This window comes from Schistocerca piceifrons, chromosome 5, assembly GCF_021461385.2.
Source record: "Schistocerca piceifrons isolate TAMUIC-IGC-003096 chromosome 5, iqSchPice1.1, whole genome shotgun sequence".
In the NCBI taxonomy this organism is placed as follows: domain Eukaryota; kingdom Metazoa; phylum Arthropoda; class Insecta; order Orthoptera; family Acrididae; genus Schistocerca; species Schistocerca piceifrons.
The window spans coordinates 112710707-112854885 of NC_060142.1; the positions used below are offsets into that span (position 1 = coordinate 112710707).

The following is a 144179-nucleotide window of genomic DNA, read 5'->3' on the forward strand; positions in this document are numbered from 1 at the left end:
AGTCCCTGGAACTTTACTGTTCTCCAGTCGGGCTATTGCTTTGTGTACTTCGCCTTGAGAGAAGGGGACTGCATCATCTGCTTTTGGGTGGATTGGGATATCTTCAAAAGGGGGCTCTGGAGCATTCATCAGTTCACTAAAATATTCTACCCAACGCTCCAATATCTGTTGGTCATCAGTTAGCAGTTCCCTATTTGTACTTTTACGTATATTAATACGTGGCTTAAATGTTCTTTCACTATTAATTTTCTGACAGAAGTATCTGATACCATTTGTTTTTCCAACTACCTCCACTTCCACAGTCTGCTTTCTATCCCAATCCCTTCTCTTCTTCTGATGTAGTTTCTTCTCTTCTTTCGTTTTATCTGGATAATTTCTTAGCGCTAAACATGTATAGGATTTATCAAGCATTTTCTATAGCCAGGTTTTTTTCGTTTCTCTTAGAATCTTCATCAAACCAGGAATTTCTTGGTTGTTTTCCTTCTTTCCCTACAACTTCTTCTGCTGCCTTAATGACCTTCTCAGAGACGATTTAGCTGCCTCTTCCTTTTTTTAGCTTTGTTCTTTGTTGTAGTATACTTCCTTTGAAATTTTTTTCACTTTCCTTGCGTTAGATATTCGAGCTCTTAGTTCCGCAATTGCAAGGTGGTGATCTGAATCCACATAAACTCCTCTGTAGTTACATATACCGGGTGATCAAAAAGTCAGCATAAATTTGAAAACTGAATAAATCACGGAATAATGTAGATGTTGTTGTGGTCTTCAGTCCTGACACTGGCTTGATGCAGCTCTCCATGCTACTCTATCCTGTGCAAGATTCTTCATCTCCCAGTACCTACTGCAGCCTACATCCTTCTGAATCTGCTTAGTGTATTCATCTCTTGGTCTCCCTCTACGATTTTTACCAATCACGCTGCTCTCCAATACTAAATTGGTGATCCCTCGATGTCTCAGAACATGTCCTACCAACCGATCCCTTCTTCTAGTCAAGTTGTGCCACAAGCCTCTTCTCCCCAATTCTATTCAGTACCTCCGCATTAGTTATGTGATCTACCCATCTAATCTTCAGCATTTTTCTGTAGCACCACATTTCGAAAGCTTCTATTCTCTTCTTGTCCAAACTATTTATCGTCCACGTTTCACTACCATCCATGGCTACACTCCATACAAATACTTTCAGAAACCACTTCCTGACACTTAAATCTATACTTGATGTTAACAAATTCCTCTTCTTCAGAAACGCTTTCCTTGCCATTGCCAGTCTACATTTTATATCCTCTCTACATCGACCATCATCAGTTATTTTGCTCCCCAAATAGCAAAACTCCTTTACTACTTTAAGTGTCTCATTTTCTAATCTAATTCCCTCAGCATCGCCCGACTTAATTCGACTACATTCCATTATCCTCGTTTTGCTTTTGTTGATGTCCATCTTATATCCTCCTTTCAAGACACTGTCTATTTTGTTCAACTGCTCTTCCAGGTCCTTTGCTGTCTCTGACAGAATTACAAAGTCATCGGCGAACCTCAAAGTTTTTATTTCTTCTCCATGGATTTTAATACCTACTCCGAACTTTTGTTTTGTTTCCTTTACTGGTTGCTCAATATACAGATTGAATAACATCGGGGATAGGCTACAACTCCGTATCACTCCCTTCCCAACCACTGCTTCCCTTTCATACCCCTCGACTCTTATAACTGCCATCTGCTTCCTGTACAAATTGTAAATAGCCTTTCGGTCCCAGTATTTTACCCCTCACACCTTCAGAATTTGAAAGAGAGTATTCCAATCAACATAGTCGAAAGCTTTCTCCAAGTCTACAAATGCTAGAAACGTAAGTTTGCCTTCCCTTAAACTTTCTTCTAAGATAAGTCGTAGGGTCAGTATTGCCTCACGTGTTCCAACATTTCTACGGAATCCAAACTGAACTTCCCCGAGGTCGGCTTCTATCAGTTTTTCCATTCGTCTGTAAAGAATTCGCGTTAGTATTTTGCAGCTGTGACTTATTAAACTAATAGTTCGGGAATTTTCAGTTTCATAATTTTCACATCTGTCAACACCTGCTTTCTTTGGGATTGGAATTAGTATATTCTTCTCTAAGTCTGAGGGTATTTCGCCTGTCTCATACATCTTGCCCACCAGATGGTAGAGATTTGTCAGGACTGGCTCTCCCAAGGCCGTCAGTAGTTCTAACGGAATGTTGTCTATTCCCAGTGCCTTGTTTCGACTCAGGTCTTTCAGTGCTCTGTCAAACTCTTCATGCAGTATCGTATCTCCTATTTCATCTTCATCTACATCCTCTTCCATTTCCATAATATTGTCCTCAAGTACATCGCCCTTGTATAGACCCTCTATATACTCCTTCCACCTTTCTGCTTTTCTTTCTTTGCTTAGAACTCGGTTTCCATCAAAGCTCTTGATATTCATGCAAGTGGTTCTCCTTTCTCCAAAGGTCTCTTTGATATTCCTGTAGGCAGTATCTATCTTACCTGTAGTGAAATAAGCCTCTACATCCATACATTTGTCCTCTAGCCATCCCTGCTTAACCATTTTGCACTTCCTGTCGATATCATTTTTGAGACGTTTGTATTCCTTTTTGCCTGCTTCATTTACTGCGTTTTTATATTTTCTCCTTTCATCAATTAAATTCAATATTTGTTCTGTTACCCAAGAGTTTCTACTAGCCCTCGTCTTTTTACCTACACTCCTGGAAATTGAAATAAGAACACCGTGAATTCATTATCCCAGGAAGGGGAAACTTTATTGACACATTCCTGGGGTCAGATACATCACATGATCACACTGACAGAACCACAGGCACATAGACACAGGCAACAGAGCATGCACAATGTCGGCACTAGTGCAGTGTATATCCACCTTTCGCAGCGATGCAGGCTGCTATTCTCCCATGGAGACGATCGTAGAGATGCTGGATGTAGTCCTGTGGAACGGCTTGCCATGCCATTTCCACCTGGCGCCTCAGTTGGACCAGCGTTCGTGTTGGACGTGCAGACCGCGTGAGACGACGCTTCATCCAGTCCCAAACATGCTCAATGGGGGACAGATCCGGAGATCTTGCTGGCCAGGGTAGTTGACTTACACCTTCTAGAGCACGTTGGGTGGCACGGGATACATGCGGATGTGCATTGTCCTGTTGGAACAGCAAGTTCCCTTGCCGGTCTAGGAATGGTAGAACGATGGGTTCGATGACGGTTTGGATGTACCGTGCACTATTCAGTGTCCCCTCGACGATCACCAGTGGTGTACGGCCAGTGTGGGAGATCGCTCCCCACACCATGATGCCGGGTGTTGGCCCTGTGTGCCTCGGTCGTATGCAGTCCTGATTGTGGCGCTCACCTGCACGGCGCCAAACACGCATACGACCATCATTGGCACCAAGGCAGAAGCGACTCTCATCGCTGAAGACGACACGTCTCCATTCGTCCCTCCATTCACGCCTGTCGCGACACCACTGGAGGCGGGCTGCACGATGTTGGGGCGTGAGCGGAAGACGGCCTAACGGTGTGCGGGACCGTAGCCCAGCTTCATGGAGACGGTTGCGAATGGTCCTCGCCGATACCCCAGGAGCAACAGTGTCCCTAATTTGCTGGGAAGTGGCGGTGCGGTCCCCTACGGCACTGCGTAGGATCCTACGGTCTTGGCGTGCATCCGTGCGTCGCTGCGGTCCGGTCCCAGGTCGACGGGCACGTGCACCTTCCGCCGACCACTGGCGACAACATCGATGTACTGTGGAGACCTCACGCCCCACGTGTTGAGCAATTCGGCGGTACGTCCACCCGGCCTCCCGCATGCCCACTATACGCCCTCGCTCAAACTCCGTCAACTGCACATACGGTTCACGTCCACGCTGTCGCGGCATGCTACCAGTGTTAAAGACTGCGATGGAGCTCAGTATGCCACGGCAAACTGGCTGACACTGACGGCGGCGGTGCACAAATGCTGCGCAGCTAGCGCCATTCCATGGCCAACACCGCGGTTCCTGGTGTGTCCGCTGTGCCGTGCGTGTGATCATTGCTTGTACAGCCCTCTCGCAGTGTCCGGAGCAAGTATGGTGGGTCTGACACACCGGTGTCAATGTGTTCTTTTTTCCATTTCCAGGAGTGTATATGATCCTCTGCTGCCTTCACTATTTCTTCCCTTAAAGCTACCCATTCTTCTTCTAATGTATTTCTTTCGCCCATTCCTGTCAATTGTTACCTTATGCTCTCCCTGAAACTCTGTACAACCTCTGGTTCTTTCAGTTTATCCAGGTCCCATCTCCTTAAATTCCCACCTTTTTGCAGTATCTTCAGTTTTAATCTACAGTTCAGAACCAATAGATTGTGGTCAGAGTCCACATCTGCCCCTGGAAATGTCTTACAATTTAAAAGCTGGTTCCTAAATTTCTGTCTTACCATTATATAATCTATCTGATACCTTTTAGTATCTCCAGGGTTCTTCCACGTATACAACCTTCTTTTATGATTCTTGAACCAAGTGTTAGCTATGATTGTTATGCTCTGCGAAAAATTCTACCAGACGGCTTCGTCTTTCATTTCTTAGCCCCAATCCATATTCTCCTACTATGTTTCCTTCTCTCCCTTTTCCTACTCTCGAATTCCAGTCACCCATGACTATTAAATTTTCGTCTCCCTTCACTACCTGAATAATTTCTTTTATATGTAGATAGAGAGGTACAAATTGACACACATGCTTGGAATGACATGGGGTTTTATTAGAACCAAAAATATACAAAATTTCACAAATGTCCGACAGATGGCGCTTCATCAGACCAGAATAACAATAATTAGCATAACAAAGTAAGACAAAGCAGAGATGATGTTCTTTACAAGAAATGCTCAATATGTCCACCATCATTCCTCAACAATACCTGTAGTCGAGGAATAATGTTGTGAGCAACAATGTAAAGCATGTCCGGAGTTATGGTGAGGCATTGGCGTCGGATGATGTCTTTCAGCATCCCTAGAGATGTCGGTCGATCACGATACACGACTTCAGGTAACCCCAAAGCCAATATTCGCACGGACTGAGGTCTGGGGACCTGGGAGGCCAAGCTTGACAAAAGTGGTGGCTGAGCACATGATCATCACCAAACGACGCACTCGAGAGATCTTTCACGCGTGTAGCAATATGGGGTGGAGCGCCATCCTGCGTAAACATCGTACGTTCCAGCAGGTGTTTATCAGCCAGGCTGGGGATGATGCGATTCTGTAACACATCGGCGTACCTCTCACCCGTCACGGTAGCAGTTACTGACGTTTTGCTGTCCAGCGCCATCTGTCGGACATTTTTTGAACTTTTTTTTTTTTGTTCTAATAAAACCCCATGTCATTCCAAGCATGTGTGTCAATTTTTACCTCTCTATCTACATTGCTCCGAGGTTTATTAAGTTCTCAAATTTATACTGACTTTTTGATCAACCGGTATGTACTAAACACCTGCTGTCAATAAATACATGTTCGTTTTGGTTGAAGGTATGCTGACGAGGCTATACCATGTATCTTGATGTATCCCTTTGTGTGAGAACATAGTGCTACAGCCACGTTACGTGACAGTACAAATCGAACAACTCTGTATCCATTTACATTTTGCTGTCCAGCGCCATCTGTCGGACATTTTTTGAACTTTTTTTTTTGTTCTAATAAAACCCCATGTCATTCCAAGCATGTGTGTCAATTTTTACCTCTCTATCTACATTGCTCCGAGGTTTATTAAGTTCTCAAATTTATACTGACTTTTTGATCAACCGGTATGTACTAAACACCTGCTGTCAATAAATACATGTTCGTTTTGGTTGAAGGTATGCTGACGAGGCTATACCATGTATCTTGATGTATCCCTTTGTGTGAGAACATAGTGCTACAGCCACGTTACGTGACAGTACAAATCGAACAACTCTGTATCCATTTACATTTTGCTGTCCAGCGCCATCTGTCGGACATTTTTTGAACTTTTTTTTTTGTTCTAATAAAACCCCATGTCATTCCAAGCATGTGTGTCAATTTTTACCTCTCTATCTACATTGCTCCGAGGTTTATTAAGTTCTCAAATTTATACTGACTTTTTGATCAACCGGTATGTACTAAACACCTGCTGTCAATAAATACATGTTCGTTTTGGTTGAAGGTATGCTGACGAGGCTATACCATGTATCTTGATGTATCCCTTTGTGTGAGAACATAGTGCTACAGCCACGTTACGTGACAGTACAAATCGAACAACTCTGTATCCATTTACATTTTGCTGTCCAGCGCCATCTGTCGGACATTTTTTGAACTTTTTTTTTTGTTCTAATAAAACCCCATGTCATTCCAAGCATGTGTGTCAATTTTTACCTCTCTATCTACATTGCTCCGAGGTTTATTAAGTTCTCAAATTTATACTGACTTTTTGATCAACCGGTATGTACTAAACACCTGCTGTCAATAAATACATGTTCGTTTTGGTTGAAGGTATGCTGACGAGGCTATACCATGTATCTTGATGTATCCCTTTGTGTGAGAACATAGTGCTACAGCCACGTTACGTGACAGTACAAATCGAACAACTCTGTATCCATTTACATTTTGCTGTCCAGCGCCATCTGTCGGACATTTTTTGAACTTTTTTTTTTGTTCTAATAAAACCCCATGTCATTCCAAGCATGTGTGTCAATTTTTACCTCTCTATCTACATTGCTCCGAGGTTTATTAAGTTCTCAAATTTATACTGACTTTTTGATCAACCGGTATGTACTAAACACCTGCTGTCAATAAATACATGTTCGTTTTGGTTGAAGGTATGCTGACGAGGCTATACCATGTATCTTGATGTATCCCTTTGTGTGAGAACATAGTGCTACAGCCACGTTACGTGACAGTACAAATCGAACAACTCTGTATCCATTTACATTTGTGTATTCATGGAGGCTTTGCTTTCCTATTGCTGGACGGTAATGACCTTCTTTTCCTATACGTGCACTGAGGTCTTCAACAGATCCTGCAAGGAAAGCCTGCTGCGGTGAACCTGGAGGAAGAAGAGGAGGAAGGTGACCGAGGTTGAAATGGAATGATGAGGTTGGAGAAGACGGTGCCCGTGTTTGTTGCCAAGTCTCACCATGGGATGTGGTGACAATGGAAGATGGAAGAAGACGTACACCTGCGAAAATATCATGCAGACAGAATCAGAGAGATTCGAGAGCACTCGGAGGTTTGCCAGCAATTACTTTTGCCGGCGAACGATGTGCGAGTGACACAAGAAAATGAGACGACAGTGGTACATAAAGTACCCTTCACCACACACCGTAAGGAGGCTTGCGGAGTATATATACAGACTTAGAGAAACTGTCACTGGTTTTTATATTGTTGCTTACGATATGGTGAGTTTCAGAACATTGTTTGGCGGTTTCTGCTACCGAAGCCAACAGTTTTCGGCATCTTTCTTTCCAGGGTTCTTCATCCCCATAATTACACACGTCCGGGAAGGTGGGCACGCCGCAAGGAACACAGAACAAATGTCATCTACTGACACATCCACCCACCTGGCAGTGAACGTCAAAACAGCGCGGCAGGGGGATGGCCTAGGGATGGGAAAAAACCGATGGGTTAAAACCGTTGCCGGTATTTTGGTTCCGAATAACCGGTATTTTTCGGTATTTGTTTGCTCTACGTTATAACAGTTTTTTTATTTACTAATAACCAGATAAAAAACCGAAATATCAATTACGCGTAGGAGCAGTGCTAATTTTTTTTGTTTTTAAGTATACCTTTTTTAAATAAGGAATACTTTTTATTCGTCAAATTTACATTGCTTTCAAATGTTGCGTTATTGTAAAAATAGGGCAAGCTATCAGTGCTATTTTAACATCTATGCCAACAGAAAAACGAGTAACAAACACATGGCGTAAGTTTTGGTAAACATTTTTGGAATACAGTGATCAATTAATTGTTATATTTAGATTAAAGTTCAGTCTTGATCACGTTATGTCTGTTTTAATGAGTAACCGGTTTCGGTTTTTTTCTATAAAATCATCATCAGACCCATTGGCTCCCTTGGGTTGGTAGGTGGAGCTCTCCTTGCTGCTGTTGACTGCACAAGGAGATTTTCAAACAGCTGCCATCTCTCTCCCCACATCCACCACTGCTGGCGGCTCACCTCCAACTGCGCAACGCTACGCGCTGTTCACATCCAACTGCCCAACACTACAATAGCAGAAATTCCAACAACGCAAGCCAGCCACGGACTGCACACAGCACTGTCAGTGATTTTCATACAGAGCGCTACGTGGCGTTACCAACATAAAAACCTAAACAGCCTACTTACAAATGCCCAAAAGAAATTATAGTCCTAAATAACAAGCAGAAATGGGCCTGCAATTTAATAAATTTACATCAAAAATAAATGCTGCAACAGTGGTTACATTCCGAAAACACTCGTAAATGCAGGAATACAAACTCAGATTTACCTTACAAAAACTTCAGATCTTACTTTCAGGCCGGCCGCAGTGGTATAGTGGTTCTAGGCGCTCAGTCCGGCACCGCGCGACTGCTACGGTCGCAGGTTCGAATCCTGCCTCGGGCATGGATGTGTGTGATGTTCTGAGGTTAGTTAGGTTTAAGTAGTTCTAAGTTCTAGGGGACTGATGACCACAGCAGTTAAGTCCCATAGTGCTCAGAGCCATCTTACTTTCACCATCAGTAACCTCAATATAATTAATGTTTACTATACAGGGTGAAGGAAGTTTCGCGCACTCGGTCTTCACAGCACGATTCCTCACTTACTACAAAAATGTCTCTCACAAAATTTCGTCCCGCGAATATTTCGGGCAGTAAATGGGCATTAAAGATTGGCAACCTGGCAACACTGTAATCACATGGACGATAACCATCTCTGTCAGCGTACTGGAATAGTGTTGTGCAGTTGGTGTAGCGGATAGCATTTTGGGTTAGCATGCAGAAGGTCGAAGGTTAGATTATGGGTAGAGGAGTATTTGTTTTTATTTGCTATTTGTAGTCCTCATGGACGGTACCTGTCGTCGCAATCGTCATACAGTGATTACAATGGGTTTTCTACAAAACATTTACACTTACGTACTATGAATACAGAAGTGGAAGTACAATCATTTTCGTCGGTCAGCTATCAAAGAAGTCTTTTGCACGTCGTGGAAGCAAATTGTTTCACACCGCTGCATCTACCTGATGCTGCTCTTGTACCTGTAGATGCAGCCATGTTGCGAAGAGTCCAGAGCTGTATGATCCAGCGGGTCGCACAATGTGTGGTCGTGCAGTGGGGTCGCTTTGAGCACCTACTCTGAGGAGAACGTATTCTTTTGTAAACGCCATGCGGTCATTAATTTGGAAATTATTATTGTCACTGGTTGCTAATGTGTTACATCTGAGCGGATGTACTGCATGTAGTATAGATGACTACCGTGTGTTGCGTTATTTAATTGTGCAGTCTTCTTCAGCATCTCGTAATACTGTTTTTGTAGTTATTCTGTCCTATGACAGGTCATTCGTTTCAACTGCCTGTTTCTGACTTGTTTGACCCTGTTTTTGTTATGTTCACCGTTACAAAACACTGTACTATGTAAATGTCGGATACATGCGGCGTAAAAAACAGTGTATACTACTGTATTATATGGCAGAAAGAAAATGACAAATAAAAAGAAATCGAGCACTCGACCTCCTGCATGCTAATGCAAAACGCTATCCATTTCACCAACTGCACACCCATATTGGAATGTGCTGAAAGAGTTAGTTACTGTACGTATGATTACAGTGTTGACTTTTTTTCCTTTATTGATTTTCGATTCCCCCTTACCTGGGATGGTCGGGCTGACAATAGCTTAATACGCTGCTCTACAGCCGAGAGAAAAGTTAAACAAACAATGGTGTGAGAACAAACAATATAAAAAGGCGATAAAACAATGTCGTTGTTAATAACAGTAAAATGGCGGAAAGTTGCAGAACTTAAAACACAAAAAGGCGGCATTGACGATGCAGATGAAGACACACCGGAAGGAGGCATGAACAATTAAAAAAGACGGCGACACTTTGGTTTCTGTTTGCACGAGATAAAAACACAACTAGCGACAGTATGGTCGCTGTTCGCAACACTGACAGGGGACGCACAACACTGAACACTCACTTTGAACAGCACTGCAGAGGCGACGCGGCAGCAGATGGGAGGAGGGGGCAGAGGGGAGGAGGACCCGGAACGATGAGAGGGGGGGGGGGAGGAGAGGAAAGGAAAGGAAAGGAAAGGAAAGGAAAGGATGAAAAGGAGGTGCCGATGGAGGGAGGGGACATAGAAAAAAAGGGAGGGGGCTGGGAGGACGCGAGAAGGAGTGGAAAAGGCAGTGGAGGGGTACAGTGTTCCCAGGTTGCCAGTCTTTGATGTCCATTTAATGCCGGAAATATGCACAGGACGAAATTTTGTGACAGACATTTTTGTATTGCTATTATGTGGGGAATCGAGCTGTGAAGTCGTAGTGTGTGTGTTGTGTACATAGTTCCACATAGTCAGCGCGTACACAACTTTCCCACTAGAGCGCGCCCCGCTAAGCACAACAGCGCAGGCGCAGCGCTCGTCCGTCTCCGCACTACGAGATGGCGCTGTCTTAGAAACGGACCAAATTCTGCTTCCGCCGATCCGCGTATTGATATGTAACGTAGCTAATGAGATTGCTGCTAACGTAGAACCTTTTCTCCTCATGGATCACACTCGCGCAGTGATACCTGAATGCGGAAGGTATTACAATGGGTGTACAGACCTCCGATCAGTCAGTCTGCTTTTGTCTGTATTAGTCTGTACCAGTCTGCATTTGTCTGCACCAAACTGTACCAGTCTGAATTTGTCTGTACCAGTATATAGTCAAATTTCAGTCTGCACCTAATAAGATTACCATATTCCTGTACATAACCATGAAGATAAAGGAATAGACACTTTGTCAAGTATCAGAGATATGTGAGAATAAGATTAACGTACCAAGACCAAAGGAACTTCAGATTGTCAGTTGTAAATAGCATCCAGAATCAAGTTACATAATGTCTACCCTTTTTAATATTTCAATAAATGTGTGTGAAAATTAATCAAGTTCTGTTTAAAGTTGGTCACTGTCAATCTACTACACTAAGCGTGCAAGTGGCATTTCTATCGTCTGACCTAACGGCAGAAGATAAGACCACGAGACATATTGCTGACACTCGCCCACTTCATTAGAGCGACAAGTCAAATAATCTGATGGTGTGTGTATCGAAGGTCTTACAGTACGCACACCACAGTGTGGATTTTTCTTCACCCTGTATAATAAAAGTGTCGCAATCTCTTACAATCACGCAACACAATCTCCGCACCGACTGTTGCTTTGAAAGCTGTTATAGTTCAATTCTTTTATCTTGGCGGCTCGCGCACGCCCGCCCAGACGCGGGAGATTGCTGCGTTCCCAGTTGTACGCGACAAGACAAGCAGCGCCATAGCATAGTATAGTTCGCAAACTTACGCGCAGCTTATGAAGTAAAGCCACCACGGCCGCATTAACCCGTTCGCTGCTACAGAGACGTGCGCCCCACATTCCGCGCTGTGCGCGATTTTGTCATCACTGCACTGCTCGCCTGTGCAGACACATGGTGTTCCGACTGCTTTGACACAGTTATCATTCGATTTCACAAAAAATATTTAGCCAAAAAAATTGATTTTTACACATCTTCTTGACTGATACCTTCGCCCCATAAATGACTTAACTTCGTTTCGATGTTCAGCGCAGTTATTGTGCAACATTAAATGTAGTAAACCATTGCAGGTAATTTTGAAGAGTTTGCAGAGGTAAAAGTCCATAGCGTATACTTTCCGTATGGTCGATTTTAGTTGCCACAATGTTGAGAATGAAATGTGGAGAAGATACCTAAGTTTCATATAAAATTTACTGTGTAACAATATCTCATTTAAGTACCAGATAGGTGTCGTACGTAATATTGAGAAATATTCCGTCTTTAGCGACTGTAATAAAACTTTTATTTATACCAGATTCATTTCGCTTTTTTTAAAAACGTTCTGATGCAAACAAAGTTGGCGAATTACACATAACTGAATTGTGGACGTAATAAAACATAGAAACTAAAATATATTGTCAGTGAAGCCCAGTGAGAAAACAATTTGTTTTTGTCACAACGGACAGAAAATACTTGCCAAAACATAGGTAGACGAAAACATTGAATATGATGTTGCCAAAGCAGCGAAGTATAGTATTGCGTCAGACAATCAAGTAGCTAGGCAACGTACGAGCCAAAATTCTGCTCTAAATAATACTTTTAATACTGTCGCAAAAGACTATATCTTAATATGTGTTGTGGATTGGCAAGACAGCCAATCCACTATGACAGGAAGCCGAAAGGCACGCGTTTAAGCTCACGCAGGCTGGCGTGAGGTCTGTAACAGGACAAGGAATTTATAGTAGCAAAGAACGTACGTAACTACTGGAATACTTAACTTTAACTGGTAATGGCGCCTTGCTAGGTCGTAGCAAATGACGTAGCTGAAGGCTATGCTAACTATCGTCTCGGCAAATGAGAGCGTAATTTGTCAGTGAACCATCGCTAGCAAAGTCTGCTGTACAACTGGGGCGAGTGCTAGAACGTCTCTCTAGACCTACCGTGTGGCGGCGCTCGGTCTGCAATCACTGATAGTGGCGACACGCGGGTCCGACGTATACTAACGGACCGCGGCCGATTTAAAGGCTACCACCTAGCAAGTGTGGTGTCTGGCGGTGACACCACAATATGAACAGTAAAACAGCGACTGCGGAAGAGAAGATACACAAAGGAAACAGATAACATGAATATTGTATGTGTGCCTTTTCATTGTTTTTAATTGCTGTGAAAAGAAATGTTGGAGGACAAAATTAGAAAAACCGAAAACTTATTATGATTATAAAAAAGAGACAAAGCACTAGAATTTTCAAAAAATTACATTCAAATGAATAAAATTCATGACGTAAGACACTTTGATATTGTTTTTAAATAAAGGAAATATTAAGCACCGTAGAGGGTTTGAACTCTGAACCTTACACTTAACATCCAAACACATTTTTTTTCTTTTTCTTTTTGCATTTTTTTCCTTGTTGATCGTTGTGTTTAGTCATTGCAGACGTCACATGACATCCGTTGAAGTTCGTTTGTTGATCGTTCCATATTACAGAGGCCAACCAGCTCTCTGACCGAACACGCTGAGCTACCGTGCCGGCGAACACCTTAACCATTACGCTAAGTCAGCTCGTCGGTCAAGTGAATTCCCGGAGGACTATAAAACATCACGCATAATACCGACAAACACTGTTGGTAGGACTATGAATTACTGACGTTTCATCGAAGTACAATAGGAAATAAACAATTATCGCTGTTCTGTACTGAAAAAAAGCGATTTGTGATAATGATACAAACACCTTTCCTTGCTATCGCCTGAATTAGGAGGCTTATTGTTTGTTTGGTTTAATTAATTAATAGAATATGAAGCAACTGGTATAAAGAATGCTTTTTCCCAACTTTCTATAAAAGAGAGTCTGATATCAAGACATTGCTTTTGTTCAATTACTTTATTTATGTCTGAACGTTTATAAAACTGAAGACAGTCGTCCGTGCTTTGCACTGCAATCGAGCTCCGGCAACGTCGTTCTCTGTTCATTGACTGACTTTGTTTTGTGACGTCAGACGCGCAGAACGAACCTACACTCGGCCGCCGTCGTAAATGTCGCGCACTATAGTGACTGCTACAGTGCACTACATTCATAGAAGTACCTCAGTGTACCGCTAGATGTCTCTGTCTCGCAGTAGCTCCGACAGTTCCATGCGAAAGGCGTTGGTGCTTTAAAACAATGTGAATAACATGGCGATTTGAGGCAGAAACCACTGTGGCTCTAAGTGTGATGCACAGGCGCGTCTCCACGGAGATGTCTCAGTGCCCAGTCGGCAGCGCACGGTAGCTGGCCCGGGCGCGCGCTCTGTGGTGTGGTGTGGCGCTGCCTGACCTCGCCCTGCCCGTGGCTGTAAGTGACTTGGCGGAGCGCTGGGACGCAATGCGATGCCGCAGACCTCGGGACGCCAAGGCGCGCAGCCGGGAAGCCGCTCCAGCCCGGCGCGGCCCGAGGTTTCAATTTGCATGCTGATGGCGGCCGTCTTAGCGCCGCAAATCTCTCTCCGGAGGTGAGAAGCAACACAAAGCGCTTCCCGTCCGCGCTAGATTTCCCTCCCGTTTTTGGAACAAAGCAATGGAGGAGATTGGTAGCCGGCGCTCCAGATGAGCGCACAAAGGCCGTGGACTTAAGTCGGCCACGCAGGAAATTACCGCCTCCCGGAGATACAGATTTGCTTCGGCAGAACCTCTCTGTGCCTCCATCTGCAGAATACCCTCACGTTCTCCGAGCATTAGCAATTTCCTAGCTGCCGTCGTTACTGGATATTCGCTGAATTTACGGCAGCCTTTGTTCAGCTTTATCCGAGTCTCGAGATATCTCTTTCTTCTCCAAAATAACACGTATTTGCCCGCAAAATCTTACCCGTTGCAGTCTCAGGTGTTACTGATTGCTCGTTCTGAAAAATATACGCAGCAAGGTCGATAAAATCTCCCTTTCCTTGTGCTCACACCTTTTATGAAAGACATTTTTATCTAAACAACCACAAAGCTGCAAAAAATCTTTATTATGTTGCAAGTAGTTCGACAATCTGTGTTACCACCTTGCAAACTCTAAAGTTTAAAATGATGTATAAGGATCGTTCCGAAAATAACGATTCCTATTTATTTATTTTATTTTTTGGCGACTCGGGATGTCCGCGCCAGATGTCATTCGTGTCGTCCTAATACTTGAACCTTCCTCTTTCATTTTCAGGTGGTTCCGTTTGTAAGTAGTCTGTTTAGGTTTTTATGTTGGTAACACCACGTAGCGCTCTGTACGAAAATCACTGACTGTGCTGTGTGCAGTCTGTGGCTGGTTGACATTGCTGGAATATTCGCTATTGTAGTGTTGGGCAGTTGGATGTGAACAACGCATAGCGTTGCGCAGTTGGAGGTGAGCGGCTAGCAGTGGTGGATATGGGGAGAGAGATGGCAGAGTTTTGAGAGCGGACGATCTGGACGTGTGTCCGTCAGAAAAAGGAAATTTGTAAGGTTGGATGTCATGAACTATTACATATATGATGACTTTTGAACATTATTGAGGTAAATACATTGTTTGTTCTCTTTCAAAATCTTTCATTTGCTATGCATATCAGTAGACTCGTGGTCTAGGGGTAGCGTCTTTGATTCATAGTCAAACGTCTTTGGCCCGGGTTCGATCCCCGCCACTGACTCAATTTTTATAAATAATCAGCATTGGCGGCCGAAGACTTCCGGCATAAGAAGTCAGCCTCATTCTGCCAACGGCCTTGTCAAAGAGGGCGGAGGAGCGGATACAGGTTCAGGGCACTCTCTTGTCCTAGGGGTGGGAAATTGAACCGAAAGGCGGAAGAATCAGCAATGATCAACGATATGAGGATGCAGAAGGCAATGGAAACAACTGCATTAAAGACACGTAACGTGTACCCACAGGACATGTGGCCTGTAATTGAAGAAGTGTCATGATGATCTCTCCATTGGCAAAAGATTCCGGAATAGTCCCCCATCCGGATCTCCGGGAAGGGACTGCCTAGCGGGAGGTTACCATGAGAAAAAGATTGAATAATCAACGAAAGGATAACGTTCTACAAGTCGGGGCGTGGAATGTCAGAAGCTTGAACGTGGTAGGGAAACTAGAAAATCTGAAAAGGGAAATGCAAAGGCTCAATCTAGATATAGTAGGGCTCAGTGAAGTGAAGTGGAAGGAAGACAGGGATTTCTGGTCAGATGAGTATCGGGTAATATCAACAGCAGCAGAAAGTGGTATAACAGGTGTAGGATTCGTTATGAATAGGAAGGTAGGGCAGAGGGTGTGTTACTGTGAACAGTTCAGTGACTGTGTTGTTCTAATCAGAATCGACAGCAGACCAACACTGACAGCGATAGTTCAGGTATACCTACCGACGTCGCAAGCTGAAGATGAACAGATACAGAAAGTGTATGAGGATATTGAAAGGGTAATGCAGTATGTAAAGGGGGACCAAAATCTAATAGTCATGGGCGACTGGAATGCAGTTGTAGGGGAAGGAGTAGAAGAAAAGGTTACAGGAGAATATGGGCTTGGGACTAGGAATGAAAGAGGAGAAAGACTAATTGAGTTCTGTAACAAGTTTCAGCTAGTAATAGCAAGTATCCTGTTCAAGAATCACAAGACGAGGAGGTACACTTGGAAAAGGTCGGGAGATACGGCAAGATTTCAATTAGATTACATCATGGTCAGACAGAGATTCCGAAATCAGATACTGGATTGTAAGGCGTACCCAGGAGCAGATATAGACTCAGATCACAATATAGTAGTGATGAAGAGTAGGCTGCAGTTCAAGACATTAGTCAGGAAGAATCAATACCCAAAGAAGTGTGATACGGAAGTACTAACAAATGACGAGATACGTTCGAAGTTCTCTAACGCTATAGATACAGCAATAAGGAATAGCGCAGTAGGCAGTACAGTTGAAGAGGAATGGACATCTCTAAAAAGGGCCATCACAGAAGTTGGGAAGGAAAACATAGGTACAAAGCAGGTAGCTGCGAAGAAACCATGGGTAACAGAAGAAATACTTGAGTTGATTGATGAAAGGAGGAAGTACAAACATGTTCCGGGAAAATCAGGAATACAGAAATACAAGTCGCTGAGGAATTAAATAAATAGGAAGCGCAGTCAGCTTAACAGCTCATGCATCGAAGCTGCTTTCAAGAATAATATACAGAAGAATGGAAAAGAAAATTGAGAATGCGCTAGCTGACGATCAGTTTGGCTTTAGGAAAAGTAAAGGGACGAGAGAGGCAATTCTGACGTTACGGCTAATAATGGAAGCAAGACTAAAGAAAAATCAAGACACTTTCATAGGATTTGTCGACCTGGAAAAATCGTTCGACAATATAAAATGGTGCAAGCTGTTCGAGATTCTGAAAAAAAGTAGGGGTAAGCTATAGGGAGAGACGGGTCATATGCAATATGTACAACAACCAAGAGGGAATAATAAGAGTGGACGATCAAGAACGAAGTGCTCGTATTAAGAAGGGTGTAAGACAAGGCTGTAGCCTTTCGCCCCTACTCTTCAATCTGTACATCGAGGAAGCAATGATGGAAATAAAAGAAAGGTTCAGGAGTGGAATTAAAATACAAGGTGAAAGGATAACAATGATACGATTCGCTGATGACATTGCTATCCTGAGTGAAAGTGAAGGAGAATTAAATGATCTGCTGAACGGAATGAATAGTCTAACGAGTACACAGTATTGTTTGAGAGTAAATCGGAGAAAGACGAAGGTAATGAGAAGTAGTAGAAATGAGAACAGCGAGAAACTTAACATCAGGATTGATGGTCACGAAGTCAATGAAGTTAAGGAATTCTGCTACCTAGGTAGTAAAATGACCAATGACGGACGGAGCAAGGAGGACATCAAAAGCAGACTCGCTATGGCAAAAAAGGCATTTCTGGCCAAGAGAAGTCTACTAATATCAAATACAGGCCTTAATTTGAGGAAGAAATTTCTGAGGATGTACGTCTGGAGTACAGTATTGTATGGTAGTGAAACATGGACTGTGGGAAAACCGGAACAGAAGAGAATCGAAGCATTTGAGATGTGGTGCTATAGACGAATGTTGAAAATTAGGTGGACTGATAAGGTAAGGAATGAGGAGGCTCTACGCAGAATTGGAGAGGAAACGAATACGTGGAAAACACTGATAACGAGAAGGGACAGGATGATAGGACATCTGCTAAGACATGAGGGAATGACTTCCATGGTACTAGAGGGAGCTGTAGAGGGCAAAAACTGTAGAGGAAGACAGCGATTGGAACACGTCAAGCAAATAATTGAGGACGTAGGTTGAAAGTGCTACTCTGAGATGAAGAGGTTAGCACAGGAAAGGAATTCGTGGCGGGCCGCATCAAACCAGTCAGTAGACTGATGACAAAAAAAAAAGTTAGTGCCTTCAGGAGTTAGAATCTTTTATTTAGCTGGCAGTATTGGCGCTCGCTGTATTTTAGTACTTTGAGTAACGAAGAATTTTGTGAGGTAAGTGATTCATGAAAGGTATAATTTATTGTTAGTCAGTGTCATTCTTTTCTAGGGATTATTGAAAGTCAGACTGCGTTGCGCTGAAAATATTGTGTCGGTTTAGTGATGATCAGAATAAGTAAACAGAGAAATGTTTGAGTACGTTGAGTTTTGCTCAGCTGTTTGAAAATCAAATAACGTAGAGGTTTTCCAGCACTGTTATTTATAATTTTTTTTGAGGTGGTGTTTCACGTTGTTCTGCGGTAGTTCGCGCCAGCAGAGGAGTGTTCCAAAATAAGAGTCTGATACGGGCGCGTGTATGAAACAGCGATGTCTGATTGCATTCCACACTGCTGAAGTAATTGAAATTCATCGACCATTGATGAAGGTTTATGGAGACGAGACAACTGAGGCAGCGAGGACGGCATTTTCAAGGTGGTGAGAAGGATGTGCATGACAAGCCACGGTCCCGTCGAGCTTGCACAGCTTTCGTCTATCGCAATGAAGAGCGGCTTGATCACCTCTTCCGTGCTGATCGGCGAATAACGACCAGAGAATTGTGCACAAAGCTGAATATTGGCTGTAGTTCCTTGGAAACATTGTTGGAAAATCGCAATGTCTGAGCGAGACGGGACCCGCGGAAGTGTGTCTGGACATGCTGGACCAATGTGAAGTTGAAGGTGGCAGTTTTTTGAATAGCATCGTGACCGGAGATGAGACGTGGTGTCACCAGTACTAGCCTGAATCCTAAAGACACTCCACGGAATGGCAAAGTGCCAGTTCGCCGTCAAAGAAGAAATTCAAGATACAGCCGTCTGCAGGCGAAGTGATGTGTACAGTCTTCTGAGATAGCAACGGTGAGGTTCTTTTGGGTGTCCTGGAGCCTAGGGAAACTGTCAGTTCAGCACGCCACAAGCTGAAAACCCGAATTTGCAGGGTAAGGCCAGAGAAGAAGACCAACTTTCACCTGCAACATGATAACGAAAGGTCACGATTCAGTTGTGCAACCACATAACTCATTGCAAATTCGGCTGGACTGTCTTACCACGTACATCGTACGGCCCCAATTAAGTGCCTTGAGACTTTCATCTCTTTGGGCCTCTGAAAGATGGACTAAGTGGCGAACGTTTTCAAGAGTCGGATGTTGTAAGGAAGTGGTTAGCCTCAGCTGGCTCCGATTTTTACAAGCGCACCATGCATGCTCTGGTTCATCGTTGACAACCTTGTGTAGATTATGTAAAAATGACAGGTAATAGCTGAAATATTGCTCTATTTAGCTGTGCTGTTGCGATTTATGTACCTCCTCTAATTTCCATGAGTCATTACTTTCGGAACGATCCTCGTATAATAGACATAACGTATACTCCATCTTAATCTGTAAAGTGTATCAAGTGGTGACGTAAGTTCTTGAAACCAGTTGGCTGATGATAAACATGTATTTAACAGCCTTATGGTGACATCCATGCAACTATCAAATATACAGGGTGGTCCATAGATAGTAACCTGGCCAAACATCTCATGAAATAAGCATCAAACGAAAAAACTACAAAGAACGAAACTCGTCTAGCTTCAAGGGGCAACCAGATGGCGCTATGGTTGGCCCGCTAGATGGCGCTGCCATGGGTCAAACGGATATCAACTGCGTCTTTTTTTTTTAATGGGATCCCGCATTTTTTATTACATATTCGTCTAGTACGTAAAGAAATATGAATGTTTTAGTTGGACCACTTTTTTCGCTTTGTGATAGATGGCGCTGTAATAGCCACAAACGTATAAGTACGTGGTGTCACGTAACATTCCGCCAGTGCGGACGGTATTTCCTTTGTGATACATTACCCGTGTTAAAATCGACCGTTTACCTATTGCGGAAAAGGTCGATATCGTGTTCATGTATGGCTATTGTGATCAACGGGCGTGCGCTATGTATGCTGCTCGGTATCCTGGACGACATCATCCAAGTGTCCGGACCGTTCGCCGGATAGTTACGATATTTAAGAAAACAGGAAGTGTACTGCCACATGTGAAACGTCTGCCACGGCACATCAGTAGCAGACAAATTGCGCGTGAATCGGGAATCTCAAAAACGTCGGTGTTGAGAATGCTACATCAACATCGATTATTGCACACGTACCATATATCTATGCACCAGGAATTGCATGGTGACGACGTTGAACGTCGTGTACAGTTCTGCCACTGGACACAAGAGAAATTACGGGACGATGAGAGATTTTTTGAACGCGTTCTATTTAGTGACGAAGCGTCATTCACCAACAGCGGTAACGTAAACCGGCATAATATGCACTATTGGGCAACGGAAAATCCACGATGGCTGCGACAAGTGGAACATCAGCGACCTTGGCAGGTTAATGTGCGGTGCGGCATTATGGGAGGAGGGATAATTGGCCCCCATTTTATCGATGGCAATCTAAATGGTGCAATGTATGCTGATTTCCTACGTAATGTTCTACCGATGTTACTACAATATGTTTCACTGCATGACAGAATTGCAATGTACCTCCAACATGATGGATGTCCGGCACTTAGCTTGCGTGCGGTTGAAGCAGTATTGAATAGCATATTTCATGACAGTTGGATTGGTCGTCGAAGCACAATACCATGGCCCGCACGTTCACCGGATCTGACGTCCCCGCATTTCTTTCTGTGGGGAAAGTTGAAGGATATTTGCTATCGTGATCCACCGACAACGCCTGACAACATGCGTCAGCGCATTGTCAATGCATGTGCGAACATCACGGAAGGCGAACTACTCGCTGTTGAGAGGAATGTCGTTACACGTATTGCCAAATGCATTGAGGTTGACGGACATCATTTTGAGCATTTATTGCATTAGTGTGGTATTTGCAGGTAATCACGCTGTAACAGCATGGGTTCTCAGAAATGATAAGTTCACGAAGGTACATGTACCACATTGGAATAACCGAAATAAAATGTTCAAACGTACCTACGTTTTGTATTTTGATTTAAAAAACCTACCTGTTACCAACTGTTCGTCTAAAATTGTGAGCCATATGTTTGTGACTATCACAGCGCCATCTATCACAAAGAGAAAAAAGTGTTGTAACTAAAACATTCGTATTTCTTCACGTACTACAGGATTATGTAATAAAAAATGGGAGTTCCTAGTTTACAAAAAAACGCAGTTGATATCCGTTTGACCTATGGCAGCGCCATCTGACGGGCCAACCATAGCGCCATCTGGTTTGCCCCTTCAAGCTAAACAAGTTCTTTGTAGATTTTTCGTTTGATGCTTTTTTCGTGAGATATTTGGCCCGATCACGATCAATGGACCATCCTGTATATACTATACATTTTTGTATATCTATACGTTTTTGAGTAACAGAACTGAAATCTGTGGTGATAACGACCTTACTCGTAGCTCAAAATCCCTTCTATAAATTTTACCAGAAAATTAAAAAAATTGTCAGTTAAATGGTATTTTATGCTAGGCGGCAGAGAGTGCCCTGCACGCGTTCGCTGGCGTTATGATCCTCAGCGCCCCTGACGCAGGTTTAAAGTGGCGCAGCAGACAAGATCGTCCGACAGCAGACAGCAGCTCGCTCGGCCCTGGGCTCTGTTTGCTGCCGCCGTTTATGACCGCCACCCAACGTCGTTATGTCGGCTAATGACGGGGCTGCTCTATAAAGAGAGACCGGCGGCTTATCACTGCCTGCGCTATCGATTGGCTACAAACAGCCGGCCGCGCTGCTTCCTCTGCACACCCCCAAGAAGTCGAATCCTTCCCAGCCAGCGATCGGAAACAGCGAGAAATCTGGATCGCTCAAAATGCACTGCGTGGCAAAAGGTGGTAAGCTCTACCTGTCATACTAATCGATGATGTGAAATCCACTGATTTAAGTGACTTTGAGACATCGTAGATTGTTGTTGCATGACGACTGGGAACTAGCGGCTTGCAAAAGGTGCAGCTCGTTGATTGTTCGTGTGCTAGTGTCCTGAGCCTTTGTGGAACATCTTTAAGGGCCGGCGAAATGACGAGCGTGTGACGTCACAAACACGGCAATATCTTCTTGGGTACAACACCCAGTAACAGACAAACATTCAACTTTCCAGTCAGTGGTGTACCGTCTGGTATCTGTTCCCAAATCAAAAAATATTTCAAAGCAGAGTTAGATACAATGAAGTGTATTGCCTCAAACAGAGACTATAATTCTGTGCTTACTAACATCTTGCATAGGAGACAAAAACTGAAGATTATATTCTCCAATATGCCCCAACTGCTGCTCATTTGTAATGCATATGTGCATTCCCTTCACGTGTTTAAGCCAAGTATTACGCATATTTGTGCGATCGGGAATGCTCAGTAGCAGCCAGGCTACATGTACATTTAACAAGTAAGCGTCAGCAACGAGCATTAGTGATGAAATCATAGGAAGCAATGTTATCCAACCTTAGTAGGGACAAGATCCGACTATTTGGGAGTAGGATCTTACAATCTGAGACAGTGTTCCGAGACAAACTTACGTCACAATGTCCACAAACGTGACGTCAGATCCGCCCAGCAGCAGCGATCTAAACGCCCATTGGCTGAAAGTTGGGTCCTTATTGGCTGAGGGAGAAAGGTGGGGTGGACTCTCTTATCCTTCGGGAAGATAGAGAGATTCAGTCGCGAGGAGCCAAGCAAAACGCACGGTCGAGTAACCGGGGTGGCTCTAAAAGAACGGTCGCGAGTGCATATTTCAGATGTTAAACAAGATATAAAGTGAAGTTATTAATTATAAGAACGCCACGTATCGTGGGCTGGGTCTATCATTAAGTAATGTCAGAAAACGGGATTAATGCGTGTAAAGGGTCGAATATAATGGCGTAATCCAGAGCTGGCATATAGCAAATGTTGTGTTGGCAGCAGAGCCAACACCGTGTTACGAGAGGAGGCCGAAATGCACGCCTTTTAGCTCACGCAGGCTGGCGTGAGGAGGGAAGAACTATACTGACGTGAGGTCTGGAACATAACAAGGAATTAGAATGCAGAAAGCGGACGTAATTAGTTTGATACTTAACTTTAATCCATTAATGATTAACGTCGCTCTTGACGGTACATGATTCACAATATTATCTGTTCACATTATAGTAACTGAATATGGCGCCTTGCTAGGTCGTGGCAAATGACGTAGCTGAAGGCTATGCTAAACTGTCGTCTCTGCAAATGAGAACGTATGTAGACAGTGAACCATCGCTAGCAAAGTCGGCTGTACAACTGGGGCGAGTGCTAGGGAGTCTAGACTTGACCTGCCGTGTGGCGGCCCTCGGTCTGCAATCACTGGTAGTGGTGACACACGGGTCCGACGTATACTAACGGACCGCGGCCGATTTAAAGGCTACCATCTAGCAAGTGTGGTGTGTGGCTGTGACACCATAGCAAATGCTGATTCTGTGACGTGTGTGACAAAGCAATTTCTGTATTAAAATAATTGTAGTACAAACGTTGACAGTTAACAACTGGCATCCCTAAACACTCCAATTCAGCAGGATCACCACCTACATGGAACCTGGCGACTGAGCGCTACTACTGTGCTACGAGGTACTTACCGAAGCAGCAAGACATCAGGTTAGTGATACCGCCCAGAGAAGTACTTCCTTCTCGCTACAATGCCAATGAGGGTGTTGTACCTTCCACCGACTGCAGGAAGTAGTGCACAATCCCATATATAACAGAGATATTTCAGATTGTAGCAAGGACATCCTACAGCTACAGAATTTCGTACTATGTCAAGAACACCACAGCCCGTCTTATTTCCAGTAGCTACTACAAGACAAAATTTTGTAGTCGTCAGTCACGCAGATACTTAGCAACTGGGCTGGCTGAACACGAACGCAGCTGGAGGTCGCAGAATTCTGACTGCACACTTGCTGAACATGTACTGAGTGAGGGCCACAACTACTAGCCACAGCCGCATGTCCTTCACTTAGAGAACGAAGGCCAAACACTCAGTTTGCTGAAAGCCCTGGGAGTCGACTGATATCTAGCGCACAGTCGTGATCTAATCTTAAATTCCCAAACACAGCATAATACTTTTCCTCTTCTAAGCTTCCACGCTCAAAACCTCTTCTTTCAGCTTCTCTCCGGTCGTGAATGCATCCCACCCAGGTGTTTCTTCAATTCAGGGAGGACATGGAAGTCAGTTGGGGCTATTCCTGTGCTTTATGGCGGGTATGTGACAGTATGCTATCCAAATTTTTTTTGTGAGGTTGTTTGTAACACGGGTGATGTTCAGACGAGCGTTGTCCTGATGGAAACGCACTCCCTTCTGGGGCACGCCTCTTCTCTTGTTTTGGATACCGCGGCGAAGGTTCTTCTACGTTTCACAGTATCGGTCGGCATTGACTGTTGTACCCACAGGCAGGAATTCACACAAAAATTACTCCTTCCTATCCCAAAACGTTCTCGCCTTCCCTTTGCTGGCAGGCAGTGTTTGTTTAAACTTCCATGGCTTCGGCAACACTTGGATATTTCCACTGACAGGATTGTTGTTTCGTTTCTGGTGTTGTGTAGTGGACCGATGTCTCGTCCCCAGTGGCAATAGAATGTGAGAATTCCTAGTCATTAGTTGTGTAGGCCAGAAGAAATTCGTGGGCCGCTGACACATGTTTCCTCTTCTGGTCTTCCGTAAGCATTCTCGGGACCCACCTTGCACAAACTTTGGAATACACTAAATGTTCTCTCAGAATTTTGTGCTGGTATTGCTGACATCAGGGATCATCGCACAGAGCTCCCGAACCGACATCCATCGAACCTGTGTCATTGCTACTTCAACATTCGCAATCATTTAATCTGAAATCGTCTGTACGTCCGTCTTTGAATTCTCTGCATCATTTGCCCAAATGTTGTACGCTCATAAATCTTTCTTCGTATATTCCACACAGTCGGGAGTGAATGTCCAGCGGTGCAGTCTTTTTGTGGCACAAAAAACAAATGACAGATCGTAATTCGCACCTGCCGTGAGACGCGAGTGGGAGCCCCATCTCTAACGGTTGCCAAGCCAATACTGAGCGTCGCAGACGGCTCTCCGGAGCGGGAAAATGAAGAGGGAGAACCTACCTACACGCCAGTGTTGGCGGACCCCACGTAACAGCGTTCTCGCGACTGCAGGTCATTCGGAGTCTTATTTTACGGACAACCCTCGTATTTAGTAGTTACGAAGTATTGCCGGTTTCATTGGTTTACATTAGTAACTATTACTAACAATAAGCATTCCATTCTATTGCAGATTTTGCTATCAGTATACAAAGAAAACGGTTACATACACCGCCAGTTGGAATGTGCTTAAAGTATGTAAGTATTATTATCGCCCGCTCGGTTAGCTGAGCGGTCTAACGCAGGGATTTACGGAGTGGGAAAGAGCGCCTGGCCCTCAGCAGATTCCGCCCGACGGACTTGTGTCGAGGTCCAGTGAGCCTGCCAGTCCAGTCTGTGGATGGTTTTTAGGCGGTTTTCCATCTGCCTCTGCGAATGCGGGCTGGTTCCCTTATTCCGCCTCAGCTACACTATGTCGCCGATTGCTGCGCAAACAAGTTCTGCATTACTCCACAACGCAAACATAGGCGTTACACTCGTCTGGTATGAGACGTTCCCTGCGGGGTCCACCGGGAGCCGAACCGCACAATAAACCTGGGTTCGATGTGTAGCGGCAGAGGGGCGAAGTGGACTTCGGTAGTCATCGTTGGGTTGTGGATCGCTGTCGCTGCGGCGGGGACGGAGCCTCTCTGTCGTTTCTAGCTCCCCAGTTAACATACAATACAATACAATGTTATTATCTGACCTTATGCCAACGGCCTTCCAGCAGTAGTAGCACTGGCTCCCTTTCGATGACCGAAGTCAAGCGCTTTCGGGCTTGGCTAACAGTTGGATGAGTGACCGTCTGGGTCTGCAGTGCGCTGTTGGCGAGCGGTTTGCACTCTGTGAGGGCAATTCGGGAACTACTTAGCTGAGAAGTAGCGGCTCTGGTAACGAAAACTGACATACGGCCAGGAGAGCGGTGTGCTGATCACATGTCCTTCCATATCCGCATCCAGCGACGTCTATCGGCTAAAGACGACACAGCGGTCGGTCATTACTGTTGGAATTTGTGAGGCTCATTCGGACGAAGAGTACTATTATTTGACTACGTAGAAACTGGCCAACTATAAAACACGCACAACAGTTACTTGTTGTTATGACCTTCATTCCAGTGACCTGTTTGATGCACATCTCCATGTTGCTCTGTCCTGTTCAAATCACATCGAATCCATCACAACAACTGCGACATCCACCCATTTGAACCTGCTTACTACACTCAAGTCTTGGTCTCTCTGTACTATTTTTACCTCCCCATAATGTCTTCCATTACCAAACTGATCATTCTTTGATGCCTCAAGATGTGCCCTGTCAGTTGATCCCTTCCCTAAGTAGTGTCATAAATTTCTTTCCTCCGCAATTCGATTCACTACCTCCTCATTAGTTGTCCTATCTACCCACATAATCTTCAGTATTCTCCTATATCACTGCATTTCAAAAGCTTCTTGTTTGAACAGTTTCCTGCCGAAATTTCACTTCCAATACATGGCTATATCTCACGCAAATACCTTCAGAATTTATAACCTAACATAGAAACTGATAGTCGCTTTTAAGTAATTTGTGTGTTCGTTTCACTGAAAAGACTTTCGAATTACCATTCCCGTCTCTGAATGAATTACGTTGCAATCGGAAAATTACAAAGCTTCAATTTCTTCTCTCTGAACTTTAATTCCCTTTCTAACTTTCTCCTTGGTTTCCTTCACAGTTTAACGTAGAGATTTAATAACACTGGGAGTAGACTACCGGCCTCTCGCATTGCCTTCTCAAGTACTGCTTTCATTTCATATCGTTCGACTTTTATAGCTGAAGTCTGATATTTGTACAAGTTGCAGAGAACGTTTGCTCGCTGCATTTTATCCTTTTACCCTTAGAATTTCGAAGAGTGAATGCCAGTCAACATTGTTAAAAGCTTTCTCTAAAGCTACAAATCTACCATTTCTCCAGAACGCAAACCGATCTTCCCCGATATCAGCTTCTACAAGTTGTTCCATTCTTTTGTAAATAATTCGTGTTTTTAATTGCAAGTATGATTTCTCAAACTGGTGGTTTTTGTGATATTCATGCATGTCTCATCTGCTTTGTCTTAAAATCGATTTATTACATTCATAATAGAGTCTGAGGGTATTTCGCCTTTCACACCTACCTTGCATGCCTGCAGGAATAATTTTGTCATGACTGGCTCTCCAAAGGATCTCAATTATTCTGAGAGGATGTCTCCAGAGGCCTCATTGCAGGTTACATCACTCAATGCTGGGCCAAATTCTACACGCATCTCAACCTCATCTATTTCTCCTCTTCCTATAACACTGTCTTAAAGCTCGCTCTTCTTCTATAGTCCTTCTGTATATTCTCTCCACCTTCCGGTCTTCCCTGCTTTCCTTAGTATATACTTGCTATCTAAACCAATATTCATACAGGTGCTTCTCTTTTTTCTAACGGGTCTTTACTTTTCCCAGAGGCGGCATCGATCTTTCCTATAGTTACCTACGCTTCTACAGATTTGCATTCCTCTTCTAGAGGATCGTGCTTTTGATATTTTGCACTTTCTTTCAATCTCATTTTTTAGACGCTGTATTCCCTTTTGGCTGCTTCTTTTTCCGCCTCTTCATTTTTTCTGCTTTCACTAACCAAATTCAATATTTCTTGTGTTAAAGAAAGATTTCTCACGTGCCTTGCCTTTTGCCTACTGGTACTTGCTGCCTTCACTGCTTCATCTCACAAAGCTACCTTTTCGGCTTCAGTTGCATTCCGTTCCCTTGGTCCCCTGTTCTCTTTGAAACTCTCATCAACCTCTGGTCCTTTCTATTTAAGCAGAATCATCCACTTAATTTATTACCTTTTTCCAATATCTTCAGTTTTAAAGTGCAGTTCATATCCAATAAATTACGATCATAACTTATCTACCTCTGAAAAGCTTGATCATTTTGATGTCTGGTTTGATAATCTCTGATTTACTATTGTGTAATCTATTTGAGAGCTTCCAGTGTTACCAGGTCTCTTCCACGTATACAGCCCTCTTTCCATTACTTCAGATTTATTATCTGAAGGTCTTCCTTTTCTGTTTGTTCCCAACATTTCTTCATTCTTTCACACTTCTTTTTCCTCTGTTCCTTAGTGAAGAATCCTCTACGCTTGCCTTTCAGTTTCTCTTTAAAACCCTCCAATATGAAATTACGTTTTGATGAAACATCTTTTATGGATGTTTGCTTCAGAAATATTGAAGATGTTTTTGAGTGAGTCAGTTATTATTGTCCCTTTTGTAGTTGAAGCGCTGGAAAACTTCTTTTAATTCATTTGGTTTTTTTTTTTTTTTGTTTTCACATGGCCAGAGAAAGTGGCATGTTTTTTGCGAATTGCGTCTGAATGTTTGCAGAGTTTCCTAAAGAGTCTTTGTTGTTCCTTCGTATATCTTTTCAGTTTTCATCTGTTTTCGGCTCCAGAAAGTTTCGAAGTTTTTTCCCTTTTCTCTATATGCTCTCTGTTGCTCTTGTTTCGCGTGAGGAAATGCATTTATCTCGATGGTTTGATATACTGATATAGTTCCTGATTTTAGCTTTTATGGAGATGGACTTTTTTGTATATGTTATTAAATGGTTGACACCCTGTCTGAATCTTATGATTTATGATCTCTTACTTCTATATGTAATTTACTTATTTGAACAATTTTTCAAATATAATTTAATTTTGCAGTTTCTTTGATCCTCCAAAAGTGAATACCTAGTGATTTCACAACATCCAAAATGTTGGTCATATAGTTCGTTTTGGAGGTAGGTATTTTTATATTTCAAATATTGTCAGTATTTCCAATTACGTGAATGTCTTCGACAAAGTTCATCATGCTATCTGCCAAACCAAGACATTTGATTTTCATTCTTTCTTTTCTTGCAATTTATTCAAGAGTTTTGTGATGACTTTTTCACTTCCCAGATACTTTATTCCAAGGCACTGTGAAGGGTACATAAGTCTTCCTGGCTGTCTCCTTATTTCAAACTATTACGATGTTTTACTTTAAATGTAGTATCTGTTAGACAGTGTTCTATTAAATATGTCACTTTGTTACCAACATACCATTAATGAAGTATGGTGACCTGGACTGTAGATCGAACCATATACTTTTGTAAAGTCAGTAGAAATATGACGTTTTTACTTTCCCAGTGTATATATATCTGCTTCTATTTCCACAAAATGTATCTAATTTTCTATCACAGACTGAGTGCAATTGCTCTTGACATAATTTATTGGAAATAGTGAAAATTTGTCTATCACATACTAAAATTGAAAAGAATGCAATTATATGAACACTGTATCAACAACTGTGTGTCATTTTCATGAGTGTTATCACACTAAGCCGAAATTTAACATTAGTAGGCATTGCAAGCGCTGCAGAGCGTTTTACTACCAGGCAGTACATGGCTCGCGAGTTCATGCAGTCAGAACCGTGGTGGTGCACACGTTAAGTTGGCCGCATTCCTGGGTAGTGGATGTTGGCTGCATGATGGCGTTTGGCTTACATCAGTAACTCTGACAGTCATTGCTTATGCAGTGAATAACATGAGGCCTAATATCACAGTGTCTCCCATTCACAGTAGCAGTGACGGTCTCCCTAACATCCTGCAAACTTTGTTCTAGGCATGTCCTCATATGTCAGTGGTGAACTATAAATATTTGAATCACTGGTTGAATTATTTGTATCAACTCTCCTTGCTATTTCTTAACACTTTCTACCTATGCTAAAAACCCCTTTCTAAATTCATTCTACTCTGCTTACTGATGCTTATTTCATGACATTTCTCGGAAGCTGCAACCTACAACTGCTGTTGGTTCATAAACTGTCACCGGTTTCATCTATTTTGAATGATCGTCCTGACCCAATACCAAATAACAGGTGCGTGCTGAGTTGGGTCCATCCTGCTACTACACTGGAGTCTCACCTCGATGTGATTGTCTGGCGAGATGTTTCCCTTTCTTCCTCATGCAAACATCTCAAACTCCAGCATTTGTGACTTGTTGTGAACAAAATCTATGCTACAAATTCCATTTTAGTCACATCCAATGTTGTGCAACAATCTCATAAAAATTTAATCTCGTATTAATGAGAGTTTTTCAGATATGTGCTGAAAGTTCTGCAAGTATTAGTAGACTTTTTCCTTTTAATTGATGTGTCTTTATTATAACTGTATAACACAGGCAATGTGTCTGAAGGACCCTGTCCAGTTACGTTAACGTGAGCACCAGTCACAAGTCTGAAAAATCACATTTTGCAGCGCAGACAGCGATAAGACGCCCAGGAAGATAGTCAATGAGGTTCTAGAAGGTACCGACAGGGGTGTGTAGCCATGCCGACTTCAGTGCCGTGGCCAGCTACGCTAAGTTTCTCGGTTGAGGATCCATGATCCATGGCGCGAACAGCCCGATCGAGGTGGTCCCACAGATTCACGATTGGGTTTAAATGCGGGGAGTTTGGTGGCTAAGGGAGCATGGTGATCTCATCCTAGCGCTCTTCGAAACATGCACGTATACTGCGAACTGTGTGACACGTTGCACTGTGCTGCTGGTAGATGCCATCATGCCGACCACTGCATTTAGGGATGGACATGGTCCCAGGGATAGATCCACACGTTTTCTGATACACTGTGGCTTCCAGAATGACGAGATCACCCAACGAACACCACGAAAACATTACCCAGACTGTAACATTCTCTGCTCCGTCTGGACCCTTCCGACGATTTTTACAGGGCCGTACACACCAATGGGCAACTGTACGATGGAGTATCTGAAAAGGCCAGCTGTCTCCACTCAGTGTACGTCCAGTTCCGGTATGGACGTTTAAATTCTAGGCTTCGTTGCAGATGGAGAGGAGTCAGCATGGATACATGAACCAGGCACCTGCTCAGGAGGCCCATGTGCAGGAATGTTCGCTGAATGGGTGTTTAGGAGACACTGTTGGTAGCTCCTTGGTTCATCCGTGGTCAGAACACCTTTGTTCATCTGGGCAGTCAGAGCCCCTTGGTTTATCTAGGCAGTCAGAGCCCCTTGATTCATCTGGGCGGTCAGAGCCCCTCAGTTCATATGGGCAGTCAGAGCCCCTTGGTTTATCTAGGTAGTCAGAGCCCCTTGATTCATCTGGGCGGTCAGAGCCCCTCAGTTCATATGGGCAGTCAGAGCCCCTTGGTTCATCTGGGCAGTCAGAGCCCCTTGGTTCATCTGGGCAGTCAGTGTCCCTTGGTTCATCTGGTTATTCAGAGCCCCTCAGTTCATCTGGGTGCTCAGAGCCCCTTGGTTCATCTAGGCAGTCAGAGCCCCTTGGTTCATCTGGGCAGTCAGAGCCCCTTGGCTGATCTGTGAGATCAGAGCCCCTCGGTTCATCTGGGTGGTCAGTTGCTCAACAGTTGCAGGTCTGTTTGCCCGTACACACCTCTGTGGCCATCGTTCACACTTATCATCTGGAGTCCATAGTACACCACAGTTGCCTCAGCACCGTTTGTGGACAGCGCCATTTTGCCATGGACGCTATACTTTAACCACGGCGATATGCATACAGTTTACTAAATCAACAGTTTCTGAACTGTCTCAACGCTTGACCAGAAAGGCAATGATCATACCCTTATGGACGTCAGCTAAATCGCTCTGTTTTTCCATTACAAAAACGATTGTACTGTTTTCCGCTTTCCCCAAAAAGCTTTAAAAATCCTTCACTGCTAGTGATGCCACCTGCTGGCTCTTAGCGGTTACCCACTTTGAAAAAAAAAGGAAAAAAAGCACATAGTTTTAGGATCTATGCTGAAATTTTTCTACTACTTTGTCATTCATTAATTCAGTCATCAATGGAAGTTTTAAGTAGAGACGTGGGTTTACTACGAAAAGACAGTTTCAGCTAGTTAGGACCAACGCTTTTGAACCACAGTTTAGCAGTCTTCACAAGGAAGAGACCATCTTCAAATTTCGTTCCACGAAGGGTACAATTTTGAATTTCTTCTCCTTCAGCGAGTTTGCATGATATGAGGAAATCGTTTCGAGAATTCTCGAACATCTTTGTGTTCTTGTTTCATTTGTTGAGGCTAATTCTGTCAGTTTTCCACCTAGATTCTCCAGGGCTTTTCCGGACGAGCCGGCCGGGGTGGCCAAGCGCTTCTAGGCGCTACAGTCTAGAACCGCGTGACCGCTACGGTCGCAGGTTCGTATCCTGCCTCGGGCATGGATGCGTGTGATGTCCTTAGGTTAGTTAGGTTTAAGTAGTTCTAAGTTCTAGGGGCCTGATGACCTCAGAAGTTAAGTCCCATAGTGCTCAGAGCCATTTGAACCACTTTTCCGGACGAGTTACTATACAAGGTAGTTAGGTTATCCGACGATGACTTGGTAATAAGTCAAAGCCCATAGTGATATCATTTCTATGGCAGGCTGAAACACACTGACGAAAAAATCGCAATACCAAACATCAATTAATTTAGAGTAAGGAAGTTTCGGGAATAATTTGTTTATGTAACATGGTCAAGTGATAATACTGCAAGATCACAGGTTAATGTAAGCACGAGATAAATCATTGAAAATGTGAAATACTGGTACATTAACAACTGCGTAGCGGAGATAATGTTGAATGCAAGCATGCAAACGTGTGTGCATTGTGTTGTACGGGTAGCGGTTAGCAGTTTGTGGGATGGAGTTACGTGCGTGTTGCACTTGGTCGACCAATAGAGGGACAGCTGATGCTGTTCGTGTATGACACTGGAGTCGCCGTGGCATGATATCCCCTATGTGCTCGACTGGAGACAGACCTGGTGACAGGCCAAGGCAACATATCGCCATTCTTGAGAGTATGTTGGGTTACAACAGTGGTATGTGGGCGAGCGTTATCCTTTTGGAAAATACCCCTGTAATGCTATTCAGGAACAGTAGTACAACAGGTATAAGCACCAGACTTACTGCTCGGCAGTCAGGATGCGAGGGATAACCACGAGAATGCTCCTGCTCCCGTACGAAATCACACTTCACACCATAACTCCAGGTGCAGGTCCAGTGTGTCTAGCACACAGACTGTTTGGTTGCTTGCCCTCAACTGGCCTCCTTCTAGCAAACACAAGGCCATGACTGGCAGCGACGCAAAACCAGCTTTCATCAGAAAACACAACAGACCCTCCAATGAGCTCTCGCTTGACCCCACAGAACCCGCCACAGGTGGTGGTTTGGTGTAAGTGGAATGTGCACTACAGGGCGTCTGGTTCGGAGCTGTGCTCGAAGTAACCGATATGTGAAAGTTGGTTGTGCCACTGCGGTACCAACTGCTGCAAAATTGCTATGCAGATGCAGTACCATGTGCCATAGCCACACGCCGAACACGACGGGTTTTCCTTTCAGTAGTGCCACGCGGCCGTTCAGAGGCGGGTTTTCTTCGAATCGCACAATCTCGTAAGCACCGTTGCCAGCAATAATATACAGTGGCTATATTCCTGCCAAGTCTTTCTGTAGTATCGCAGAAGGAACAGCCAGCTTACACGACCTCGTTCAAACTCAGTGAGGTGTTGATACTAGCGTCTTTGTTGCCTCGAAGGGATTGTTGAACAACTTCAACGTTCCACGTCCAATCTTAAAGGTAACTAACGCGTGTATGTAAGTTCGCAGCTCGTGGTCTCGCGATCGCGTTCTCACTTCCCGAGCGCGGGGTTCCTGGTTCGATTCCTGGCGGAATCAAGGATTTTCACCTGCCTCGAGATGACTGGGTGTTTGTGTTCTCCTCATCATTTCATCATCATCATGAAAGTGGCGAGATTGAGCTGAGCAAAGGTTCGGAATTTGTACGGGCGCTGATAACAGCGCAGTTGAGCGCCCCACAAACCAAACATCATCATCATCATCATCATCATCATCATGTATTTAAAGCAAACCTGATTTGCATCCTCATAGTGTCGCTACTAGCACAACTCTTGTGCGACTTATTACGAAATTTTGATAGACTGCATGTAGATGTAGAAACACGCCTGCCAACTTTCGTTTGCGTAATACAACTCCTTGTTGGAGTTGCGAATTCCTCTCTCCTCCCCCCCCCCCCCTCCCCCTGCTACCCCACTCCGGCACTATGTATGGGATGTTTCAGAAGTGATGGTCAGTATTCAGGGATATGACAGAAATGATCGTTCGAAGCAAAAAAAGTCCAGTAAACATGGGCTTTAAAACGCATGCCTTAAGAGCTATGAGTAATTCTTGTTCGTCGATTCTGTGAAACAAACCTCTTCTACCGCAGGATCTTTGCTTTCCATATTTTGGGAACTGGTAGTATGGACCGAAACAAGTAAAAATGTCGAATAAACATGTGCTCTAAAATGCATACCTTAAGAGCTATGAGCACTTGTCCATCTTCACTACTTTGAAAAACAACTCTTCTAATGAACTAACTTTTAAGGCATGCGTTTTAGAGCCCATGTTTACTTGACTTTTTTATTTCGGAAGGTCATCCCTGTCATATCCCTGAATATTGACCATCACTTCTGAAAAATCTTGTACATAACAAAAAACATTGTTTACACTATTTCGTTTTTACGGATTCTCTACTTGTTCTCTCGATGTAAATGCCAGCAGATTAAGCATCCTGTTGACGTCGGCGTCACTGGAGGCTGGTGCAGTGGCTGCTGCTGCCGCTGTTGCCGCTGCAGCTCACGCTAGACGGCTGCCTGTTAGCGCTGAGTGGCGTGGCGACAGTCCGTGTGTGTGATTGCCGCGTCGCGTCGCGTCGGCGCCCCAGCCTGCGGAGCCTCACCAGCCTAATGGCGGGGGCTCTGCTGCCCTCAGCCCGGGAGCCGCCGCTGCCTCAGCGCCAATCCATCCTCCAGCACTCCGCTACGATTTCTGTTTGACAACACGGGGGCCTAAGATATCCTAAAAATAATCACCTTTCGTATTTGCAAAAAAAAATAAATAAATAAATAAATAAACATTGTTGTTCTACATGTACGTTATTTTTCAACATATGTATAGTGCCGGAAGAAAAGTTAGCTCACCTGGTAAGGCGACGTTGATTTTGATTCGATGGCGGCACATGCCACCTGGGGGCTAGCAGATGTACTGATAATGGTGTCAAGGTCGTCCGTCAGCAAATAGTGTCTACCCTTTAATAGAAAAACCTCACAGCCAAGAGGCTCAGTGTGGTGCAAACGAGCGAAGCAAGTAAATAACCATGCTACAGAGACACATTCCTGCTTCCTAGAGCCAACTGAGCGAGTCTGAAATGGGTCAGGCCGCGCGGGATTAGCCGAGCGGTCTCGGGCGCTGCAGTCATGGACTGTACGGCTGGTTCCGGCGGAGGTTCGAGTACTCCCTCGGGAATGCGTGTGTGTGTTCGTCCTTAGGATAATTTAGGTTAAGTAGTTTGTAAGCTTAGGGACTGATAACCAGCCGGCCGGTGTGGCCGTGCGGTTCTAGGCCCTTCAGTCTGGAACCGCGTGATCGCTACGGTCGCAGGTCCGAATCCTGCCTCGGGCATGGATGTGTGTGATGTCCTTAGGTTAGTTAGGTTTAAGTAGTTCTAAGTTCTAGGGGACTGATGACCACAGATGTTAAGTCCCATAGTTCTCAGAGCCATTTGACTGATGACCTTAGCAGTTAAGTCCCATAAGATTTCACACACATTTGAACATTTGAAATGGGTCAAGTTGTGGCCATGTGTGGCACAATGGGGCATTTAGTAAGAAACGAGCCGGAGGCATAATTACAGAAACCAGTACCTGTATGTTACAAGTATTGACCCCGGCTGTTAAGATATTTGTCCCACTGTAACACAAGGCGGCGAATAGTTGTCTCATAAAATTCCCGGGGCTGCGATGTTAACCAGTTCCTCACGTACAGCTGGACATCGTCGTCCGAGGTGAATCGTTTGCCCCTCAGAGCCTTTTCAGGGGGACCAAAAATCGCGTAATCACAGGGAGAGAGGTCGGGACTGTATGGAGGGTGGCCGAGAACCTCCCATTTGAATTTCTGCGGTAGTGTCGCGATGTGTTGTCCGTATGAGGCTCTGCATTGTCGTGGAGCAGAATGACCCCTGGGTGAGATTGCCTGGTCGTTTTGATTTGATCGTTTGGTGAGGGTAGTCAAGGTTTGCAACACTGGGCATTCACTGTTGTCCCGTGTTGCAGGAAGTGAATCAGAGGGGGGCATCGTGGCCAACAAAGAACATCAGCATAACCTTTCCTGCACTTTCCTTTTGGTGGTGGTGACACTGGATGCTTCCACTGGAGACTTTGTCGTTTTGGTTTTGGTTCGAAGTGGTGACACCATGACTCATCTCCAGCCACCACTCGTGCTGGGGACGTATTCCCTTCCCGAGGGTACTGCTGCAGATGAGCAAGACAGTGGACCATTCAACATGCATCCTGGTGTGGTTGAAGACTGAGGGCCACTCACTGGCTACACACTTCGCGCATGTGTAGTCGTTCCTTCATGATGGTGTGAACACTTCCGACGCTCAATCCGCTATGGCTATGGCCTTCACTTGTCACTCGGCGGTCCTGGGTAATGAGTGCATACGCCAGCTGGACGATGTCATCGGTAATGCAGTGTGGTGCTCCAGACCGTACATCACCGGCTAACGACACCCGTCGTTCCCTGAAGCGCTTGTGTAACGTCTTAACCCTTGCAAGGGACATGCAATGTTCGCCGTAAAGTTGTGATTTTCGTCGATGAATGTCCTTTCCTCCTACTCCTTCCGCTGTAGAAAACGAGCAACACGTCTTTGCTCATCTTTTGACGCCTCCATGTCACTGTTCGTGTAGTATCATTGCCACAGATACTGCTACAACGCCGCGCCAACAGAAGGTTGGCAGCCCGTCGTCTGCCGAGCACAGAGCACTCTAGCGGGCTGTGCAGCTCGACGGAACTGGAGTGCGCCTCGTTCACTTCTTAGCTAGATTTCAACCTAGGCAGACGCACTTTCATAATCAGCCCTCAGCCAGTTCTGTAATGTTTGCATTGATTCTCTGAGGAGGGCCCCATCAGGCTCAGTCCCTGAGAATATGTTGTATTAGTTCATGGTATTCCATGTTACGAGATTGTCAGTTCATAGCCGCAGCTGCAGTCCTACAAACTACTGAAGATAAGTAATGTCATTGTACTATGCGTTTCTTGAATAATAATCCTTCTCTCTAACAGTGTGCCGTACCGCATGTTATTGCAACCTGGACTCCTTCAGCTCCTATCAACTCGGCCTCCTACTTATTTGCATTTAGTAACGAGCTGAAAACACCCACGCGTTTTGTGCCTTTAAACAGTGACACACAATAGTTCGCAGTGCGGCTGGCAGCGTTGGACGATTGATGCATGCTGCTGCTAGCTCTGTGTAGTCACGTGACGTGCACGTGTGCCCTCTAGCGACGGGCTGTGAACTACCAAGCTCTGGTCGGAACCACACCTCGTTACACACGCCACGATATTACCCTCTTGTCACCAGTTTACGCTTTCGAGACTCCGGCTCGTTTCTTTTTGAACGCCCCTTATACTTGCAGAGACTTGCCACACATGCTGGACGTGCTGTGCAACGATGCTGGTATCAGTGGTCACGTGAACATTCTCACAGCCGTAAACGTCCATGCAGCACAGACGCCCGCCGGAACTGTCGTATTGTAAGAGCAGCAGTGGCAAATCGTGCAGCTACCACAGCGCAGACAAGAGGGATTGTGAGCTCAGACGTGTCAACACGAACTGTTGCCAGTTGGTTATTAGTGGTGGGACTACGGGCACGCACACTCTAGCCCGTCACGCCACAGCATCGACGTGCACGGCTCGACTGGTGCCGTCAGAGGATCACTTGGAAGATGGAATGGCGCGCCGTGGTCTTCAGCGAAGAAAGCAGATTCTGCCTGCACGCAAGTGATGCTCGTTTGCGTGTACGACGTAGAGCGGTGGGCGGTGAACGCCGTGTCGTAGAGTGCATTCGTCTGAGACATACTGGCCCCGCCCCAAGCCTTAGGTGTTGGGGTGCGATAAGCTACAACTTTCGTTCATCTTTGGTGTTCGTGGATGGGGCACTAATTAGCGCTCTGTACGTGCAGCATCTTATTAGACGCATGCCTTTACCGTTGTTGCAACTGGAAGGTGACGTGTTCAAATGGCATAATACCCGAGCACACACTGCCCGTGAATCTCAACGCACTCTGCAAGACGTGCAGCAACTTCCCTGGCCTCTACGATCTCCGGACGTGTTTCCAATGGAGCACGTGTGGGATATGATGGAAAAAGGAGTAACTCGCGCGAATCGTCAACCAACAAATCTTACAGAACTACGTGAACAGGTCGAGCAGGCGTGGCATAACATATCCGACGACAGTGTTCGCCACCTGTACAATCGACTGGTTGCCAGAGTCAGCGTCTGCTTTGCCGCCCGTTTTTCAACATGGGTCAATACCTGGTACCCCAGAACCGTTTGTGCTATTGATCTGTAAACGTAATCAATCCATGTATTCCATATGCACTGTTGCAACAATAAATGCTCAGTGAATTGAAAACTTCTAAAACGGTACACTAATTTGTTTTCCGGCAGTGGATACTTCTCCAGTGTGCTTGGTCCAGCGGTCCACAAGCTTGAGTATTCCTGACAGGAAGAAGGTTTCCGTTTCTCGTGAAGCCACTTTAGCATCGCCTTGATGACAGCTTCCACTCTAGCAGGCATACGTTCAATCAGGTGCTGGAAGGTTTCTTGGGGAATGGCAGCCCATCCTTCATGGAGTGCTTGCACTGAGGAGAGGTATCGATGTCGGTCGCTGAGGCCTGGCACGAAATCGGCGTTCCAAAACATCCCAAAGGTGTTCTGTAGGATTCAGGTCAGGATTCTGCAGGCCAGTCCATTACGCGGATGTTATTGTCGTGTAACCACTCCGCCACAAGCCTTGCATTATGGACAGGTGGTCGATCGCGTTGAAAGATGCAGTCACCAGCCCCGAATTGCTCTTCAAGAGTGGGAAACGAGAAGGTGCTTAAAACATCAATGTAGGCCTGTGCTGTGTTAGAGCCACGCAAAACAAGGGGTGCAAGCCCCCTCTATTGAAAACACGACCACACCGCAACATCACCGCCTCCGAATTTTACTGTTGTCACTACACACGCTGGCACATGACGTTCACCGGACATTCGCTATACCCACAAACTGCCATCGGATCGCCACACTGTGTACCGTGATTCGTCACTCCACACAACGTTTTTCCACTATTCAGTCGTCCAATGTTTACACCAACCGAGGCGTCGTTTGGCGTTTATCGGTGTGATGTGTGGCTTATGGGCAGCCGCTCGACCATGAAATCCAAGTTTTCTCACCTCCCGCCTAGCTGTCATTTTACTTGCAGTGGAGCCTGGTGCAGTTTGTAATTCCTGTGTAACCGTCTGGGTAGATGTCTGCCTATTACACACTATGATCCTCTTTAACTGTCGGCTTCTTCTGCTGACTTCTCTGTCAGTCAACAGAGGAGGTCGACTTGAACGCTTTTGTTTTCACGTGTCGCCGGCCGAAGTGGCCGAGCGGTTCTAGGCGCTACAGTCTGGAACCGCGCGACCGCTACGGTCGCAGGTTCGAATCCTGCCTCGGGCATGGGTGTGTGCGATGTCCTTAGTTAGGTTCAAGTAGTTTTAAGTTCTAGGGGACTGATGACCTCAGAAGTTATGTCCCATAGTGCTCAGAGCCATTTGAACCATTTGTTTTCACGTGTCCCTTCATGTTTCCAATTCACTATCACGTCGGAAACAGTGGACCTAGGGATGTTTAGAAGTGCGAAAATCTTGCGTACAGACGTATAAGACACGTGACACCCAATCACCTGACCACGCTCGAAGACCTTGATTTCCGCGGAGCGCCCCATTCTGCTCTGTCACGATGTCTAGTTTCTACTGAGGTCACTGATATGGTGTATCTGGCAATAGATGGCAGCACAATGCACCTAATATGAGAAACGTATGTTTTTGGGGTGTAAAGGTGCAAATTCTGTGAATTGACATATCCTGTCGGTGTGAGCCATGCCTCGCCAAAAGAGCCGAAAAACTGAAGATCTAAAACTGCTGATTCCACTTCACTCAGACACCATCGCTAGAACCAAATACGAAAGAGTTCGTCTCGACGCTTTCACTCCCGCGCAAATGTGTCAGAATAGAGATAATGTTGATAGTGTTTCTACGTGACGATCTCTTAATTCCCATTTGGACACATAAACAGCACTGAAATTTCATGGAACTTTGTTGCAGGCTTTGCTTCAAGTAACATTTTTCGGTGTTCGAACACTTCGAATAGTTACGATTTTTATCCGCTGCAGAGCCCATTTTGCGCTATTTTGTCACCAAGTTCTGTGTACAGGCTTTGGCAGACATTTTGCCGAATCACTTCCAGTATTAAACTCTTGCAAAAACAATCAAGCTCACGAATTTTGCTTCGCATAATACCTGACCATGAACATATGTTGTCTTATCGTGATCATCATTTCGTGCTGCATTCAACTGGCCACTAAACACGTCTGCTCCTCTCACTCATTAAAACACAATGACACAGTCATTATTCGTCCAGCAAGCTCTGCAGTGCAAAACTTGGTAGTAAACAGTCGCGAAATTGACTCTGCAGCGAATAAAAATCACAACTATACGAGAAGAGTTCGACTACCAGAAAATATTGCTCGAATGAATGTAAGCCCAGGGCAAAGTCTCTACGCCGTTTACCTGTGCAAGAGGAAATTCAGAGATCGTCGCGCCCAAACGTTAAAAACAGGACTAGCATCTGTATCCTTAGAAATTTACTGATGTGCATCAGTCAAAGCGTCCAGGTGAACTTTCGTGTGTTTATTTTTTCCGTTGGTTTCTGAGAGAAGTGGAAACAGAACTTCTAGATCTTCAGGTTTAGATATCTTCAGATGAGGCCTGGTTCAGCTTATCGGGGTATGTCGACTCAGAGAACATTCGTCAGCATGCGTCAAAATATATCCGTCAATACTTCGAGGAGTCGTTGCATAATGTAATATTTCTGGTTTTAGCGGCCATCATATGCAGCTCGAAAATTCTCTCCTCAGCGCAGTTGAGACATGCAGCATTAAGTAGATGTCGTAATAAGTAGTGTGAGATCGTAGGAGCGGTACCACCTTCGTGGGAAAGAACGCCCCAATTACAGTCCACGACTGTGATTGGCTGAAGTGTTCAGAGGTAGCGCGCTAAACATTAAAAAAAACTGTGCCTTAAATTTGCTTGACATTTAAATGTAGGCACCTGTAAATAGCAGGCTAATGCCCACTTACACTCCTGGAAATTGAAATAAGAACACCGTGAATTCATTGTCCCAGGAAGGGGAAACTTTATTGACACATTCCTGGGGTCAGATACATCACATGACCACACTGACAGAACCACAGGCACATAGACACAGGCAACAGAGCATGCACAATGTCGGCACTAGTACAGTGTATATCCACCTTTCGCAGCAATGCAGGCTGCTATTCTCCCATGGAGACGATCGTAGAGATGCTGGATGTAGTCCTGTGGAACGGCTTGCCATGCCATTTCCACCTGGCGCCTCAGTTGGACCAGCGTTCGTGCTGGACGTGCAGACCGCGTGAGACGACGCTTCATCCAGTCCCAAACATGCTCAATGGGGGACAGATCCGGAGATCTTGCTGGCCAGGGTAGTTGACTTACACCTTCTAGAGCACGTTGGGTGGCACGGGATACATGCGGACGTGCATTGTCCTGTTGGAACAGCAAGTTCCCTTGCCGGTCTAGGAATGGTAGAACGATGGGTTCGATGACGGTTTGGATGTACCGTGCACTATTCAGTGTCCCCTCGACGATCACCAGTGGTGTACGGCCAGTGTAGGAGATCGCTCCCCACACCATGATGCCGGGTGTTGGCCCTGTGTGCCTCGGTCGTATGCAGTCCTGATTGTGGCGCTCACCTGCACGGCGCCAAACACGCATACGACCATCATTGGCACCAAGGCAGAAGCGACTCTCATCGCTGAAGACGACACGTCTCCATTCGTCCCTCCATTCACGCCTGTCGCGACACCACTGGAGGCGGGCTGCACGATGTTGGGGCGTGAGCGGAAGACGGCCTAACGGTGTGCGGGACCGTAGCCCAGCTTCATGGAGACGGTTGCGAATGGTCCTCGCCGATACCCCAGGAGCAACAGTGTCCCTAATTTGCTGGGAAGTGGCGGTGCGGTCCCCTACGGCACTGCGTAGGATCCTACGGTCTTGGCGTGCATCCGTGCGTCGCTGCGGTCCGGTCCCAGGTCGACGGGCACGCGCACCTTCCGCCGACCACTGGCGACAACATCGATGTACTGTGGAGACCTCACGCCCCATGTGTTGAGCAATTCGGCGGTACGTCCACCCGGCCTCCCGCATGCCCACTATACGCCCTCGCTCAAAGTCCGTCAACTGCACATACGGTTCACGTCCACGTTGTCGCGGCATGCTACCAGTGTTAAAGACTGCGATGGAGCTCCGTATGCCACGGCAAACTGGCTGACACTGACGGCGGCGGTGCACAAATGCTGCGCAGCTAGCGCCATTCGACGGCCAACACCGCGGTTCCTGGTGTGTCCGCTGTGCCGTGCGTGTGATCATTGCTTGTACAGCCCTCTCGCAGTGTCCGGAGCAAGTATGGTGGGTCTGACACACCGGTGTCAATGTGTTCTTCTTTCCATTTCCAGGAGTGTATTTCAAATCATAATAATAAACAAAACTAAGAACAAAATTTAGATGAAAAGGCAGGCTCCCGGCTAAACTGCACTCCCAAGCGAAGTCGTTTGCGCTGCGTAATCGCTCCTGAACGAACAGACAGGAGACAGAGAAACGTTGTCTGCTTCGATCGGTTGTATTTCAGTTCTATAAAGAAATATTAATTCGAGAATAGTTAAAAAATACGTAGATGTGCGATCAATTAACACTATTTAAACAGAGAAGTTCTGAATGACGTGTGAACTGTTAAACAGACGGTGGATAAAGATTGTAATTCGCAGTTTCTCTTATTCTACTAGAATGATGCCAGTGGGTGGCGTCCCAAAAAAGTGAAAGAATGAGTCACTTAAGCAGTATCAGTTACCCGCTAACAGTTCATTACAGCCTCCAGACAACGGATCTGTGATCTGGACCTGCATGCTGTTTTCTACGCAGGGGGAATGTATAGAAGATTGCAGGTTGGTGACCTTTGTCAGAAACCTCATGCAAGATGGAGAAGTGAAAGCAACTAGGCACCTCGCGTGTACTGCATTCTTAGCAAAAATGGGAACAGTGACATGTGATCTGTGGCAACACATAGGAGATATTGAAACGTCCCCTTAGAAAAATTATACATGACTGTACTTAACCTGACACACAATATTTTTAGCGCAACGCAATCTGACTTTCAAAAATCCCTACAAAAGAATGGCTCTGACTAACATTAACCTATACCTTTCATAAATCACTTACCTCACCAAAAATCTTCGTTACTCGAACTACTGCAAAACAGCGAGCGCCACTACTGCCAGCTAAATAAAAGATTCAAACTACGGAAGGCACTAACTACTGATAGGCAATAGTTAGGAAATGAAAGATTTTAGTAGAGAACAAACAATGTATTTACCTTAACAGTGTTGAAAAATCATAATATACATAACAGATCATGACATCCAGTCTTACAAATTTCCAAACTCCGCCATCTCTCTCCCCAGATCCACCACTGCTGGCGGTTCACCTCCAACTGCGCAACGCTACGCGCTGTTCACATCCAGCTGCCGCTGCCCAACACTACAATGGCAGACAACAATGCAAACTAGCCACAGACTGCACACAGCACAGCCAGTGATTTTCATACAGTGCGCTACGTAACGTTGCCAATAAGAAAACATAAACAGCCTACTTACAATATATATGTGGAAAGACATACAAAGTCTTTTGCAAAGTAAAATTCTTTTGCTCCTTAATAATCGCAGTAGTGGTGTTTATCGCTACGTATCTGGTGTTTCCATCGTACCACGAATCGTTCATCAAACTGTTAATGCTGACCGGTACATCAAGAAACTGTTTAATCGATATCTGGATCAACACACAGAAGATGAACGACCATATGGATATTTTGTGCAACACGGAGCGAAAGCCAGCCACTGTGGCCGAGCGGTTCTACGCGCTTCAGTCCGGAACCGCGCTACTGCTGCGGTCGCAGGTTCGAATCCTACCTCGGGCATGGATGTGTGTGATGTCCTTAGTCTAGAAGTCTAGGGGACTGATGACCTCAGATGTGAAGTCCCATAGTGCTTGAACCATTTGAACGGAGCAAGAACTCCGCCTAGACAATCTTGCCACGAGTGCTTGAGGTGTTCAGTGAGAATAAGACAGTCAGCAGAGGCACTGGAATCTCGTGGCCGAATCAGTCATCTCGTCTCTGTCCATGTGGTTTCCGCCTGTCGAGCAGATTGAAGAGTCATAGGTGCAGAAATAATCCTCACTCACTTGAAAAGCTATGGCGGTACGTCGAAACCACTGCTACTGCTGTCTACCACGTGGAGCCGTTATACGCGTGTCCCCCAGTTTGTAAGTAGGCTGTTTATGTTTTCTTATTGGCAATGTTACGTAGCGCTCTGTATGAAAATCACTGGCTGTGCTGTGTGCAGTCTGTGGCTAGTTTGCATTGTTGTCTGCCATTGTAGTGTTGGGCAACGGCAGCTGGATGTGAACAGCACGTAGCGTTGCGCAGTTGGAGGTGAGCCGCCATCAGTGGTGGATGTGGAGAGAGAAATGGCGGAGTTTTGATATTTGTAAAAATGGATGTTATGAACTCCTATATATATTATGACTTTTGATGATGTTAAGGTAAATACATTGTTTGTTCTCTATTGAAATCTTTCATTTCCTGACTATGCCTATCAGTAGTTAGTGCCTTCCGTAGTTTGAATCTTTTATTTAGCTGGCAGTAGTGGCGCTCGCTGTATTGCAGTAGTTCGAGTAACGAAGATTTTTGTGAGGTAAGTGATTTGTGAAACGTATAGGTTAATATTAGACAGGGCCATTCTTTTGTAGGGATTATTGAAAGTCAGATTGCGTTGCGCTAAAAAATATTGTGTGCCAGTTAAAGCACAGTCTTGTATAATTCTTCAAAAAGGGGACGTTTCAAGTTTTATAAATCAACCACAGCGCTTAAATGGCGTAACCTGTAGCCATTTCCAGCATCTTCTAATGTTCGTTAACAAGGGTCAATTTGTGTCAGTCTTATTGTAAATACGAGGGACGTACCGAAAGAACGTTTTGTCATTGTTTTTCACACGGCAACTTTATCGCCAACAAACAAATTCACCTTGACATCATGAACTATAGACCTAGGACTCAAATGATTTTATTCGTCTTTGATCACAATATCAATTGTTTTGACGGTTTGACCGGTTTGAGTCTGTAATGACCATCCTCAGATCTTTTCTACACCATGTCCTAAAGTATTAAGCCTGTAATGGCATCGTCAACGTCCACACAGTCATTTTTGCAACTCAAAAATGTGGACGATGTGGCCTATTCTACACCTCAATTTAGATCTATGTGACGATGCTGTGGTGAGAATATTTATACACTACTGGCCATTAAAATTGCTACACCAAGAAGAAATGCAGATGATAAACGGGTATTCATTGGACAAATATAATATACTAGAACTGACAAGTGATTACATTTTCACGCAATTTGGGTGCATAGATCCTGAGAAATCAGCACGCAGAACAACCACCTCTGGCCGTAATAACGGCCTTGATAGGCCTGGGCATTGAGTCAAACAGAGCTTGGATGGCGTGTACAGGTACAGCTGCCCATGCAGCTTCAACACGATACCACAGTTCATCAAGAGTAGTGACTGGCGTATTGTGGCGAGCCAGTTGCTCGGCCACCATTGACCAGACGTTTTCAATTGGTGAGAGATCTGGAGAATGTGCTGGCCAGGGCAGCAGTCGAACATTTTCTGTGTCCAGAAAGGCCCGTACAGGACCTGCAACATGCGGTCGTGCATTATCCTGCTGAAATGTAGGGTTTCGCAGGGATCGAATGAAGGGCAGAGCCCCGGGTCGTAACACATCTGATATGTAACGTCCACTGTTCGAAGTGCCGTCAATGCGAAATAGAGGTGACCGAGACGAGTAACCAATGGCACCCCAACCCATCACGCCGGGTGATACGCCAGTATGGCGATGACGAATACACGCTTCCAATGTACGTTCACCGCGATGCCGCCAAACACGGATGCGACCATCATGATGCTGTGAACAGAACCTGGATTCATCCGAAAAAATGACGTTTTGCCATTCGTGCACACAGGTTCGTCGTTGAGTACACCATCGCAGGCGCTCCTGTCTCTGATGCAGCGTCAAGGGTAACCGCAGTCATGGTCTCCGAGCTGATAGTCCATGCTGCTGGAAACGTCGTCCAACAGTTCGTGCACATGGTTGTTGTCTTGCAAACGTCCCCATCTGTTGATTCAGGGATCGTGACGTGGCTGCACGATCCGTTACAGCCATGCGGATAAGATGCCTGTCATCTCGACTGGTAGCGATACGAGGCCGTTGGGATCCAGCACGGCGTTCCGTATTACCCTCCTGAACCCACCGATTCCATATTCTGCTAATAGTCATTGGATCTCGACCAACGCGAGCAGCATTGTCGCGATACGATAAACCGCAATCGTGATAGCCTACAATCCGACCTTTCTCAAAGTCGGAAACGTGACGGTACGCATTTCTCCTCCTTACACGAAGCATCACAACAACGTTTCACCAGGCAACGCCGGTCAACTGCTGTTTGTATATAAGAAATTGGTTGGAAACTTTCCTCATGTCAACACGTTGTACGTGTCGCCACCGGCATCAACCTTGTGTGAATGCTCTGAAAAGCTAATAATTTGCATATCACAGTGTTGTGTTGGCAGAAGAGCCAATACCGTGTTACTAGAGGAGGCCGAAATGCACGCGTTTTAGCTCACGCAGGCTGGCGTGAGGAGGGATGAACTATACGGACGTGAGATCTGGAACATGACAAGGAATTAGAGTTCAGAAAGCGGACGTAGCTAGTTTTATACTTAACTTTAATCCAGTAATGATGAACGTCAGTCTTGACGGTACATGATTCACAATATTATCTGTTAGTAACTGAATATGGTGCCTTGCTAGGTCGTAGCAAATGACGCAGCTGAAGGCTATGCTAAACTGTCGTCTCGGCAAATGAGAGCGTATGTAGATAGTGAACCATCGCTAGCAAAGTCGGCTCTACAACTGGGGCGAGTGCTAGGGAGTCTCTCTAGAATAGACCTGGCGTGTGGCGGCGCTCGGTCTGCAATCACTGATAGTGGCGACACGCGGGTCAGACGTATACTAACGGACCGCGGCCGATTTAAAGGCTAGCACCTAGCTTGCTGTGACACCACACACAGCATCTTCTTCCTGTCTGTTAAATTTCGCGTCTGTAGCACGTCAAACTTCGTGGTGTAGCAATTTTAATGGCCAGTGGTGTACTTCTATTGACGACGACGTTGTCAGTACACGTTCGTCTACCATTGTGATTTGTATTCGAATAACTCGGGCAAGCCGGTCTGCTGCTACTCTCTGTTAGTCGGTGCTCTGTGCTCGTGTCACTAGTCCTCCGCTGATGCCCTCCTGTCGTTGAACCAGCAACGGGTGTGGATTCATATAGTGTTTGTTTGTGTCACCTGCTGCACCTCTTCTCCCTCAAAAACCGTAATGAAACGTCCATCGTACTTTCCGGGCCCTTTCATTTTGCCCATCGTCTAGATGTCACACCGTGGTACAAAGTGATCGCGCTACATGTCACTGGATACCACGCGCTGTGAGCGCTGAGGGCCGGCGAGGCGAGCACGCCGCGCCCAGCCAGAGCGAGCGCCTGCGTTGTGTCGGCGGCCACCCCGGGGTGCGGCCAATTACGGCTATTGAGACTGGCTGCTGGCTACTGGCTGACGTCACGGCCCGATGGGTTTGCGGGCCAGCTGCTCCGCGGGGTCCGGCGCCGACCAGAGCTGAGCCCCGGGGGGCCACCCCACTCGTAATGGTCCGGCCGGCGCAGATTAGATCGCGCAGTATACACACACGCACGCGGAGGTTCTTCCCGGCGAACCGTCACTCTTCCCCCTCTACTTCGAAACGTTGCAACCGTATTGAAAGCAGCCTAAATATGGGACCACGTAGTACAGTGAAGGAATTCCGCTACCATGGAAGGAAAATCACGCCAGAGCAACAAAAATCGGCAATAACTAAAAGATTACATCACATTTGTGATTATTTAGATTCCTAAGGGAAACGATGCGTTATTATTCTCCTGTAACACACAGACGTTTACTGAATAATGTCGTTTTCCTTTAATGACAGAAAATCGCTTGCAAACACCAGAAGACCTGACTTTTTGCGGCAAGAGTTATATATGCCCAACAAAGCAGAGTTTTTTTTTCGCTACACTGTCAGACAAATCAGTGAATGTGTAACGTCGAAAACCTATAAGGAACATTAGTCGACGTATCAAGTTAGCCACCACAACTGTAGCATAGGAGAAAACCATATATATGTGATAACAAACCGTCCAGCACAGGAGAAACCAGTTCAACAAATGTTGCTAAATCTGAGCCATAAACGGCAAGAATGCTCAATACATTCGCTTTCGAAGCAAAAGTAATCACAGCTACAAAAATTTTCGTGTATCAAAAAGTCGAGTGAAATCTAAGAAAGGGTGAATCACTGGGCCCATTCAAAATTTTTAAGTGGTTCAGACGGCTCTGAGCACTATGGGACTTAACTTCTGAGGTCACCAGTCCCCTAGAACTTAGAACGAATTAAACCTAACTAACCTAAGGACATCACACACATCCATGCCCGAGGCAGGATTCGAACCTGTGACCGTAGCGGTCGCGCGGTTCCAGACCGTAGCGCCTAGAACCGCTCGGCCACACCGGCCGGCAAAATTTTTAACTGTCAAGGAAAGTGGCTATGATAATAACAACAGAAATATTTGCTTCTCATGTATGAAATGTGTTTATATTCAATTGCTTTCAGGCAAATACGCTAAATACGCTGCAACTATAGGCATATTCATGAACGAGTTCTAGCTTATGTCACTGATCAATACTGTTTTTATATGTATTTCACAATAATGTATGCCTCTCGGTAACTTACTAACGCACGGAACGCAAAAATATAACCTCTATTCCATTAATTAAGTAGAAAATAATTAAAAACGAACATTATCCTTATGACACGTCTATCTGCTTTCTCGCCGCTTGGAGCGCTAGTGTAGCTCCATCTGTCAAACGGCAGCAATTTTTACACGAGAGTGGCGTGACTGTATTTATATGACTGTGGTAGTGCTGTTATTGGACTACGGATAGTGAAGGACTATAAGCAGAATTTAAACAAAAATTTCCCTCCTTATTTATGAGACTACTCGCTAATTTAATCTCAATTGCTTTCTTAATAACACTATCCCAAAAGATGGAAGTACACACCAGAATGTATGTGTTGTTGTACTACATATGTTGTACTACATGAGTTGTCTTGTGACAGCCAGAGCGAGAGCACCAGCAGCAGCGAGTACTGTTTGTATAAAGCGTTTATTTTGCATTTTGTTTACGACCATCCACTAAGGAAGGGATTCTATTTGTGTTTATCTGCTCTGCATAGTAACTAACAGTTCTTGATAAAACTTTACGTAGTTTTCGTGTTAGATTTCTTAGTGTTTTCTTGATCGTTTAGAACAGAAAGCGCCCTAAAACCGTCTTTTGTTTGTTTCGCGGCCGTTAGCCACTAGTCACTTGAATCAGCAGTTGTCTTGTGACAGCCAGAGCGAGAGCACCAGCAGCAGCGAGTACTGTTTGTATAAAGCGTTTTTGTACTTATTTGCTGCGCTTAGCTTTTAAATAGTTTTTCTGGGAAAACCTAGCGTAGTTTTCGCGTCTCGTATTTCAGTGAGTGTTTCTTGATTATCAGAGTAGCTCATCAGAAGATTATCTTGGGAATATGTCACCGTATAGAGTAGGGTAAACATAGTCATGTGTAGGGACTGTGGTTGTTGTGAGCGGACGCAAGGAGAATTGGCCACTCTTCGGGGGCAGGTGGAGGCTTTGTCTGTTAGGCTCATCGAGCTCGAGGCGCAGGCGTCGGCTCGTAGTGGCGTTGGGGCAACTGTGGTGAGACCTATGCCTACTTCGGTGGCCTTGGAATCACATGGAACCCCTGATGTCGCTGCGTCTTCCGGCAGTGAGCATCTTACCGGTCAGCCATCACTCCAGGGTGAATGGCGGACAGTGGTGGGCTCGCGCGTGCCTGGCCGAAAGGCGAAGGTGGGATCTGGCCGCGTGGCAGCTGCCTTACCCCTTTCCAACAGGTACGGGGTGCTTCCTAGTGGTGATGACATCGTTTCCGAGCCACCACAGGATGCCTCGCCTGTTGGGCCAGTGGCCGATTCTCCGACAAGGTCCCGACAGTCACAGAGGGCGGGCCTATTAGTTATAGGGAGCTCCAACGTTAGGCGGGTTATGGAGCCCCTCAGGAAAATAGCGGGTAGGTCGGGGAAGAATGCCAGTGTGCACTCGGTGTGCTTGCCGGGGGGTCTCGTCCGTAATGTGGAGGAGGCCCTTCCGGCAGCTATTGAACGCACTGGGTGTGACCGGCTGCAGATAGTAGCACATGTCGGAACGAATGACGCCTGCCGCTTGGGTTCTGAGGCCATCCTTGGTTCCTTCCGGCGGCTGGCTGATTTGGTGAAGACAGCCAGCATTGCACGCGGAGTGCAAGCTGAGCTTAATATCTGCAGCATAGTGCCCAGAGTCGATCGCGGTCCTCTGGTTTGGAGCCGTGTGGAGGGTCTAAACCAGAGGCTCAGACGACTCTGCGACTATAATGGTTGCAAATTCATCGACCTCCGTTATTGGGTGGAGAACTGTAGGCCCCCCTAGACAGGTCAGGCGTGCACTACACACCGGAAGCAGCTACTAGGGTAGCAGAGTACGTGTGGCGTGCACACGGGGGTTTTTTAGGTTAGAGGGACCCCCCCTTGGGCGAAACGATAAAATACCTGACGGCTTACCAGAGAGGACATTATCATCGTTGATAAAGAACGTCCGTCCTCAGAGACCAAAAACAGGAAAAGTTAACGTAATATTGGAAAACTGCAGGAGTATCCAGGGCAAGGTTCATGAATTAGTATCTCTTATTGAAGGAAATAGTGCGCATATAGTATTAGGAACGGAAAGTTGGTTAAAACCGGAAGTGAACAGTAACGAAATCCTAGACACAGAATGGAATATATACCGCAAGGATAGGATAAACGCCAATGGTGGAGGAGTATTTATAGCAGTAAAGAATTCAATAATATCCAGTGAAGTTATTAGCGAATGCGAATGTGAAATAATCTGGGTTAAGTTAAGTATCAAAGGTGGGTCAGATATGATAGTCGGATGCTTCTATAGACCACCTGCATCAGCAACCGTAGTAGTTGAGCGCCTCAGAGAGAACCTGCAGAACGTCGTGAAGAAGTTTCGTGATCATACTATTGTAATAGGGGGAGACTTCAATCTACCAGGTATAGAATGGGATAGTCACACAATCAGAACTGGAGCCAGGGACAGAGACTCTTGTGACATTATCCTGACTGCCTTGTCCGAGAATTACTTCGAGCAGATAGTTAGAGAACCAACTCGTGAAGCTAACGTTTTAGACCTCATAGCAACAAATAGACCGGAACTTTTCGACTCCGTGAATGTAGAAGAGGGTATCAGTGATCATAAGTCAGTGGTTGCATCAATGACTACAAGTGTAATAAGAAATGCCAAGAAAGGAAGGAAAATATACTTGCTTAACAAGAGTGATAGGGCATAAATCGCAGAATATCTGAGTGACCACCATCAAACGTTCATTTCTGAGGAAGAGGATGTGGAACAAAAATGGAAAAAATTCAGAAACATCGTCCAGTACGCCTTAGATAAGTTCGTACCGACTAAGGTCCAAAGCGAGGGGAAAGATCCACCGTGGTATAACAATCATGTACGAAAGGTACTACGGAAACAAAGAAAGCTTCATCATAGGTTTAAGAGTAGTCGAATCATAGCTGATAAGGAAAAGCTGAACGAAGCGAAAAAGAGCGTAAAGAGAGCAATGAGAGAAGCATTCAACGAATTCGAACATAAAACATTGGCAAACAATCTAAACAAGAACCCTAAAAAGTTTTGGTCATATGTAAAATCGGTAAGCGGATCTAAATCCCCTATTCAGTCACTCGTTGACCACGATGGCACCGAAACAGAGGACGACCGAAGAAAGGCAGAAATACTGAATTCAGTGTTCCGAAACTGTTTCACTGCGGAAAATCGTAACACGGTCCCTGACTTCAGCCTTCGCACGGACGCCAAAATGGAAAATATTGAAATAAACGATATCGGAATTGAAAAACAACTGCTATCACTTAGTAGCGGAAAAGCATCCGGACCAGACGAGATACCCTTAAGATTCTACAGTGATTATGCTAAAGAACTTGCCCCCTTTCTATCAGCAATTTATCGTAGATCGCTGGAAGAACGTAAAGTACCTAGCGACTGGAAGAAAGCGCAGGTCGTTCCCATTTTCAAGAAGGGTCATAAATCAGATGCGAATAATTATAGGCCTATTTCGCTTACGTCAATCTGTTGTAGAATAATGGAACATGTTTTGTGTTCTCGTATTATGACGTTCTTAGATAATACAAATCTCCTTCATCATAACCAACATGGATTCCGCAAACAGAGATCATGTGAAACTCAGCTCGCCCTATTTGCCCAAGAAATTCACAGTGCCGTAGACACTGGCGAGCAGATTGATGCCGTATTCCTGGACTTCAGGAAGGCATTTGATACGGTTCCGCACTTACGTTTAGTGAAAAAAATACGAGCTTACGGAATATCGGACCAGGTTTGTGATTGGATTCAGGATTTCCTAGAAGAAAGAACACAACATGTCATTCTTAACGGTTCAAAATCTGCAGATGTAGAGGTAATTTCGGGAGTACCGCAGGGAAGCGTGATAGGACCTTTATTGTTTACAATATACATAAATGACTTAGTTGACAACATCGGTAGCTCCGTGAGGCTATTTGCAGATGACACGGTTGTCTACAAGAAAGTAGCAACATCAGAAGACTCGTACGTACTCCAGGAGGACCTGCAGAGGATTAATGCATGGTGCGACAGCTGGCAGCTTTCCCTAAACGTAGATAAATGTAATATAATGCGCATACATAGGGGCAGAAATCCATTCCAGTACGATTATGCCATAGGTGGTAAATCATTGGAAGCGGTAACGACCGTAAAATACTTAGGAGTTACTATCCGGAGCGATCTGAAGTGGAATGATCACATAAAACAAATAGTGGGAAAAGCAGGCGCCAGGTTGAGATTCATAGGAAGAATTCTAAGAAAATGTGACTCATCGACGAAAGAAGTAGCTTACAAAACGCTTGTTCGTCCGATTCTTGAGTATTGCTCATCAGTATGGGACCCTTACCAGGTTGGATTAATAGAAGAGATAGACATGATCCAGCGAAAAGCAGCGCGATTCGTCATGGGGACATTTAGTCAGCGCGAGAGCGTTACGGAGATGCTGAACAAGCTCCAGTGGCGGACACTTCAAGAAAGGCGTTACGCAATACGGAGAGGTTTATTATCGAAATTACGACTACCGCCCACATATATCTCGCGTAATGATCACAACGAAAAGATCCGAGAAATTAGAGCAAATACGGAGACTTACAAGCAGTCGTTCTTCCCACGCACAATTCGTGAATGGAACAGGGAAGGGGGGATCAGATAGTGGTACGATAAGTACCCTCCGCCACACACCGTAAGGTGGCTCGCGGAGTATAGATGTAGATGTAGATGTAGATATACTGATAGGTATCTGCGATTAAGAGACAAAAAAATCCTTCGTGTCCTCAGCCGTACTCTCTCTCTCTCTCTCTCTCTCTCTCTCTCTCTCTCTCTCAAGGGCGTGGCCTCACGTTCTGTCTCCCTTTGTCTTGAGCACGGTGACTTGCTTGTTGCAAGCCCATTCCAATCAAGGTCTTAATCTGGTCTGTCCACCGTAATAGTGTGGGTCCTCTAGGTTTTCTGCCGTCAATTTTTCCCACTATCATTGTTCTTTCCATTACCTCTTGCCCTCTGGCAAAATATTTTAACCGATTTGGGTTGACAAGGGTCGACAGTCTTGTCTAATGTCCACTCGCCTTAGGATCGATATTCGAAGCACTCTTCTATAGGCCACATATCTAGAGCATCAATTAAGCGACGATCCATCTTTATAATGCCAGCTATACAAGGAACACGGAGCTAGACTGAGCTTGTCTGTAGCCCCATGAGCCATGGACCTTGCCTTTGGTAGGGAGTCTTGCGTGCCTCACCAATACAGCGATACAAGTAGCCGTACCGTAGGCGCACCCACAACGGAGGCGTACCTGTTCAGAGGCCAGACAAACGTGTGGTTCCTAAAGAGGGGCAGCAGCCTTTTCAATAGTTACGGGGACATCAGTCTGGATGACTGATTGAACTAGCCTTGTAACATCAACCAAAACAGCATAGCTGTGCTGGTACTGCGAACGGCTGAAAGCAAGGGTAAACTACAGCCGTATTTTTTCCAGAGGGCATGCAGTTTTACTGTATGATTAAATGATGAATGCATGCTCTTAGGTAAAATAGTCCGGAGGTAAAATAGTCCCCCATTCGGATTTCCGGGTGGGCACTACACAGGAGTACATCGTTATCAGGAGAAACAGAAGTTCTACGGGTCGGAGCGTGGAATGTCAGATCCCTTCATAGGGCAGGTAGGCTAGAAATTTTAAAAGGGAAATGGATAGGTTAGAATTAGATATAGTGGTAATTAGTGAAGTTCGGTGGCAGGAGGAACAGGACTTGTGGTCATGTGAATAGAGAGTGCAAGTTCATATGCCAGCTAGCTCCGCAGATGATCAAGAGACTGAAGAAATGTATTATGGGATAAAACAATTATTCAGATAGTTAAGGGAGACGAAAATGTAATTGTCATTTAGGACTCGAACTTGATAGTAGGAAAAGGAAGAGAAGGAAAAGTAGAAGGTGAATATGGACTGGAGGAAACGACTGAAAGAGGAAGGCGCCTGGTAGAATTTTGCCAAGAGCATAACTTAATCATCTCTGAGGCTTCCTTTAAGAATCATGAAAGAAGGTTGTATACGTGGAAGAGACACGGAGGCAACGGGAGGTTTCAGATTATATAATGGTAAGACCGAGATTGAGGAACCAGGTTTTAAATAGTAAGGCATTTCCAGGGGCAGATGTGGGCTCTGGCCACAATTTGTTGGTTGCAAACTGTAGATTAAAATTGAACAAACGGCAAAAAGGTAGGACCAGAGGTTGTAGAGAGTTTCAGAGGGAGCATTAGGGAACGATTGACAAGAGCATGGCAAAGGAATACAGTAGAAGTACGGCAGCTTTGAGAGATGAAATAGTGAAGGCAGCAGAGGATCAAAAGGATAAATAGGCGGCGGCCAATAGAAATGCTTGGGTAACACATGAGATATTGAATTTAACTGCTGAAAGGAGAAATATAAAAATGCAGTAAATGAAAGAGAAGAAAAGAAATACAAACGTCTCAAAAATGAGATCCACAGGAAGCGCAAAGTGGCTAAGCCGGAATGACCAGAGGACAAGTATAACGATGTAGAAGCATATGTCACTAGGGATAAGATAGATGCCAGCTACAGAAAAGTTAGAGAGACCTTTGGAGACAAGAGAACCACCTTTATGAATATCAAGAGCTCAGATGGAAAACTAGTCCTAAGCAAACAAGGGAAAGCAGAAAGGTGGAAGGAGTATATAGAGGGTCTACACAAGGGCGGTGTACTTGAGGACAATGTTATGGAAATGGAAGAGGACGTAGCTGAAGGTGAGATGGGACATATGGTATTGCGTGAAGAATTTGACAGAGCACTGGAAGATCTAAGACGAAACAAGATCCGAGGAGTAGACAACATTCTGTTGGAACTGCCTTGGGAGAGCCAGGCAAGACAAAATTCTTCCATCTAGTGAGACAGGTGAAATACCATCCACTTCAAGAAGAATATAACAATTCCAATTCCAAAGAAAGCAGGTGCTGACAGGTGTGAAAATTGCCGAACTATCAGTTTAATAAGTGACGGTTGCAAAATACTAACACGAATTGGAAGAAGCCGGCCTTGAGGAAGATCAGTTTGGTAGTGTGGATTCCACAGAAATGTAGGACCACGCGAGGCAATACTGACCCTACCACTTCTCATAGAAGATAGGTTAAGGAAAGGCAAACCTATGTTTACAGCATATGTAGACTTAGAGAAAGCTTTTGTCAATGTCGACTGGAATACACTCTTTCAAATTTCGAAGGTGGCAGCGGTAAATTATAGGGAGCGAAAGGCTATTTACAATTTGGACAGAAACCAGATGGCAGTTATAAGAGTTGTGAGGTATGAAAGGGAAGCAGTGGTTTGGGGAGGGAGTGAGGCAGGTTTGTAGCCTATCCCCGATATAATTCAATCTGTATATTGAATAACCAGTAAATGAAACGAAAGAAAAATTTGGAGTTAGAATTAAAATCCAGGGAGAAGAAATAAAAACCTTGAGGTTTGCCGATGACATTCTCTCAGGCAAAGCAAAGGACTTGAAAGAGCAGTTGAACGGAATGGACAGTGTCTTGAAAGGAGGATATAAGATGAGCATCAACAAAAGCAAAACGAGGATAACAGAATGTGGTCAAATTAAGTCGGGTGATGCTGAGGGAATTAGATTAGGAAATGAGACACTTAAAGTAGTAAAGGAGTTTTGCTATTTGGGGAGCAACAAGACTGATGATGATCGAAGTAGACATGATATAAAATGTAGACTGGCGATTGCAAGGAAATCGTTTTGACGAAGAGAAAATTGATGACATCGAATATAGATTTCCGTGTCAGGAAGCTTTTTCTGAAAGTATTTGTATGGAGTGTAGCTATGTATGGAAGTGAAACATGGACGATATACAGTAGATACAAGAAGAGAATAGAATTGTTTGAGATGTGATGCTACAGAAGAATGCTAAAGATTAGATCGGTAGATCACGTAACTAACGAGGAGGTACTGAATAGAAGGGGGAGAAGAGGAATTTGTGCCGCACATTGACTAAAAGAAGGGATCGGTTGGTAGGACACGTTCTGAGCCATCAATGGATCACCGGTTTAGTATTAGAGACAAGTGAGGGGGGGGGGGGGGTAAAAATCGTAGAGAGAGACCAAGAGATGAATACACTAAGTAGATTCAAAAGGATGTAGATTGCGTTGGTTATTTGGAGATGAAGAGGCTTGCACAGGACAGGGTAGAATGGAGAGCTGCATCAAACCAATCTTTGGATTTTCGACCACGACAACCAGATCGAGAGTGTCGCTCTTTTGGAAAATCATTAAGCTTAATTATTGATTTGGTACTACTGCCCTTTTTGGTTCAAAATCCACAAACTCATTTACTGTACCGTCAGCTACACTCTTTTAGAAAATTTATAAATTCGATAACTTGGTCCGTAATCACGAGATGGTGCAGTGGTTATGGGATGGCGGAGAAGGGAATTTCAAACGCCATGCAGATCACAGTTTTAGGTTTTCTATGTTGGACTTATAGGGTGACAATTATTCAAGTATCAGAAATAAAGTCAGCATAACTTCTGATCAGTTTGCGTTAAGACGTTCAAACTGCACGGCTGGCCTTAGGGCATGGTGGGAATTAGTGTGCGCTGTATAGTTTGGTTTAGCGACGAATCCCACTTTCATTTGGATGGGTTCGTCAATAAGCAATATTGGCGCATTTGGGCGGGGGGGATTGAGAATCCACATTTCGCGATCGAGTAGTCTCTTCATCCTGAACGGGTGACTATGCTATGTGCGATGTCCAGTCACGGAATAATCGGTGCGATATTCCTTGATGACAAGGTGACTACAGAACGGTACAGGACGATTTTGGAACATAATTTCATCTTCAGTATCCGAAGTGACCCTAATTTCGACAAGATGTGATTCGTGCAAGATGGAGCTTGATTCCATCGAAGCAGGAAAGTGTTTGATGTCCTGGAGGAGCACTTTGAGGACTGCATTCTGGCTCTGGTGTATCGAGAGGAGACTGGCATGGGCCTCGATTGGCCACCATATTCTCCGAATCTGGGAATATATTAAAGACAAGGTGTACAGCAATAACCCCAAAACCACTGCTGAGCTAAAAACAGCAATTCATGACGTCATCGACAGCATTGATGCTCTGACACTTCACCGGGCCTTGCAGAACTTCGCTATTCGTCTGCGCCACATCATCGGCAATGATGGGAGGCATATCGAACATATCATAACATAAATCCGAATATCTGTACTGACGCTTACAGGCTGAAAAAAAAGTGTGTGCACGAGGTAGTTAGTAACTAATTTTTTTTTTCATGTAGCTCAGTAACGCGACATTGAAAAGCGCAATGGCTATCCTGGTAACATTGTGATAGGCATTCTGCCATGCTCACCAGTTTCAGCCACTGTGGCGAAATGTTTTCACTGTCGTAACAGATACGGATCTTGCAGGAAGATTCACAGAAAAATATCAGTGGATACCTGCAGAATCTGAAGAATGCACTCTCCTCGGCAGAGAACAATTATCAGAGAACAGTTCTATCGAGGCTCGGCTAAAGAAGCTGTAAAAATCTCTGTCGCTAGCGTCTGGGACGATGTACTGTGGCACGAGAGAGCACTCCTCTGCCCGTGGCTAGGGGACTCCCTGCTGCTCAGGCTGTGTCTGCCAGCTTGCGTTCTTCTGCTTGAACACAAGGGCCTAAACTAACGCCAATAATGCAGCCTTCTCGCCATCTACCACCAGCAGGTCACCCTTTGCCCAGCTGCAGCTCTAGCTGTCCAACAACACTAAAACTCAGTCAGATCGCCTCAAAATTACTTCGTGCAGTTAGCTACTAAAGAACTCCGTACACAATCAATGTCATCCCTCTTTAATGAACATCATATCGGTCATAGTGTTATCCTAACTCCGTACAAGTGCCCTAATGGTATGTGGGCATGAACTGAACAAATTAAGTCAATGAAAGGCGAGTCCAAAGGACTTTTCACCTTTTAACTTGCATCGCATTTGATAAAGGGCACCGTAAACAGACACTACAACACCTGCGAGAGGTTTCTTGTGAATCATCCATCAGCGAAACACGATAAAATCGGAAGTCATAAAGGAAAAGGACACAAAGAAAATCGCCACATGTTTCGACTGGAAAAGATGGAATTTGTTTTCTGTAATACCTCATCAAGATCGCCTCTTCGTTATCAATTACTACCTCTAGCTAGTGATAACCTCACATGAGAACTTAGTTCACTGAGCCAGTGCTCGAGCATCGAAAACAAAAGCTGGAAGATCTCTGAGCCCTTAATACCCCCCGCACAGGAAAGGCAGTTACCAACTCTTTCATTTATCCGTAGCACAAGATCACCTCCATACTTTTAAGTCATCATCTCCATGCCAAAGGACACAGGAGTAGCCGCATGGTGGTCCAGCGAGGGGTGCCGGTTGACCTCCAATTTCACGAGCTCCCACCCGCGCCACGAAATTATTTTAACGTTCAAGACTTCCGGCTTGTCAGGCTCCAGAACGAAATGTACGCTGACACTCAGTGCATTTGCTGTAAGATGCTGCTTCTTCCCAGCACTCTCAGAAGTTTCTTTCTCAAAGTGTATTAGAAAACGCAGTTCATCCAGTGGATATCTCTCGCCTCTTGGAACAGCAGGATCACACCAGATCACTACACATATAGCCGGGTTAAGGGAAGACTGGTTCTTTATCGCCAGGATAGAGAAACACTGCCCTCAGGAAACCGGAAAACAGTCGCTGACGCCCACTATAGCTATCTCCACTGGCAGCCGGGCGCCACCAAGTTTGTTCTCTGAAGGAACAAAGCTGAAAATTATCTTTTTGCACACTAGAGAAATATACGAGAGGCGTCCGATACGTAATGTGACACTTTTTTGTTCAGAAGGCTTGATTTATTCTGGATTCGAGTATACCATATTATTCTCCATTCTTTTATCAACTAAATGTCATTTTTCTACGTTATCTCCGTTCAGTACACAACCCTACCGGGAAGGCCTGTATACCCGCCTGGTACCACTCTATTAACCGACATCGGAGCCAGCGTCTTGCTGCATCAATAAGCGCCCCATCGTCCACATACTGCGCAGTGCGTCTTTCATCGGGCCAAACATATGGAAGCCGTATATGGTCTTCAGTTAGGCAGCGAGAAACGCAGTAGGCACACAACTTTCAGTGCCCCAACTAGTGAACAATCGTGTTAGCATTACCAACAGAGACGTCCAGTTGAGAAGCGAAGTGTTTGATTGTGATTCGACGATCATCACGAATGAGAGTCTCCACACGCCTCAACATTGCAGGAGTAACAGATGTGTGCGGATGGTCGGCAAGCGGGAGATCGCACAGGTTTGCTCGACATTGTTGCTATGATGACAGACGCCACGCCCAGCGACTCTCCGTGCTTTTGTTCACTGCTAGGACTCCGTAGACCAAGCGCCTATGGCCTCCTGCGACGCTCTGGTTTTCTGCCAAAAGAAACTCAACGACAGCTCTCTGCTTGTAACGCACCTCCGGTAAAGACGCCATTTTGAAGGCTACGTACACGACGCCACCTATCACATTTTCATCAGGGTTGAAGTGGGAATGTTCAACGATGTCCCACAACAAATACCGCATTTTTTCAACCGAAAATACCAAAACTGCTTACTGAAAGCCATTCGTAGGTAATACAATGATATTTTGAGTGTTAACTTTTTAAATAGTGGATGAAGAGCTAACGTTCTTTTTCTCTTGTAAGTGGAAATCGTAACACTACCAGACAGCACGTTTTGAACCCTCTTCTGCCTCCCCTTCCAGATACACACTGCACTGGACAAAAAAAAAATGTTCGAATGTGTGTGAATTCCTAAGGGACCAAACTGCTAAGGTCATCGGTCCCTAGGGTTACACACTACTTATGCTAAGAACAACACACACACCCATGCCCGAGGGAGGACTCGAACCTCCGCCGGGAGGGGCCGCGCAATCCGTGACATGGCGCCTCAAACCGCGCGGCCACTCAGCGCGGCGGTACTGGACACTGAAGCGCCAAAGAAACTGGTATAAGCATGCGTATTAAAATACAGAGATATGGAAACAGGCAGAATACGGCGCTGCGGTCGGCAACGCCTATATAAGGCCAAAAGTGTATGGCGTTGTTGCTCGGTTACTGCTGCTACAATGGCAAGTTATCAAGATTTAAGTGAGTTTGAATGGGGTGTTATTGTCGGCGCACGAGCGATGGTGCGCAGTACCTCCGAGGTAGCGATGAAGTAGGGATTTTCTCATAGGAACATTTCACGAGCGTACCGCGAATATCAGGAATCCAGTAAAACATCAAATCTCCGACATCGCTGCGGCCTGAAAAATCCTGCAAGAGCGGGACCAACAACGAATGAAGAGAATCGCTCAACGTTACAGAAGTGCAACCCTTCCTCAAATTGCTGCATATTTCAACGTTGGGCCATCAATAAGTGCCAGCGTGCGATCCATTCGACGAAACGTCATCGATACGGGCTTTCGGATACGGAGGCCCACTCGTGTAACCTTGACGACTGCGCGCCTCGCCTGGGCCCGTCAACACCGACGTTGAACTGCTGATCACAGGAAACTTGTTACCTGGTCGAACGAGTCTCCTATCAAATTGTATTGAGAGGATGGACGTGTACGGGTACGGAGTCACATTCATGAATCCGTGGACCCTGCATGTCAGCAGGGGACTGTTCAAGCTGGTGGAGGCTCTGTAATGGTGTGGGTTCAAAAATGGTTCAAATGGCTCTGAGCACTATGGGACTTAACATCTGAGGTCATCAGTCCGCTAGACTTAGAACTAGTTAAACCTAAGTAACCTAAGGACAGCACACACATCCATGCCCGAGGCAGGATTCGAACCTGCGACCGTAGCAGCAGCAGCAGTGCGTTTCCGGACTGAATCGCCTAGAACCGCTCGGACACAACGGCCGGCAATGGTGTGGGGCGTATGCAGTCGGAGTGATATGGGATCCATGATACGTCTAGATACGACTGTGACAGGTGATACGTACGTAAGCATCCTGTATGATCACCTGCATCCTTTACTGTCCATTGTGCATTCCTACGGACTTGCGCAATTCCAGCAGGAGAATGTGATACCCCACACGTCCGGAATTGCTACAGAGTGGCTCCAGGAACACTCTTCTGAGTTTAAACACTTCCAGCGCCCACCATACTCCTCAGACGTGAACATTATTAAGCATATCTGGGATGCCTTGCAATGTACTGTTCGGAACAGATCTCCACCCCATCGTACTCTTACGGATTTGTGGACAGCCCTGCAGGAATGATGGCGTAAGTTCCCTCCAGCACTACTTTCGACATTAGTCGAGTCCATGGCGCGTCGTGTTTTGATTGCCCGCGAGGGCCCTACACGATATTAGGCAGGTGTACCACTTCAGGAATGGAGGCGTTCTTTTCGTGAATCGCCACTGAGGAAGTTTAGAGAACCAGCATTTGAGGCTGACTGCAGTACAGTTTTACTGCCGCCAACTTACATTTCGCGGAAAGAGCACAAAGATAAGATAAGAGAGATTAGTGCTCGTACAGAGGCGTATAGGCAGTCATTTCTCCCTCGTTCTGTTTGGGAGTGGAACAGAGAGAGAAGATGCTACTTGTGGAACGAGGTACCCTCCGCCACACACCGTGTGGTGGATTGCGGAGTATGTATGTGGATGTAGTAGATGTAAATTTGGCTCTTCATTGTATGAGATGTATAGAGCCGCTAGAGATTTTATGACTGTATTTAATTTGTGTCGTTTTAGCCAATGTTCGACGGATGATTGGTCTCTTGTACAAAGTGCGGCGTGCTTGAAAAAGAAGAGTTCGCTTGTTTCACAACGTGTAATAAGTTAGCACGTGGGCAGAACGCGTGTCAGATCGAAAGGCTCGCCTGTCGCCGAGCTGACGTTGCGAGTTGGGCGGTGTCGTTACAACGTACGGAGCGCTTGTCGCCGCGCTGCTCGTGGGACACGGGTGCTGAGGAATGAAATACGGTCGGCTGTTGTTGTGGCCGGCGGAGGGATTAGGAGCGCAGAACACGTCCGGCGGGGCGCGACAAGTGTAGCGGCGCTGCACCGTGTCTCGCGGTGTCGCGGGAGCCATCAGCGCGCCGGCAAATAATTAGCGGGCCGCGTGTAAAACACAGGCGCGAATCGGCCGCCTCTTATACACCGACCTCGCTGCCCGCTGTCGAGGGCCCGGCCGAACCCGGTGGGACCGGCGAGCAGGTACTGTATGTACCACGTCAGGGCTCCACATCGCCGGAGCGTCAGTGGTCCGTTCACGTGTTCAGCGGAAAGAAAAGAACTGACAACAATATGACGGAAGGAAAAGAGGAAGAGGACGACAATGAGAGGTGAGGTATGACACAGACTTTGACACAGCCGTGTTTCTTGACTTCCGCAAGGCGTTTAATACATTCTAAGAAATTTTGGTCTTATGTCAAAGCGGTGGGTGGATCAAAAAAACATGTCCAGACACTGTGACCAAAATGGTACTAAATGTCTTTTTCCAAAGCTGCTTCACGGAGGAAGACTGCACTGTAGTTCCCTTTCTAGATTGTCGCACAGATGACAAAATGGTAGATATCGAAATAGACGACACAGGGATAGAGAAACAATTAAAATCGCTCAAAAGAGGAAAGACCGCTGGACCTGATAGGATACCAGTTCGATTTTACACAGAGTACGCGAAGGAACTTGCCCCTCTTCTTGCAGCGGTGTACCGTAGGTGTCTAGAAGAGCGTAGCGTTCCAGAGGATTGCAAAAGGGCACAGGTCATCCCCGTTTTCAAGAAGGGACGACGAACGGATGTGCAGAACCATAGACCTGTATCTAAAAATGGCTCTGAGCACTATGGGACTTAACATCTATGGTCATCAGTCCCTTAGAACTTAGAACTACTTAAACCTAACTAACCTAAGGACATCACACAACACCCAGTCATCACGAGGCAGAGAAAATTCCTGACCCCGCCGGGAATCAAACCCGGGAATCCGGGCGCGGGAAGCGAGAACACTACCGCACGACCACGAGCTGCGGACAGACCTGTATCTCTAACGTCGATCAGTTGTAGAATTTTGGAACACGTATTATGTTCGAGTATAATGACTTTTCTGGAGACTAGAAATCTACTCTGTAGGAATCAGCATGGGTTTCGAAAAAAGACGATCGTGTGAAACGTAGCACGCGCTATTCGTTCACAAGACTCAGAGGGCCATAGACACGGGTTCCCATGTAGATGACGTGTTTCTTGACTTCCGCAAGGCATTCGATACAGTTCCCCACACTCCTTTAATGAACAAAGTAAGAGCATATGGACTATCAGACCACTTGTGTGATTGTATTGAAGAGTTCCTAGATAACAGAACGCAGCACGTCATTCTCAATGGAGAGAAGCTTTCCGAAGTAAGAGTGATTTCAGGTGTGCCGCAGGGGAGTGTCGTAGGACCCATGCTATTCACAGTATATATAAACGACCTTGTGGATAACAAGGGAAGTTCACTGAGGCTTTTTGCGGATAATGCTGTAGTACCGGGTAATCAAAAAGTCAGTATAAATTTGAAAACTGAATAAATCACGGAATAATGCAGATAGAGAGGTACAAATTCACACACATGCTTTGAATAACATGGGATTTTATTAGAACCAAAAAAATACAAAAGTTCAAAAAATGTCCGACACATGACGCTTCATCTGATCATAATAGCAACAATTAGCATAACAAAGTAAGACAAAGCAAAGATGATGTTCTTTACAGAAAATGCTCAATATGTCCACCATCATTCCTCAACAATAGCTGTAGTCGAGGAATAATGTTGTGAACAGCACTGTAAAGCATGTCCGAAGTTATGGTGAGGCATTGGCGTTGGATGTTGTCTTTCAGCATCCCTAGAGATGTTGGTCGATGACGATTCACTTGCGACTTCAGGTAACCCCAAAGCCAATAATCGCGCGGACAGAGGTCTGGGGACCTGGGAGGCCAAGCATGACGAAAGTGGCGGCTGAGCACACGACCACCACCAAACGACGCGCGCAAGAGATCTTCCACGCGTCTAGCAATACTTTTTTTTGTTCTAATAAAACCCCATGTCATTCCAAGCATGTGTGTCAATTTTTATCTCTCTATCTAAATTATTCCGTGGTTTATTAAGTTTTCAAATTTATACTGACTTCTTGATCACCAAGTATATCGAGAGGTTGTACGGAAAATTGTACTGAAATGCAGGAGGATCGGCAAAGAACTGACGCATGGTGCAGGGATTGGCAACTTAATCTCAATGTAGACAAGTGTAATGTTCTGCGAATACATACAAAGAAAGATTCTTTATCATTTAGCTACAACATAGCAGGTCAGCAACTGGAAGCAGTTAATTCCATAAATTATCTGAGAGTAGGCGTTATGAGTGATTTAAAATGGAATGACTAAATAAAATTAATCGTCGGTAAAGCAGATGCCAGACTGAGATTCATTGGAAGAATCCTAAGGAAATTCAGTCCGAAAACAAAGGAAGTAGGTTACAGTACACTTGTTCGCCCACTGCTTGAATACTGCTCACCAGTGTGGGATACGTACCAGATAGGGTTGATAGAAGACACAGAGAAGATCCAACGGGGAGCAGCGCGCTTCGTTGCAGTAATCGTGAAAGCGTTACGGAGATGAGAGATAAACTCCAGTGGAACACTGCAAGAGAGACGCTCAGTAGCTCGGTACGGGCTTTTGTTGAAGTTTCGAGAACATACCTTCACCGAGGAGTCAAGCAGTATATTGCTCCCGCCTACATATGTCTCGCGAAGAGACCATGAGGATAAAATCAGGGAGATTACAGCCCACACGGAGGCATAACGACAATCTTTCTTTCCACGAACAATACGAGACTGCAATAGAGGGGTGAACCGATAGAGGTACTCAAAGTACCCTCCGTCACACACCGTCAGGTGGCTTGCGTAGTATGAATGTAGATGTAGATGTAGACGTGAACGACCTAAGTCGAAAGAAGTTGCCTGGAGTTGGTGATATTGTTGTTGTGGTCTTCAGCCCTGAGACTGGTTTGATGCAGCTCTCCATGCTACTCTATCCTGTGCAAGATTCTTCATCTCCCAGTACCTACTGCAACCTACATCCTTCTGAATCTGTTTAGTGTATTCATCTCTTGGTCTCCCACTACGATTTTTATCCTCCACGCTGCCCTCCAATACTAAATTGGTGATCCCTTGATGCATCAGAACATGTCCTACCAACCGATCCCTTCTTCTAGTCAAGTTGTGCCACAAGCTCCTCTTCTCCTCAATTCTATTCAATACCACCTCATTAGTTATGTGATCTACGTATCTAATCTTCAGCATTCTTCTGTAGCACCACATTTCGAAAGCTTCTATTCTCTTCTTGTCCAAACTAGTTATCGGCCACGTTTCACTTCCATACATGGCTACACTCCATACAAATACTTTCAGAAACGATTTCCTGACACGTAAATCTATACTCGATGTTAACAAATTTCTCTTCTTCAGAAACGCTTTCTTTGCCATTGCCAGTCTACATTTTATATCCTCTTTACTTCGACCATCTTCACTTATTTTGCTCCCCAAATAGCAAAACTCCTTTACTACTTTAAGTGTCTCATTTCCTAATCTAATTCCCTCAGCGTCACCCGACTTAATTCGACTACATTCCATTATCCTCGTTTTGGTTTTGTTGATGTTCATCTTATACCCTCATTTCAAGACACTGTCCATTCCGTTCAACTGCTCTTCCAAGTCCTTTGCTGTCCCTGACAGAATGTCATCGGCAAACCTCAAGGTTTTTACTTCTTCTCCCTGGATTTTAATTCTAACTCCAAATTTTTCTTTCGTTTCATTAACTCTTTATTCAATATACAGATTGAATTATATCGGGGATAGGCTACAAACCTGTCTCACTCCCTTCCCATCCACTGCTTCCCTTTCATGTCCCTCGACTCTTATAACTGCCATCTGGTTTCTGTACAAATTGTAAATAGCCTTTCGCACCCTGTATTTTACCCCTGCCACCTTCAGAATTTGAAAGACAGTATTCCAGTCAACATTGTCAAAAGCTTTCTCTAAGTCTACAAATGCTAGAAACGTAGGTTTGCCTTTCCTTAATCTTTCTTCTAAGATAAGTCGTAGGGTCAGTATTGCCTCACGTGTTCCCACATTTCTACGGAATCCAAACTGATCTTCCCCGAGGTAAGCTTCTACCAGTTTTTCCATTCGTCTGTAGAGAATAAGCGTTAATATTTTGCATCCGTGACTTATTAAACTGATTGTTCGGTAATTTTCACATCTGTCAGCACCTGCTTTCTTTGGGATCGGAATTATTATATTCTTCTTGAAGTCTGAGGGTATTTCGCCTGTCTCATACATCTTGCTCACCAGGTGGCAGAGTTTTGTCAGGACTGGCTCTCCCAAGGCCGTCAGTAGCTCTAATGGAATGTTGTCTACTCCCGCGGCCTTGTTTCGACTCAGGTCTTTCAGTGCTCTGTCAAGCTCTTCACGCAGTATCGTATCTCCCATTTCATCTTCATCTACATCCTCTTCCATTTCCATAATATTGTCCTCAAGTACATCGACCTTGTATAGGCCCTCTATAAACTCCCTCCACCTTTCTGCTTTCCCTTCTTTGCTTAGAACTGGGTTTCCATCTGAGCTCTTGATATTCATACAAGTGGTTCTCTGCTCTCCAAAGGTCTCTTTAATTTTCCTGTAGACAGTATCTATCTTACCCCTAGTGAGATAAGCCTCTACATCCTTACATTTGTCCTCTAGCCATCCCTGTTCAGCCATTTTGCACTTCCTGTCGATCTTGTTTTTGAGACTTTTGTATTCCCTTTTGCCTGCTTCATTTACTGCATTTTTATATTTTCTCCAGCATCAATTAAATTCAGTATTTCTTCTGTTACCCAAGGACTTTTACTAGCCCTCGTCTTTTTACCTACTAGGTCCTCTGCTGCCGTCACTACTTCATCTCTCAAAGCTACCCATTCTTCTTCTGCTGTATTTCTTTCCCCCATTCCTATCAATTGTTCCCTTATGCTCTCCCTGAAACTCTGTAGAACCTTTGGTTCTTTCAGTTTATCCAGGTCCCATCTCCTTAAATTCCCACCTTTTTGCAGTTTCTTCAGTTTTAATCTACAGTTCATAACCAATAGAATGTGATCAGAGTCCACATCTGCCACAATTTAAATCCTGGTTCCTAAATCTCTGTCTTACCATTATGTAATCTATCTGAAACCTGTCAATATCTCCAGGCTTCTTCCATGTATACAACCTCCTTTTATGATTCTTGAACCAAGTGTTAGCTATGATTAAGTTGTGCTCTGTGCAAAATTCTATCAGGCGGCTTCCTCTTTCGTTTCTTACCCCCAATCCATATTCACCTACTACGTTTCCAATCTCTGTCTTCCTCTACAGTTTTTGCCCTCTACAGCTCCCTCTAGTACCATGGAAGTCATTCCCTCATGTCTTAGCAGATGTCCTATCATCCTGTCCCTTCTCCTTATCAGTGTTTTCCACATATTCCTTGCCTCTCCGATTCTGCGTAGAACCTCCTCATTCCTTATCAGTCCACCTAATTTTCAACATTCGTCTATAGCACCACATCTCAAATGCTTCGATTCTCTTCTGTTCCGGTTTTCCCACAGTCATGTTTCACTACCATTCAATGCTGTACTCCAGACGTACATCCTCAGAAATTTCTTCCTCAAATTAAGGCCGGTATTTGATATTAGTAGACTTCTCTTGGCCAGAAATGCCTTTTTTGCCATAGCGAGTCTGCTTTTGATGTCCTCCTTGCTCCGTCCGTCATTGGTTATTTTACTGCCTAGGTAGCAGAATTCCTTAACTTCATTGACTTCGTGACCATCGAACCTGATGTTAAGTTTCTCGCTGTTCTCATTTCTACTACTTCTCATTACCATCGTCTTTCTCCGATTTACTCTCAGACCATACTGTGTACTCATTAGACTGTTCATTCCGTTCAGCAGATCATTTAATTCTTCTTCACTTTCACTCAGGATAGCAATGTCATCAGCGAGTCGTATCATTGATATCCTTTCACCTTGTATTTTAATTCCACTCCTGAACCTTTCTTTTATTTCCATCATTGCTTCCTCGATGTACAGATTGAAGAGCAGGGGCGAAAGGTTACAGTCTTGTCTTACACCCTTCTTAATACGAGCACTTCGTTCTTGATCGTCCACTCTTATTATTCCCTCTTGGTTGTTGTACATATTGTATATGACCCGTCACTCCCTATAGCTTACCCCTACTTTTTGCAGAATCTCGAACAGCTTGCACCATTTTATATTGTCGAACGCTTTTTCCAGGTCGACAAATCCTATGAAAGTGTCTTGATTTTTCTATAGCCTTGCTTCCAGTATTAGCCGTAACGTCAGAATTGCCTCTCTCGTCCCTTTACTTTTCCTAAAGCCAAATTGATAGTCACCTAGAGTATTCTCAATTTTCTTTTCCATTCTTCTGTATATTATTCTTGTAAGCAGCTTCGATGCATGAGCTGTTAAGCTGATTGTGCGATAATTCTCGCACTTGTCAGCTCTTGCCGTCTTCGGAATTGTGTGGATGATGCTTTTCCGAAAGTCAGATGGTAAATCGCCAGACTCATATGTTCTACACACCAACTTGAATAGTCGTTTTGTTGCCACTTCCCCCAATGATTTTAGAAATTCTGATGGAATTTTATCTATCCCTTCTGCCTTATTTGACCGTAAGTCCTCCAAAGCTCTTTTAAATTCCTATTCTAATACTTGATCCCCTATCTCTTCTAAATCGGCTCATGTTTCTTCTTCTATCACACCAGACAAATCTTCACCCTCATAGAGGTTTTCAATGTATTCTTTCCACCTATCTGCTCTCTCCTCTGCATTTAACAGTAGAATTCCCGTTGCACTCCTAATGTTACCACCGTTGCTTTTAATGTCACCAAAGGTTGTTTTGACTTTCCTGTATGCTGAGTCTGTCCTTCCGACAATCACATCTTTTTCGATGTCTTCACGTTTTTCCTGCAGCCATTTCGTCTTAGTTTCCCTGCACTTCCTATTTATTTCATTCCTCAGCGACTTGTATTTCTGTATTCCTGATTTTCCCGGAACATGATTGTACTTCCTCCTTTCATCAATCAACTGAAGTATTTCTTCTGTTACCCATGGTTTCTTCGCAGCTACCTTCTTTGTACCTACGTTTTCCTTCCCAACTTCTGTGATGGCCCTTTTTAGAGATGTCCATTCCTCTTCAACTGTACTGCTAACTGCGCTATTCCTTATTGCTGTATCTATTGCGTTAGAGAACTTCAAACGTATCTCGGCATTCCTTAGTACTTCCGTATCCCACATCTTTGCGTATTGATTCTTCCTGACTAATGTCTTGAACTTCAGCCTACTCTTCATCACTGCGATATTGTGATCTGAGTCTATATCTTCCCCTGGGTACGCCTTACAATGCAGTATCTGATTTCGGAATCTCTGTCTGACCATGATGTAATCTAATTGAAATCATCCCGTATCTCCTGGCCTTTTCCAAGTGTACCTCCTCCTCTTGTGATTCTTGAACAGGGTATTCGCTATTACTAGCTGAAACTTGTTACAGAACTCAATTAGTCTTTCTTCTCTTTCATTGCGTGATGTCCTTAGGTTAGTTAGGTTTAAGTAGTTCTAAGTTCTATGGGACTGATGAGCTCAGAAGTTAAGTCCCATAGTCCTCAGAGCCATTTTTGAACTGATACTGTTGAGATGTACCAGAAAGGAATCCATCTCTGCACCGTGTGCCCGTACCACGAAAGTATCATCGACCTAACGGTATACCTGGCTGGTCATTTCCTGGTAGTCTGCAACGCTCGTTTTTCAACTTCGCAGGAGAGTTTCTGTAAAGCTTGGAAGGTAGGAGACGAGGTACTGGCAGGAGTAAAGCTGCGAGGACGGGGTGTGAGTCGTGCTTGGGTAACTCAGATGGTAGAGCACTTGCCCACGAAAGGCAAAGGTCCCGAATTTGAGTCTCGGTCCGGCGCACAGTTTTAAACGGCCAGGAAGTTTCACATCAGCGCACACTCCGCCGCAGAGTGAAAATCTCGTTCTGGAGATTGTACATTATCAGAGGTGGCAGTCCGTCACCCTATATCACGACATGGGTTACGTTCGCATCCTCCACTTCTCCGCCTACCTTTGACCAATGTGCAGAAACATGCTAGACAGCAACAGTGTATAGAACGAGGTCACTGGTGACTGGAATGGCATCAGATTGTGCTTTGGGATGAATCCACGTTCTGTTACTTCGGAATTGATGGACGGACTTTGGTTCGTCGCAGAGTGGCATCACAGTGACTGCATTTGCATAAGACATACAGCGCCAAGTCCAGGCCTTATAGAACAACCACAAGTCACAGTTGGTGCGTATCCAGGACACTGTGACCCGCGTGACCTATGTGAATGACATACTGTGACCCGTAGCCATACTCTTTCTGCACAACATCCCGGACGCCATTTTTCAGCAAGACAGAGCACGACCACATGTTGCTGCTACACAAATACTTGCCTTCTTGATGTCACGGGATGTCACCCTTTTGCCCGGACCTGCCAGACCACCAGACTTGTCGCCATTCGAAAATATGTGGTGAAACGACGGGTGCAGCGCAGAGATCCAGTGCCAACCAGCACAGATAAACTTTGGAACAGGGAGAATCCAGCATGGATGGCTATACCACAGTACGCCATTCAGGCATTATATACATCGATGCCCTCAACCGTTGAACAAGTTATCAGGGTCCACGGTAGACCGTGCCTACTAGGAAACAGGACACATGCTGAACCAAGGTGACTGAATGCTAATCATTTCTGCAGAACAACATACTTACGTACATGTCTTGTGAATACGAACGTCCTCTCCCTAGTCGTTCAAGGTGTTCTGTTTCTTTCTGAAGATGAGTGTTGTTGTGTACATAGTTCCGCGTAGTCAGTGCGTACACAACTTTCCCACTAGAGCGCGCCCCACTAAGCACAACAGCGCAGGCGCAGCGCTCGTCCGTCTCCGCACTACGAGATGGTGCTGCCATAGAGACGGACCAAATTCTGCTTCTGCCGATCCGCGTATTAATATGTAACACAGCAAATGAGATTGCTGCTAACGTAGAACCTTTTCTCCTCGCAGATCACACTCGCGCAGTGATACATGAATGCACGAGGTATTATAACGAGTGTATAGTCTAACTATTGGCGTGGTACACCGGTCAGATAACCAGTCCACCGCGATGCCACTCAAAATTCCCTCGCAGGCGTTTATCTATAACTCTGTCCGTTCACACCGCACAATAAGTGTGTCGGCCAACACAGTGAACAACACTTAATTGCAAGGACTCACTATAGAGTAGCACTTCCATTCGCTCTCCACAGAGGTGCTCTCCCAGTAAAGTACTGAGCAGAGACTTGTTCCTCACTCCAAGAGCGACAACGGAACAGCGCCTTTTCCCGCCAGACGTAAAGGGGTATATATTTCAGTCTCTTCCATTATTCTTTCAGCTCAAGGCATCAGAAATATCGTCTGCCAATCAGCATTGCTCTTCTAAAATTGGAGAATGACGTTTCATTTAAGGCGACCAATACGGAAACCTGTAGCATTGGCATTTGGCGTTTGCTGTCTCCCTGTGAAAATCTCTGAAACTGCGTGCTATGTGTAAAGAATGCATAGGCTGACCACTCCCACAAAATGTAGCGGAATTTGCTTTTAAACCGAACACGGGGTTGTTCCCCCCTTTCACTCAGGCCCACATTGCCCGGTACACGGGCGGTCACCGGCCGACATAGGCTGGGTCGTCCTCTGAACGGACTGGCGTCCCGTTGAGCAGTTTCTCTCCCAAAGTAAAAGGTTCTGTGACCATCGTGTCTGGAATGTATGTGTGTATGCCAGCCTCGAATATTTCAAGCACGGTGCACTTACTTGTTAATTGCATATCGTTTACATGAATTCATACAACATTGACTTTATCTTATCGAGTTTGGGTTTGAATGAAGCGTCTTGATGTGCGGAATATGATCGTGAGGGCGGAATATGTAAGCAATGAAGGTCAGGAGACCACGATGTCTTACATACGTCCCTCCTTCTGTCAAAATTTTTGTCTGGGGTTTGTCACTGCCGAGGAAAACATTGATGAAGTCAGGCAAAAATTTTTCTTTTAGTTTTTCCAATAAACTTTTCTCAGCCATTCTTAACAATTTTTTCTAATGATTTCTTTAAAGCTATTGTTTCTATTTTTTAATTCTACAATTTATTTTTTGTTGTTAGGCAAATATAGGCTTTACGAAGGTTGTTATTTTTTGTCATTGCCAGAAAGAGTCTCTGTTTTTCTTTTTCATTTCAAAAATTCTTTTTACAGTATTAATTTTTCTAAACTCATAAGTGTACAGTGTATCATGTTCTAGTGTAGTTATATCTTTTCTTTAGTTAAGCTTGTGTAAATGTTCGCAAAAGATCTGTTGTGTTAATTAACTGATGATGATGACTGTGGTTTACTGCATAAACAGTGATGTCTTGGTACTCCTTTGCTGTCGCACCGGGGATGGTACGGCAGTTCAATGATTGTAGTTGACTACCAACGATCGTCACACAGTATTGTGCTGTGACATCTTGGTACTTCACACCTGAATCGGTATGGCAATTTGATGATGTGGTAGGGACAATACTGTTCATTTCGTTGAATCTGTTTCTAGATAATGTTGGTTGGTACTACTTAATATTCCGTTTGCCGTTCGCTTGTATTTGTTTGACGATTCAAGGTTTATTTTTGGAGAGGTGGTTGTAGTAGTTGCTATGCCTCAAAGTTCATGGAAAGACGTTTGTAGCAATTTGCTTTGTAGGATAGGAAAGAAAGGTATCTTGCTGTCTTCTGCCCTTCTTCATCTTGCATCTTCTGTTCTTCTCTTCTTTCTTGCATTCTTCTGTTCTTCTTGGGCTAGGAATATGTGAATTTTAGTGTAGGAGTTATATAGGATCTGACTGCCTTTACAACTGTTACTTGATGAGTTTGTAGATCTTAGTAATTTTTTTTTACCTTCATTGTCGTCTCGTCGTATTGTGATTCTCCCCACACTCTTCTGCTGTGTAGCAGTGTCGTGATATATGAAATGTCCATGCTGCACGTTGTCCTGCTGAAGTCCAACATGGTTGCAACATGCATTTACAGTGTGACGTTGGTCTTCATGTTGTTGTTATTGCCCTAAGTGCTTTCTCAACATTTCTGTACCCTCTCCGTCGTTATCTCGAAGCATCTGGTGTTAAGGGAGCTGGTGATTGGTGTTGGTGGCGATGTCCCTCTGACGCGTAGAAATATTTACAATTTTTGTTTTACATATATTTGTTATTTACAAAAAACTCTGATTTTATATAATGCAAAAATTTTCTGATAGTGGCAAAATTTTTTGTATATATATGATATCTTTTCTTTATTCTAATTATGTCCTACCACCTCTTCATTCTTTTAATTGTTGTGTACCATTTATTGTTTGTGTGCATGTTGTAGTTTACTTGATACTACAAGATATTGTTAGTGTGTATTGTGTCTCTTTTTTCTTTTAATTAATGTGTTATTTTGTTGATTCTTCATTTATTTTTTGATTTAGTGGTTAGTACAAGATAGGGTGGACGTTAGTTTGCCTAACCTCTTCCGCATTTTTCAATTCAATCTTTACGTTTTGCAGTGTTCGGAGGCCCATCTTCTACATCTGGTTTCTGTTTGCTGTGTTGTTCTTGTCTTTGTGGACCATAATTTCCTCGGTAATTATTCGCGCTCTGGTCTCGCCAGTTGCTGTTTCTAACATCGTGACCTCTTTCAAAGTACCCTTGACCGTTGGCATATTGATTCCTAAATCCATATCCGCCACTGTATGACTGTCCATTTTCGTTCCTATTTCGGTACCAATTATTCTGGTTATCGTTTCTATGCCCATTGTCTCCATTGTGCCACTGTCCTTGTCTGTTAAATTGCCTGAAATTATTGGTGTTAGGATTACGATTATTATTATTATTGGAATATTCGTTCCTAGTCTTCTCCTTTTGCTGTTCCCTTTCCTTTTTTTTTTCTTTCACCTCGTCTTCTTTAAACATAAATTCAAGTTCCCATAAAACCTCTTTGATTCTTCGGTATTTTCATTTTTTCCTACTGTTGCCTGTTGATACTTTACCGGTAATTTCATTCTACACAGACGTATCAGCTCCCCGTTACTGTATGGTTTGTCTAGGGATTGATTCTTTTTGTCCATTGTATCAAAGAATTTTACCACGCTCTTCTCTCCTGAGTTTTCATATGGTGTCATCTGAAGTAACTCGTATTTAATTTATTTTAAGCCTCCTTGGACCAATATCTTTCGAGAAATGCTGTTCTGAACTGTAGGTAAGACTTACAGGTAGCCGCGATCCTTTGCATCAACTCTGCTACTGTCCCTGACAAGTGTGCACAAGTGAAGTTTGTGAGCCACGCTCCAGTGGTTTGGTAAGCCTACTTGGAACTGGTCGATGAATGTGCGTGCATGCAGGCTACCGCCTTATTCCTTGAAACGCTGAAATTTTCTAACTGTAAAGAAGTGGTCTGTATCATATCTACTCATAAATCCGGTTTGTGGCTGATTCATGGGCTCAAATAATCTGCCATTGCTTGTGTCGTCGTGTTTATTCTCTGGTAATCTACTGCCTGTCTGCCTATTCTCAATTTCCTGACTCATATCCGCGTCATATCGGTCATTGGTGAACAAAAGTGTTGTTCGTGTGCTTCTACTCACGTCGTTCGTGGTATAGTACGTGTGCTGTAATTGTGTTGTGTCATTGGATTTACTGGTTCAGTTGCATGTGTTTCGATTGGTATCGGCTGAATGTATGTGTTCCGTTTTTCTGGGTACTGGCATGTCATATATTACTTTAATCGGGGTTTTCTGTTTCGATTTCTGCGAAAGTGTTACGTCTGGCCTTGATTCTACTTGAACTTTCTTAGACGGCGCGTGTCCGTGTACTGAATTAATGATTAACGCGTCAATTGTTTCGCTACAGGTGTAATCGGCCTCGATCTTTTCTTCTACAGTTTCTATCAGCTCTGTTCGAAGCTTTTTAGACTGATCTTTGTTTTTAGGTCCTATTTTATTAATCCGCTGATCATACTTTTTCAGTGCAACCTTTGCGACCTAGCTTTGAATTGCTTGTTCTTCCGAAATTTGTATTGCTGTTCGAGTGGCTTTTTTCGTAAAACTTTCCACCTTTTTGTCAACGTTTACGATGTCCAATTGGACCTTGTCCACGTCAGTGAGTAATTGCTGCTGACCTTGTGTTAGTACCTAATTCTTTCTCTAGATTTTTTCGCGTCTTTGTTTATCTGAGTGATCTGCCTATCAATTCTGGCGATCTCTTCTTCCATCTGGATTTTAACCTGTTGGATCTGTATCTTAATAGCCTGATTGTCCTGTTTCAATTTCTGATTATCCTGTTTCAATTCCTGATACCGTTTTGTTATCTGTGTATTTTGTTTCGTCATACTAGCGCTCATTTTTTCTAACATCTCCATGATCGCGTCCTGTCCTGTAACACTACCTTCTGCTGAACTATGTATTCTCGATCTATTGTTTTCTACTCGGTCAGTTACGTCGTTTACTGGGCTATGCTGTGGCGTTTCGAAGTTTGATAACTGCAATAACCCGTGCTGTCTGTGTTGAGGACTAGTTGCGTTTGTCGTTGAACCATTACGTGACGCAAACAACTTCACATTCTGCCCTCTCTGTTGTGTATGTCTTGTGTTTGCAAGTACAGTTGCGTCTGTTACGGAACCTTTTCGAGGCGGTCGTAACTCCGCAAAATTCTGTGTCTGCTGTTGGGGCATATTTAGAATGTGTAGGATAGGTTCGACGTATTCTAAACGTTTCCCCTCTTCCTCACTGTCTACTTCTCTTTGAACGTTAGGTAACAGCCGGTTCATTGACTGTATTGACGCGTATTCTGTCCTTGAATATGCGGCAAACAAACGCGTTTCCTGTACTCGTTCCCTACGTGGGCTGTCTATTTCTGGCTCAGAATGTGCCCTACCTGGAATCTCAAATTCTGGAAATTCGATGTTCTCATCCCTTCGATTTCCATCTGTCTGATCTGTCTCAATTTTATCCCAGTCTAACTGAGCCTGCAGATTCTGCATCTCCCCGACTGTCCTATTCTCTGATTCACAGTCGCTCCTATTTTCAGGTTCACCTTCTATCCTATTCTCTATAAACTCGTTAACTTGTTGTCTATCTGGTTGATTCTCCCCCATCTTGTCTACTTGCTGTCTCTCTCGTAACCTTTTGGCTTGTGCTCTCGTTAACATGGAAATTCATTCGACACTCAAAACCCTATCTACAAAACTGTACGACCACTTACCAGTTGGTTGAACCAACAACAACAACAACGTCTTGACTTCTCTGCTAACGTTCTGTCTGCTCTGCTACAGTCTCTACCTGTGCGCTTGCAAAGGGAGAAAAATGTTAATTTTTAATTCTAATTTATATGATGCTGCGTCACACTACGTCTCTGCATCACTCTGCGTCTGTGCCTATCACCTGAAAATTCTATGCCCTAACAGCTACACAAAAATAGTAAAAAAAATTCCAACTCAATAACACACGCCCTTTTCCCTACAATTCTGCTTTCTTCACTACCTTTATCTATTCTGATCCCAATCTTTGCAAATAGCTATTTTATACATGAAATAAAGTTCTTCAAAGTGCTACTGCTGCGACCTGCCGTACCTAACTATCCTGACACTTTCTTATCCTGGTAGCCTTCCTATTTTACCTATCCTGGCAGGGTCGCCATTTTCTGAGGTGTGAGGTTGATCTGTTATTCTGCGCAACGGATTAATCTGAGATGTACCCTTTACCCTGTGATTCCTGCAAGATGCAGTTTCCACCCCCACACTACTACAGATGTCAGACAGACGCTCCTAACGTTCTAAAGAGAAATGCCTGAAAAACTTTCAGCAATAAATATCTTCTGGAGTCCTCCGCTGTAAGGAAATGACACAAAAATTCACAAAATTTGTTACGTAGCTAGTGGGATACTTGGGTACAGGAGTAGTGCTAGTTAGCGTAAGAAAAACATGAAACTAACGAAAGTTAATATTTATTTTGCAAAAATTCTGAGAAACCACAATGGCACTTTTAGTTATGAACTGAACAAGCTATATCCTGATTCTTTTCGGAATGTGAAGTTACCCCTCAAGGATAGGATTCGCTAATGAAATTTCTATACAAAGTTTAAGATGGTTGTTGACTTGGCAGAATGGCTGAGAGGCGTGCCTACTCAACTTGAATAATTATCCTTTAGAATGTTGCTAGGTATGGTCGAGGCTGTCGCATGTGAAATGCAGTGAAGTGTACTGTTGTGGAGGAAATTGGGGCTCACAATAGCTATAGCGCACAATACCGTAAGCTCCGATGACTGCTGTCTGTGCCGCTCGCTGCTGACAAATAAAATAACTCTCGTTCTCTCTGCATCAACCTTCGCCAATCAAACTCTCCCTGTGCTTTGATGAAGTCAAGGATTCCTATTCGCCCCTAGTCTAACTATTGGCGTGGTACACCGGTCAGATAACCAGTCCACCGCGATGCCACTCAAAATTCGCTCGCAGACATTTAACTATAACTCTGTCTGTTCACACTGCACAATAAGTGTGTCGGCCAACACAGTGAACAATGCTTAATCGCAAGGACTCAATACAGAGTAGCACTTCCATTCGCTCTCGACAGAGGTGCTCTCCCAGTAAAGTACTGAGGAGAGACTTGTTCCTCGCTCCAAGAGCGACAACGGAACGGCACCTCTCCACGCCAGACTTGAAGGGGTATATCTTTCAGTCTCTTCCATTATTCCGTCAGCTCAAGACGTCAGAAATATCGTCTGCCAATCAGCATTGCTCTTCTAAAATGGGAGAATGATGTTTCGTTTAAGGCAACCAGTCCGGAAACCTGTAGCATTGGCGTTTGCTGTCTCCCTGTGAAAATCTCTGAAACTGCGTGCTATGTGTAAAGAATGCCTAGGCTGGCCACTCCCACACAATGTAGCGGAATTTGCTTTTAAGCTGAACACGGGGTCGTTCCCCCCTTTCACTTGGGCCCATGCTGTCCGCTACACGGGCGGTCACCGGCTGACATAGGCTGGGTCATACTCTGAAGGGACCGGCATCCCGTTGTGCGGTTTCTCTCCCAAACTAAAACTTTTGTGACCATCGTGTCTGGAATGCACGTGTGTATGCCAGCTTCGAGTATTTCAAGCACGGTGCGCTTACTTGTTAATTGCATATCGTTTACATGAATTCATACAACATTGACTTTATCTTATCAAGTTTGGGTTCGAATGAAGTGTCTTGATGTGCAGAATATGATTGTGAGGGCGGAATATGTAAGCAATGAAGGGCAGGAGACCACGACGTCTTACAGCGTGAAGCAATCAGAATGGTAAAGCAGTATTCGCAGTTCAGTCTATAACTGCACTTGTAAATATTATTGTACAAAGTCAAGATCGACGCTCGTCTCTGATGCTGAATTAAAGCTAAGTATTTAATTGTATTCCTGTCTACTAACTTCTAATCACCTAAGATGTTTCATATACATCCCGTCAAGTATAGTTCATTGATTCTCACATCAGCCGACGTGATCAACGCGTGCAATAATGGCCACCCCTTGTAATCAGACTAAGAGTCAAATTGCGTAACTCAGCCAGGTCACCCTTTCTCGATGAAGCCCATAGTTCCGCCTCATACATATCAAAAATAATGAACTGGAACTGTCTGACTAGAATTCAAAGTAACAGCTACATATTAAACAGCGTTAAGGAGTATATTTTATTAAAAACATGGAATACACGTACAAAGAGCGCTCAAGGTTGACATTTATATTGACTAATGATAATAATCGCAGACTTGTGCCATGATTCTATGACAGTTCTAAACTATTATGTCAGGGCTTCTGTTGGTCCATTATAGACAGGACAGATCGGCTGGTTAAGTAATCGTCAATGTCGACGACATTCACCAACAGCCATTTAACTTAAGGTGTTATTTTATTTTGAGGGCTACCAGTTTCAGCTTTTCATTATGCCATCTTCAGGCCCCATATGCACCTCTCCAAATGAACGAAAATGTGATATACAGGCATATGAGGCCTGAAGATGGCATAATGAAATGCTGAAACTGGTAGTCTTCAAAATAAAATAACTTTTTAAGTAACACGGCAGTTTGTAAAAATGTAAATATCGTGTGATTAGTGCCTCCCGTCGGGTAGACCTTTCGCAGGGTGCAAGTCTTTCGATTTGACACCACTTTGGCGACTTGCGAGTCGATGAGGATGAAATGATGACGATTAGGACAACACAATACTCAGTCCTTGAGTGGAGAAAATCTTCGACCCAGCCGGGAATCGAACCCGGGCGCTTAGGATTGACATTCTAGCGCGCTGACCACTTTTTTTTTTTTTCGTTATGGTTTGTCGTATTTCGTCGTAGCGGACGCCACATGACATACGTTGAAACTCGTTGTTGATCGATTAACTCAGTTTTTTTATTACAGAGGGCAGCTAACCCTCTGACCGAAAACGCTGAGCTACCGTGCCGGCATCACTCAGCTACCGGGGGCGGACACGGCTGATGGTGACTTCTTTGACATTGACAATTATACCACGATGTTAAATTTTTAAATTCGGTCGATTACACGAAATACTGAAGGTAAAAGTTATGGTGCTCTTGGAAGTGGTTAGCCAACCTGCGTCTGGGATTGGGTGTCTGGGAGACGTTGTAGTCCTTTAATAAGGTAGATAATAGATAAACATCACCAGTCTGAGTTATACTGAGTGCCGCGTATTCGGTATGTCAGATCGTCTCGAGGCAGCTTGAAGTGTATCAGGAACCAAAGCCGCGGCTGCCCTGCTTCTTATTTCCGGCGCTGGAAGGAGGGACGCAGCTCCTTGAGACGTCTGCCAAGAAGGCGTGTTTGCGGAGGAGCGGCAAGAGCCCGAGTCAGGAAATTAATATCGACCGCTCGCTGCGGGTTGCCGGTGGCGGGTGGCGGCGCTAATAAGGCGACCCCGAGCCCGCGAGTCAACAGCTGGCCCTCCTGCCGAATTAATTCCGCCGATAGCGTGATGGATGGGCCGTAATCTCGCGCGCTCGCCAGCCAGCGCCGCAGCCTTTTCCGTACTGATTTCCGCGGCCCGCGCCGCCGAACTGATTCGCCCGCTATCGCCGCCGCGTGGGATTTGAGCCCGTGTTTGCCCTCCGATACCAGGAGCGAGCGAACCCGCTAGTAATGAACTACTGTGCGGGTCTTAGCCGCTGCGAGCCAGTTAATAACCGCGATCTGTTACGTACAATGGATCTAAATTTTCGTGTCGGTGTCGGCCAATGCTCGTTGTAAATTGTACTCCCATCCTCGTCTTGGCCAACATTTCTGCCACAGACGGTAATCTTGTTTCAGAACCCAAGTTGTCGAGAATGGAATCAATATCCTTAAGGTTTACTTTAATAATAATGGTCAGTCGCCACTATTAGACAAATAGTTGCCAACCAGTATCCAAAGAATTATGCTCCAGCTCGAATTTCATCATCTTAAACCAATGCTTCCGAACCTTTCTTACAAGTGGAAGGCCTCAGACACGGCCAACCCATTCAGCTCAAATTTGGCAGGTCGCTTGTGCACAACCTAAAACGAAGGAATCTAAAATATTTTGGGTCAAGACCCCGCAATTTTGAGAAAATCACCCCTAAAGTTTATGACGAGCAATCGACTCAAAATTGGCGGGATCGATAGATAATTGTAAATAGAGCATTTTTCATCATCAGGTACAGGGTCTGAAAATGCATACTTTTCCAGAAATCGAGGTAAGAAACTTTTACAACTGCCGCCTCTGTACCCACATGGTAAACGCTTTTCGACGACAGCACCGATAGCGCAACTGCCAATGTAACTGGCTGGGGCTTGGAGAACCCGGTTTCGAATCTCGAAGAAACCTAGCGGATGTTGTTCTTTTCGTTTGTATTTTTCCATGTCTCAATTAATAGGGATAGAAAGGTTAATAAGGTAAGTATTATTATCATTCCTTATTAATTTACTTACCTTATTAACCCTCCTATCCCTATCAACTGAGATACGGAAAAATACAGACGAAAAGAATAACATCCGTTGAGTTTCTTCGAGATCAGAACCCGGGTTTTCCGATTCCCAGCCAATTACCTCGGCCATTGCGCTACCGGCGCTGTCGGCGAAAGGTGTTTACAATCTGGGTACAGAAGAGGCAGTTGCAAAAGGTTCTTTCCTCGATTTCTGGAAAATTTTGCGTATGCGGACCCCATACCTGATGATGAAAAATTCTCTATTTACAATTTTCTATCAATCCCTCCAATCTTGAGTCGATTGCTCGTCATAACCTTTAGGGCTGATTTTCTCAAAATTGCGGGTGTGTTGACCCAAAATATCTTAGACTCCTTCGTTTTAGGTTGTACACAAGCGACCTGCAAAATTTGAGCCGAATCGGTTGGCCGTGTCTGAGGCCTTCCCCTTGTTAGACTGTTACTGTAGTGTCCTCCTCGCCGCTGCAGAGTCTTATACCATATGAATCAAGGGAGAGGATGTTGTTTCGTGGTTGGTCTCCTCCTTCTACAACACGACTGCACACGTGGATTAACAGTTCTTTATTTACTCAAACAGACAGCTGCTACTTAATTATAAAAGCGTCCATGTGTTGCTGCACTAGCTCTTAAATATTAGTCCACGTTAGCCTCACTGCTGGTGAAGTACAAGTCCCGCAATGTACACTACTCTGGTAACAACGTACTGGCAGACGCCGACTTGGAGTGCAAGTTAGTGCGCCAGTGACTGAGCTAGTGAGTGACACTGAGACTGAGTCCTCCAGTCAGCGGCGGCGATCCAAATACTTGCGGTCGAGAGGGCGTTGGCGGCGTGTTGCTTGCGAGTCTGTCTTTGGCCTCTCTCCTGACAGGTGAGCTTGATCCAGCGCCTACTATCGATCAGCTTGCTACATCTTTGCCGACAGGTGTGCTGGCGACAGCTTACGCCAGCACAGTTTCCCCTCAGTGCAATCAGACTTTAGGTAGTACCCCCCTCCCTTTCCCTTGCTGTCTTTTGCCATCCACCCCCCCTTTCCTGCACATTATCACCAGCTTTAGCACCTACTGACAACATGATGTTATTTATATATATTTGATGATACTGGTGCTGTTTTTGTATTTAACATTTGACGATGCCACCATGACTGCAGTACATTAGGAATTTTTCTTTATGAAACAGATCTCATTGTTGTGTTGGCAGAAGAGTCAACACCGTGTTACTAGTGGAGGCCGAAATGCACGCGTTTTAGTTCACGCAGGCTGGCGTGAGGAGGGAAGAACTATACTGACGTGAGGTCTGGAACATGACAAGGAATTGTAATTCAGAAAGCGGATGTAATTAGTTTGATACTTAACTTTAATCCATTAATGATGAACGTCGCTCTTGACGGTACATGATTCACAATATTATCTGTTCAGAATAGTAATTGAATATGGCGCCTTGATAGGTCGTAGCAAATGGCGTAGCTGAAGGCTATGCTAAACTGTCGTCTCTGCAAATGAGAGCGTATGTAGACAGTGAACCATCGCTAGCAAAGTCGGCTGTACAACTGGGGCGAGTGCTAGGGAGTCTCTCTAGACCTGCCGTGTGGCGGCGCTCGGTCTGCAAACACTGATAGTGGCGACACGCGGGTCCGACGTATACTAACGGACCGCGGCCGATTTAAAGGCTACCTCCTAGCAAGTGTGGTGTCTGGTGGTGTCACCACACTCATGATGGTCATTATAGACCTAAATCGGTAATCTGTTAACAAAAAGTTTGTGTCCATAGACGTAAATTAAAGGAATTTTATTCCAAAAGACTTTTCTTGAAACACTTTTATATTTAAAATGAGGAATGATATTTATTTTGTATGTGTAAGGGGGGGGGGGGGGGAAGAAGGGTTGTTAGAATGAATAGCAAACAACGTAGTGCATCAAAGTGCTACCCACAACTCCTTCTCAGATAAGAAAATTAACTATCCACTGTGAAAGCAGACACGTCTCACAAAACCTACTTTCCCTGTATTACTCCTCTCCACTGTGGCACTTGCTTGACCCGCACACTGCCACCCCATTTAAAATCAGGCAATTTCAGATATGTGGACTATACTTATTGTTTGAAAATCACTTGATTGATGCACTTCTTACTTCTGAACTGGTAGAAATTGGACGATTCAGGCTGTTCATGCTTTGTGTCTAACCTCTCCAATAATAATAATAATACAGTGTACAGTACTATAGCAGCCCTTATGTGGTTACTGACGTCTTGTGCTTTCAATTAATTCATTTATGCTTTTCGAAGAGCGTAATGAAGCTGGTACTATCTACAACTTGGAGAATTTCTTGAGATATTTAGCATTTGTTTTGTATATATCTCACTTTTATCATCAGCGATGTACAGGATAAAGCGAAACATATGTGTGGAGTGGGTGAATTATGTGAGGAACGTTTAGTCTCCACTGCATTAATGCTACTAACTGAGAGAAAATAATTATTGATAACTTACATCATCAGTATTATAGTTTTACTAAATTATGATAACAGCAATCATCTTTTGAACATAATTAAGTTTCGTGACTGAAGCAGAATTGAATCGTTTAGTCTTGATGCTTCAAAAAATTTTATTTTACCCCTGAGGGGTAATTATTCCCAGGTAGGGAACCACTGCCTTAAATAAGTACCGGGTGGTTATAATTAAACTGGCACTGTTCCGAGTGTTGCAGTGCCGGCCCTGTACACCGCAGCACGCTGAAACATCGCAGGTATGTTCATTAATACACTCCTGGAAATTGAAATAAGAACACCGTGAATTCATTGTCCCAGGAAGGGGAAACTTTATTGACACATTCCTGGGGTCAGATACATCACATGATCACACTGACAGAACCACAGGCACATAGACACAGGCAACAGAGCATGCACAATGTCGGCACTAGTACAGTGTATATCCACCTTTCGCAGCAATGTAGGCTGCTATTCTCCCATGGAGACGATCGTAGAGATGCTGGATGTAGTCCTGTGGAACGGCTTGCCATGCCATTTCCACCTGGCGCCTCAGTTGGACCAGCGTTCGTGCTGGACGTGCAGACCGCGTGAGACGACGCTTCATCCAGTCCCAAACATGCTCAATGGGGGACAGATCCGGAGATCTTGCTGGCCAGGGTAGTTGACTTACACCTTCTAGAGCACGTTGGGTGGCACGGGATACATGCGGACGTGCATTGTCCTGTTGGAACAGCAAGTTCCCTTGCCGGTCTAGGAATGGTAGAACGATGGGTTCGATGACGGTTTGGATGTACCGTGCACTATTCAGTGTCCCCTCGACGATCACCAGTGGTGTACGGCCAGTGTAGGAGATCGCTCCCCACACCATGATGCCGGGTGTTGGCCCTGTGTGCCTCGGTCGTATGCAGTCCTGATTGTGGCGCTCACCTGCACGGCGCCAAACACGCATACGACCATCATTGGCACCAAGGCAGAAGCGACTCTCATCGCTGAAGACGACACGTCTCCATTCGTCCCTCCATTCACGCCTGTCGTGACACCACTGGAGGCGGGCTGCACGATGTTGGGGCGTGAGCGGAAGACGGCCTAACGGTGTGCGGGACCGTAGCCCAGCTTCATGGAGACGGTTGCGAATGGTCCTCGCCGATACCCCAGGAGCAACAGTGTCCCTAATTTGCTGGGAAGTGGCGGTGCGGTCCCCTACGGCACTGCGTAGGATCCTACGGTCTTGGCGTGCATCCGTGCGTCGCTGCGGTCCGGTCCCAGGTCGACGGGCACGTGCACCTTCCGCCGACCACTGGCGACAACATCGATGTACTGTAGAGACCTCACGCCCCACGTGTTGAGCAATTCGGCGGTACGTCCACCCGGCCTCCCGCATGCCCACTATACGCCCTCGCTCAAAGTCCGTCAATTGCACATACGGTTCACGTCCACGCTGTCGCGGCATGCTACCAGTGTTAAAGACTGCGATGGAACTCCGTATGCCACGGCCAACTGGCTGACACTGACGGCGGCGGTGCACAAATGCTGCGCAGCTAGCGCCATTCGACGGCCAACACCACGGTTCCTGGTGTGTCCGCTGTGCCGTGCGTGTGATCATTGCTTGTACAGCCCTCTCGCAATGTCCGGAGCAAGTATGGTGGGTCTGACACACCGGTGTCAATGTGTTCTTTTTTCCATTTCCAGGAGTGTAGATGGGCTCGCGGGATACGGTGAAAAATTGATATTTCCAGTTTCTGCCACCAGGTGAAAATGTTGCGCTCTAAGCAGCCAGAATGTGGCGCGGGTGCAGGAAAAGGGGAGGTGTGGTATCGACAGCTACGATGCCACAACGCAGGTGCGCTCTCGTAGGCTGGCACCACGAGAGCGAACGATCACAGCGCCGACCACAGCGCCCTGTAGTCCGACTCTGTGGAGCTCTACGAGCCCCGCTCCACATTCAGCCCACTTGATCAAGAGTAGCCGACCAAGCAAGATTGTTTCTATTTCATAGTGGGCGAGCTACTACAGATTTGCCTTTGTAACTTCTAGTAGCTGTTAGCTTTGATACATGAACGGCTTCGCACCCACGTGCTCATCTGTACGCAAAGTTAAGTTAATATTATAATTTGTATATTTTCATTCACTAGTAAAAGAGCTTTAACCTATACCCAGTACCGAAGTACTTCGCCTTCTCCTGCTCCTACTCGCGTGCTTCACTCTCGGCCTATTTTGCAGAAGCAGTTTACAGGAGGAGATCCAGGCGGGATACAAAAGGAGGAACTATCAAACACATGATGACGGTGGTGAACACGTGTTCAGTATGGTATCCCGACTCAGCAACATGCTCCATCCGTAACGTGGCATGGCCGACAGTTGTTTGCAGCATATCCAGTGTAGTCACAGCGATCTGTCATCATGTGCTATCCCTCAGATCAGGAAAAGTCCGGCTACATGCCTGATACACACCATCTTTCAGCTTTCTACACAACCAGAAGTGCCGTGGTCGGGGGATCTGGAAGGCCACACATCTTGAAATTATCCAGAGATGATGCTGCCCTTACCGAAGGTTTCTCGAAGCCGATCTTTCAGCTGGCAAGCGACATGTGGTCTCGCCCCCTGTTACACGAAAACTGCTTGACCATATTCCTTAGCCCACTTATTGACGTGAAGCCTCTTCGCAGCTTTTTCTGCCTGCGATATTCCGGCAGTGCATCGTTACTATTATTGCCGTTCTGATAAAATAGCTATACCAGCACTTTACTGTCTTTCTTCTCAATACCCATTGTGTTTCGTACGGTAAACGCCATCTTCCCAAAAGAAAGTCAACACGCGCCGCGCCTGCTGACATCAGATCAGGAAGCATTTCAAAAAAATGTTTCAAATGGCTCGGAGCGCTAATGGACTTAACATCTGAGGTCATCGGTCTCCTAGAACTTAGAACTACTTAAACCTAACTAACCTAAGGACATCACACACATCCATGCCTGAGGCAGGATTCGAACCTGCGACCGTAGCGGTCGCGCGGTTCCAGACTGAAGCGCCTAGAACGGCTGGCCACAACGGCCTGCACAGAAATGGGAACTATCATGTTTTTAGCATACGCTGATTAATGAACATACCTACGATGTTTCAGCGTAATGCGATGTAAAGACAACTCGCACTGCGGCACTCGCAACACCATCCTGTACGTATCTTCCGGTACATACCTTCTCTCAACATGGCCTTGGAGCCTACTGACTTACTTGTAACAACTAAGGAAATAGTTGTTACTACAAGTTGTTACTGATTACAACTGCTGACCTATAAAGTTGCAAACACAGCAAAATAAATTCAAATAAGCAAATAAAAAATGTGCTGCAACACTTCCGGTTAACCAGAGTAAGTTCTCAAAAACATATTCCCAGTTTTTCTGAAACGGTAAGGTAAGCATAAATTTCCGTTACCACTTTGCCGATGCGGCAATGAGACACTGACATACCACGTGAATATAATTAAAAATGAAAATTGGTCAGTATACTATTTAAAGACGCACTTTTGGAATTACGAGGATAGGCACGAAAACAAAGAGATGAGAGAATAAAGTGGAAGACTGAACTGTGACAGTAATGGAAATTAAACGCAGATGGCTGGAATATACATACAGTAAAACATAATAAATCCCCCAAGAAAGTTCTTTCCAACATTCCTAAAGGTAGCCAAGACTGGGACGGCAAGCTAAACGGAAAGTGTGTTAGAAATTTTTTACGAGCAACCTAAAACGAAATCATGATATCAGAGTTGGTTCTGAATGATTTCGAGGTATGGCTAAACCATCAAAACCCTTTTTACTCCACACTAAATTTTATTTTAGCTCCCCACCCCCTCCCCCCCCGCCCCCCTCGCGCCAGGTATTAATTAGCAACAATGTGAGAGCCACTGATTTACACACTGTCCATTTGCGATTGTTTTTACGTGTATCTGCATGCAAACCATTCACAAAATTCTACAGAATAATAGTGACTTAGTTATAATACAAATGTGCACATTGGACTTTATCAACATTCATGTTGCGAATGTGAAAAATAGACTTTTTTTCTCTTGTAACATTGTAGACTGGCAATGGCAAGGAAAGCTTTTCTGAAGAAGAGACATTTGTTAACATCGAGTATAGATTTAAGTGTCAGGAAGTCATTTCTGAAAGTATTTGTATGGAGTGTAGCCATGTATGGTAGTGAAACATGGACGATAAATAGTTTGCACAAGAAGAGAATAGAAGCATTCGAAATGTGGTGCTACAGAAGAATGCTGTAGATTAGATGGGTAGATCACATAACTAATGAGGAAGTATTGAACAGGATTGGGGAGAAGAGAAGTTTGTGGCACAACTTGACCAGAAGACGGGATCGGTTGGTAGGACATGTTCTGAGGCATCAAGGGATCACCAATTTAGTATTGGAGGGCAGCGTGGAGGGTAAAAATCGTAGGGGGAGACCAAGAGATGAATACACTAAGCAGATTCAGAAGGATGTAGATTGCAGTAGGTACTGGGAGATGACGAAGCTTGCACAGGATAGAGTAGCATGGAGAGCTGCATCAAACCAGTCTCAGGACTGAAGACCACAACAACAACATTGTAGCCGCGGATAAGATGGTGCAGTTACAACGCAACTCCCAAAAGAGGTGCCTATATGACGACTATAGATCAACAGTACATTAGAAGTAATTCAAAATATGTTAGCATGTGGATTTACTGGTTTGTAAAGACAATTCTTTTGGGTAAATTTATTTGAGTTCAGTTACATGTTTCTTACGGTTCGAAGTTTCTTCACGACCTACTCGCAGAACTTTAGAGCAGTATATGCTATTCACTTACTATTGTCGGTGCTGTTCAATTTGTCATAGATCACTCAATATATCGTGTGTCTTTTAGAAATAGGGAAAAAATTGGAAATTTGTGGTAAAGACTTTCGGGACCAAACTGCTGAGGTCATCGGTCCCTAAGTTTACGCAGTATTTAATCTAACTTAACTAACTTACATGAAGGACAACACCCATCCTCATGCCCGAGGGAGGACTCGAACCTCCGTCGGGGGACGGGGGGTGGCCGAACTGCTACAACACGCCTCACGCCTCGCGGCTACCCCGCGGTGCTTAGAAATTAGGGCAAAGTCATTTAGAGGAGAACTACATTTGTGGATCAATCGTAATACTTTCACGCATGGGCTGCACTTAGCACTTAGCTTTAAGGCTCATTTCCTAGCAATGATTACACTACCTATTTTCGGCGATTAATACACGACTTGTAATCTATGTCTGAGATTTCTCGTGTCGGTGTACCTCCCTTAGAGAGGCTCCGAGTTTGTTTTTGTCCTTTTTAAAAAAATTACTTGTATAATCTTGATCAAAGATTCATTAAGCCAGAAACGACGTCCGCAAAGCGATTTCCCTTATGTAACAGAACATAACGTGAGACTAGCTATAATACCATTTAAAATGTAAAGTATACCGAACTTAATTAGGCCTAAAACTTTGCTTCCGTCGTTTTGCAATAGACGGCAGTAGTGGCAAGTGGGGTTCGGGTGGTTGGTCATAGATGTAATACAATAAGCTTAGGCATCTGTAAACATAATGCCATAAAAATATTACTCGATTTGTGATTGCGTCTTAAGGTTATTCTCGATTGAGTACGTCAACTTACGTACCAATTTCTCGCCATTTGCGGGAAGTTTTAATTTTCTGCCTTACCATGAAGAAATCTGCGGCTGTGGCTCTTAAAATGCTGGGTAAGAGCAATTATGAGGGAACTATTAGTGGAAGAACGTGGAGAGAATGTTTTCAATGCCTTTATTTCGAAGACGGGCGTGGCGTTGGAAGACAGAACGTTTTCGTAGCTACTGAAACAGACGAAGACAGTCACAGGAGAGTTCAAACGTGTGTGAAATACTATGGGACTTAACTGCTAAGGTCATCAGTCCCTAAGCTTACACAGTACTTAACCTAAATTATCCTAAGGACAAACACACACATCCATGCCCGAGGGAGGACTCGAACCTCCGCCAGTTCAAATGGTTCAAATGACTCTGAGCACTATGGGACTCAGCATCTGAGGTCATCAGTCCCCTAGAACTTAGAACTACTTAAACCTGACTAACCTAAGGACAACACACACATCCATGCCCGAGGCAGGATTCGAACCTGCGACCGTAGCGGTCGCGCGGTTCCAGACTGTAGCGCCTATAACCGCTCTGCCACCACGGCCGGCGAACCTCCGCCGGGACCAGCCGCACAGCCCATGACTGTAGCACCTCAGACCGCTCGGCTAATCACGCGCGGCAGTCACAGGAGATCATTATCGAAAGCAACTGATGCGTTCGAGCCCAGCACTGAAACACAAAGGCCACAATACAGCGATAAACACGTAACGGTAATTTTGCAGCAGGTCAGTGCTCGACCCCATGTCGCAAAACCCGTCAAAATATACATGGAAACGTTGAAATGAGAAGTCCTATCCCTCCCGCCGTATTCTTCATACGTTGCTCTCTCTCTGACTACCATCTTTTTCGATCAGTGGCATACAGTCTGGCTGACCAGCACTTCCGATCATGTGAACAAGTGCAAAATTGAATCGATTCATGGATCCCCACGAAAGACACCCAGTTCTTCCGCCACGGGATTTGCATGCTATCCGAAAGATGGGAGAATGTAGTGGCGAGCGATGGGCAATACTATCAATCATATTTTTTTTTATAAGGCCCCGAACTTCGAGAAGAACGGCGGAAGAAAAGTTTTAGACCAAGTGTAATAAACATTACGTTGGTAGAAGTCAACTTTGAACTGTCGAACAAATCATTTGCTTTAGCGAATCGAAATTTACGAAGTAAATAAGTATATTTTATTTATCCGTAACCATTTTCCACGCGAAAATGAGAACATGGATTTTCTTGAATTACAGCGCCTACTACCAAAAATCAAAACAAATGTTTAAGACAAAATGTAGGTAATTTTTTATGTAGAATCTGATTCTGCAATAAAAAATGGGGGTTTCCGTTCGAAATTTTTAAGTTGCCTCCCACCCCACCCCCAGGGGGGTGGGGTGGTGGGCTAATTTTAGCACCAGCAGATGTCCCCCTCGAAAATAAACAACTTTGGATTCTACACATTTTTTCGGGTGAAGCTTATTTTTCGAGTTATTCTGGTTTGTCAACTTAAAATTTACAACCTGTATACGGAGAACCGAGCCAGCGCCGGCAGTTAGTAGTTTCACTCCTGGAAGCAATGGCGGAACTGGCCATCCAGAGCTGGAGATTTTTATTGGAATTGATGCAGCTTGCAAACTGACAAGATTTTATTCATACATGCCGCTGCGAAAGACTTCGAGGAAACAAGCTACAATTCCATTCCTCGAAGTGAAAAAGAAGAAGAAGAAGAATATTTTCGTTTGAAGTACACATACTCTGAGATGGACTTTTACAGAATAGTAATGTAACTGCGATTCATTCTGTTTGTTATCCCAGTGACTATTGCTTCACAACCCTGAAATAACCGGTAACATGCAATCACCAAAGCCCACAACACAAAACATACTCTTAGATTGCATCCAGCAGACCCATATATAAAGTGCATATCGTTCAATTCTCCATCCATAATGCTGTGTATCAGTGTCAGCGTGCAACTAACACTGCCAGTACAGCCTCAACGCGATCAGTAACGCAAAACAAATACAGCACGTTACAAATAGCTACTAAATAATATTCAAAATGTTACATACTCTGTGGCAAACAGTGTCAAATGTAGACACTAACCTAGGCCCAGGCTAAAGAAAAGCTTTAAGCATCGAGTATTAACCAAGGAACAGGATACTGTGCTGAGGGCCAAGATTGGCTAAAAAAAAGAAAAAAAAAAGAAGAAGAAATCGGTACCGAGCAGTAGTGACTGCAAGTCTGAGGGTGAAGAGGAACGTGTTGACTACTGTTATCAACACCAAATAGTGTGAGCGAATAAAAAATAAATGTCGTGTGACTAGGGCCTCCCGTCAGGTAGACCGTTCGCCGGGTGCAAGTCTTTCGATTTGCCGCCACTTCGGCAACTTCCGCGTCGATGGAGATGAAATTATGAGGATTAGGTCAACACAACACCCAGTCCCCGAGCGGAGAAAATCTCCGACCCAGCCGGGAATCGAACCCGGGCCCTTAGGATTGACATTCTGTCGCGCTGAACACTCAGCTGCCAGGGGCGGACTGTGAGCGAATAGAACAAGTTCATTTCCAAACGAGATACACAACACATCCGCACTGTCGTGTGGATATTCTCAACACAGTACATAGACAACGATAAATCGTGATAACAAATCAAACGAAAAGCAGTTACTCTCGAAGAAGCCACCGGAAATCATGGCTCTCTTACACCAAAATACTCAGAAAATATTACTGAATATCCTTCGAAACAATGTCGGTGGATTTCTGGGTCGTACTATACACAGAATGCTTAAAAAGGACCGAGCGAGGTATCGCAGTGGTTAGACACTGGACTCGCATTCGGGAGGACGACGGTTCAATCCCGCGTCCGGCCATCCTGATTTAGGTTTTCCGTGATTTCCCTAAATCGCTCCAGGAAAATGCCGGGATGGTTCCTTTCAAAGGGCACGGCCGACTTCCTTCCCCGTCCTTCCCTAATCCGATGAGACCGATGACCTCGCTGTCTGGTCTCCTTCCCCGAAACAACCAACCAACCTTAAAAAGGGTGTGACACATTCCTACAGGTGGTAGTATATGTCGAGAGTAGAAAAAAAGATCCTGCGATGATGTGTCCGAAAGCCAGTATCTGTTGAGATAATGGGCCGCTTTAGTTGTGAAGAGCAGTGTGTAGTTTTCGCGGGTGTAGGCAGCATTCATAAGGGCTGGCGTAGTAAATTTACCACGCAACGCTCTTGTGAGCAGATGCAAATCCTCCATCAGTCACGGAATCGACACATCAGGGTCGCTGCGGTCTCTATGTTTGTGCAGGAATTGCAGGCGACAGACTCATAGGGCCGTACGCTTTAGCGAAGAGAATGATAGGTGGTGTATATCATCGATGTCTGCGAGATGAGTTACCATCGCTGTTGGAGAACGTTATCCTTGTAGAAAGACGACTGTAGTTAATACACGAAGGGGCACCGCAACAATTTTCCCCGGATCGTGCGACAGAGTGACTCCGCAACATTTCATGTGCGAAGGATTGACTGGGGAGGTGATGTAGCACGACCTTTCCGTTCGCACTACGTGATCCGTTGGATCTGTGGCTATGGGGACATTTAAGTCAGTGGTGTATGACCAACCCATCGATAATGTGTAGATATTATAGGAGTGTCCGACAAACACATGTAAAGCATGCAATCCGAATGGTACCAGGTGTATTTGAAAGAGTGCGTTTTCACTGCGACGGAAGAGGCTGAAGGCTGTTTCAGGATTCGTGGCAACCACATGCAGAAATGCATATAGTTTGCGCTTGTATCTAACAGTCAGATTAGGTCGATAGAATGAGAGTACAGACTGCCACACATTTTAACAGGTATTGGTTTACGTACATTCAATTATAGAAAATTTCTTCTAGTTTTGAACAGTGCTAAGCTCTCTATGAATATCATCGAGTAAAACTGAAGTGATATCAGGTGTCCCCCAGGGAAGCGTCCTGGGGCCTCTGCTGTCCTGATCTATATAAATGACCTGGGTGACAATCTGAGCAGTTCTCTTAGGTTGTTCGCAGATGATGCTGTAATTTACCGTCTAGTAAGGTCATCCGAAGACCAGTATCAGTTGCAAAGCGATTTAGAAAAGATTGCTGTATGGTGTGGCAGGTGGCAGTTGACGCTAAATAACGAAAAGTGTGAGGTTATCCACATGAGTTCCAAAAGAAATCCGTTGGAATTCGATTACTCGATAAATAGTACAATTCTCAAGGCTGTCAATTCAACTAAGTACCTAGGTGTTAAAATTACGAACAACTGCAGTTGGAAGGACCACATAGATAATATTGTGGGGAAGTCGAGCCAAAGGTTGCGTTTCATTGGCAGGACACTTAGAAGATGCAACAAGTCCACTAAAGATACAGCTTACACTATACTCGTTCGTCCTCTGTTAGAATATTGCTGCGCGGTGTGGGATCCTTATCAGGTGGGATTGACGGAGGACATCGAAAGGGTGCAAAAAAGGGCAGCTCGTTTTGTATTATCACGTAATAGGGGAGAGAGTGTGGCAGATATGATACGCGAGTTGGGATGGAAGTCATTAATGCAAAGACGTTTTTCGTCGCAGCGAGATCTATTTACGAAATTTCAGTCAACAACTTTCTCTTCCGAATGCGAAAACGTTTTGTTGAGCCCAACCTACATACGTAGGAATGATCATCAAAATAAAATAAGAGAAATCGGAGCTCGAACAGAATGGTTTAGGTGTTCGTTTTTCCCGCGCGCTGTTCGGTAGTGGAATGGTAGAGAGATAGTATGATTGTGGTTCGATGAACCCTCTGCCAAGCACTTAAATGTGAATTGCAGAGTAATCATGTAGATGTAGATGTAGACACTTCTTTTAAACATTCTGTATATTTGCCATCTTGCCACGCTGGTGGCTATGTCCAAATTCCAGAGTGCTTCTAGTCGGAGAACGTTTCTTATCCGACGGAGAGCTGTGGTTACGCCGTCGTCCGTCAGTTGAAATGTTGCACCGCTTCCTTTTTGTTACTGACTCGAATTATACGGACTGTAGCTTCCGTTAGGAACCATCTGTGTGAATCCCTCGGGAGCGACGGAGCGGGAAGCGTGATTCCGGCGCGCTGGTCCCAGACGAGTTTCGCAGTTTCGCGGTCGCCTCGCGTGGGAGAGGACTTCGCAGATCGGTATCCGCGGCTACCCGGCACCTCGTGACGTCACGTGCCCACAGGATCTCGGGCAGGATGTTCTCAGGACGCTGACGTCACGGCAGCAGATGCGGAATCGCGCACCCGGATGCCTGTGGCTGTCCCGTACGCTGACTCAGTGCAACTTCGGCAGACGAATGTCGCAAGACACCGCGTTTTGTAATGAATAAAATAAATAAAAACGGCTCCCAAATATCTGGAAGTTTTTGCTAAAATCATGCAAGAGATATTTATCAGTGACATAGTAATGTGCCCACCCACCGTTGATACAGGACGTGGCAGTGAAGTGGTCCGTATGTACCATTAGGTTGCACGAAATCAGAAGAGGATCAACATTGAGGCTTGAGAGAATGACAGCAAAGAGCTACTGTGTTTGGGCCTGATTTGTTTTTGCATTGTAGCCGATGTTATTCATTCTGCACATTGAGCAGGCAGTAACAGAAACCCAGGAAAAATTTAGAAAGACAATTAAAATTCAGAGAGGATAATAAAGAAACTTCTAGGATTGTCGATGCAATTGGAGTTATGTCAGACACGACGCATCAGTATAGCAATTCGTGTTACGACGGCCGGAGTGGCCCTGCGGTTCTAGGCGCTACAGTCTGGAACCGAGCGACCGCTACGGTCGCAGGTTGGAATCCTGCCTCCGGCATGGATGTGTGTGATGTCCTTAGGTTGGTTAGGTTTAAGTAGTTCTAAGTTCTAGGCGACTGATGACCTCAGAAGTTATGTCTCATAGTGCTCAGAGCCATTTCAACCATTTTTTGAATTCGTGTTACAGTAATTGCACAACACACCGTTCTGGTGTCGCTGATTCGTTTTCTGTTGGTCAAATGTGATCTTAGTAATTTGGTCGTCCTGGCCTTAACATCTACTTGTATACATCTACTCCACAAGCAACCTTATGGCGTGGGGTGCAAGGTACAAAATGCGCAAGTATGAATTCTCTCTTGGCATTCTAATCGGCGATAGTATACTATACACTTGAAGATCGTGATTACTTCCAACGACTGACGAACAGTCCTATAGTCAAAAAATATTGGTTTGAGATCTGATATTTTCCCGGCACATTTTTAACTTTTAGAATTTTCGTGTGTCTACTTGGGTCACGTAGTAAGTTTCCCATCAAATTTCAGCAAGCATACTTGTTGCCATTTGCATATGGTCTGCTCGGGTTGCCATCCTGTATACGGCGGCCGTAAAATAAGTAACGGAACACATTTCTTTTTTTTCGGTCAGTTTCGGTTGGAAAGATGCGGAATTTACTGTGGGAAATCGTGGAACATTTCCGCTTCAGCCCCTGTAGTCTCATCAAGTTCCAGCAAATGGCGTTGGTGGGTGTATCAAAAAGAGTAATCCGATCTGGCACGTATATATTTATGAAACTAATAAACATATACAATGATTCATTGAATTGGGGAGAAGAGGAGTTTGTGGCACAACTTCACAACAAGAAGGGATCGATTGGTAGGACATGTTCTGAGGAATCAAGGGATCACAAATTTAGCATTGGAGGGCAGCGTGGAGGGTAAAAATCGTAGAGGGAGACCAAGAGATGAATTCACTAAGAAGATTCAGATGAATGTAGGTTGCAGTAGTTACTGGGAGATGAAGAAGCTTGCACAGGATGAACGGGAAACTCAAGAAGGTTTTTTCATATCTTTTCGTAGGAGTTCAGAATGCTTCCCCCTTCCCCCTGTGAGGTGCACGGAATATGTCAATATGGTATTCAAATCGTTCCCACACTTCAGCTACCATGTCTTGAGTTACGACTTCTACAGCTGCTGTTATGCGATGTCTCACGTCATTCATTGTTGTTGGTAACGGAGGGACATAAACATAGTCTTTTATAAACCCCCACAAGAAATAATCACACACTGTCAGGTCCAGTGACCTTGGAGGACGTCAATGTAAGACTCAATCATTTGGTCCAGTGCGACGGATCCATCCATCAGTAATCCTTTGCTTTAAAAATTCCCGTACTTCCAGATGCCAGTGTTGCGGTGCCCCATCCTGCTGGTAAATGAAATCGTTCGAATCAGTCTCCAACAGTGGGAAAAGGAAGTTCTCAAGCCTATCGAGATATGTGCTTCCTGTAACAGTGTTCTCGGCAAAGGAAAATGGACCATACACCTCTTCCCCTGAAACTGCACAAAACACATTTTATTTTGGACGTGTTGTGCAGCTTCATGTGGTTATTCCGTATCCCATACTCTCACATTATGACGGCTCACGTTTCCATTTAAATGGAATGTTGCCTCGTCACTAAACACTAAGCGTGGAAGAAAACTGTCATCCTCCATCTTGCCAAGAACTAAATTACAGAACTCCACACGCTGTTGTTTGTCGCCTCCACGAAGAGCTTGCAGTAGCTGAATTAGTGTGGTTTCATGTTTCAACGCCGACGCAACACACGGTAGAAGGGCATAGGGGACACGTTGAGCTGTCGAGCTGCACGGTGAACGGATTTCTGCGGACTTCTTGTGAAACTATGGCGGATACGTTCGACGTCTGTGCCAGACACTCGGGGACAGCCCGGAGACTTGCCTTTACACAAACAACCTGTTTCTCGGAATTGTTCATACTATCGTCTAATGCTCTCTGCTGTAGGAGGACCCACACTATACTTAGCACGAAAGTCACGCTGAACAGTTTTAATTGACCCACACTCAGCAAAACTTAGAACACAAAACGCTTTCTTTTGTCCCGACACCATTTCTACAAGAACTGAAGCGCGAGCACACTGCTGTTACCTATCTGGAACCATGTAAGACTCGGGAGTTTTGCTCTTTCTAATAGTAAGTTGTTCACGCACATATCTCAAATAACATAATAGTTATGATCTTATTAAAAATCGGATGAATCTTTTCGATACACCCTGGTACGTAGCCTTCAAAATGGCGTCTGCAACGGAGGTACATACCAGGCAGACAGCTGTCATGTGTTTCTTTTGGCGGAAAACCAGAGCATCGGAGATATTCATAGGGGCTTGCAGAATGTCTATGGTGAATTGGCAGTGAACAAAAGCAGGGTGAGTCGCTGGGCGAGGAGCTTGTCATCATCACAAGTTCGCACAAACCTGTCCTATCTCCCGCGTGCCAGCTAGCCACCCACAGCTGTGAATCCTGCACTGCTGTAATGTGAGGACACTCTCATTTGTAGTCGTAGACGGATCACAGTCAAACATCTCGCTGTTCAACTACACGTCTGTTGGTACTGCTGACAAACTTGTTCACGTCGGTGTACTCAAAGGTGTGTGCCCGCTGGTTTCCTCGTCACCTAACAGACGACCATAAAAAGCAATGAAGGACAATCTGTGTGGAATTTCTTACATACACTACTGGCCATTAAAATTGCTACACCACGAAGATGACGTGCTACAGACGCGAAATTCAACCGACGCGAAGAAGATGCTGTTATATGCAAATGATTACCTTTTCAGAACATTCACACAAGGTTGGCGCCGGTGGCGACACCTGCAACGTGCTGACATGAGTAAAGTTTCCAACCGATTTCTCATACACAAACAGCAGTTGACCGGCGTTGACTGGTGAAACGTTGTTGTGATGCCTCGTGTAAGGAGGAGAAATGCGTACCATCACGTTTCCGACTTTGATAAAGGTCGGATTGTAGCCTATCGCGATTGTGGTTTATCGTATCGCGACATTACCGCTCGCGTTGGTCGAGATCCAATGACTGTTAGCAGAATATGGAATCGGGTTCTGGAGGGTAATACGGAACGCCGTGCTGGATCACAACGGCCTCGTATCACTAGCGGTCGAGATGACAGGCATCTTATCCCCATAGCTGCAACGGATCGTGCAGCCACGTCTCGATCCCTGAGTCAACAGATGGGGACGTTGCCAAGACAACAACCATCTGCACGAACAGTTCGACGGTGTTTGCAGCAGCATGGACTATCACCTCGGAGACCATGGCTGCGGTTACCCTTGACGCTGCATTTCAGACAGGAGTGCCTGCGATGGTGTACTCAACGACGAAACTCGGTGCACGAATGGTAAAACGTCATTTTTTCGGATGAATCCAGGTTCTGTTTACAGCATCATGATGGTCGCATCCGTGTTTGGCGACATCGCGGTAAACGCACATTGTTAGCTTGTATTCGTTATCGCCATACTGGCGTATCGCCCGGCGTGATGGTATGGGATGTCACTGGTTACATGTCTCGGTCACCTCTTGTTCGCAATGACGGCACTTTGAACAGTGGACGTTACATTTCATATGTGCTACGATCCGTGGCTCTACCCTTCATTCGATCCCTGCGAAACCCTACATTTCAGCAGGATAATTCACGACCGCATGTTGCAGGTCCCTTCTGGATACAGAAAATGTTCGACTGCTGCCCTGGCCAGCACATTCTCCAGATCTCTCACCAATTGAGAACGTCTGGTCAATGGTGGCCGACCAACTGGCTCGTCACAACACGCCAGTCAAATGGTTCAAATGGCTCTGGGCACTATGCGACTTAACTTCTGAGGTCATCAGTCGCCTAGAACTTAGAACTAATTAAACCTGACTAACCTAAAGACATCACACACATCCATGCCCGAGGCAGGATTCGAACCTGCGACCGTAGCAGTCCCGCGGTTCCGGACTGAGCGCCTAGAACCGCTAGACCACCGCGGCCGGCTAATACGCCAGTCACTACTCTTGATCAACTGTCGTATCGTGTTGAAGCTGCATGGGCAGTTGTACCAGTACACGCCATCCAAGCTCTGTTTGACTCAATGCTAAGGCGTATCCAGGCCGTTATAACGGCCAGAGGTGGTTGTTCTGGGTACTGATTTCTCAGGATCTATGCACCAAAATTGCCTGAAAATGTAATCACATGTCAGTTCTAGTATAATATATTTGTCCAATGAATACCCGTTTATCATCTGCATTTCTTCTTGGTGTAGCAATTTTAATGACCAGCAGTGTATTACGCGGCTGACCTTGACAGTTTTTGTCGAACATCGTTACAGGCGATAAAACACGGGTTCACCGCTTCGAACCGGACACAAAACGGCAACCATGGAGTGGCGCCACACCACCTTTCCTCCGAGAGAAAGTTTAGTTTCTCACTAAGTCGGAAAAGTCATGGCGACGGTGTTCTGGGGATCTCAAGTGGTTATTCTGTCCGAGTTCCTCCCTCATGGTGCAGCGATCAAATCTGAAGTGTATTGTGCTACCCTCAGGAAATTGAAGAAACGACTTCAAACCTAAGAGAAGCTCACAGAACTTCATTGGACTCTTCTTCCTCATCCACCCTACAGTCCAGATCTCGTACCTTCCGACTTCCATCTGTTTGGCACAATGAAGGACGTACATTCACGGGAAGCAATACTTGGACGATGGGACAGTTACTGATGCAGCAAGACTTTGGCTCCGACATGGCTATGTTCGTGCATACAGGCCCATCCAGTACAGTGACGTAAGATTGTCGCTTTGAGCAAATATTATGATGAAAAATAGGATTTTTGGGCCACAAGAGTGGGAATAATATGGTGTATCGGAATCCTGAATAGACCCAACCTGCTTTCAGAAAAAAGAATTTTTTGGATTACTTATTGAACGGCCCTCGTGTGAACTAATGGCCAACGTATAAATGGCGATTCACCTGCCTCTACACATGCGGTTTTATGCAACTCGCAATGCCACACACGGCTTTGAAATACAACGCGCGAGATTTTCATAGCCTCTCGCTTTCTACGAGTCAATAGTCCTATAGAAAAAAACCAAGAAGACCTTTTTACGAACTTCCAGCACGCTGGAATAACTTGGGCCAGCAACTTCGTTTAATCAATAAAACGAAAAACCAGCCTAAGCTGCAGATACTTTATTTTACATTCGATGAATTGTTTCGGGACGAGAGCCATTTTAAAATCGACAGAACAAAGACTTTGTTATGTCTTAAAATATGTGCAACTTGGTCTGGTTTTTCGTTCTAAAGACTTTTTTGTAGTAACTTTAATGTAGTTTATTTTCAACTGGGATATATTTTCACTGGAGGCAACGGTCTTCCGTTTTTTCAAGAAAAACGACCTCACCAGTGAGGATTTCCAGCACGTTGTTTGTTCCACTCCCACCTACCATTGTGCAAAAACTTACGACTAAACGAACTATTCCCGATATTCGACCTTTTACGGTCCCTATTGATTGTGTTATTATACCCACCGTAGTAGGCTATTTCGTTAACATTGCTAAGTTAAATATGCCCATGAGGGTCATGAAAGAAAAACGACTTTTGTAAACTTTAAGGTAACACTAATTACGATGACAGTTCGATCCAAACATAGTCCTTACAAGCGCAGTAGTTACGTAGTCAGGTGACCTGACGAATACAACGATGTAATTGTGTATTTTATGTTGTCAAAATTCACAAAATTGTTAGTCAAAATTTACGCAAATGTCAGTTTTGTAATTTGTTGGTGCTCGACTAAAACGGTGGCATAATAAGATAAGGAAGTCCATAAAAGTTCCAATGTGAGAAATAGTCTTGCAGTCGCAAATTTTTGTACGGCGGTAGGAGGGAGTGCCATGAACAGCATACAAGAAATCTTGACCAGTGTACATTTTTCTTGAATTATTCGCGAAGTATGGCCTCTAGCAAAAGCGTATCCCAGCACAAAATTAAAATGCATTAAATTTCCTACAAAAAGAACCTGTTCATTTTTTTCTGTACGACTAACAATCCGCTCGTAGCGAGCGACAGAATATGAAAACATTGCACGTGGTTATTGAAGACTAGGTATAACATTGAGGCTTGCATAAAGCGACATCGGTAGCAACAGCTGAATCATCCTGACGCTGACCCGTCACCTAAAAAGTCGACATATCGCCGAGAAAGCTTGATGAATTGCATAATCTATATTTATGTTCCTGTCAGCTGCCAGTCTCTTCACTAGATCTCGATCGTCTGCAAGTGTATATGAATTATCTTTCAAGTTTCTAAGTCTGTTGCTTCCTGGTACACAGCTCCGTCCAATTGATTTTTACACTTATGAGCAAAAGCGTTATAAGCACTGACCGCCTTGAAACTGAATGCCACGTGGTAGCGTTCTGGGCACATGAAACGACGAGGGTAAGTATAAAAGGTGAACATTAAAAAAAAGGACTAATTGCAGAGACAGATTCCTGACTGGAAATGGAAGAAAAAGCTACTATTAACATGTGTCGAGAAATGGAAGGTGTGCGTGCAACGACAGCAGATCGTCCAGGAAAGCAATACAGAGCTGCATCTCATCCACGTCACAACACATGTTCGAAGTGACCTCAAACGGATTGAAGGTGACAGGGGTAATAGCGGTTGTCATGCAAGATTTACGTGATAATCCTTTAGCTCACGAAATATTGGCGGGCCGCTTGCCTGGACCTTGTACTAGGGTTCTTCTCAACATCCTCCAAAACTGGTGTAAGCACAGTCCGCCGCCCCACTGCACGTTTGTCTTTCTGAAAGAACCTATGATCACACAAACGCCCAAAAAGGGCTTGAAATCTTATGTAATGTGTTTGGTGTCTATGAGGATTCTTGTTTTGTCATAGCCGTGTTGCCTCTCGACCGTTTCCATCTGATGAGTCGTACACAAACACCATCTCGGTCTGTTCCCAATATGAGTACCGGGCCATTCTGTTGCTTACAGTACGCTGCGTCAATCACACATCCTGAAACACACAAGGAAAATACGGCACGTGGTCTGAGGAACTGTCATTCATCAGCGCATTTCCGGACACATATTTTGTTTTTCTTATTTCTTTATTTTTTATTATTTTTAATCACCAGTCCTCTGACTGGTTTGATGGGGCCCGCCAACCTTTTCATCTCAGAGTAGCACTTGCAACCACGTCCTCAATTATTAGCTGGATGTGTTCCAATCTGTGTCTTCCTTTACAGTTTTTCACTCTATAGCTCCTTCTAGTGCCATGCAAGTCATTCCTTGGTGTCTTAACAGATGTCCTATCATCCTGTTCCTTCTCCTTGTCAGTGTTTTCCACATATTACTCTCCTCTCCGATTCTGCACAGAACCTCCTCATTCCTTACCTTATCACCCCACCTAACTTTCAACATTCGTCTGTAGCACCACATTCACATCTGAAATGCTTCGATTCTCTTCTGTTTCGGTTTTCCTATAGTCTATGTTCCACTGTCATTCGGTGCTGTGCTCCAAAATCACATTTTCAGAAATTTCGTCGTCCGTTTAAGGCCTATGCTTGATACTAGTGGACTACTCTTGGCCAATGCTAGTCTGCTTTTGATGTCCCTCTCGCTCCGTCCGTCATTGGTTACTTCATTTACTTCGCGATCACCAATCCCGATGTTAAGTTTCTCACTGATCTCACTTCTGAGACTTCTCGTTACTTTCGTCGTTATTCGATTTACTCTCTGTCAGTATTCTGTACTCATTAGGCTGTTCATTCCATTTATCAGATCAAGTAGTTCCTCACTTCTTGTCACGATAGTAATGCCACCACTTAATCGTATCATTGATATCCTTTGCCCATTCATTTTAATTCCACTCCTGAACCTTTCTTTCATTTCCATCATTGCCTCTTCGACGTACAGATTGCACAGTAGGGGCGAAAGACTACATCACTGTCTTACACCCTTTCTAACTCGAGCAATTCGTTCTTGATCGTCCAGTCTTATTATTCCCTCTCGGCTCTTGTACATATTGTGTATTACTCACATGTCCCTGTAGCTTATTCCTATTTCTCAGAACATCTTGCGCCATTTTACATTGTCGAACGCTTTTTCCAGGTCGACAATTCGTATGACCGTATCTTGATTTTCCTTCGGTCTTTCTTCCATTAGCAACCGCAATGTCAGAATTGCCTTTCTGGTACCTTTACCTTTCCTAAAGCCAAACTGATCGTCATCTAACACAACGTCAATTTTCTTTTCACTTCTTCTGTACATTATTCTTATGAGCAACTTGGATGCATGAGCTGTTAAGCTGATTGTGCGATAATTCTCGAACTTGGCGCTTGCAGTTTTTAGAATTGTCTGGATGACATTTTTCCGAAAGGCAGATTGTATGTCGCCAGATTCATAATTCTACACTCCAACGTGAATAGTCGTTTTGTTGCCAATTCCCCCAACGATTTTAGAAATTCTGATGGAATGTTATCCATCCCTACTGCCTTATTTGATCTTAAGGCCTCCAAAGCTCTCTTAAATACTGATTCTGATACTGGATCCCTTATCTCTTCTAAATCGACTTCTATTTCTTCTTGTATCACATCAATAAAATCTTCCTCCTCATGCCTTTAATTTCACCAAAGGTTGTTTTGATTTCCCTGTATGCTGAGATAGTCCTTCCAACGATCGTTTCTTTACATCTTTCATGCATCTATTTTGCCTTAGCTTCTCTGCACTTTCTGTTTCTTTCATTCCTCAGCGACTTGTATTTCTGTATTCCTGAATGTCCCTGAACATTTTTGTACTTCCTTCTTTCATCGATCAACTGAAGTATCTCTCCTGTTACCTACGGTTTCTTCGCAGTTACCGTCTTTGTACCTATGTTTTCTTTCTACCTTCTGCGATTCCCCTTTTTAGAGATATCCATTACTCTTCAACTGTACTGCCTACTGAGCTATTTCTTATTGCTGTATCTATAACCTTAGATAACTTCAAGCGTAACTCGTCATTTCTTAGTACTTCCATATCCCACTTCTTTGGGTACTGATTCTTCCCGACTAATCTCCTAAACTTCAGCCTAGTCTTCTTCACTACTGCATTGCGATCTGAGTCTATATCTGCTCCTGAGTACGCCTTACAATTCTGTATCTGATTTCGGAATCTCTAACCACGACGTAATCTAACTGAAATCTTACCGTATCACCAGGTCTTTCCAAAGTATACTCCTCCTCTTGTGATACTTGAACAGAGTATTCGCTATTATTTACTGAAACTTGTTACAGAACTCAGTCTTCCTCCTCTCTCATTTCTTGTCCCAAACCCATATTCTCCTGTAACCGTTTCTTCTACTTCCCCTACAACTGCATCCCAGTCTCCCATGACTATCAAATTTTATCTACTATATTACCTTTCAATATTCCCATACACTTTCTCTATCTCTTCATCTTCAGCTTCCGACGTCGGCATATATATCTGAACTATCGTTGTCAGTGTTGGTTTGCGGTCGATTCTGATAAGAACAACCCTGTCACTGAATTGTTCACAGTAACACACTCTCTGTCCTACCTTCCTGTTCATAACGAAACCTACCCCCGTTATACCATTTTCACTGCTGTTGATATTACTCTATACTCATCTGACCAGAAATCCTTGTCTTCTTTCCACTTCACTTCACTGACCCCTACTATATCTAGAATAAGCCTTTGCATTTCCCTTTTAAGACTTTCTAGCTTTCCTACCATGTTCAAGCTTCTGACATTCCACGCCCCGACTCCGGAATATTATTCTTTCGTTTGTCATTGAATCTTTTTCTCATCGTCATCTCCCCCTTGGCAGACCCCTCCCGGAGATCCGAATGAAGAGATCATCACTAAACTTTTTCAGCTAAGCCCATATGTGCTGTGGATACACGTTATGCGGTGACTTTAATGCAGTGGTTTCCATTGCCTTCTGCATTCTCATGCGGTTGATCGTTGCTGATTCTTCCGCCCTTAGGGGCAGTTTCCCACAGCAAAGTCCATAGAGTGCCCTGAACCTCTGTCCGTTCAAAAATAGTTCAAATGGCTCTGAGCACTATGGGACTCAACTGCTGAGGTCATTAGTCCCCTAGAACTTAGAACTAGTTAAACCTAACTAACCTAAGGACATCACAAACATCCATGCCCGAGGCAGGATTCGAACCTGCGACCGTAGCGGTCTTGCGGTTCCAGACCGCCTGTACGATTTTTACCATACACACTTCTCTCCAGTACCAAATTGATGATCCCTTGATTTCTCAGAATGCGTCCTATCAACCGATCCCTTCCTTTGTATGAACTTTTGCCACGAATTCGTTGTTGCCCAATGCTATTCAGTACCTCCTCATTAGCTACGTGATCGATGCATCTAATCTGCAATATTGTCCGCAGCTCGTGGTCGTGCGGTAGCGTTCTCGCTTCCCGCGCCCGGGTTCCCGGTTTCGATTCCCGGCGGGGTCAGAGATTTTCTCTGCCTCGTGATGAGTGCGTGTTGTGTGATGTCCTTAGGTTAGTTAGGTTTAAGTAGTTCTTAGTTCTAGGGGACTGATGACCATTGCTGTTAAGTCCCATAGTGCTCAGAGCCATTTGAACCATTTTTTTTAATCTGCAACATTCTTCTGTAGCACCACATTTCGAAAGCTTCTCTTCTCATTCTATCTAAGCTGTTTATCGTCTTGTCCCACATCCATACATGGTTGCACTCCAGACAAATACCTTCAGAAAAGACTTCCTAACACTTACATCTGTATTCGATGTTAACAAATTTCTCTTTTTCAGAGATTTTCTTGCCATTGCCAGTCTACCTTTTATATCCTCTCTACTTCGCCCATCAACAGCTATTTTTCTGCCCAAATAACAAAAAAACTTCTACTACTTCCATTGTCTCGTTTCCTAATCTAATTCCCTCACCATCGCCTGATTTAATTCGACTACATTCAGTTATCCTCGTTTTGCTTTTGTTGATGTTCATCTTATATCCTCCTTTCAAGATGTTTTCCATTCCATTCAAGAGCTCTTCCAAGTGTTTTGCTATCTGTGACAGAATCATGGTGTCAAATTTTTATTTCTTCTCCCTAAACTTTACTTCGTACTCCAAATTTTTCTTTGGTTTTCTTTACTGCTTGTTCAATGTACATGTTGAATAACATCGGGGACAGGCTACAGCCCTGTCTCACTTCTTCTAAACCACTTCTTTCCTTTCATGCCCCTCGACTCTTTTAATTGCTGTCTGGTTTCTGTAAAAGTTGTAAATAACCTTTCGCTCCCTGTATCTTACTCCTGCTGCCTTCAGAATTTCGAAGAGACTCTTCAAGTCAACATTGTCAAAAGCTTCCTCTAAATCCACGAGCGCTGTACACGTAGGCCTGTCTTTCCTTAAACTATCTTCTATGATAAGTTGTCGGGTTAGTATTGCCTCACGTGTTCCTACACTTCTCCGGAATCCAAAATGATCTTCCCCGAGGTCAGCTTCTACTATTTTTGCCATTCTGCAAAGGATTCGTGTCAGTATTTTGCAACCGTGATTTATTAAACTGACTGTTCGGTAATTTTCGCACCTGTGAGCAGCCACTTGTTTTGAAATTGGAATTACCACATTCTTCATGAAGTCTGAGGGCACTTCGCCCGTCTCGTACATCTTGCGCTCCAGATGGAAGAGTTTTGCCTTCGCTAGCTCTCCCAACACTATCAGTAGTTCTGAGTGGATATCGTCTGCTCCTGGGCCTTGTTTCAACTTAGATATTTCAGAGCTTTGTCAATTTCTTCACACAGTATCGTATCTCCCAGCTCATCTTCATATATATGTCCGCTTCCCTTTCTATAATATTGCTTTCAAGCTCATCTTCCTTGTACAGACGCTGTATATATTCCTTCCATCTTTTAGCTTCTTTGCTTATGACTTGATATTCATACAGCTGCTTCTATTTTCCGAAAAGTCCTTTTTAAATTTCCCGTAGGCAATATCTGTCTTTCTCCTAGCGAAATATGCTTCTGAATACTTACATTTGCCCTGTAGCCATTCCCGCTTAGTAATTTCACACTTCCTGTGAATCTCATTTTCAAACGTTTGTATTTCCTGTAGCCTGCTTCATTTTCTCCTTTCATCAGCTGAATTCAGTATCTCTTGTGTTATCCAAGGATTCCCACTAAACATTGTTTTTCTACTTGTTTGATCCTCTGTTGCCTTCATTCTTCCATCTCTTAAACCTACTAATTCGTCTTCTACTCTACCTTGACGTATTGGACACCGTATTCACCCGCTCTGAAGCCAATAGAAATATCTGGGATGCTACTGAAGTGTCATATCCACACCCACAAACTACGGTCCCGTAATTTATGGGCGTCGTGTATCCTGTACACAGACATCTGGCGCCACGTATCTACCAAAGAGTTGTTGCATCCCTAACCACGCATAACCGCGCCTGTATAATGTTCCGTAGGGGGATAACCTTGCTATTAAGCAGCTGGTCATAATGTCCCCTAGAACGTAGATCTGCTTAAACCTAACTAACTTAAGGACATCACACACGTCGAACCTGCGACTCCGACGCCTTAAAAACGACTTACGAGATTTTCATGTTTTCTCGCTCGCTACATGCTATTAGCCCAACATAAAAAATGAGCAGGATCTTTTTGTAGGAAATTTAATGTAGTTAAACTTTGTACTGCGATACTATAGTGCTGGAGTTCATTGTTTTCGAGCTATTCAAGAAAAACGCCTTTGAATGTCCGTTTTCTTCATTTTTCTTGCATAATTCGAAAACTACGATCTCTAGCGGAAACGCACTTCAGTGCAGAATTGATCTACATTAATTTTCCTATGAAATTCTCCTGTTCGTTTTTTCTGTTTGGCACATCAAGCCACAGAATATGAAAATCGTGTTCGTCGTATCTGAAAGTATCGTGGGTCGCATAAAATTCTCGGGTAGTGGGAGCTGAATCACCCTATATACACAAAACACAGACATATATATATATATATATATATATATATATATATATATATATATATATATATATATATATATACATTGGAACAAATAAAAATGGCTTGGTCGAGTGAATAAGATTGAACGTGAATGTATGCATATACTCACAATCGTGATGTACACACCATGTGTACACCCGCCACATAATCTAGTTCAGAGCATAGTGTGAGCTATGTCAGTGTGAGTGGAGCAGTGCAAAGAGGATGATGGGTCTTACAGTGGAGCAGCAGGTGTTCGTTGTGGAAAGCTATGTGACAACAAAGTTGTGGAAGTGGTGTGGTTAGTTGTTTTAATGGTGTCAAAATAGCAAATTGGTCCGAAAATGGCAGCAGACACGATCTGTTTTGAATAAGTAGAAAACATTCCAAAACGTGCGCACGCACCAGAAAATGTGGCTGCTGCTGACCAGAAAATGCTTCAGAGTCCTACCAGATCAACCCAACGCCTGTCGCAAGAGACTGGCATATCAAGTTGATCGTGCTTATGAGTACTCTACCTAAACTGTACATGCATCCCATCCGAGCGTCTGTTGTTCAAGCATTAAAACCAGCAGATGCTCGTCAGCACCTCCAGTTTTGTGAGTGGCTGTTCATTGAGATAACAATGAATGGTTTGGACATGGATCTGTTCTCTATGTCTGATGAAGCCTGGATTCATCTAAGAGGTTATGTCAGCTCACAGAATCACAGGTTCTGGTCAGCGAAGAATCCACGTGACTTCCACGAAACACCTTTGCACAATCAGAAGCTTAGGGTATGAAGTCCAGTGTCTGGACGCCGTATTAGTTTTCCCATTTTCTTTTATCAGACATCGTTTTCGTCGCGTTTCATTGCCAACGTTTTGAACCCATTTGTCGCATCATTAACGGAGGAGGAAAGGACCTACAATTACTTCGAACGGGATGGACTAATTGCACATAAGGTCCGCCGAACTTTGCATGTTTACATAACCTTCAAGCCTAAGAGAGTTGTCAGAAGAGGTCAGTTTGGTGGCAGCCCTAGCTGCCGACGCAGATCACCTGATTTGTTAGTGTGTGATTACCTTGTGTGAGAAGCTATCAAAATTATTGTGTATCGCAACAGCCCTAACAGTCTTCAAGAACTACAGCACAGCTGTGTCAATATTTTGCAGTCATTGTCAGTTACGACAGATTTGTCTTCAATGCTCCCAATGATATTGCCTTGGATTAGCCAGAATTTTCTCAACAGATCGCTCGAGAGATCAGTACATACTTTCCTCCAAGCCGTATCAGTTTATTGGCGCTGTAGACAATGTCAGCAGGATTCAACTGGAGGCTGATGGGATCACTAGACATAGAAACAATATCGTATCAGCGGGCAATAAAGATACTGAGTGTAAAGTCCATTCTTTCAAACCTTGGACCGCACGTACAGTCACGAAGGCCACCGATTTCTTCCGTTGTCTCCACATTGTCACTGTCTGGTTTCTGCTGTGTTTTCATTACTGGCCGACTGCGACGTGTTATGCATATTTGTCTACTCATAGATAGATGTTAGCAAGTGGTAAAGTGACGTATATCAGTTATCAAAATTCTCAAGTAGGCGTCGTCGCAAGTCCTTCTGCGTCAGAGATTTGTATATTTCAAAAAGTACTCGCAATGGCAACAGCACTGAGCCCTTAAAACCTCGCAATTCGATTCCGTCTCTCTCTCTCTCTCTCTCTTTCTCTCTCCTCCTCCTTCTTCTTCTGCATGTCTGTTGCACAAACTAAGTATACAAGTGTCTCAATTAATATATTGCCACTGGGTACCTTTTTGGCTCCGTGCTTTGTGTCAATCAGCACCCTTTTCTTTCATGCAGTACTATTTCTTTCGTGCATATTTTGCAGTTTATCACAATTAATTAAGGATACCTTCTAATCCACTGTAAGTATTTCCAAAAACATTTAGGACGTATTGATGTTTATAGAAAATAATAATAAAAAAGTGATGGACAAGGTTTTCCGAAATGCTTCTTCAAATACGAGTACCATTTAACCCAATAATAGGCATGCGAAGGAGACTTGTACTTGAGACCTTTCTTCTTGCCAAATTCCATGATTCTAGGTGAATGGGAAGTCCCTTGTAGGTTTTGATGAGTGAGTTTCCGAATATTGACATACGTGACATAAAAGACTGAATGCTCTGATTGCACTGAGTTAGAAGCTAATGTTTATTATACCGTCAAGGGACTGTAGGCTTTAATATGTGACATACATTTCAACTTGAAACTGAAACTTCCTGGCAGATTAAAACAGTGTGCCGGACCGAGACTCGAACTCGGGACCTTTGCCTTTCGCGGGCAAGTGCTTGCCCCCGAAAGGCAAAGGCCCCCAGTTCGAGTCTCGGCCCGCCACACAGTTTTAATCTGCGAGGAAGTTTCATATCAGCGCACACTCCGCTGCAGAGTGAAAATCTCATTCTGGATACATTTCAACTTGTTACGTTTACCTCTTCCTGAGAAAATTTTTTATTAATGTAAGGACAGATATACAAACGAGAAAAAAACTTTTGCTTCGTGTAACATAATTACAAATTAAGAATTTTTGCTTTGTTTGTTGTATCAAACCTTTCTTCTTACCAACTTTCACGATCCTAGTCTAGGGGAGTACGCTGTTCGTTTTGATGAGTGAGTTTGCGAGTATCAAAAAATGTGACAAATGGCCGTATCTTTTGACTTCATTGACATAGAAGATCCAATTCCTTACACCGCAAAGCAACCGTGCGTCTTAGTATGTGACATAAATTCCATCTGAATACATCTACCGGTTTCTCTAGGAAAAGGGTTTTAAACTGTCATACAGACAAACAGATATACAGGCGGACAACAAAGTGATTGTACAAGGGTTCCATTTTTACCGATTGAGGTACCAGAACCCTTAAAAATCAGCAAATGAAGCAGGTATGAGGGAATACACGTGTCTAAAAAATGAGACTGATAAAAGGCTCAAAACAGAGAAGAAGGAATGGCTAGAGGAGAATTGCGAAACTTTAGAGGCGTGAATAAATATGGGAAAGATACGTACCACCTATAGGAAAATTATCTTTCGAGAAAAGAGAAGCGGATGTATGACTATTAAGACCTCAGACGGCATATCAACAGCAAAGATAACAACGGAAACTGATGGCCAAACTAGACACGGCTCGCGAGACGGACAGCACAAGGTGTTCAGGCCGGCGCGGCGGGATTCGAGGCGTGGTCCCGCGGCGGGGGCGACCTCGCGCGCCCTGGCGGCCGTGATTGGAACCAGGGGAGGCGCGGACAAAGCCGGCCGCCCGCCAGTGACGTCAGCGCAGGCGCCAGCGCTGGCACCAATCGGGGCGGAAAGCGACCATTATCGTCATACATCTTCATAGCGGTCGCGGCGGCGGCGTGGGCCGACAGGTCCCGGCGGCGTGGCGGGGGCGGCGGGGGCGGCGGCGGACCGGAAGCGGCGGCGGCGCCGGCGTCAGCTGACGGCAAACAGCCGGCGCCGGCTCCCCGGGCCGTGTCTGTCGCGGCCGGCGTTCTCCTCCGACACGCTAGAAACACAGACGTTTAAATATCTGGGCGTAACGTTTGCAAAGCGGTATGAGGTGGAACCAGCATGTGATGATGGTGGTAGGGAAGGCAATTCGTCGACTTCGGTGGACTGCGATGATTCTATGAAAGTATTGTTCATTCGTATAGGAGACCACTTACAGGTCCCCGGACCGACTTATTTTTGGGCAATACTCGAGTGTTTGTGATCCGAACAAACGCGGATTAAAGGAAGACATCGAAACAATTCAGAGGCGAGTTGCTGGGTTTGTTACTGATAAGTAGGAACGACACAAAAGTGTCACCAGATGCCTTTGGAAATCCAACGGCAACCCCTGAAGGGAAAGTGACATTCTTTTCGAGGAACAAAATTTAGAGAACCAGCATTTGAAGTTGACTATAGGACGATTCTGCTGACTCCAACATACATAGCGTGCGAGGACCACGAAGATGAAATACGTGAAATTAGGGCTCATGTGGAGGCATATAGAGAGTCGCTTTTCCATCCCCCTATTTGTAGGTGGAACAGGAAAGGGAATGACTAGTAGTGGTACGGGATAGCATCCGTACGCGCTGTATGGTGGACTGCGCAGTATTTGTGTAGTTGCAGATGCAGATGTAATACAAACATAGCTGTCAACGAGTAACGTGATGCAGTGCTTAATACCTTGGAAGCGTATTGAACCCTTGTCCAAACACGCTGGTTTGAGGCACTTTTATACCATTTGAGACAAATTCCATTGAAGTTGTTATAATATCGTTACAGCAGATTTTCTGAGCTGCTGTAAAATTGGTTGTTTCTCAAGGTTCCATAAGAGGACCACTTCCTTTCGTAATATTTATGAATGATTTGCTTTCATCTATACGATTTAACTTTTACTATTAAAGTACCATAGAAGCATAAATGTTACAAATCTAGGTCAAGAACTGAACAGTTCACCAAATTTTGTTATGAAGTAAAGCAGTTCTTAATTGCAAATAAAACACAGCACCTCCACTACACAGAAAAATACAATTAATGTTCATTAAGCACACAATCAGACTGGATGTATAATGGATCACATGCAAGGTGTGACGAAACTAAGTATTTTTCCCGAAATCAACAGTACGAGCCCTCGAGAACAAGGCATTGATTCAACCCATGTTAGTCTATTGAAGAATATACACGTCAGTCCCAAAATGCAAATGAAATGGTTCAAATGGCTCTGAGCACTATGGGACTTAACGTCTGAGCTCATCAGTCTCCTAGAACTTAGAACTGCTTAAACCTAATTAACCTAAGGACATCACACTCATCCATGCCCGAGGCGGGATTTGAACCTGCGACCGGCAAAATGCAAAAGAGTCTGATAGCTATCATAAAATATCAGTAAAGATAGTTGAAGTGCGTTCTGCTGAGTTTGGTAATACAGGTTATATGTGTGACCAGTCGTCTATCACTACGCTTCTGTACGAGAAAGAAGATTAAAAAAATGCTATTCTAACTTCCGTCCAGTTCAACTTTCTACGGCGTTCTCCCAAATTTTAAAATGGCAAAATAAACTGCTATAGGCATGCGTATTCAAATACAGAGATATGTAAACAGACAATACGGTGCTGCAGTCGGCAGCGCCAGAAGTGCAACTCATCCGCAAATTGCTGTAGATTTCAATGCTGGGCCGTCAACAAGCGACAGCGTGAGAACCATTCAAAGAATCATCATCGATATGGGCTTTCGGGGCCGAAGGCCCACTCGTGTACCCTTGATGACTGCGAGACACAAAGCTTTACACCCCGCATGAGCCCGTCAACACCGACGTTGGACTGTTGATGACTGGAGACATGTTTCCTGGTCGGACGAGTCTCTTTCCAAATTGTATCGTGAGGATGGAGGTGTACGGGTATGAAGACAACGTCATGAATCCATGGACCCCGCATCTCAGGAGGGGACTATTGAAGCTGGTAGAGGCTCTGTAATGGTGTGGGGCGTGTGAAGCTGGAGTGATATATGGGACCTCTGATACGTTTAGACACGTCTCTGACAGGTGAAACGTACTTAAGCATCCTGTCTGATCACCTGCATCAATTCATGTGAATTGTGCATTCGGACGGACTTCGGCGATTCTAGCAGGACAATGAGACACCCCACACGTCCAGAATTGCTACAGAGTGCCTTCCGGGACACTCTTCTGAGTTTAAACACTTCCGTTTGCCACCAGACTCCACAGATATAAACATTATTGAGGATATCTGGGATTCCTTGCTACGTGCTGTTCACTCCTCTCATATCCTTACGGATTTATGGCCAGCTCTGCAGGATTCATGGTGTTAATTCCCTCCAGCACTACTTCAGGCATTAGTCGAGTCAATGCCACGCCGTGTTGCGGCACTTCTGCGTACTCGCGGAGGCCTCATACGATATTAGGAACGTGTAGCAGCTTCTTTGGCTCTTCAGTGTATAAATGACTTCTTAACAGTCTGACGATAAACAACATAATGTCGATGTAACACCTTAGATATCTACAGGGCTCTGACGTCAGAAGACCATTTACACATACAGTTAGAAATACTTAATTCGTTAGACAATAAATTGCAGACTGATGTCACGTTCTGTGAGCTGTCAAAGGCAGTAACTGTGTAAATCGCGGTATCTTTTTCAGCAGCTGTGAATATTGTAGAGTAAAAGAAAATGTATGTTTCGTTCAAATCGTAACTGGTAGGAAAGGAAGGATATCAATAGGAAAGAGCCTGTAGTAAGCTATTAGCCGTCGTCCAACTGGGAAGTAAATATAAACGATGTTCCACAAGGTTCCATTTTAGGGCTCGCATTTTCTTCGTACATGTTAACTATCTTTCACAAATAACATTACCAGATGCCAAGTTTGTTTTGTTTACAGATGTTAAAAACATTACAATGCATATCAAATCAAGTACACTTTATCAAAATTTAGTTAATTTTTCACGGTCTTTAATAAATTGTTCGTACAATCTTCTTTGTCATTAAACTGCCAAAAGGTACACTATATGTAGTTTAGAGCTAGTGAGAGCTTTCCTCCCAGTATACACTCCAACACAAAAAAAAGAAAAAAATAGACGCAAGACGAAGGAATTATCTAAACGTGGACGGAAGTGTGTAGATGTGATGTACATGTACAGTCAGTTCCGAAACATATTTATTGCCCAATGAAATTTGTCATAAATAGTATATCTTTTTTTAACTAACAGCTCAGTTCTCGTAATTAATACTAGAAATAAAAATAATCTTCATAAAGATACGGAGTCACCTACTTTGGTCCAGAAAAGTGGCCACTATTCAGAAACACACATTTTCAATATCTTGGCTGCAGACGTAAAAAGTGCAACTACTAATAATGTTCAGGTTAAACAGAGTGAAAAAAACTTATTGGTGCCTTCCACTCCACTGACGAATATCTTAGTAGAACCGATTGATGCATATATTTTTAATAATCACAAATAATGTATTATAAATAATACTTCTGCACATCCTTAGCACAGTAATGCGATCAATGCAAACGTGTTTTGCAAGCTGTTTTCCAGTTTGATGATGCATGGATACAACGGCGTTATAATTATGATATGCACTGCAGTGTACTGTAGATTTGTCTGTTGTAATTTATTTTCGTTAAAGACAGTAACAGCAAACTTGCAATACATCATCTTTGACGAAAATAAATTCCAGATTTCTTAACTTATGCCACATTCATGAAGACCATTTCAGTGAGTATTTGAAGAAAGGAAATTAACATATGTCCATCTGTTTTTAAATTTGTATTATGCTTTCTTGTGGTCTCCTTACAATGTACCCATGGAAGTAAATGTAAGATATCAGTGCTACAGTTCTAGTTACACTGCATCTGTATAGTGGAAATATCAAATTGAAAGAGAAGTTGGGGAGGAATATGCCGTGTCACCTAGTAACAATCGATAGTCCTACAGGAATTTTCCATCCTTGTGCTGGCGAAACGTTGGAAGAAAGCATGTATATGGATTTTATGAAGCACCAACGTTTTGCTGATGTCAGTCTGCAGTTTTCTTTTGCCGCAAAAAAACTTCATAAATCAAGAAATAAAATAAAAAACTTAAAGCAGGAGTTAGGCTGCACAATCGCTTTAAGTATAATTGACACATCGAGAGGAAATATGCGTTTTGCGAGAATACGAATCTGATACTATTGCAGCGCTAGTGTTTCATTATACTATTGTTTATGTTAAGTGATAGGAAGCATGTGCTTCAACTCCAGACAATATGATAGAGAGGTAGACCTGTTCTAGAACGGCTGCCTCTCACAGTGTACCATGGAAGTGCCACCTTTGTAACTTAACGTCAGTTGACCTACATAAGAAATCATTCACGCATTCTTATATTGAAGATATTTTACGTAACTAGTTGGGATGTATCGATACCTTGGCAGGGCATAATAGGTTGGTAATGGGTTGGTAAGTTTCCGCTTGACCCTGACAGCAGTCGCACGGGATCTGACGGACCCAGTGGTGCACGTCCGCTGAGCCATACCTGCTGCTCTGTATTACGAGCGCCCTCTGCTGCTGCAACGTAGGACGGCTGGAGGCAGCCACCTGGCACACATGCACTTGGGGCCTCTACACTATGACATCTTTGCTAGTGCATCATCCTTGTTGACACTGAGATAGCTGGAATCTGTTTCTTACTGCATTATTTGTACTGAGCATTCGTTCTCTTGGAGAAATAGAAGTAAATCTTCTGCTTAGGGTAACTAGTTTAGTTCAGATTTTCCAACTCTATGGAAAGATGTTAACAGTCTTTCAAATTATAAGTAGTTCATCTTAGATTTTAAAACTCTTTGGAAAGATGTAAACAGATGTTTGTGAAAATGCTAAGTTGTGATTTACCTGTTACTTTACTCTTTGTGCCAAAAATGAAACCGCCAACAGAAATGTAAGTAAACGTATTAATATATTACATATGTTCACATAATGTAAACACTGTTAAAACATTTATCCTTCCACACAGGTTTATTTTTCTATTCTTAACACCACTTGCACACACTGCTAATGTTCAGAACATATCAGATGATGTATAAGTAACTGTATAATGCACCTGATGATGGCAGCATGCTGCCGAAATGCGTTGTGCTAATAAAATATTAGTAAAAAGTGACTGAAGCAGTATAAATTATTCCACATAATCTTATTAATACAGTCGCAGGCATCAAATAACATCCATATACCATGGATAAATTTAAATTTCTATCATTAACGTATATTGAATACGTTGTTCGTATCCTTTTCCATCAGCAAAGCGAGTAACTGCTGGTGCAAGATGGCATAAATCTCCAAGACCGTAGGACTTTGAATCACTTTGTAGCTGACTAGCTAAATTACTTACACAGAGTGACGCAGAAAGTATATTTTTGGATGTTTTCGTCTGTTGTTCTGGTTCCTCAGTCCAAAGATTGGTTTGGTGCAGCTCTTCGTGCTACTCTGTCCTGTGCAATCCTTTCATCTATACTGCGACTTACATCCTTCAGAATCCTCTTTATGTATTCATCTTCAGATCATCCTCTACAATTTTTGCCTCCCACACTTCACTCTAGTGATCCCTTGATGTCTCAAAATTTGTATTACACCCGATCCCTTCTTCTAGCCAGGTTGTGCTACGAATTTCTTTTCTATACAATTTCATTCAGTACCTCCTCATTACATACGTCATCTACCCATGTAATCTTCAGCATTCTTCTGTAACACCACATTTCGAGGTCTTTTATTCCCTTCCTGTCTAAGCTGTTTATCATCCATGTTTCACTTCCATACATGCCTACAATCTGTCACTCTTTACAAATTCTTTCAGAAAAGACTTCGTAACACTTACACGTATATTAGATGTTAACAAATTTCTCTTCTTCAGAAATACTTTTCTTGCCATTGCCAGTCTACCTTTTGTATCCTCTCTACTTCGGCCACTATCAGTTATTTTGCTGACCAAACTCATCTACCACTAATTTCCTAGCATCACCTGATTTCATTCGACTCCATTCCATTATCACTGTTTTGCTTTTATTGAAGTTCGTCTTATATCCTCCTTTCAAGACGTTGTCCATTCCGTTCAGCTGCTTTTCCTGCTGTACCATCAGTTTTCCCTACACACCCAAAACATTTGCGAAAGATATGTTAATTCAAAGAATTAAATTCTTAGTCTTCAAGTTCACGTTTCAGTATAATACGTACGTATCGTCGATAATCGAAGTGTTGAGTAACTCACTTTGTCTTCATCATGTACCAAATTGAAAGCTGACACTACATTAATTGGCGTAAAGTATAGGCCTAAACAGGACACTGTGTAGATTTGCCATTCTATGTACCGTATTTCAGTAAATATTGGTGGTAATGAACAGTGTTTCCCAGTAGTGTAACGTAACTGAAATGTTCCAGTACGTATTACAAACAAGATGTATCTATGGGGATTTGGAGGGAGGGTATACCTAACTTAGTTTTCAATTTCTATTATTTAGTTTGTGATACACGTTTATTACTGAATTAACGAAATTGTATCGTTTACATTGAAGGCTAGCTATTCGTAATATTACATTAAAAACTATTTTTAATCATAAGAAACTCGGAATTTCGCCTTTACGAGATTTTATTTTAAACAAAAACTTTGAAACAATCAATCTGATGACGTTACATGCGTATATGGTGCAATTAGCGTCTGTAATACACGCAGCGCTATAGCACACTGGCACTGTTTTGGTCAGAGTGTCATGGCAGCGAGCCACGCCCGCATGGCTTCAAAACGTAGTACGGCTGGGATACGTAGCGCCATCTCCCCTTATTCTTATCTCCATGGAACCATCGCTAGCAAAGTCTGTTGTACAACTGGGGCGAGTGCTAGGAAGTCTCTCTAGACCTGCCGTGTGGCGGCGCTCGGTCTGCAATCACTGATAGTGGCGACACGCGGGTCCGACGTATACTAACGGACCGCGGCCGATAAAAAGGCTACCACCTAGCAAGTGTGGTGTCTGGCGGTGACACCACAGAAACTAAGTGTTTTTCCCGAAATCAACAGTACGAGCCCTCGAGAACAAGGCATTGATTCAACCCATGTTAGTCTATTGAAGAATATACACGTCAGTCCCAAAATGCAAATGAAATGGTTCAAATGGCTCTGAGCACTATGGGACTTAACTTCTGAGCTCATCAGTCTCCTAGAACTTAGAACTACTTAAACCTAATTAACCTAAGGATATCACACTCATCCATGTCCGAGGCGGTATTCGAACCTGCGACCGGCAAAATGCAAAAGAGTCTGATAGCTATCGTAAAATATCAGTAAAGATAGTTGAAGAGCGTTCTGCTGAGTTTGGTAATACAGGTTATATGTGTGACCAGTCGTCTATCACTACGCTTCTGTACGAGAAAGAAGATTAAAAAAATGCTATTCTAACTTCCGTCCAGTTCAACTTTCTACGGCGTTCTCCCAAATTTTAAAATGGCAAAATAAACTGCTATAGGCATGCGTATTCAAATACAGAGATATGTAAACAGACAATACGGTGCTGCAGTCAGCAGCGCCAGAAGTGCAACTCATCCGCAAATTGCTGCAGATTTCAATGCTGGGCCATCAACAAGCGACAGCGTGAGAACCATTCAAAGAATCATCATCGATATGGGCTTTCGTGGCCGAAGGCCCACTCGTGTACCCTTGATGACTGCGAGACACAAAGCTTTACACCCCGCCTGGGCCCGTCAACACCGACGTTGGACTGTTGACGACTGGAGACATGTTTCCTGGTCGGACGAGTCTCTTTCCAAATTGTATCGTGAGGAAGGACGTGTACGGGTATGAAGACAACGTCATGAATCCATGGACCCCGCATCTCAGGAGGGGACTATTCAAGCTGGTAGAGGCTCTGTAATGGTGTGGGGCGTGTGCAGCTGGAGTGATATATGGGACCTGTGATACGTTTAGACACGTCTCTGACAGGTGAAACGTACTTAAGCATCCTGTCTGATCACCTGCATCAATTCATGTGAATTGTGCATTCGGACGGACTTCGGCGATTCTAGCAGGACAATGAGACACCCCACACGTCCAGAATTGCTACAGAGTGCCTTCCGGAACACTCTTCTGAGTTGAAACACTTCCGTTTGCCACCAGACTCCCCAGATATGAACATTATTGAGGATATCTGGGATTCCTTGCTACGTGCTGTTCACTCCTCTCATATCCTTACGGATTTATGGCCAGCTCTGCAGGATTCATGGTGTTAATTCCCTCCAGCACTACTTCAGGCATTAGTCGAGTCAATGCCACGCCGTGTTGCGGCACTTCTGCGTACTCGCGGAGGCCTCATACGATATTAGGAACGTGTAGCAGCTTCTTTGGCTCTTCAGTGTATAAATGGCTTCTTAACAGTCTGTCGATAAACAACATAATGTCGATGTAACACCTTAGATATCTACAGGGCTCAGACGTCAGTAGACCATTTCTTCGTACATGTTAACGATCTTTCACAAATAACATTACCAGATGCCAAGTTTGTTTTGTTTACAGATGTTAAAAACATTACAATGCATATCAAATCAAGTACAGTTTATCAAAAATTAGTTAATTTTTCATGGTCTTTAATAAATTGTTCGTACAATCTTCTTTGTCATTAAACTGCCAAAAGGTACACTATATGTAGTTTAGAGCTTGTGAGAGCTTTCCTCCCAGTATACACTCCAACACAAAAAAAAGAAAAAATAGACGCAAGACGAAGGAATTATCTAAATGTGGACGGAAATGTGTAGATGTGATGTACATGTACAGTCAGTTCCGAAACATATTTATTGTCCAATGAAATTTGTCACAAATAGTATATCTTTTTTTAACTAACAGCTCAGTTCTCGTAATTAATGCTAGAAGTAAAAATAATCTTCATAAAGATACGGAGTCACCTACTTTGGTCCAGAAAAGTGGCCACTATTCAGAAACACACATTTTCAATACCTTGGCTGCAGACGTAAAAAGTGCAACTACTAATAATGTTCAGGTTAAACAGAGTCAAAAAAACATATTGGTGCCTTCCACTCCACTGACGAATATCTTAGTAGAACCGATTGATGCATATATTTTTAATAATCACAAATAATGTATTATAAATAATACTTCTGCACATCCTTAGCACAGTAATGCGATCAATGCAAACATGTTTTGCAAGCTGTTTTCCAGTTTGATGATGCATGGATACAACGGCGTTATAATTATGATATGCACTGCAGTGTACTGTAGATTTGTCTGTTGTAATTTATTTTCGTTAAAGACAGTAACAGCAAACTTGCAATACATCATCTTTGACGAAAATAAATTCCAGATTTCGTAACTTATGCCACATTCATGAAGACCATTTCAATGAGTATTTGAAGAAAGGAAATTAACATATGTCCATCTGTTTTTAAATTTGTATTATGCTTTCTTGTGGTCTCCTTACAATGTATCCATGGGAGTAAATGTAAGATATCAGTGCTACAGTTCCAGTTACACTGCATCTGTATAGCGGAAATTTCTAATTGAAAAGTTGGGGAGGAAGATGCCGTGTCACCTAGTAACAATCGATAGTCCTACAGGAATTTTCCATCCTTGTGCTGGCGAAACGTTGGAAGAAAGCATGTATATGGATTTTATGAAGCACCAACATTTTGCTGATGTCAGTCTGCAGCTTTCTTTGCCCGCATCTCGTGGTCGTGCGGTAGCGTTCTCGCTTCCCATGCCCGGGTTCCCGGGTTCGATTCCCGGCGGGGTCAGGGATTTTCTCTGCCTCGTGATGGCTGGGTGTTGTGTGCTGTCCTTAGGCTAGTTGGGTTTAAGTAGTTCTAAGTTCTAGGGGACTTATGACCACAGCAGTTGAGTCCCATAGTGCTCAGAGCCATTTGAACCATTTTTTGCAGCTTTCTTTTGCCGCAAAAAAACTTCATAAATCAAGAAATAAAATAAAAAACTTAAAGCAGGAGTTAGGCTGTACAATCGCTTTAAGTATAATTGACACATCGAGAGGAAATATGCGTTTTGCGAGAATACGAATCTGATACTATTGCAGCGCTAGGGTTTCATTATAATATTGTTTATGTTAAGTGATAGGAAGCATGTGCTTCAACTCCAGACAATATGATAGAGAGGTAGACCTGTTCTAGAACGGCTGCCTCTCACAGTGTACCATGGAAGTGCCACCTTTGTAACTTAACGTCAGTTGACCTACATAAGAAATCATTCACGCACTCTTATATTGAAGATATTTTACGTAACTAGTTGGGATGTATCGATACCTTGGCAAGGCATAATAGGTTGGTAAGTTTCCGCTTGACCCTGACAGCAGTCGCACAGGATCTGACGGACCCAGTGGTGCACGTCTGCTGAACCATACCTGCTGCTCTGTACTGCGAGCGCCCTCTGCTGCTGCAACGTAGGACGGCTGGAGGCAGCCACCTGGCACACATGCACTTGGGGCCACTACACTATGACATCTTTGCTAGTGCATCATCCTTGTTGACACTGAGATAGCTGGAATCTGATTCTTACTGCATTATTTGTACTGAGCATTCGTTCTCTTGGAGAAATAGAAGTAAATCTTCTGCTTAGGGCGCTACTCTGCTCGCTAAACATTTCTGCTCCTGCCCAGCTTTCCTATAACGAAAGTTACTGCACCAGTCTCTAGCCCGCCTAAATAAATATTGCTGTATTACAGAAATTATATCACAGAGAAAGTTAGAAGGAATTTCAAAAAGTAAGACATTACTAAGGTAGGCAAAAGTAACTGTGAACGAATGCTACATTACACATCAAACTGACACAGATTCATGACTCTACTTTTCAACATAGTCTCTGTGAACAGTAGTCTGAATGTCCTACCAATCTCTCAATTCCTCGACGACTGAAATCCATTACTTGTTTCCTGAGCCAGTCTAGAACCGCTGTGTGCAGGTTCTCATCGATGTCAAATGTGCGACTGCTGCACATCAGTTCCTTGACTGTATGAAATTTGTCCCCTGTGGTCAATATCGATGGTCCTCCTTCCTGAGCAGCATCGTCCACGTCTGTGTGTCTTTGGTCGGATTTGTAATATCTCTTTACATTTGATGAATTATTCGGATACAATTCTACCCTTTAATGACGTTTACTAATTTTGTATCTTCATGCTCGCAGAATCCAGGCGAAAAGTAGTTCACACAATAGCTATGCCATGAGCGCATAAGTATTCTTTGTAGTACTCTCTCTGGTGGTTGTTAGGAAAAAAAGAAAGGGAGCTTCCGAGATTGTCTTCGTGCCGATTAGCCAGAGCTTGGTTTGGAAGAACTGTAATCTGATTATTGAGATTTATGACAGAAGATAACTGAGACGAAACTGTACGATTAAAAGGGAAATATATATATATATTGCTCCTTCAAATAAAAGGTGTGTATTGGAAATTTGAGAATTAATGATATTTATCGATATATTGCGTAGTTGTTAATCAGAAGGGAACTTCCGAAAGACTGGATACGAACCTGCATTTAATAATCCAAGAGCTCCATTACTTCTTCGGAAGGTTAAACTTCATCAAAGCCAAATATCCGCTTGATATGAGGTTTCCCGACTGATTATACAACGCTCCCAAAATTACGAGGCATTTTATTTGTACAGATTAGCAGACTGCCGCAAAGCACGAGCCTGCAGAGAAGAAGAATCATCGCCTGATTTCATTCTAACAAGTAAAATTTCAGAATCATTTTGAGTGACTGAGCTATGACTGTATTTCCTATCATGAATGATTGATTGCTCGAACGAATTGAGAGCTACAGAATTACCTAGAAAAGAAGGAGGAGGAAAAATTACAGATTGTTGTCACCAGTTCACTGGAGGCGGCATTGCGTTTGGTCCACATACGCCACAACTTTACGGTGAATCTGTGAGATATTTATATTGCCTCTCCACAAGAATCGTACTATCCCGCGTAGTTCCACTTTGGGGCACGGTTCCAGTTTTTGCTCTATTCCACTCGCACATCGTTTGCACCTGTTATCCACACCACATTATAACTGTAACTGAAGAAAGCTTTGCACTTACATTCTCTTCTGACATTGTTCCGGTGGTATTGCGCAACAGTCTTAGCGTGGGACGGCATGTGTAACTTACTTTTTGAACGATAAAGTTGGAAGCTGAAGAAGTGAATTAATATTTGTACAGCGGCGAGGACTCGAACCCATGTCTTCTTGCTTATTATGCAGATATGCTGACCATTACACCACCACATCATTATGGTTAACACAGCTGCACGAACTACCCCCAGTCAAATACCCCCCCCCCCTCCTCCCCCGCCGGAACACCAATTCACATGTCCCCATATATTGTGACTATTACCAGGGCTCTCCGACAGTGGAACAGCACCACAGCATTGGACGTAGTGGGGAAGTGCTGTACTACATATGATCGTATAGACCTTAAATTAAATTTTCCCTGAGACGTTTAAGTCTCTAATTTATCTACGATAACATCCCCATTACGTCCAACGTTGAGGTGCTATTCCAATGCCGGAGAGCCCTGGTAATAGTAACAATATAAAGGGAGATGTCAATTGGAATTTGTGTTGGGGAGGCTGTTGGACATGGGTAGTTCGTGCAAACATATTGACGATAATGTCGTGGTGGTGTAACGGTCAACATGTTTGCCCAGTAAGCAAGAAGACCTGCGTTCGAGTACTGTGCCGCAGCAGAAATTTTAATTCACTTCTCCAGCTTCCCACGTTATCGTAGATAAATTAGAGACTTAAATGTCTCAAGGGAAAATTACTTTTTGAAGTTTCGTCGTACGATATACACTTACAGTTTGCACTTTTCTGCTACACGAGTCATCTGCTAATGAAAGAAATCGAGGAAAGAAGCCATGGCAAGCTAAATAAATGAACTTTATTATGCTTCATGGGTACTTGTGGAAAAAGCTTGATACGAAGCAGTAATCTCTCATCATGTAACAGAGGCTATAAACAGGCGCGTCTTTTGCTTTTTGGCGGAAGACGTTGCGACAGTACACTCAAGGGAAGTCTGCCTCGAGCTACTAGATAGGTAACCGACATGGGTACTATAGATGTTTTGGAGCTAGTCCGCGCAAGAGCCCCTGGGAAGCTATCATACTATTTTCTTGTTGTAACACGATGAATTACGGCTAGCGCAGCACCAGCGTCGGCGAAGAATTCCAGCAGCTGATGTAACGCCGTTCTTCAGTGTTATGACATGGCTGCGCAGCTTTACAACTTGCCTCGCTTCACGCGTACGTCTTCGATGCTTCAGGGCTTCGGGTTTGTCTCTTGTTGATGACTGTATTTGAATCGGGGATAGCTGTTACGTCACATTAAATAAAGTTCCACTGCAAGTACTCGGACAGTATAACATTACTAATATACATATATTCTCAATCACTTCCACTGGTGGAATAGCTCCTGAAATGATAGAATGGTGCACAGAAATTTTTTACTTGTTCAGTAGCGAAACTGCATTCATTGATCGACGACATTGTTTAGGGAGTTGATAGAAAAGATCGGTAAAAGTGAAATAAAAGTTTGATAAAGTAAATGCCGACAGAATACTAGTAGCTTTGGGCTGCGGCCACCAAACAATTCATCGGCAACTCTCTTTCACTGCAGCCTGAAAAAGTTGCAAAAATATGAAATTAAGATATGACATTAATGCAAGAGGAAAGTTGGATTCTTTATCACAAACACGGCTATTATAATTAAATTAACGTAATTATTTAACCAAAACTTATAGATGCAAGAGCGACACTCACATTTTATGAAACGAGAGAGAGAGAGAGAGAGAAGGAACACACCTCCTCCTTTTATGCAGTCAAAACAAATTACGACGACTGCCTTCAACTTCGTTTAACGAGCGTCTTTTATCAAGTTTCGATACATAAACATTTTTCTGGAAAATTCTTTATATGAACAGTACAAAAATACATTTTTATATTAAATTACGACCTTTTCTCCTTACTTTACAGATTTATTTACACAAACAAAATTTATTCTTAATGTATTTCAGTATTTTTTTAACGTTTGAGGCATGTATTATTCGTTATTCAAAAAGCAACATTTCATTGACTAGGCATCAGCACACCTAAATTTCGTTCAGCAACGTTAGGCAGGCCTAAGATAGGTACTTAGTTGTTCAGATTTCTCTGTAAAATTATACTGATGCGTTATACAACACGAAAGTGTTTGTCTGACAACATGTTACCGAACAGTCTCAATATCGTGCACCATGCAACTGTCTTAATCAGCTCGTACCGACGGCCCTCCTTTCAAACTGTGTCATAATCAGCAGTTAGGTTTACATAACATGTTGATGTTCCTTTCTCGCTTTTAGATTCCTGTCTGCCGGCCGGTGTGGCCGAGCGGCTCTAGACGCTTCAGTCTGGAACCGTGCGACAGCTACGGTCGTAGGTTCGAATCCTGCCTCGGCATGTATGTGTGTGATGTCCTCAGGTTAGTTAGGTTTAAGTAGTTCTAAGTTCTAGGGGACTGATGACCTCAGATGTTAAGTTCCATAGTGCTCAGAGCCATTTGAACCATTTTTTGATTCCGGTCTCTACATGTGTTGTAAGAGCTAACATTTGTTCCCGTGCAGCTTCTAATTGGGCTAAAGCCAGCTTGCTCCCGAGGAGTAATGATTAGGATTTTTGGACCAGTTTCAATGGGGAGTGGTTCCTCCTGCAGTTTGTAGTAACAGCTTAAGAGAGCTGTTGGCGTGTAGTGTTCTAACCTGTAGCGTGACTTTTTTGGTTTTAATATGTCAACTATATCTGCAGGTTAAAATTTTTTTTGAGATACTTCCGTTGAAAAGGTATTTCGTTCACACTTGCTACGCCACTTTTGGTTATTTTGTAGCATCGAACACTAAACTGAAAGTGTATTCCGTCAATACCAGCTCTTTGCCTGTTCTGAACTCAGTCAGAGCAGTTGATACCATTTTTGCTGGTGAAAGCACCAGAAATTCTCTTTCAGGTGTTCTTATTACGTAGTCTGCTTAATTCCCTTTTAATTTGGAGTGCATGCTCTAGAGAAAGGTCTGGGGTTCAATCCCCAGTCTGTTCACGGATATTCTCTTATTACTTGTCGCTTGTTTTACCTCTGGGAGTAGTAAGTTCACGTGAAATTGCAACTGAGGGTTGCAATTTACTTTAAAGTGCGTTGATGTATCTATAACTGGCTGGGAAGGCAGTTCAAAAAGTCAAAGAAACCAATAATATACCACAGAAAATTATAAGATGCCTTCTATAGCACTGCCTCCTTCAAAACAATCTTTTTTTGTTAAGGACTACTTCTCACTTCACCTGATATGACATCTGAAGCTACAGTATGTTTATTGTAATGTCATGGCTGACGGGAATGAGACCTAATGAACACACCACAACCCCCCTCCCCTGCCACAGACCTTCACTTTCAGCGCTTATGCATCCACCCGTACTCAGGAGTCAGGGAAACTTAGCACGCAAACGGCTTCTGTACCTCAGCTAACAAGCACTGCACTCAAGTAGCGACTTGTCACCCCCTCGTCTGTCGTGCCGTTCTGCGCCCATTAAGGAGCCATTTAATCTCGTCTCTCCAAACATCCTGCTCCTCCTGTTTGACATACAATTTAAGCCACACGTCCAGCTAACCACCTCTCTCTGCAGTGAATGCCTGACGTGACAGTGTGGCGCGAGTATAATTATAAAAGAAGCACTGCCGGAGATTCATCACGTAACGGTAGCTGAGTATTTTCCATTATTATAACCATTTCTATAATTTTTTATGTGGAATAATTTATACTGCTGCAGTCACTTTTTACTAACATTTTATTAGCACAATGCATTTTAGCAGCATGCTGCCATCATCAGGTGCATTATACAATCACTTATACATCAGCTGATAGGTTATATGCATTAGCTATGTGTGCCATTGGGGTTAAGAATCGAAAAATAAACCTGTGAGGAAGGATAAATCTGTTACACTGTGTACATTATGTGAACAGCATGATTAGATAGTATATTTCTGTTGGCAATTTCATTTTCTGGCACACAGAGCACAGAAACAAGTAAATCACAACTTAGCATTTTCACAAACATCTGTTTACATCGTTCCAAAGATTTTTAAAATCTAAGATGAACTACTTACAATTTCAAACACTGTTAAAATCTTTCCAGAGAGTTGTAAAATCTGAGCTAAACTACTTACGATTTCAAACGTAGCAATCTTTTATCTAGATGTATTGGCAATGTGGAGAATGTTACATGGATACTTAATGAAAACTATTCTGTCAATGAAATAAACATTTAATGTTGGAGAAGTTTCTGAAGAATCCAACATTATTACTTTCAAGCTTATCATATGATGTACATCTCCATGTGCCGTGCCAAGAATGAAGATTTCCAGGTCTCCATATAGCTCCATTTGGTGTCCCTTATTATTTTTATGTAATATATGAAGATCATTCGCAATAACCTGGATAACTTGAAAGTAATAATGTTAACTTCTTCAAAAACGTCTCCAACATTAAATGTTTATTTCATTGACAGAATAGTTTTCGTGAAGTATCCATGTAACATTCTCCATATTGCCAATACATCCAGATAAAAGTCTTCATCTTCACTACAGGTTTATATTACTGTGTTTGAAATTGCAACTAGTTTAGCTCAGACTTTCCAACTCTATGGAAAGATGTTAACAGTCTTTGAAATTGTCAGTAGTTCATCTTAGATTTTAAAACTCTTTGGAAAGATGTAAACAGATGTTTGTGAAAATGCTAAGTTGTGATTTACCTGTTACTTTACTCTTTGTGCCAGAAATGAAACCGCCAACAGAAATGTAAGTAAACGTATTAATATATTACATATGTTCACATAACGTAAACACTGTTAAAACATTTATCCTTCCACACAGGTTTATTTTTCTATTCTTAACACCATTTGCACACACTGCTAATGTTCAGAACATATCAGCTGATGTATAAGTAACTGTATAATGCACCTGATGATGGCAGCATGCTGCCGAAATGCGTTGTGCTAATAAAATATTAGTAAAAAGTGACTGAAGCAGTTTAATTATTCCGCATAATCTTATTAATACAGTCGCAGGCCTCAAATAACATCCATATACCATGGATAAATTTAAATTTCTATCATTAACGTATATTGAATACGTTGTTCGTATCGCTTTTCCATCAGCAAAGCGAGTAACTGCTGGTGCAAGATGGCATGAATCTCCAAGACCGCAGGACTTTGAATCACTTTGTAGCTGACTAGCTAAATTACTTGCACAGAGCGACGCAGAAAGTCTGTTACAGAAGAACTTCTCAAAAATTATTGACCAAGTAGCCAAGCGATATTTTTGGATGTATTCGTCTGTTGTTGTGGTTGCTCAGTCCAAAGATTGGTTTGGTGCAGCTCTTCGTGCTACTCTGTCATGTGCAATCCTTTCATCTATACTGCGACTTACATCCTTCACAATCCTGTTTATGTATTCATCTTCAGATCATCCTCTACAATTTTTGCCTCCCACACTTCACTCTAGTGATCCCTTGATGTCTCAAAATTTGTATTACACCCGATCCCTTCTTCTAGCCAGGTTGTGCTACGAATTTCTTTTCTATACAATTTCATTCAGTACCTCCTCATTACATACGTCATCTACCCATGTAATCTTCAGCATTCTTCTGTAACACCACGTTTCGAGGTCTTCTATTCTCTTCCTGTCTAAGCTGTTTATCATCCATGTTTCACTTCCATACATGCCTACAATCTGTTACTCTTCACAAATTCTTTCAGAAAAGACTTCGTAACACTTACACGTATATTAGATGTTAACAAATTTCTCTTCTTCAGAAACACTTTTCTTGCCATTGCCAGTCTACCTTTTGTATCCTCTCTACTTCGGCCACTATCAGTTATTTTGCTGACCAAACTCATCTACCACTAATTTCCTCAGCATCACCTGATTTCATTCGACTCCATTCCATTATCGTTGTTTTGCTTTTATTGAAGTTCGTCTTATATCCTCCTTTCAAGACGTTGTCCATTCCGTTCAGCTGCTTTTCCAAATCCTTTGCTGTCTCTGACGGAATTACAATGTCTTCGGCAAACTTGAAAGTGTCTATTTCTTCTCATTTGAACTTTAATTTCTACTCCAAAATTTTCTCTGCTTTTCTTAACTGCTTGCTCAATGTATGGATTGAATAACATGTAGAATAGCCTACACCCCTGTCTCACTCTCTTCTCCTCCACTGCTTTCCTTCCATGCCCCTTGATTCATAACTGCTATGTGGTTTCCATGTGAATCGTAAATAGCTGTTCGCTTTGTGTATTTTACCCTCGCTGCCTTCATAATTCCAGAGTATTTCAGTCAACATTGTCAAAGAGTTTCTTTAAGTCTACAAACATAGGTTTGCCTATCCTTAAGCTATCTTCTGTTCTCGTCTGCTTCACACATCAGTTCACGTTTAGCTACGCTGGGGAACAGCTGACAACTTTGCCACCGAATGCTTCAGATTTACATTTATTGCTATGCATCATAATTACTTTCTTAAGACATGACCTCCTATTAACCCAGATGTGTCGTTTGTGAAAAGCTTCAAAGAACGGCAGAGGGTTACGTACACAGGCGTCGTTGTAACCGCAACTCACCGCGAGTTTGAATGTCGCCTGGTAGCAATGCGAGCGCCTGATGTGGTACGGGAAGTATTTAAGCGGAGCAGGGACGAATGGGAAATCGTTGTAGCGGTGATACGGACTGCAGATGGGGAAATCCACTGAGATAGGCGACTTTGACAAACAAGGATTTTTATGGCCCAGCACCTGCAGACGAGCATTTTGGAAACAGCGAAGCTGCTCAGCTGACTGCATACTACGCTGATGAGTAAAGACAGAAAGTGGTTGAAGGGCAGTGAAACCATATGTAGGCAACTTGGGCTGCACATACGCGCCTCATCACAGAACGTGAAGGTCAGAGGTTCGCCCGCTCTGCAAATTCCTGTGACGACCTAAAAAATTACTGCAGGTAGTGGATAATCGAGATCAGATCATAGATCATGTTATCTGGTTGGGCAAATCACTTTTCTTGTCCCATGATGTTAATTGTCGTGGCTGGATACTCAGTCATCTAAGCGAACAGCTGCTTGAAGCGTGCACCACGCCATGGGCGCAGGCCGATGGGACCAGTATAGTATGTTATGGAATCATTCAGCTCGGCTTCAATGGGACTTGTAGTAATCGCAGGTACCATGACTACTGCAGGCAATGTGAAGATCATTGCAGACCTGCTCCATCCCTTCAAATTTGATATTTTCCTCGCCAACGACGGTTATCTCCAAACAGGATAATCATCTGTGCCACATGGTCAGAATGGTGCTGCAAAATGTATTACCAAACTGTTAGTAATTTGAGTTGCCATCAGTTTTGCCCAGAAAAAAATAGCCATGAGTAGGGGATTAAGGAATTATGCAACTGTGACATGTTCGGACATGACTCTTTGGTAACTGAAAAATATAAAAATAATTACAGCCATTTTAAAATCCCACTTCATTTCTGTTTTTGGTATCTCACAGTTCTCAGTGATGAAAAAACATACATGTATATTTAAAATAATAAATCATAATTGTATTGAAACTTATATGCGCGCACTGCGTTCTCATTACATTCCTTCATGCCTCGTAATCTTTATAAAACAAAGTAAAAGAGTTTTTCTGTTAAATAAGTGAAAGGACTTTTAAACAGTTTAAAGTGTGCTATGCTTTGCGTCTTATCTGGAACTGCAGTTTCATTAGACGATGTATGCTCATATTAACTACGATAGAAAGACGAATCTGCAGCCTTATTATTCAATTCACAGACTATTTATTTTTACAGAAATTTATAAAAGAATTGTTTTCCCTGTTTGTCGTGTGCCACCAGATAAAGCAGGCGATGACAATACCTGTTATTTCGTCTGTTGAACACGTATGCGTACTATAAACTGGCGACTGTGACGGGACATGTTATAAGTTACAGAGGTGTTTGTAGCTTACGACATTATAAACTGGCTTGCATCGGCAGGACATTAAAAAATTATGAATCAAGGAAAAAGATACGTTACTGGAATTTTGTAATCATTAATGCAATGTTGTAGTCAATTTGTGTGTTTCTGTGTTTCATGTTCTGCCGAGAGGAGAGACAAAAATGAAATACAAAAAACTGGGACACAGAGGATGGGGAAATGATCGTTTGTGGAGCAGTGCATGCAAGTTAAAAAAGTTTTAAGTATTTTCTTATCGGATAAATTGCCTCGAAACTGACTTCTTGGAACAGCTCAAAGTTCAGCTGTTAGTTTAGTACGTAGTAGTTCCATGTGATAATCTATAATCTGCTGTAGTTCTTGAGTGAAATTAGAATGCCAACGCAACAATTGGCCTGGTGCAGCTAAGTTGTTTTGGCATGAACTTATTATGATGCAACTACCACCGTTGCAATACAGAGAATTGGGAATAGAGTAATGGATCATGATAATAGTTATTTTGATATTAAACCAGTTTAATTTTAGAATTTTTGAGAAGCTCCGTGTTATGGTACAGGATGGCAAGCAGATAACTATGACCAGCGACATTGTGTGGAATCCTGAAGTGGGACAAACTAGCACCCAGGAATTACGACCAGCGGATCCTGTGACAGAGTTAATGTTTCCAAAGGTAAACGAAATAGCAAAAAATAGAGGAAGCTGTGGCTACTGAAATTCTGGAGCACTTAAAAAGGCATGAAGATACGGCTATCGAAACTGCAGAGAACTGAAAAGGCAAGAAACTTTGTCTATCGAAATTTCGAAAATTTCTTGGATGGTGGAAAAACAGGGCCCAACCGCGTCAAAACTTACCTAACTTTCACAGAGACAAAGGAACTTAGCGAAGGTGTTATCCGCTGAAATATCAGAATTAAAAGAGCATATGCCCCTGTACTGGAGGCATGCAGGAACTAACCAGTCCGGTTGTAGAAGTAAAACGAACAAATACGGATCTCTATGAAAATATCAAAAAGCTTTCCAGTAGAATGGATAATGCTGCCGAAGAGCAGGAAATGGCATTGCGAGAACAATTTGAGGTGTAAGGTAACCGTTTTGTGCATCAGCTTATGGCTTGGGCGTCCGAAAACGACACCCAAATTGTACACTTATTAGGTACTAGGGTACAAGAAGCCAGTGAAAACAAAATTTGAGCGAAGTGAGCCACGGAATCTGCAGAAGACTGCAGGTTATACGATAAATTTGAAAAAGCTTTCCTGGTGAAGTATGGGTCCAAAAGAGTAAAAGATCAATTTCGTGAAGAAGTATTCAACCTGGAACCATTTCAACTCTTGCAACAGTAGTTTATGTGAATATTTTGAAAAGTACTTTAATAAAATTAGATGCTGCCATACTCCCATATCTCACAGAGATGTGCTCCGCATATAAGAAGCGAAACTGTCAGTGCAAGTATGGGAACTAATTACTGTGTCAGAGACGAAATTGGAAAAAATTCTCTTGGCGTTAGACTTGATAGACTTAATAGAACAACATTGTCCAACAACTATTTAATGGAAATGGCAACGACAAAAATGGTTTAGGACAGAGTAATTGCATAGCTCATCAAAGAAGGCAAAATGACGTAACAAAGGACCAATGCAGTGCAAATGGTGATTACAGGCAGAATTAGAGTAACAGTTTCAATTGGTGAAAGCGAAAGAAACATGATGACCGTTACAACCTGGGATATGTGAATAGTAACAACCACAATCAGTCGTAGCACCCGCCACAGAGAGCACAAAATAACCATAAATGGCGTAGGTTACTTCAGATGCAAGAAATGGATGGTGACAGACATTGTCCATCCGCATCGAGTTTACTGTACTAATGCCGACAGTGGTGAGACCTAAAACGATGGTCGATGGATGGAGTAGGGGCCAATACCAATTAGACCAGTTGGTACGATTCATGGATGGACGTGACATTAGGGACGAACTATATTCTAAAGGTATTAAGTGTGATAGTCAGCATATTATGATATCACAGTCCGCTGTTAATACGTGTGTACGCCACATCTTACACTGGTATTGAACGCAAGCGCTGCCATCAGCGCTATCTCCACAGGCTTATACAAAAGGACGTGCAAAAATACCCATTTATCCAATCTTTCCATTAATGGTTGCAAGATTCTGGGAATGACAGGCATCAGAATGTCAAGTGACAGGTCCAGATACTGTTTCGCCTAAGAAAAATAGTGCTTTTATGTTCTTGGAGGTAGTTTCATTGGTAACAGGATATGTAATATGGATGGGCTTACTTGCGTCAGTTGCTGACCGATATCAAGGAACAGATAGTCCATAAAATAAGAGGGTACATACTTAAACAGTAAACTATGTAATGATTTGATGAGTGCGTTATTGAAATATGCAGTGGCGTTTGACAATAGACTGGGTATAATCCAATATAAGACTTGCTATCTGAATGTCAAACCGTATGATACATTTCGATGTACCTCCTACTTCATTTCCTGACCAAAGAGGCCTGCCGTCGCTAAGGAAATAAGAAACATTTTAGGATGGGAGATTATTGAGCCGGCAGCAGTGGCCGTGCGGTTCTAGGCGTTGCAGTCCGGAACCGCGGGATTGCTACGGTCGCAGGTTCGAATCCTGCCTCGGGCATGGATGTGTGTAATGTCCTTAGGTTAGTTAGGTTTAAGTAGTCCTAAGTTCTAGGGGACTGATGACCTAAGATGTTAAGTCCCATAGTGCTCAGAGCCATTTGAACCATTTGAGATTATTGAACCATCCTCAAGCCCATACTGCCGTCTGCTGTTTGCAGTAGCGAAGTCAGAGGCAATTTCCAGCTAGTTATCGACACCAAGGCAAATAATAAGACCATAGCATCAATCTGTATGCAACCTGAAAATACAAAAAACAAATTCAGAGGTCTCATGGAGTAAAGTATTTAATAAACATCGACATTCTCTTGGCGCAGGAATCATAGAAATATACTGCCTTTGTATATGCAGGCTGCAGCTATTGGTCCAGAGTTCTACCTTTCGACCTGAACGTTAGTGCAGGCGTCTTAATAGCCACATTAGACTGGTTTGTGGCACAGAGTTACTTGGTGATATAACCTACTTCGTGGGTGATCTACTAACAGCTATTCAAAGATGGGAAAAGAGAATAAACCTATTATTTCTACTATAAAATTCGCTAGTCGAATTACCTCAGACTGCAAGTGAGAATGCTGTCTTGTTGTTGTGGTCTTAAGTCCTGAGACTGGTTTGATGCAGCTCTCCATGCTACTCTATCCCGTGCAAGCTTCTTCATCTCCCAGTACCTACTGCAGCCTACATCCTTCTGCATCTGCTTAGTGTATTCATCTCTCGGTCTCCCTCTACAATTTTTACCCTCCACGCTGCCCTCCAATACTAAATTGGTGATCCCTCGATGTCTCAGAACATGTCCTACCAACCGGTTCCCTCTTCTAGTCAAGTTGTGCCACAAGCTCCTCTTCTCCTCAATTCTATTCAATACCTCCTCATTAGTTATGTGATCTACCCATCTAATCTTCAGCATTCTTCTGTAGCACCAGATTTAGAAAGCTTCTATTCTCTTCTTGTCTAAGCTATTTATCGTCCACGTTTCACTTCCATACATGGCTACACTCCATACGAATACTTTCAGAAACTACTTCCTGACATTTAAATCGATACTCGATGTTAACAAATTTTTCTTCTTCAGAAACGCTTTCCCTGCCATTGCCAGTCTACATTTTATCTCCTCTCTACTTCGACCATCATCAGTTATTTTGCTCCCCAAATAGCAAAATTCCCTTACAACTTTAAGTGTCTCATTTCCTAATCTAATACCCTCGGCGTCACCCCACTTAATTCGACTACATTCCATTATCCTCGTTTTGCTTTTGTTGATGTTCATCTTATATCCTTCTTTCAAGACACTGTCCATTCCGTTTAACTGCTCTTCCAAGTCCTTTGCTGTCTCTGACAGAATTACAATGTCATCAGCGAACCTCAAAGTTTTTATTTCTTCTCCATGGATTTTAATACCTACTCCGAACTTTTCTTTTGTTTCCTGCTTGCTCAATATGCAGATTGAATAACATCGGGGAGAGGCTGCAACCCTGTCTCACTCCCTTCCCAACCACTGCTTCCCTTTCATGTCCCTCGACTCTTATAACTGCCATCTGCTTTCTGTACAAATTGTAAATAGTCTTTCGCTCTTTGTATTTTACCCTTGCCACGTTCAGAATTTGAAAGAGAGTATTCCAATCAACATTGTCAAAAGCTTTCTCTAAGTCTACAAATGCTAGAAATGTAGGTTTGCCTTTCCTTAATCTTTCTTCTAAGATAAGTCGTTGGGTCAGTATTGCCTCACGTGTTGCAACATTTCTACGGAATCCAAACTGATCTTCCCCGAGGTCAGCTTCCATCAGTTTTTCCATTCGTCTGTAAAGAATTCGCGTTAGTATTTTGCAGTTGTGACTTATTAAACTGATAGTTCGGTATTTTCACATCTGTCAACACCTGCTTTCTTTGGGATTGGGATTATTATATTCTTCTTGAAGTCTGAGGGTATTTCGCCTGTCTCATACATCTTGCTCACTAGATGGTAGAGTTTTGTCAGGACTGGCTCTCCCAAGGCTGTCAGTAGTTCTAATGGAATGTTGTCTACTCCGGGGGCCTTGTTTCGACTCAGGTCTTTCAGTGCTCTGTCAAACTCTTCACGCAATATCATATCTCCCATTTCATCTTCATCTACATCCTCTTCTGTTTCCATAATATTGTCCTCAAGTACATCACCCTTGTATAGACCCTCTATATACTCCTTCCACCTTTCTGCTTTCCCTTCTTTGCTTAGAACTGGGTTTCCATCAAAGCTCTTGATATTCATGCAAGTGGTTCTCCTTTCTCCAAAGGTCTCTTTAATTTTCCTGTAGGCAGTATCTATCTTACCCCTAGTGAGATAAGTCTCTACATCCTTACATTTGCCATCTAGCCATCCCTGCTTAGCCATTTTGCACTTCCTGTCGATCTCATTTTTGAGACGTTTGTATTCCTTTTTGCCCGCTTCATTAACTGCATTTTTATATTTTCTCCTTTCATTAATTAAAATCAATATTTCTTCTGTTACCCAAGGATTTCTACTAGCCCTCGTCTTTTTACCTATTTGATCCTCTGCTGCCATCACTATTTCATCCCTCAAAGCTACCCATTCTTCTTCTACTGTAATTCTTTCCCCCATTCCTGTCAGTTGTTCCCTTATGCTCTCCTTGAAACTCTGTACAACCTCTGGTTCTTTCAGTTTATCCAAGACCCATCTCCTTAAATTCCCACCTACACAACAGAACTAGAGGCCCTCACAGCTGTTTGAGTATTTAAGAAGTTTCATTTCTATCTGTCTGGTAATAGGCAATCATACCAGGTTATATTATGACCACCAAGCTGCTGCATTTTTATTGAGCTGCAAGTTGTTACACGCTCAGTTCGTTAGATGGCCACTAGCCCTGCAGGAATATAGTTTTAAAATTATTTACATGAAAGGCAAGGATAATGTGATGGCAGATACTTTGTCTCATCTGCCAGAAGACTACCAAGAAACACTTAGCTGCGAAGAGGAATCATTGGAATTACAGTCTTGCTGATGCATGATACCATTACAGGAAGCACTACTTAGAGATGTGTAAAGGCATGGGAAAATGGCAGGACAAAAGACATGTGGAATCAAATGCATCATAAATTATTGACAAATCCAATAATTTGACAAATCATTATGCGATATATAATGTGGAATTAATTTATCGACACAAACAACTAATGTGTGTGTGTGTGTGAGTACAACCTGCATGCCACAGGGACCATTTAAAGGGAGGCCTACACGCAGATGGGGGCCCTCCACACTGTTCGAATTTTCAACTGACTGTGTAACAAGAATCATTCAAGAAACAATCATCATCATTGGATAAAGTATGACCAAAGATATGAAACAAATTCCTTCATTTGTTACATGCACATCTTAATAAATTAGCATAAATCACTTTGAAAAAAGAAGATCGATTGCAGTGTATGATAATCATGATTCATATTTTCTCGATGCCCATTTTGATTGAGGTTACCAAATCAGATTCTTCGTACAGAGCCCTTATTTCTTCATTAATCCTAAATCTCCATATCTCACCTTCTTTAACAGGACCAAAAATCTTCCTCAGCACTTTCCTTTCCCATATATTTAGCTTCTTCTCCAAAGCCTCCGTCACTGACCGTGCCACACTGCCATACATAAGAACTGGTTTGATCACTGTTTTGATAAGTGTCAGCTTTAGTTTCCTACTTAGCTTCTTACTTTTGAGCATGGTATATAGTGCTCTATATGATCTGTCGGCAGCCTTAATTCGGATTGTAATATATGCTTCCACTTCGTTTTATGGTGTTCTTACTAATCCAAGATAAATAAAGCTATCTACACTTTCAAAGTTGTACCCTTCTAACTGTATATCATCTGTGTTTGTTCTAACTCTCTTGGTTACCATATACTTAGATTCTGTCTCACTGATTTCTAAACTAAGATTCTTGGCAGCGGCTTCAAACTTTCTGAAGGCTGATGTGAGCGCCTCCATACTTCTAGCACTTATTGCTACATCATCTGCATAGGCTAAGATTTACAGAAGCCTATTATAAATATTTCATCCTGGGTTTGTGGTTATTGATCTTATTGCATTCTCTAAAACCAGGTTGCATAGTACTGGGGATAACGGGTTTCCCTGTCTTAGGCCTTCTTCCGCTGGGAACCATCTCGACAGACATACCTGGCTTTTGCTGTTTCTCAGGGTCATCTTAGTTAATTTTATTAGCTTCTTAGGAAATTTGAATGTCTTCATTGTTTCCCATAGTGCTGATTTTTTAACTCTGTCTTAGGCCTGTTTAAAGTCTATAAAGAGATGTTCTAATCTTACATTATATTCGTAAGTTTTCTCCAGTATCATACGTACTGTAAAGATATGGTGAGCTGTAGACCTCCCAGATCTAAATCCTGCCTGGCACTCACCTAGAATCTTTTCTGCTCTTCTGCTTACTCTCCTTGTTATAGCCGTAGAAAAGATTTTGTAGACGATACTAAGCAGAGATATTCTTCGATAGTTCTTACACTGCATGCGTGATCCTTTCTTATGTATCAGGTTGCTAACGTCCAGTCCTCTGGCATTTCCTCTGTTTCCCAGGCCATTGTAATTATTTTACGTATCCTCTGTACTAATATTTCACATCTGTGTTTCATCATTTCTGCTGTTACCTGGTCGTATCCAGGAGCTTGGTTATTCCCAAGTTGCTTTATAATTTTTCTTAACTCTTCTATCGATGGTCGTTCTGTGTTCACTGCATCATCATCTCCATCCACCTCTTGTTCTTCCACCTCTTGTTCTTCTTCAGTTTCTTCTCTAGCCCCTCCATTTCTCTCTTCACTTACGGTGTATCTGTTTGACAGTAACACTTAAAAATGTTGTGCGCAAGTTTCTATTTTTTTTTTTCCTTTCCAACTATCAAACTGCCTGTCTCGTCTTTCAGCATCTTGGCTGATACCGTTTCTTTATTTGTCCCACCCCATAAAAGAATTTTCTCCCCTGCTTATTTTCATAGTTCTTCTGTATTTCATCCATCCTCGCTCTTTCCTGTACTCCCTTTTCAATCCGTGCTAAATTTTTAGCTACCCTTCTCTTCTCTTTAAACATAGCCACATTATTTCGTGTTAAGTCTCTTTGTCGAGCTTGATTTCTATCATCTACTGCCTTTGACATCACCTCATCAAACCATCCGTTTCTTTTCTGTTTTTCCCTTTCTCCAAGTATCTCTTGAGATGATGTGTTTAAAGCTATCTTAGTTACCTCCCATAGTACGTTGATATCCTTTCCCTCCATTACGTTGATTTTTGCAATTTCTCTTGCACTTTGTTCCAATACTCCTCCTGTTTCTTCTGATCTTTCAGCATCTCCAGAAGAGTATTTATAACGATTTCTCTGCACTGTTTTGGACCACGAGGTTTAACGAGTGCGCATATAGGGCACATAGAGAGCTAGTGAATCCAATTCCTTTATCTTAAACCTGAGTATTTCCCTTTCACGTTACTGGCATTGGCATAGGACTGCGAACGACAATCTTCTATTCCAATATGTATTTTCCAAAGAATTTTCCACAAAAGCCTTACTTTTCTCCACCCCAGTTCTTCTGACTTTAACTGCAATCCTTTCTAATGTTTTGATTCTTACCAGAAGATGGTCTGAGTCAATATCCGCTCCTCGGCGGCTAATCACATCCACAGTGCAAAAAAGACGCAAGTAATCTTAATAGCCCATCAGAAATTAATAAGTTCATATTTATGCGAACGGCTACCACCTATTCTGCTCGACGGTACTCCAATACCATATCAGAAAACAGTTAAGAACTTGGGTGTAACTTTGGACGAGCATCTCAACTGGGCAGAGAATACAGTCGCAGTGTGCCGGAAGACGTCTGCTTGTCTCTATGCTCTCAAAAAGTTTCGGAACATATTTCCACAGGACTTGAAACGCCAGCTCGTGCAAGCACTCGTTCTACCGAACCTCCACTATTGTGATGTAATTCAACAAGGCATGAGTAGTGAAAGCAAAAGACGGCTAGAACTAACCATGAATGCCTGTGTGCGTTACACCTGCAACATTCGCCAATATGATCATGTTAGTTATTCATACTCCGAGCTGGGGTGGCTGCGGTCGGACAAATTGCGTGACTACCACACTCTATGTCTACTTCACCGACTCCTCGTCGCGCAAGCACCCCAGTACCCTGCACCAGAGATTAAAAACCTGTCATGCCATCATAATCGAAACACGAGGTCACTCTTATTTGGTATCCTAGCTATGCCCCTCACAAAACAAAAACTTTTGCAAACTCCTTCTCAGTTGCCGCTCTCCGCCTCTGGAACAAACTGCCCCTTACCTTGCGCAAAATTCAATCTCCTACTGCTTTTAAGAAGAAGCTGAAGCATTTCCTACTATCATCCTCATAACGTTCTCCACAAAATTAATGTACAAGGCCAATCCTCTCATCTGTCAAATAGCAAAGCTAGCGTCTCCTATCTTGCTCCTGAGATGCCTTCCTCTTCATCTATCTCTATTAGCCACGCAATCTTCTTTTCCTTTATATTTATGTTTCATCATGTCTCTCTATTCTTCTCCTCCATTCACCATCAGTCTCCCTCATACTCCCTGCTGCCAGCACTCCTATCTTAAATCTGTCTCTTCAATAATGTCTAATTATAACAGTACTTATGATCTACGAATATAAACTCTATATGTATGTATTTTTCCAGGTGTGCCTTTGTAATTGTTTACTTCACTTTTTGTACTAGATGTAGTTTAACATGCCTACTGAAACATATGAATGTAAAATAAGAAGAATGCCTGGTTAGATGTAAGAGAGGGCCTGATGGCCCTAATCTCGCCAGGTTAAATAAATAAATAAATAAATATCTGAGACATGCCGTCCATCTATCAGTACATGATCTAACTGATTTCTCGTCAACCCTTCTGGTGATATCCAAGTCTCCTTATGAATGTCTTTGTGTGGGAAACACGTACTTTTAATCATTAATCCTTTGCTAAAAGCAAATTCAAATAGTTTCCAACCATTGTAATTTGATTCCAGGAGTGTACTATGAAGACCTGCCACCAGTTGGTTCTCTTTATCTTTACCAACTTTGGCATTACAATCCCCCAGGATAATTTTGACATCATACTTTGGCAGCTTCTCATATACTTGCTCCAGTTTCTCATAAAATTATTCTTTCTCTTTTTCAGCTGCATCTTCCGTTTCTGCATGCTCACTAGTCAGCGACAAGTTGTCGAATTTTCCCTTCAGCATCAATCGACATAATCTGGGGTTTATTGTTCCATATTCCACCTTAGTGTGACTGATGGACTTCTTTACCATAAAACCTGCTCCTAATCTATTTTCTTCTTCCCCGCTATTGATCAAGGTATAATGCTGAAGCTCAACGACCTCTGTTTGTTTCCATCGTGTCTCTTGCAATGCTGCATCATCAATTCGGTACCTCAATAATCCCTCCTCGAGCTTCTTACATTCCAAGTCCCGATATACCAAAAACGTTTCCGTTTGACGTGCCTTGGTTGTCGCAAGTTTGAGACAGTCCGGTTCTCTCTGTGAACTGGTTGCTAGACAATGATTTTTTTCCCGATATGGGGTTGTTAGCCCCATGATCAACCCCCAACCTACAGGAGCTGTATTTGTATCTGGTTTACTCCCTCAGGGAGACTTGCTTCACCATGCCTCTAGAGCTCTCCCTGCCCTATGTTGTAGGGAATTTAAAATGACAAGGATAAAGGTTAGGCTTAGGATAGGATAGGATAGGACAGGAGAGAGGATTGACAGGTCGTTGTGGCTCCTGACCTCTGGCCTGTCCGGCATGGGTGACCCTGCTGGCAGCTATGTTACCGCCGGCATAGCCCTCTGGATCCAGAGCACGCAAACCTCCTTGCCCGCACGGACAGTGCTAAGTTAAGGCGGTGTCTCCTGAAGAGGTTCATGTTAACCAGTTCCGTCTGTTTATACCTCCTTATGCATGGAAAGATAGAATTTTTTGACCACAACAATAGTCGTTACTTCAAGCACTTTTGTGCTCTGTGAGATACACTCATCTCTCGCCTCTTCCTTCTCCGTAAATCTAAATATCTCTACAAATGATGAAAGAGGTACGGATCTGAAAACTTGTTCTTTAGAAAAGTGTTAAACCGAGAGAAAAATGAAAGAGAATGGCTCTTGCATTATGAGTCTTCAGGAAATGTACTTTGTATTTTCTGTAAATTATTCATTGACAATATGGACTTTGACAACATGCGTACTATGATTTCCATCTGCGGATTTTCTGACTGGAAGAAGGATGAAGAAAAAGTGAAGACCCATGGAAACAGCGCTAATCATCGCAAAATTTCAATGATCGTAGAACGAGGGACGTATCGAAGTTGAGCTGCGGCGTATCATTAAGGCAGAGGAAAATTAATGACAAGAAGTGCTTCGTCGTGTGGTATAAGTAGTTAAATATTTGGTAATAAGAGGACTGGCGTTTCGTGGTGATAACGAAA

General features: G+C 43.7%; 1 protein-coding gene across 1 annotated transcript; it reads right to left on the minus strand.

The window, feature by feature from the left end:
- Positions 1-31200: 31200 nt before the first annotated feature.
- On the minus strand, positions 31201-77694 carry LOC124798775 (flocculation protein FLO11-like). The gene is made up of 2 exons (XM_047262304.1): positions 77475-77694; positions 31201-31472 (listed from the first exon to the last, which is right to left on the minus strand). The coding sequence occupies exons 1-2, from the start codon at positions 77692-77694 to the stop codon at positions 31201-31203; spliced, it is 492 nt and encodes a 163-aa protein (XP_047118260.1).
- Positions 77695-144179: the final 66485 nt, after the last annotated feature.

Excerpts from the sequence above, each read along its gene's own strand:
- LOC124798775 (XM_047262304.1), bottom strand. The coding sequence starts at position 77,694 with ATGGGGGAGAATCAACCAGATAGACAACAAGTTAACGAGTTTATAGAG. Across the intron at positions 31,473-77,474 it reads TCCAGAATTTGAGATTCCAG|ATGAACCAAGGGACACTGAC; the intron begins GTAGGGCACATT and ends CTGAATAACCAG.